General features: G+C 39.5%; 2 long non-coding RNA genes across 2 annotated transcripts; one reads left to right on the top strand and one right to left on the bottom strand.

Moving 5' to 3' along the window:
• Positions 1-8,625: 8,625 nt before the first annotated feature.
• Positions 8,626-69,781, bottom strand: LOC148057125 (uncharacterized). The gene is made up of 3 exons (XR_015702066.1): positions 69,507-69,781; positions 9,870-9,943; positions 8,626-9,033 (listed from the first exon to the last, which is right to left on the bottom strand). It is a non-coding gene; the product is annotated as an uncharacterized LOC148057125 (long non-coding RNA).
• Positions 69,782-110,500: 40,719 nt separating this feature from the next.
• LOC148057126 (uncharacterized) lies at positions 110,501-112,936 on the top strand. Its single transcript, XR_015702067.1, has 3 exons — positions 110,501-110,633; positions 112,522-112,651; positions 112,822-112,936. It is a non-coding gene; the product is annotated as an uncharacterized LOC148057126 (long non-coding RNA).
• Positions 112,937-144,179: the final 31,243 nt, after the last annotated feature.

A 144,179-nucleotide genomic window follows, 5' to 3' on the forward strand; every position in this document is an offset into this window, starting at 1 on the left:
GTACGTAAAATATCAGGTAGAACAGACAGAACAAACAGCATTCTCTGTCCTCTCAGAGTTTCTGTCAAGGCAAAAGAACTGTTGCAGGACAAGATTTTTTTCTTTGCAAGATTGTAAACTCACATGGATTGGGATTTGGTGTAAATTCAGGTTTTGGCTGTGATTTGGTTGAAAGTCCTGCTGGTTTTTGTGGTTGGGTTTCTTTTGTTGTTGTGTTGTTTTTTTTTTTTTTCTCCTCAAGGTAATTTCCAGATATAAAATAATCTGTTCACTTAACTGGTATTATTTTTTTAAAAATCATTGAAAGTATGACTCTTGGTTTCTAGGAAACAAAGACAAATTTTCAGTAGACACTGAGAAATCCTGAGTCTGCAGTTTGATCATGCATCCAGCCATGTGCTAATACATAAATGGCTTTTTACGGCGTATTTTTCCTATGACCTCAGTACAAATATTCTCTATCTGAAATTGACTACTGTTTTGGAAAAAGCAGATATCAGTGCAGACATCCAATCTAAGTTCTAGTTTAACCTCACAAGTTACCTTATAAATAAGTGACAACACGATATCCTGGGTGCTGCCTTCCAAAAGGTTTAATCCTTAGTCAGAATATTGAGATCTGCAAGAAGATCATTTCTTCTCCCTCCATTTCAAAGGATAACTCCATCAAATGAAAAGAAGAGCAGACAGGATTCCATTCTTCAGGGACAACTTAAAAAGTGGAGCATTGGACTCCTCTTTCAACGGACTGGTTTCATTACCTCTTCAGTCCACTGAAGTGCTCTTAAAAGGTGGTTTTCTGGAGGCAATGGGAAGTGAGTGGAGAAGGAGATTGGTAATAGGTCTGGCCCAAATGAATACAGCTCCTTTGTCCCAGGAACGGCCATCATCATCCATGTACGTTTTAATTCCTGGTCCTGGATCACTGTGACATTTTCTCCTGTACTTAAAACAACTATTTGCTGCTCCATCTCCCGGACAAAGGAGAAGCTTGGCACCTTAAAAAGAAACTAATGGAAACCAGTCTATCTAGAGAAAGGGCATCAGGAGTTGATTCCTTACTACATTTGAATTAGCTTGAGGTCGCTGCCTCTGCATGTGAATCACACACAGGAGCCGTATGCCCTGACACTTCAAGATCTATACAGTTCTAGGCTACTGTCTCCCTTGTTGCTTTAGAGCAAGGATAAGAGGAATTATTATCTTGCCAAGTGGGAGGTACAGACTGCAATTTAGCAGAGAGAACCAAAAGTAAAACATCAAGGAGAAATAAGGAGATTTCTGTCTTTCCATTAATCCCTAATCATTTTGCCACTTATCGGTTATTTAACCAATGAATTTATGTTCCAGGTTTAGCAGCTGCAGGAAGTAAGGGCTGGGAAGGAGAGTGTTTGAAAGTGGCATCTGTCTGTTAGCGGTAATTAAGCCGAAATATGCAAAGTTTGAGTCCTAACTGCTCCCGTTAAGCTGTTGATGAGCAGTAAAATCTCTGATTAAATTTTAAGCAGAGGGAAATGGGCCAGCCTCCTGATATGGGGAGGCTGATGGAGTGCAGTGTGGGCAATTACATGTGCTGCATGCCTGTGCTAGAAAGGAGACAACGCATCCAGGTACTGACTATCCGAGCCAGCATCAGCAGCTCACCACTGCTTCCCTGCAGAGGTGGGTCCTGGGCTCTGTTCTGTGCTGACTGCCAGCCCCCAAAACATCAGCCTTTTACAGCATGGTGAAGACATATGGGATGGAGTTGAATGACTTTTGCACAGCCTTATTTTTCCAATATACATACACACCACAGCCAGGGAGATTTTCTTTTTTACTTTTTCTTTCTTGTTGTCTCAAAGCATGCAGATTCTTTGGGCAAATCACAATGTGCTGGTGGACATTTCCCTATCTCAGAATGGTAATTGTGAGGGTTAATTAATGTTTTCATAGCACTCTGAAAGCTCTAAAACACTGTGTAAAGGCAGTGAATTGTTAGCCCAGTAAATATCAGTATTAATTATCATTATCTAACTTAGCCCTCCTCCTCCACCACTCCTGTCTGGCTCCTGTCCCTTCTTTCCTAACCATTTGGCAGGCCACCTCCTGTAATGAACCAGAGGCGTTGTTCCCTAACATGTGAAGTGTCATGGAGCTCTATGAGTAATGAATGAGCCCATTACAACTTTACAGTAGAGGAAACAGGTTAATCCTTTGTCAAATCAGTGCACGCAGTGTTCTCCTTCCTTGTTCCAGTTACTCAAGGGGTGACGGCAGTTTCTCATCCACAGCCTTTCAGGTAACCACTGATGCATATTTAGGGCAGAGATAGGTACAACACTGCACACAGGCCTTCAGATCCTGTCACATGGGAACAAAGCTGACAGAAGCTGACAGCAGTGACTAATGCTCTGAGCTAACTTTCTTTGAAACAATCCTTTAGGAAAAAAAAACAAAACAAACAACAAAAAAAAACCCCTGTGTCAAGTCCTGAATGATTCATTTAATTAAATATAAAACCCTCAAACATCCAAAACCTATTACTTTATGAGACAGTTCTCTGTAGTGAGACTGATGTATATTTCTACAATCTTTCATCTTGTGGATTCCCAGAGTTCATTATAGGATCTTGATATGAAGAGTAGCCACCTCAAAGGTGAGAAATGACAGCATTTTATTACAGCAGAGAGTACATAACTACATGTGTTGGATCTGGCTGAGATGGAGCTAATTTTCCCCATAGCAGCCCTCATGGTGCTGTGCTTTGTATTGTATGGTAGCTAGAAAGGTGCTGATAACACACTAGTGTTTTGGCTACTGCTGAGCAGTGCTCAAACAACATCAAGGCTGTCTCTCCAGTAGGCTGAGGGTGGGCAAGATCTTGGGAGGGGACATAGCTAAGACAGCTGACCCAAACTGACCACAGCAATATTCCATACCATATGGCATCCGCTCAGCAATAAAAGCTAAGAGAAAGGAGTAGAAAGTGGGAGGCATTCGTTATTTATGACGTTTGTCTTCTGGAGCAACCACTACACATACTGAAGCCCTGCTTCCCGGGAAGTAGCTGGACATTGCCTACTGATGGGAAGTAGAGAATAAATCTTTTGTTTTCCTTTTGCTTCCACACGCGGCCTTTGCTTTTGCTTTTATTAAACTGCCTTTATCTTGACCCACAAGGGCTTTTTTTCCATCTTATTTTCTCCCTCCCCATTCTGCTGAGGATGGGAGTGATAGAGTGGCTTGGTGGCACCTGGTATCCAGCCAAGGTCAACCCACCACACCATAGCAGGGGGTGGGAAACAGAGTTCTGTATTGAACAGACACTGCAAGGGGGAGATCTTTTCAAGAGAGCACTTGTAGAGGACATCAGAGCATTATCAGCTTTGTGTTTGTTAACAGAGGAGCCATAACTGATTAAGACCTTGGATTCCTTCTTCCAGCAGGCTTATATTATGGACTTTGAGACACTCTACTTATCAGATGAGAAAAGGAAAAAAAAAAATTAATGCTACCTTTGTAGTCCTCACTTCCAATGAGGGTAGAGGAAAAATGGACAGCTGTGCTTTGAGAGGGAGACAAGAATTGGCCTAGTTAGGAGATGGAGTTTCCCGCAGAAATCTCAACAACCAGGATTGGTTTGGATAATGTGCTACAGAGTTAGTGACCAGCTGGAGTAATTTCTAGATGGCCATTTTTAACAAGAGCCGTAGTCCAGGCAAGTGCAGGCTGTGCAACCTCCCCCAGCCCTAGGTCTACCAGTTCCACAACACAGAGTTTTCACAAAACTGAACAGACCCTCAACAGCTCATGTTAAATCAGTAGGATTTAGCCATCGTTGCATTGTAAAGGTTCCTCTGAGCATAAAAATGACCCTGCTTAAGTCCGTGCATTACTTCAAGTGGATGGATGGAATTGTGTTTTCTGAACTCCAGGGAGTTACGGGCTAAGGCTGTAGGCCTTATATAAGCTTTCTAGTTATATACCTGTGCACGAGGAACAGGTGCAGCAAAGAGACAATATTCCTATATGGGTGAGTATCAGTGGGGAGAAGACAAGTGCTTTATATAAAGACTGCTAAAAAGCAGGAACCCTACTAGGAGGAAGAAGCAGGTCAGTGCAAAGCTCCCTCCACTGAAACTTAATGACTGCGAAAGGAACAGAAAGCCTCTTTAGCAGACATATGTTGTTGCTATATCCATTCTTCTGGAATTGCTGTGGCTACCAAATCATCTAGGTTGTGCAGGTAGGATTTCACATGCTCAGCGCACAGTGGGTGGTTGTTATAATAAACATTAGCAGTGTTTGAGGACAGTAGAGAAGCATTCAGGCTTTGGGTTTGTTCTTATAAGCAGCTTTTATCTGGATGTTAATTAAAGACGCAGTAGAGCTCATTATCTTAATAATATGAAGGTAGGCTTAGCTAACTGTCACAGGCTTAGCCGTAGCTTAGTGTTTTGGTGGTCCAGCAAGATGTTATCCAAGAGGAATTCTTGGATGTTCTCTCTCAGTTTGTTAGGTGGACTATGTAGTAACACTAGCCTGAAGTGCATGGAATTTGTAGAATGGTCTCAGATGCAAAGGGTCCAGTCCTCTAAGCCAATGGTTACTCCCCATTCCTGGGGGAAGAGGAAGAGTGAGTCACATAGCATCCAAAGAGACCAGTTGCTGAAATCAATTATATCAGTTACGAATGTTTCTCTTCTGGGTTATGTCAGATTTGGAAGATGATTTCTGCCCTCTTGCTCAACTACATTTGGGCTCAAGAACTCACCAGCCTTTAAAACAGTAAACCCAAACAGTGGTGAAAGCTCTTCTTGCTGCCCTCCTTTTAGTTTGTCCTCATTTATTTCTCCTTTTTGCACTGGAGCACCCTTTGAAGCCTAGTTGCATATTAGCATCTTGCTCAGCTTCACAAACAACATGACAACAAGCCAAATGATCTGGCACTGATCTTTGCCACAAGTTGGTGCAAAGAACACACTACTATATGTTTGTAGCTATAACAGAATTAAAATGTACACAAAGTCCTGGAAAATGTGGAGTGAGACTCCTAATCAGATTTCTATCAGAATTCATTCTGAAGGATTTTATAGAAATTCTTTATTTCTCTTACATAGGAAAATACGGTGTTTTATAGCTCTCAATTCAGTTGGCTCTACCTTCAAATAGTGATTAAAATGAATTCTTGTGAGCTGGAAGTGAAATGCATTGTTCAGGCACAGACTTGAGTAAATGCTCTGCAGGACGTTGCTGAAGAACTTCTTTTCTAAATAAGATAAAATAGAGCAGGTTGATTTTGTATGGAACTATGCTGTCTGGAGTATTCTGCTTTCTTGGCTGTCAGGTGTATTCAGGGACTTAAGACTGACAAAACTGGGACACTGACTGAGGAATGATATTGTTTATTTTGCAAGTGGCTCTATTTTCATTTTCTTTTTGTATTATAAAGTCTACTTTCCTAGATAATCACAGATGTGCAGTGTGGTGCTGCAGGGTAGCATGAGGAAAACATCACCTGTTAGTTCTGTTAGACCAGACCTCAGATGCTTAGGAAGCAAGAAGGTAAAGCGAAAGAAGAAGAGGTCTCCTCAGCTTTGGGATTTGCTTTTTGACTCTCCTAGGCAAATACCTTTTAGTCCAACATAACCTAAATATACTGTGCGGTAAGGTATCATGTCTGTCTCATCTGTTTTCTAGTCCTTTTATTTAACATGAATCTTCAGGAGTACTGGTTTGATGAATAAGAAGGGTTGTTATCTGATGAGATACTTTGCATTTTGGCCATTGAGTTGATCTGTTGAGCAAGGTATCGCCATCTGAATTTCTGAGCCTTTTTGTTTGTGTACTAAAAAGCTTTGCAAAAGATCCTGGAGCTCTGAAGCTCTTGGAAACAGGAGATTTAAGAGAATACTAAAAAAAGAATAATGCATCTGGAACTATTCTCCGTGTTGTTACAAAGCAAAAATAAAATAAAAGCAAAACAGCAGGCTGAAAGCATGTGATCTGCTTTAACAAAAATGAAATATCGTTAAGAAAAGACGCAGCCAAAGAGTGGAAAGAAAGACAAATTTGACACACCCATTCTGAAACATGCATTCTGCTCCAAGATGCTATCCTGATCTGTTCTGGGCACCTTTTAACCTACTTGATCTCTGGATCAGAATGCACTTAATTTTATGGAAACAAATCTTGAAGTTGAGGCTGAAATACAAATAATTTAATTGTAAAGACAGAACAATGTGAGTCCTCATGATCAGCTACTACTGTAAATAATCAATACACAGTAAAATAACATATTTAAGAGAATCTGAAAATGTTTTAAGCTACTTTTTATAAATAAATAAGTGGCTGCCCCAGGCATCGTTGTTTAAAGGCCTGATGAATCTTTACGTTCTAGTCCCACATCTGACACTTATTTGATAGATTGCCTTGGAGAAGTCATGTCCACACATTATGTTTCATCCCCTTAATCTGTAAAATCAGTATGAAAATATTTACTCCCTAGGCTGTTGTGGAAATTAATTAACATTTCCATAGTTCTTTAAAGATGTAAAGTGCCAAGTAGTATTATGATTATGCTGCCTCTGTCTATGATTTTGTCAGATGTCACAAATAACGCGGGTCGGTAGTTGGATGCAGACTTCCAGTGAAATTCAAGGGGTTTGCATGGTATAGTTCTGCAGTATTAAATAATAATAATTTTCACTCCGAGTTAATAATAAAAAAGTCTTCAGCATTTGATATGAGGCATTATGCTGCCAGGTATGTCATTTTTCAATTTGAAAGCAAAATCAAGAAGAGCCCCTAATATTCTGTGGTTATTAAATACTAATGGAACTTTTCCCATAGATATACAGATGGTATTAATGGTGTTTTAAATAAGTTTCATGATGGGATGCTGTATTTGGTTTCCATTAATTCCTGCTTTTCACGGCAGAAGGAATTCTTCATTGGTTTTGCCATCATTCTTCTGTTTGCCACTTGACAACTTCAGCATTCTTCCTCAGAAGTGGCTGCATTTTGGTGAAAGGTGATGTCATTTTATCTCCTTGTTTCTCTCTCTCCCTGCCTTCTTAAATGGCTTTGATGCCCTTCGCAATGAAAGGCACTGTATCAGTGTAAGCCATTACTATAAATTACTCAAAGCTTTGATGAGGTGAGGTTTGAAACTGTTGGTTCTCTTTCTTCTCACACATTCCATAACATATGCACTAAGGAGCATTATTTTGCAAAATGGAATGCATTTGTTGAAAATGGGCTTAATTGAAAATGATCCAGTAAAAACATAATTTAGTGAGATAATGGCTGTGCTGCTTCTTATTCTTGTGAGTAGAGGAAGTTTTAAATTAATATCTGCTGAGTTATTTGAACCTGATGAAGTATCCAGGGAAATACTTTATTGACGTAGTTGCAGCTTACAAGTGTCTATCAGTTCTCCTTAGCCTTAAGGATAGTTTGCAGGTAACACATTTTCAGCCTCTTCCCCTCATCCAGAAGTCATGTGTAGAATTTCTTTTTCATGTCTGCCTGATTGTGGCTTCAGTTCACTGTGCCAGGTGTTTCAACTTGCTTGCGTGTGTTGGAGTTCAAGCCTCCAGGTTGGAGTTCAAGATTTGCTTCATCTCCAGCCTGCCAGCCCATCTGGCTTCCTCCAGGCTTGAGCTGACATGGAAGCCCTAGGGAATCTGATCTTGAGGCACAGCTCACATTGCTAAGACAGTGCAGCTATGCTATGAGAGGTTTACACACCTTTCCAACTGCAGAGCTTCTTTGCTCTTGAGAACTGGTTACCAAGAAGCACTATGTTGGCAAACCAAGATCCGTAGTTTGCTTTGATTTATTGATTAGCTAGATTTGCATGCTATCATTCCCTGTAGATAAGACAAAAGTTCATTCTCTCCCATCAATATGCCTGTCACTTTTGATAAAGTAGTGAATAGTGAAATTAAGAATAAATTAAGGGAAATCAAGTATCATTCAAAGGATAATTTCCATCAGTAGCGGTTTGGAGCTGTGGAATACTTTCCTTACAAAAACCAGACACCCAAAAAGATAGATTATTTAAAATTCACAATTGAACATAATACTGCTGACTATGCAATAGAAAATTATCCTACAGTACCAAGGGAATTAATTAGATACAGCTCCCATCCTGATATGACAATGTTTTGAACTCACTCTGCACTTGCTTTGCACAGATGTAACTGGGTACTCAGGTTACCAAACATCATAGAATAAATCCTGCCTTTGTCTATAAACAGGTAAAGACAAGTCAGCCAAGCCTAAAACCAGGCCTGAAATTCTGTACAGATCTACAGCTCCTGGGTCTACCTTGCATCTTTTGTTCTCAATTCCAGTGTATCATCTCTGTTTTCTAGCTAAATCCAGATGGTTCTAACAAAAAGCAGATATAAGTTATCATTGCCCTGATCCTGCCCTTAGTCCCAGCTCTGTGTTTCTGTCTCCAGACAAGCACTCTTACTCCATCGCTTGGGCCAGCCCAAGTTCTCAGCTCATATTGCAAAATGAGCCAATTTAGGGAACTAAACTGATGGAAAGTTACTCTTTTTTCTTTTTTTTTTTCTTTTTTTTTTTTTCTTTTTTCTTCCCTGTAAGGATAGTTTGGATAGTTTTCTGGCAGTTTCACTCCTTGAACAGGTTCATCATGGGGTCAAATGAGCATCACAGCTGGAACAAGGGAGGAGGAGGATATGATTAACCAGGGATTTCAACTTATCTCAATTTAAATTGTCATGGAATTAAAGCCCCTGGTAAAAGCCTTGATAGCTGGAGATTTCTTCTATGGTCAGTGAAAAGGGAAAAGTAGCCTAAATCACTTTATATATCACTCTATATAGGACTTGATTTTTCTTTACTGGTTGTAGAGAGATCTTGGAGATACAACCCTATTAACCTAGCCACTACAGTTGTGTTATGGACTAAGCCAAAGAAGTAAACTTGGGAATAATTTAGTTTTTCAGCCCAGCTTTTGTAAGTGCAGATGTTATGACATTTCCCAGTTTCTTCTTTTTCCCAGACCCAGTATTCCTGTAAGAGAAACATAACTGTGCTCAGGGATGCATGTAGCAGTATCTATGTTTCTTATAAACAAAAGTGCCCAATATTTCAATTTGAATTCCATTCTGACTACAATAGTATGATGACTAAATACATATATTATCATGCCTTTCTGTGTATAACCAAACATTAATATAAACTTACCTGCAATTCATTCATTGTACAGAGAAAAGGCCAACAAACTTACTCACTAATCTCAGATTGTCTTGGACATGAGTATGCCGTTATGTGGGGAAAAGTACCATTATGTAGTCCTTTATATTCAAAGACTTGTAGTGCTTTGCAAGGGAAAATTTAGCACAGTCACATATGGAGAAGCTGAGACGTTATAAGATTAAATGACTTGCCATTTGCCACTCTGTAACGTAGCATCAGAGACAAACATAATTCACGTACCCTTTTTCCACTCACTTTGGTTGCTGTCTTGCATGGGAGTCACTTTGCACTTATGATAGCACAGTATGTATTCAGCATACTGTCATGGATACTGTCATGGTACTGAAGCAATCTGTCCTGCCTGTGTGATCTGGCCAGGCTGCACCAGTCTAAAACCAACAGATTACCAGTGTTTTTTTTCTAGAAGTGCCAATGAGCTCCATACCCACTGGAGTTCTCTCTTAGGATTCTGTAGACAGCAGTAGGATTCACTGATGCAGTCGCAGGCAAATTTATGTTGCCTAAATGCACACAACATTTAAAGGCATAGATTTCAAACAATCAGGAAGACCAGTAGGTGTACTGTCTTACCCACATCCAGGGGGTCTAAACCCGAAACTTCAGCTGTGGCATGCCTGTACCTTCCTTACCCAATTCTCTCTCCTGCCCCTTCTGCTCTGTCAGTCTGATCTGTCGGGGAACCAGCAGAGATTCCTCCACCCTTCTGTAACACAGGCGCGGTGCATTATCAGATCTCAGATTCTTAGTGCCATGAAAAAAAGTAAACAGAGGTTAAAGAGCCCATTTTTCAAGGCTAGAGGACACCTGACCAGGCGATGTTTGAAGGGTTTCCTTATCTAGAACATTGCCTTCCTCTCCTGAAAGCATCCTTTCAACAATCAGTTTTGCTTTAGCCTCACGAGAAAGAAAGAAAGAAGGAAAACAGAGACATATACATAGTCTTCATATAAATTAGTAATGAATAGTCTTCATATAAATTAGTATGTCTAACACTTAATCAGAAACATGCTTTACAAATTGCCCTATATGCTTAATACCAGTTGTTGTTTTAATCAGAAATCTAAATTTATCCTGGTTTATTACATGATATTAGGGTAGCTTTTACACCAGAGATAGTATTAGCCTGTGACATTTTATATGAGTGCCATGGTGGTTTGTGCAAAACTAGCTCAAAGTGATAAAGCCTCCATATAAATCCATGTCTCTTAATTTTACTATCTCATCTAAATTGTGGTCTTACATACCACTTAGGGAAAAGCATCCTAATCATGGCATTTTATGCATTTTTTTCTCTTAGGAATTAATAGAACCATGTAGATTCTAATGCTCAAGTCAAAGACATCTGTGCTTTCTAATCCCCTAGAAATACATCACAGACTCACCCCAGGTCTAAGCACATCTCTCCCAGTGGTTATCATCACGTGGCCTCATATTACCAAGTCTTAATTATATTTGTAAAGTATTCTTCTACAGTTCGTTTATGTACACTACAGGTATCATCGTAAGTAACTGAAACTCTGAAATGAATAGAGACATTATATTCCGTTCACTTCATTTGCTTGCTTTCTTAGTAATGCATAGATGACAGCATTTCCTACTCATTCTCAGATTCATATCCCACAGTTTCTATTGTAATAGGAGAGGGGATGAAGTTATGGTATGACCGAATTGGTGCCTCATTGTCATATTCAAGAAAATGAATAGTAGTCTGTATAAACTGTAGTCTGATAAAGCTGAAGTGGATTCAGGATCTTTGTGCCGCGATGCTGGTGGGAGTTAGCCCTAAACAACACATAACTGAACTTGGCTTTTTGGGAGTGGAATCTGGAGTAGCCCTCAGGATGTCCTAAACTGGCACAGTCAAGCTGGTGGCCTGCAGGCCAAATCTCACCTCTGGCATACTGCATCCAGCCTCCTGCCTTTTCTTCAGAGGAAGAAGGGAAGAGCTGTATGTCTAAAAGATGAATATTGCCTCCTGTGGTAACCACCATTTCTGTGTCACTGTGAATTGAGAGGGAGCTTCCAATGTCAAGGTCCAGCCCCTGTGGCTGCCAGGCTTGGCGTGCCTTGTCAGTAGGTGATATTTTAGAGCTCAGCAGTAGTCCAATATCGGGAGAACATAAAGGCCGCATTTCCCTCCTTTCTCTGTCTGGCTTTAGCTGAGGAAGTGGGCACAGTCTTTAGCACTGGCACACAATTTCACAGCCCAATTACATGATGACTCAAGGGAATATGACTAGCGAGTGTGATGTTTGCTATTTGGCATATCTGTCAAAGTCCTATAGATATTTCCTGGCATTTGTCCAGTTGCCTCCTTAATGTCTTATGACATGTGTTCCCGAAGAGACTGGATTTTATGTTTACATCTCTCTGGCTAGAAAATGAGCACCAAAGTAGATATTCCAAACCTGAGTTTATTAAGCAGTGCAAGCCAAATACTTTAGAAATAATTTCATTTCCATGCCTTATTTTCTCTACAGTTTCTCTTTTATGACAAACAGTGCTTGCTTTAAACAGGTGCAGAACTGCCAAGGGACCAAGAGGGCTGCAGTCCCTCGTTAACACACCCAATGCATCAGACACTTTAGCTACATCTATGGTAGTAAATGTAATGTGTGCAGGAACGTTCCCAGATACCGATGCCAGCTGGCAAAGAATGTCTCATGCCTATGCTGGTTTATTCTGTTAGCTTCCGAAACAGGGTGCTGCATGCAAACTGCTTATTGAGAATAAGCAAAGCCCAGCAATAATTTGGGAAAGTGCTACTTGGCGTGGGCCAAATGCCAGATGCCATTCTAGCAATCGAGTTTCAGCGCCCTTGGAATTTACCAGGTATGTTGGGATTTATTAGTAGAGACAAAGTTTTCAGGGAAGAGCTTGCAACATTTCACAGCTCGTCATCTTCACCATCCCAACAGTGCTGCCTCGAGTTCTACCAGTAAAAGCTGATCTCAGTTAAAGGCCAGTGCTATGGCCATGTAAATCCATAGACCTGCATTGCATAAAGCACTTTGAATTTCTGTATTATCTCTCTTCTTCAGCATCTCCAAATAACATCAGTGTAGAAACAAGAAGTCTCTGCTTGTGGTTTGTCCTACATGACACGATGGATAAGTGTTCTTAGTGCGTGAGTGATAGAATTATCAGCATTGAGTTTGTTTGCCTTAACATACTCATAGTGACAGCCCTTTTCCATGACAAAAACTTACATTAAGCAAATATAGCTTGGTCATGAGAGTCAGTCTGGTTTGTGTATTTTGAACATACAAGTATGTAAAGAGCATGTGTTGCAAACATAAGAAGTAGTTGCTTTGGTGCAAATAAATGGATTCATTTCTCTTAAAGGGGCTTTTCAGTCTTCATTTTAAGTTAGCTCTGTGCGTAAGGAGTCCCTTTGAATGAATAGCTAGAGTCAGAAAATCAAAATGATGTATTATGGCTCATTAACAGGATGTTTTTGATTGCCTTTGCTGAGGATATTTTCTGAACAGGTGAGTTCTAGGCCCATGTATTCAGCAGACCTACCTGCTTTCTATTTTGATTCCGTCAGCATAGGTATGGTTTAAGAGGCCATTGTATAAAGCAAGATAATTAAAGCGGTTGCAGGGCATTTTAACCTAGAAACCATTTTATTATTCCTTCAAATACAGGAAGCAAACACTTCAATTAATATCATCTGATTTATCTCTTTCATGTTCCTGCCAAACTGCATTGAAACTCTTTTATCACTTCTGCACCCCAGATCCCAATGGGGGTCTAAGACCTGCAAATCTAAGGTCTTATTGCCTAACATAGGCTTTTGGGTCAGATTCATTTTAACATAAAAGCATTCTTCAGCAGTTTTAAGTGGCTAAAGCAAGGTACTGTCTGTCAAGCCAATCACATGCTGTTCCTGACCACTGCTAATTCACTGGGTAGCTGTGGATCTATCATACAGGGACTGATGAGCCCAAGGCCATAGACATAAGCAAAGTAGGCTGTGGGTGAAGGCAGCAGACCATTGAGAGCAGCACATAGTCACATTCGAGCCATTTACTTTGCAATGCCTTCTGCCAGCCCCAGAAAGGCAGATTGTTTCCTGATGCCAGGAGCGAAGGTAGTTAGAGGTAGTGATGCTGCACAGAGTACTCCTTCCCAGCAGCACCAGTAATTACTGTACTCCCTCGCTAGAGCCCATCCCTCCAGCATCTGTAAAAGCAACCCATTCACTACGGCTCTCAGGCCTAACTCTGCACAGCCCGCTGTCTCCCCTTCCCATGCCTGCAGCAGCCCAACTGATCACTGTTGAAGCAGCAAAAATAAATAATGGCATTATTAAGTAATGACAATGAAAGTAATGGCATTGCTGAGAAACTCTTCTCCCCTGCCAGCAGGCAGCAATACATGCATGCTCCTTGCCATGTAATGGAGAAGCAACCACTTGGTAGTTTCTTTTATATCCATTTCACTGTTTCAAACTGCCTTGTATTTGGGCGTTTACAAGACATATTCTTCATAAAACACTCAGGAAACACAGGGATTGCTACTTTTGTACATTATATATGATGAGTGCTGAGGCCAATTTTACTATTTGCACAGGGGAAACCACTGTGCTGTTCCACCTTGCTGTATTGAAGGTGGCTAGATGGAGCTACTGAGTCTCATTCTCAACATCTCAGTTTATTTCTCTCTTCTTGCATACTTCCTCCTGTGATTGCCAATTTGTTGCTGCCCTAATATGAAGAGAGTAAAAAAAAATTAACAGTGATGCTTCTCCAGAATGTTTAATTAATAACTGTGTTTGTACCAAAGAAAGTGCTGTGACAAAGAATACTACAGAGACACTGTAGCTTTTTATATCATATCACTTTGGGGGTAGTTTGGGCTGAGTTTGAGATCTGTGTCCTGAGCACTGAAATGGCTAAGTGACTAAAAAGATACAAGTCGGTTTCAGGTTCTTCAGACTGATTTCAGTCTGCAGTAATTATTAAGTATGCTTGCCAAAAACCTTGCTTTGCCCTCCAAACTCATGCATCCCATTATACCTGCAGCCAGTAACTTCTCTTTCTAAAGCTGGGAATGTAGGAATTGCCCCTGACAAATGGTGACAGATCATCCCCACGAGGCAATCAAGAGCTCCGATTGGTATCGGTCTTTCACAGCACTGTCACTGAAAGGCAAAAATTGTTCACAACTCCCAAGTCCTGTCTCAGCTCTCCTGGACAAAATTGCAGGATGAAGTATGGTTTTTTGCGTTCATGTGTTGTTTCAATTTACAAGAAAAGACCCTTTTCGCTGCTCTGGCCATTTCCACAGAAACTGAAAATGACACTGTATCAAGATAGATCTGTCAAGCAGAAAAAACACAGTGTAATACTAGACAGCGAGCACTACGTTTAATTACATAGACATATCATAATCTGAAGCAAAAATCGAAGCTGCCCAGTGAAAAAGACTAACTGCTTTGCTTACTAAAGGTTGAATAGTGTCCATAAGATGTTAAATAGGATCCTGATGGCTTTTCTGAAGTAGAAAATTGTCCGTAGAGAGCAGAATTATAACTACCAGGCTCATTGTACATCAAAATTTACCGACAATCTGGGGGCAATGACTTTTATTGAAGGCAGTGACTGGGATCTGTGGTGAAGTCGTGATGACTCAGGGGTTTTGTCAAATCCTGCCTGCTATCAGATTGGGGTATAAACAATCACCTTTTCTTTTGGTTAGTAAGAAAAATATTTCCAGTCAGTAAGTAGATGAGATTTTTGGAGGATGGATGATAAAGCATATGCAGAGCAGAAAGCTGTCAAGAAAATGGGAAGTTACTATCCAAGGAAGAGGTAGAAAATGAGAAGAAACTATTTTTAATACATATGAAACCAAGAGGCTTTTATATGCCTGAGTTATTATTGAAATCTGGCTGGATGTGATTACAGGGAGCTGTTGTTTCATGAATGATTTTTAATCATTTTGGCAGAGTCGGACAGGGTGTAAATTTGCAAGTCGATTTGTATGCAGATCACCCTGCTGCCTTGGTATTGATTTGCAAGATGCAGGATGAATGTTCCCTGCTTGTCGTGGTTTAACCCCAGCCAGCAACTAAGCACCACACAGCCACTCACTCATTTCCCCCCAACCGTGGGATGGGGGAGAGAATTAGAAGAGTAAAAGTGAAAAAACTCATGGGTTGAGATAAAGACAGTTTAATAGGTAAAGCAAAAGCTGTGCGAACAAGCAAAGCAAAACAAGGAATTCATTCACTGCTTCCCATCGGCAGGCAGGTGTTCAGCCATCCTCAGGAAAGCAGGGCTCCATCACGTGTAACGGTTACTTGGGAAGACAAATGCCATCACTCCGAACATCACCCCCTTCCTTCTTCTTCCCCCAGCTTATATACTGAGCATGACATCATATGGTATGGAACAGCCCTTTGGCCAGTCTGGGTCAGCCCCCCTGGCTATGCTCCCTCCCAGCTTCTTATGCACCTGGCAGAGCACAGGAAGCTGAAAAGTCCTTGGCTAGTGTAAACTCTGCTCAGCAAAAACCAAATCATCAGTGTGTTATCAACATTATTCTCATCCTAAATCCAAAACACAGCACTATACCAGCTACTAAGAAGAAAATTAACCCCGGCTGAAACCAGGACACTGCTTTATAAGGAAAGCATCTGAAAAAGAAAAAAAGATGCTCTGAGTCCCAGGAGGTTTTGTTAAACATTGCTGGATGGGAGTATCAGCATCCAGAGGAGACACTGGATGTCATTGCAGGAACTGGAAGAAACTGTATCCAGGACACTTCACCTTAAAAGCAGAAGTGCCGATATGTGGTATGATGGTTATGCACATACAGAGTAAGGGCACTAGACTAACCCATTTGTTTTTCACCTTTGAGGGCATTGGTTTGGCCCACAGTGCCTGTCACAGTGTAATGACCCAAACGAATCCTCTTTCTGAGATCTCTTTTAGCAACTTCATCTAGCACCTTCTCTTTTAAAACCTCAGCATGATCTCACACAAATGTAGCCTCTCAATGACTCAGAGTGAAAAGACAGAAGCAGAGTTTGCTGGCAAAAATGAAATGCAATGGCTGATCTCATGGACCCAACAATACCAGAGCAGTAGAACTTGGTAGTTCAGGGCAGGAATACAGCTCATGGGAGAAGTGTCAGGGAGATGGTGACTCTCCTGATGTCTCAACCAGATTTTAATAACCCTTTACTTTTGTAAACAGTATAATTGTCACAGGTGTTCTATAAGAAATGGGAACTAAAGAACTGTAGTTCTGATAAATTTACCATGCTCACATCCAGGTTCTGCTGTTTGACTCCCCATTTCCAGGGCTTCATAGTGTGCATGGCAGTGGGACCTTGGACCACTTTAAGAGCTCAGGTCTCCCCAGTGCTAACCCACCAAAGCAAATGGAGCTGTACAGGTGCAAACAAGTCAGTATCTGAACTACCTTTCTGCATAACCAATTTCCAGACGTATATCACTGAATTCAGAATATCTTGATCCCTAGTCCAAACCTAGACAGGTTAATCCTATCTGCAACTTTAATAAAATTATTAAAAATATAGAAATTGGGGATTTTGCCATCTGTGTAACCAGGCCAAAGACACAGTGAACATCAAAATAACACAAAGGACTAAAGTAAAATAATAGAAACAGCAAGTATACATTTCATGCAAAGTGTGCATTTCATGCATAAGATGCCAAACAAAACTGTAGTGGAGAGGCAAAGATTAAGAGAAAGTTCTGATGCAATGAGTTGTGCAAAGGAAGCCAATCCAGTGCTTCTAGTTATTTTTTGTCACAGCTCCAGTAAAAGAAATAAACTTAGTGAAAATTCAGACAGCACTTTTAAAAGAGGTAATAAGAATTTTGTTTTTACCCCAGAACACAAGGGGAAGTCACAGGCACTGAACATTATTCTAGTTGTGTAGTATTCAGAAAGAATCAGGTATTTAGACAAATAATAAAGTCATCATTTCTTACATTAGGTTAGATATGGTATTATGAGGAATACTAATGCTTTCACTACTGCATTACTGCAGATTACTGCAGATCCACTAAATTTAAGTTGCTGAGTTTAGAGCAGAGTGCAAGGATGGTGGTCTATACCCTCTCTGCCCTTTTGGAGCAGAATAAATCATAGTAGAGTTTGCAAGACAGCTACCAATAAACACTAGCTTGAACTGAGGAAGAAAATTAAGATAATGAGCACCTTTTTTAGCACCCTTATCACTGAATCATTTTATCCCTTGAGTTGATCTTTCATGCCAAAGTAAACTCTGATGAAGCTATGTCTACCAGTGTGTCCTATCAAATCCTTTTAAGGATATATTGTATGGACTTGCTAAAATCAAGGAGAGTTCCTTCCCCCTACTTTGTATTTGAGATCTGAGAGTGAGAGTGCACAATTATTTGCATGGTTGATGGACAGGATGATTACTTTTTCTCCTGATGCAGGTAGAACACGTCCTTTAGCATACCGCAGCCCAGTCCAGATTGCCTACTGATCTCTCGCAAAACACTGGGTTCTCAGGCTATCCATGCACAATTCAGATGCAAGACTAGAAGTATTACTGAACTGTTCTACCTTGCCAGCAGACATGGTATTCAAGCAGGTGGATAGTTGGTCTTTCTGAATATGGTAGTAACACAAAAAACAGGCTGTTCTCAGGTGGCAGGAAGGAGGAGTGCTGATTAGACATTTATCAGGATCCACAGGACAGTTATTAGATCCTTAGTGATCTATCAGATACACCTCATTATGGCAAGAATAATCTGCTGCTCTTTCCTGCACACTCAATTTTGGGTAGTTATTTTTTTAAGTTTATTGTTCAACTGGAATGAGACATTAGTTGTGCCTGTCCTCAGAAAATTGTCCTTTTAAAGGAGCCTGTTGACTCCACAATAATCTCTCGGAGGCCAAGCACTCACCTTCCATATATAATTTTCAGGATATTCAATGTCAATACAAATTGTTTGCAAGAAGCTGTGCCTGGCTGTAGAGATTTGTCTCAGTCGCTGAAGCTGATGCATTGATCTCCCATGTGATATGCAATGTAAAATGAAGCAATAATGCCATTTTAATGGTTTTTAAATCATTAAAAAAATGTGGTGGGGGTTTCTCCACTATCACTCTCCCAACAATTTGCAAAAGCTTTCTGTGTTTTCAGGGACCCTGAATATTTTTACTCTAATTTGTTCCTTAGCTGCAAATCTGCTTGGAGTATGTAACAAACATGAAGGTAAGAACTTTAGGGATGTTGATGGTACTCTAGAAATTATCCTCGACTTTCTTCATCCTCCCCTCAGAGATACGTTGTTTGACATGGATACAGGCTGCCATAGTTCAATATGACACCAAATCAACCCATGTAGCCTTCACAGTCACATTAACACTCTAATTCTCAACAGTGCTAACAAGTCACCTTTAGGTATGCAAATTAATTAAACTCTAAATTCCTCCCCCCCCCCCCATTTCCATGGGTAAAATTCACACAGTTATTTCAATAGATGTTATCCTTCAGATGACCCAAACCGTGGGTGTCAGTCAGTCTCATTCTCTGTGCAAATTGTATTAAGCCTAGTACAAAAGCTCAGATTTGATACAGGGACTGGCAGAAGAGGGGTATGGATTATAACAGCAATGAAAGCGAGGGAGAGAAAAACAGTAAAGAAGAAAGAAAAATTTCTCTAAGCAAGACCTTTTGAAGTTTGTTTTCAAACAATAAACATTATTAAAGAGGAGACAGAAAAATGTAGAATCTTGCTTAGTATACTGTGACTTTGCTTAATATACTGTGTTGCTTAATATACTGTGACTATATCCTGTATATGGTTAAGGGTCAAATCCTAGTATTCTTAGTCATGGTAAATAACGTTTCTCTTACAGGTGTGCTTTGGAAATCATGGCAAGTAAGGGTGGCCAGTCCTGGCCCATAATTGCCTGTAAGTGCTGTGAGTGCGTTAACGGGAAAGAATGTACAGTCTTGCAGTTCTATGGTTCTGTGCTCCCTTTCCCATGAAAGGTTGGACCAGATGATCTCTCAAGGTCCATTCCATCCTGGTTCTATGATTCTGCTCCTTTTTCCTTCATTCTGTTTTGCTGCAGAAGAAGTAGTTCTTGCACACAAGGTGTGAATCCATCATGCTTCAAAACAGTTTGTTTGAACGCATTAGGGATATTGTCATGAGTCTGCTGGAAATGGGAGAGATGCAGACAGTTTCTCATATACTGGGAGGGTCAGGAGCATTCATTCATCCATGCCCATCTCTCCCCCCAGCCTGCACATCTCAGGAGTGAGCACCATTGTTTAAACGCTAATGTTTTACATTCTCAGCATAGTTCTGCCGAGGCAGCCAATGGTAGGTAAATGTTTTTTAATGTTTTTAATTAATAAATGCTTTTAAACACACATGGAAGACCACTTGGGAGGAATATAAATCTTTCTCCCAAGCATTGTAAATTCACATGCATGTCAATATTTCTACTGAAGAAAATGGGAAGAATCTAACGTATACTGGAACTACTACAGGCTTACTCCGTTCTCGCAAATCACCCCTGGTCTCAGTCTGGGATAGTTCCGTGAATGGTTAGGTAGCTATTTGCCAGGTAGGTTACGTTAAAATCATTAAGCTAGGAGTAGATACGTACGTAAGTCAAACCTTGCCGTCATTCCTACTAGATGAAGAAATGGATCATGACTTTTTGGAAGGATAGAATGAGCATGGGTGATGACCAAATATGGACATTATCTTTCACAACTGTTAAATTATACTAGGGTTCATAGCTCATGGGTTAGACATCACTGTCTTCTAGATGACTATGGCCTGAGCAGTCTCATGTGGTTTGCACAGGTGTTGGCTTAATATCCCCAGACTCTAAATTTGTATGTGTGTTCACAGGCAATTATTTCTTTATATGCAAATTTGCCATAGCTCCTTCACTGAAATACTCACCTGCTATCAATTTTGAAGTCCTTAACTCTTCTACTGAGACTGCCAACAAGGCAGATGTGTGGAGTGGTTTTGTAATGTTGATGTTCACTGAGACCAGTTCATCAGTAGGACCTTGTAGCCAGCATAGGTCACCAAGCCACAGAAATCTGTGCGGTTTCACCGAAGATCTTCTATTAATAGAGAGTAGGTCTTTTCACCTCTCTTTGCACCTTAAGTTTTCCTCTATGTAAAATAAAGAGAGTTTTCTTTTTTTTTTTTCAGTTCTAAGCTCATTCACATTGGGAAAATGTTATTTTATTACTACATCTCTTTCCCTTTCACCTTTACTAACTTGTATCTCAAACCTCAGAAAAATAAGTCTGGCAACAAGACACAAAAATAAAATATCAAACAAGAACTTAGAGGAAAACATCCTCATGGACCACTTGAAAGAAACATTTGGTGAAAGCCATCTTATTGTGGCAATAATCATGTATTGATTTTCAGTGAAACAGGAAGAAAAGGAGTCAGGTGAGTCTATGAAAATAAAGCACACCCTGACCTAGTGGAAATACTTGCCCAGTTCCATTTTTCAGGATTCCTTGTTGTCTGTGCAATTGTTTGTATGGGCTTCATATGTAGTCCATCATTCATCCCAATAATTTTGTGCCGCTATGCATCTTTTCCTCCTTTTCACTCACCAGCACTCATCTTCTTTCCAAACAGAAGCAAATGATGTATTAAGACCTAGCAACAAATTGAACTTAATCATTTTAGCTGTGTCCTGTAAACCATGATCCAGCAAAATTAAGTCAGTCATTTTCAGATAGAAAATTATACCTCTGTGGAGTGATGCATCAGCAAAATCTTGGTCAATCAGCCTTGAAAACAGTTACCAAAGCAAAAGCTATTTTAATTGCAAAAAGATGAAGCGATTATTAATTTTATCTGTCCCTAATTTGTTTTAATGACTGCATCAAAGCCACATTAAAAGCTCAGACTTCAGACTATCATAACCACCCAATGCAGATAGAAGTTTGTGATAAATGTCATATGGGTGATTAAGTTTATGCATGAATAATTTGTTATGTCATCTGGGGGGAATGTGGCATTTTTTGGATGACATGTAAAATTAAGTTCTGGACATCTCACAGTTCTACTCACAAATAGTTAGATATGGTCTTTAGGCAAGCTTCTGACAGTTCCTTCCCTCATGGTTTCCTAAGACTTTTTGGCAATTTCAGCTGGGTGCAGAATTGTTCTGCAGATTTCAGCCATCACCTTCCATTACTGTGTGGTACTAAAAACTGAGCAGAAGGTCCTTTTGCAGACAAGCGGGTATTTTTTTCTGGGGCTTTTTTGTGGGTATTTGTATGTATGGTTTGTTTTTTATCTCAAATGTTCCAGCTTTAACTCTTCTGGCTAGAGAAGAATATTTTCTCATATCTGTTTTCCCAAGCGAGATCAGACATCAAATTTGTAAAGTGTTTAACTCTTATCTTTGTAAATGAAATGTAAATGTAAATGATATGTTTGTCTGAGGTTGAATGATTCTCAGACTCGTTTTGTCTTAATGACTGGTGATATTCTTTGTTTTACTTAATGAGCTATACTGGTGAGTTTCATTCAGTATGACTAAAGGTAGCTGAGTCATGTCCTCTGTGTGCATGTTCAGCAGACAGACATATAGATACACAGTAGCTGTTTGCGATTCCCCGACTTGTGCCACTGTGTTAAAATTCCTATTTAACGGAAAGAAAATGGATATCGACCTGTATTAGCTTGATTGCATGTCAGGTTCTGCACTCAGTTTGAATTATTAGGAAATAGCCATGGAAAATTGATTGTATTTTAAAGGTCCTGTGAAAAGTTTTACAGCTGCACATTAGGAAATGGTGTTAAGCAAATGAGAACTAATTGTTTTCAGCAGCATTAGTAATCGTCCATTCTGCCTTACATCTTCAAAGTGCATTAATTTTCTCTGAATAGGAACAATAAACAAAAGTTTCAAAGTGCTGTTAGCTGCTGTCTGGGATTCACAGCAAGACACAATACAGTATTTCCAGCACTCAGAGATTCATGTTGCTACACTGGAGATCTCAAGACCAAAGGCAGTGGAAGACGTGTATGACAAAACTAGTCATGAGTCAGACGCGAGCACATCCACCAACTTTGGTTTTTAATACTGAAAAAGTTGCAGTGGAAAGTCAATGTGGTAGTCTCCAGCTGTGAACTACAAAAGAGCAAAGCACCTCTGCCATCCTCCAGCACTGAGCCCTAAGTATCCTGGCAGAGCCAGGCAAATGCCGAGCCTTGCCACAGCTGCGGGTGCTGGAGGACCTGAAGGCTGCCGTGCACTGCCATAGTGCCAGAAGCACATTCTCCAGGCTGGTACCAGTGCATTGGGATAGCATTGGCACTCTCTCACTGAAGAAAAAAAACCCATCAGGCAGAGTACCATAGCGGCACCAAGAATGGGTATTTTTAATTTACCTGAGCCTGAAATGGGTGATCGATGAGCTTCCTGTCTACATTTTCCAGAGGCAGTCCTGTAATTCCATCAACTCTGTCCAGTTACAGTGACCAGTGTCAGGCATCGGGGTTGTGTACAAGTTGGCCTTTGATTAGGAAATCACCTGGCTTGGGTTTCACTGTTAACATCAGCGTTAACACTCATGTTCATATAAAGACTTGGCATCATTTCTAATGATCTATGTCCCAGAAACAAAATTTCTCAAACTGCTGTTAGCAGGTTAGCCCAGTGGTATTTTTGGTGTTATGGAAGCTCACTTCCACAACTGCCACTTTTCGGAGGGGATGTGAGCTCGTTACATGTGCAGCTCTGCACTGAGAGGGGTATGAAGAAGCATAATCTGTGTGAGTGAGCTGCCGACAACCTGCCAGTGTGGGCTAAAATACTTTCTGGAGCTGCTCCATGTATAGAAGAGATTTTGTGCTTTGCAGTGCCTCTGTGAGAATACCACACAGAGGCACATAGTGGAGGTGAAGATTACATTCATTTTAGTAGGACATTTAGACAGCAGAACTTTGAAATTTCTACAATGTTAAGAAGGAAAGCTACAGAACAGTAATCCAAAATAGGCATGTTTCCCCAGCCTTGTCATGGTTAATCTTTGACTCTACCAATGTATTTTCATCCTGCCGTTACACAAGGTTGGAGTTTCTTTTTTGTCCCACACAGGAATCTGTACTGAGACGTGTGCTGCTGAAAGTATTCCTAAATCATCTAATAAAGAAGGTAAATAGTGAGGAGACAAAGTCTGCAGACAATACAAAATTATTCAAGAGGAGACCAGACAATGAAGTTTTGTAGAAGGGTCTTGTGATACTAAGCAACTGGGTTATAAAACAGAAGATTAAATTAAATGTAAAAAAATGCAAAGTAATGCATAAGGGGAAACCGATGCACAACAGTCATCTCTAAATTACTATTTTTCTTAACACTTAAAAAAGAGACACTGGAGTTATTGTGGATATCAGCTGAAATGCCCAGCAACAGTTTTAAATAATGTTATGGAATAGAATTAAATATAAAAAAAATGAATAGAATATTATGACTTATATATTAAGAAAGCATACAGAGGAAAAATGAATATTGTTACACCATTGTGTAAATCCATTTGCACACACACCTTGAGTGCACTTTTGATCACCATATCTTGAATAGGCTGTAACACAGCTAAAACAGTACAGAGAAGGGCAAGGATACCTGAAGTTATTGAAAAGCTTGCATATATTTAATAATAGAACTCCTCAGCTTGGAGAACAGATGACACAGAAATGGCAAGATACAGAAGGAGAAATATTGTTCTGTAGTAGCTATACTCTTATATTCATTCTTCACCTCAACTTCCACTGTTGGCCATTGTCAGGGGCAGTATAGTGAGTTTAGTGAGCTTGGGAGACTTTTGCCCTGTCCTGCGCTTGAGTTCTTATGGTCTTTTATTATTTTACCCTTTTCCCTGTCTCAAGACTAATTAAAATTGGCTATAACAACTTAAAGCTCCTGGCAAACTGCGGCAGATTCTTGAGTATTCAGAGGCATCCAAATTCTGGATATTTCTGCAAATGCCGTCATCTTCCCCTCTGCCACATGTAACAAAAAAAAGTAACTCTTTCTTGGTTTTCGTTCTGATGTCTACATTGTCATTCATGCCAGGAGACAAAAACATGTCCGGTCAGCAAACTGCCCCTCAAACTACAGCCATATGTCATTCACCAAAAGCTTTCAGGAATATCTTCTATTCATTCGGAGGTATATATCAGAGGAATGCAAATTTCTTATCACTGTTTCCTTGCATTTGCCAAGAGGCAGCATGTCAAATAAATAATTTAGACTGGCTGAGGCACCACAGGAAAACAAAGCCATCACTCATCTCAGCTACATTATTGATCACCAATAACAAGATACTTGCTAAGACAAATGGTTCTGTTATTATACTAGTGAATTTTAGTCTACCCTGACTAAATAAATCGTATTGAACTGTTTGTTGTTTTAAGATGTCCAAACATTTCTGTAATAATTTTTGCCTTTCATTCTGTCCAGCCATCTATAGAATCTCTCTATATATCTGTTGTTTGTTTGTCTACAGTCTTTCTCTAAGTACAGCTATGTACTTGCTTATCTTAAAAAGTTGGGTAAGGAATTTCATGTCTCTATATGTACTTTTTATATCCACAAGATCATCTTCTTAGTTTGGATGGAGAGGAAAATGTGAACAAGGTGATTATATAAGTCAAGCATTCCATCAGCTCTCAATACAAATGTTTTTATGCTATCATTTTTATGTCAGGTTCTTGTATCTAGTGTTTTGATATTATTATTTTTACTTTACACGTGGCTTTTTCTCCATTATCAACATGTAATTATTATAACAGCAGTGCCCAGAGGTTCTTAGTAAACCTATTCCATAGAAGTGCTTCAGTATCTCAGAAATATCCTCCTTCCTCTCACTTTCCTTACAGTATCTGCTAACTCAGAATTTGACAGACTAATGCAGACTGCTGGGTGCTCCTCTGTCAGCCTCCTGGGTCATACTCTGGAAGAAGGTAAAGACTCCTCTCCACAGTGAATCTAACCAGTTCTAAATATACAGGGAGGAACACTTGATCCTGAGCCTCTGAAGTGTCAAATGCTGTTTGCAAGATGCTGTGCTGTCACAGCAATCAGAGACAAGTTCTCAGCACCTTGTGGATGTGTGGAAGAAAAATATGCAGCCAAAGCATGGACTGAGAATGGCTCGTGCAAATCATAAGCCCCTGAGCTTCCCACATGATTTTTTTCCAAGACTTTTATAAACTCTGGGGCTGATCTTCACCAGAATTTTTTATTTTATGTTAAATCTTGCCAGATAACTTGGAGTAACTAAGTATTTTAAAGGATTAATTTAGACATTCTCCAGACATTTCATCATAAAGGCATATGTGGGCTAATTTTAAATTATGGGCAGTAAGTTCCAAATATCACATTCCTAGGAGGAAAGTGATCTAAGAATGGAAGTGAATACAAGTGAAGTAAGAAAATATGCTGGGTGGAAGACAAGACCAACAAAAACATTTCTAGAATTACAGTTTGCAAAATGTGAAGGTGGTTGAAGCAATGCTGATTCTATAGCTGAAAGCATCATCTGTGACTTGCTGACTTTTATTGAACAGAAAACTGAAAACAAGACTTCCCTCACTGGTAGAAATACATGCCAGAGTCTTTGGAGATGTCATGAATGAGCGGTTAGGTCGCTTAAATAATCACCGCCAAAAATATTTGCAAATAGCGATTTTAATAGAAATTCATAAAAGGGTGATTTAACAAAGTTTGATGGCAAGGTTCACTCTATTACTTATTAAATGGATGGAATATATGGAGAGAGAGAGAGAGAGAGAGAGAGAGAGAAGGGAAGGTTGAGATAGAAGGAAATACAAGGCGGGAGATAAAGGAGGCCCTCCCGTTGAGTCACAAGGTTCAGAATGGACCCCCTTGCTTTCTAAGCTCCTTCTCAGCAAGGAGCCTAGGTGCAGCTGGATCCAATCCTAGTCTCAGACTTGGTCAACAGTTTATGGCTAAGGATTATATGTATTTAGCAGCAACTTAAGATTTGTTCACAGTAAGGAGAGAATCACAAGAATTTAGCAGCAACTAATCATTGGTTACTCTAGCATCTACAAAATTATTAACTAAAGTCTACTACAATATTTGAATCGATTCTCACACACACACACAATCACACAATAGGCCTAATAAAGGTACCTCTTAAAATCCCTCATGAATTTAGTATGCACAGATAAAGGTACCCATCAAAGATTCCCCTTGATTTCAGTGAAATACTCACTTCAAATGATTGTCTCAGCAGGCGAAGATTGCACCTCAAGGAGTGAAGAGCACTGGAGATCAGCCCAGGTCCTGTTGCCAGGCCTCCGTATGCAAACTTAAGAGTTCGCAACTCTGAGAGGCGTCTCACTCAGAGGGAGATACTGGCACAGCCCACTGCAGTCCAGGAGAGCTCAAAGGGTCTCCTGTGGTACCACTGTTTATAGGGTTGTGAGATGATTGACTTTAAGCATCAGTAAATTTCTGTTCTGGCCTCAGCTCCAGTTGGTAATTGCTGAGTTTTCATTAACCTCAGGAAGGCAGGTACAATCCTCCCATACTGATTCGCCCGAGTTACAATCCACAATGATACGTTCCCAAGCTGTCAAGGGGTGACTGATTATGCCAGGTGAGATCAAGGCATTCTTGTTCCCCAGCTCAGCCATGCAAGAGTGCCTGGTATGACCAAGGGGCACCTAATCGCCAGACTCATTGCTCAAAGTCCTTTGAGTCCCTGTGATCATAAGGTGGTCCAGAGGAGGGGGGGAGGGGGGATGCACCACCACAGGAGACTTACAGAAGTGTAGAGAGATACTGAAGGCAAGCAAAAAAACCCTTAGCATTATTCGGGGTCTTGAAAGCTGCAATCACCTCAGGGACATGCTGTTGTGCACCTCACTGGTGGGAAATAGTAGTCACAAATAGTACAGGTGTCACAAGAATCCACACTGTGATCAAATGAGATTGCCATCTTGGATGGCTATATATAAATGGCAAAACTAGAAGCACTAGGTCCAAAATCCCAAGCAGTGAAGAGCTGAAGTGGATCATAGTCTGTAACAACTGAGAACACCAAGCCCCAGGACATGGCAGAACCACAATTAAGGGTCTTACAACCATCTGACACCATAACACTTACTGTTTTGGGGGACACTTATGAGGCATATCTGAGCCTAATTATATATTGTATTTTAGAAGGTTTAACTATATGCCTGACATTCCATGTCACATGTTTTTGTTAGTTTTGGCTGAAGAAGGAAGATGGAGAGGTCTACACCTAAAGGTTCTTGCAGGAGCCAGTTACCATATCATTTAAGAGCTGGCCTTAGAGATGCTAATCAGTCACAATTTGGGCTCTTGATAAAGCAGTTGACTGTTCAAAACACCAATTTCCAGGAAGGGAAGCTTATGTTAGGATCTTTTTTTCATTAAATCCCCTATGCAGCAAAACTTATATACATGCTGATCTGAATTGGGAGAAAATGCCATAATCAAGAGTGTTTTGCCCTCTCAACTGATTATACAAATATCAGCCTGGATTCTTACTATTGAGAGTCACGTAGCTGTCAATCATGGTGGCTCTGTGGAGCTACAGAGATGTAGAAACGGCTGAAAACTTATTTGTTCGGAACTCAGGAGATGAGTCTCTGAAACTAGAAATACAAAGCAAATAGTAATACAGAGCACATTTTAGATCTTGAAACACTTCAGAAAGGTGATGAATGCTATTGTGATGTTAAAAACAGGTGTCTGTAAATTTTAACAGAATTTTGAGTTTTCTTAGGACTCCAAATGCTCTTTTACATATCAAAATGAAGGAGCACAGTTATAGCTGATATCTGATTTTTAATTTGTTCAAAATGGATTATACACTCTTATCTTGTAGATGACCCAGCTTGAGCAGTTTCTTCTTCTTTCTCCTCATTAGAAATCCCTATGGAAAGCAGTGAGATTGCTACAGACAAAAGAAAACCCTTGCCTGAAAATCTCTCCAGGGTTCCTTTCAAGACCTAACATTCTTCCATCTAAAACATCCTCAGTGGCTTTTTAGCACTCTTGACATCAGTGACTAAATTCCCATTGATTTAAGTGAACCTAGTGCTGGTGATTAATATTACTGAAAGATGTGCCCTGTATCTAGAACAAGGGTTCTTTTTCCTGCTATTATTGCTTGTTAACATTCACTTTCAAATAATTTAAAGGAAAAAATCCCTTTTAATGAAACTGAAAACAAACACAGAACTAAAAAAAGCAATTATATGTTTTCTGATTAAACAGCTATGCTCAAATGTGACTAACATAAGGAGTTACCAACTCCCATATAGGAGTCTCAAATATGGGTTTATTATCGTACTTGACACTAATATGGGTTTATTATCGTACAAATGACACTAAAAGACAAATAGATTGGAGACCTGACTGACATCCATCAGGCAGCTCTTTGAAGAGAGCTTGGACTTTCTGATTTTCATATCATGTGTATTTGCTATCCTGTGCAAAAAAAACAGTCCTAGTTGTTATTCCTAGAACTAAGCAAGCTAATATATCGTTACACTTGTCTGAAGTTTCCTATTCTTTGTCTTGGCCAAGCCCTTACATTCATCCACCCCTCTTTTCAGGATTTGAGAAAACATACTTGTCATATTTTCTTCTGTGTTTCTTCATCTCCGTACATCTCTACACTTCCACGACAAGAATTCAAAGAGTCAAATTATCTTGACAGTTTCAAGCAACTATTTTGACCCACCTTGATGAAGTAGGTAAAAAACAGTGACTAGGTAAATAGTATGATCAGTAACTACCTCAGGCAAAGAAGTAACACACTATGCTAACTGTTCTAATAAGAGTTCAAATGACTAGACATGTAAATGCAAGCTGCAAATCCACAGATTACCCCCTCTACTTCTTCAAAGAAGCATACACTTTTGTCTTAGCCAAAAAAATAATGCAGTCCTCCCTCCCTTTGGACAGATAAGTTTTCTATGCCATATAGCCTTATGATTTCCTAGGCTGACTAACACCCAATCTGCAAAGCATGGACATTGAAGATATTCTAGTGGCTGCATTTCACAACTGGGGGGGCTTGCTGAGAACCTGCTGTCAAATCATCAGCCCAAGTGATACTGCCCACTAGCTGGGTTCCACCTTCTTCCAGAAGCAGACAAACTGCTTCAGTACTATATGCAAACAGGCTTTGAATTTCTTTTAGAACTTTTGAGATACAGAAATGTGCTGGGTTTGGCTTGGGTAGACTTAATATTCTTCATCGTAGCTAGTATGGGCCTATGTTTTGGATTTGTGCTGAAAACAGTGTTAATAATACAGGGATGTTTTCGTTATTGCTGTGCAGTGCTTACACAGAGTCAAGGCCTTTTCTGCTTCTCACACCACCCCACCAGCGAGTAGGCTGGGTGTGCACAAGAAGCTGGCAGGGAACACAGCTGGGACAGCTGACCCCAGCTGACCAAAGGGATATCCCATACCATGTGATGTCATGCTCAGTATATAAAGCTGGGAAGAAGAAGGGAGTTTGGAGTGATGGCGTTTGTCTTCCCAAGTAACCGTTACGCATGATGGAGCCCTGCTTTCCTGGAGATGGCTGCGCACCTGCCTGCCGATGGGAAGTAGTGAATGAATTCCTTGTTTTGCTTTGTTTGTGTGTGCAGCTTTTGCTTTACCTATTAAACTGTCTTTATCTCAACCCACAAGTTTTCTCACTTTTACTCTTCTGATTCTCTCCCCATCCCACCGGGAGGGAGTGAGCAAGCAGCTGTGTGGTGCTTAATTGCCAGCTGGGGTTAGACCACAACAAGAAAGGTGACTAACATTTGAAATTGTATTAATATAGGTTACCTAATGTACAGATGATAGACAATGCACAAATGTAACCTAAACATTGATTCAGGAAAGTGACCTATGTTGTCCTTTGATAGATAAACCTCCAGGGATGAAGGGGCACTCTTTTCAAATTGTATTAGCATAAACAGAAATACTACTTTATGTTTCTCAGCATCCTAGAGCAGAGCCGTGTTCTGCTTCTAGCATTGCTCTCCTAAATGACATGAAAATTATCAAAAGGAGTGGATTATGTCTACAAAAATCAATCATAAGAATGCCTATAGAGTCACATTCATCCCCATTTCCTTATTTATATTTGCTAGCACCTTTCAAAAACTGATGGACAAATTGGCTTAGCAATCACTGTCCCTGCTTGTTGTGTCTTGACGGAGGCTGACAGTTGAAATGATTTAGCTTTTGTTACAGAATAAAGACATTCCCTTTTTTCCTTTTCCTTCCAGGGGATAATAGACCTTGTCATAAGCTATTACATCTTCTGATTAAAAAAAAAAAAATCACTCCCCCTCTCCTTTCTCCTTTGGCACAAACACAAACTAATATTTACAGGTCATAGATATCTTGGAGGGTTTTTGTTCTAGGTCTCACAATCTCATACAGACAATAATTAAGCTCTCTGATGTAAATTTAGCACCCAGGAAAAGAAAGCATGATGTTGTCAGGTGGGATTTTTTTCAGAGACCAAACTTGTCTGGTTTTGCTGTGGTTGCACTGCTTTCTCCCTGTTTATCCCCAGAAAGGCAGGTAAGATAGGTTGGTCATGGGTAATTTTTTTATTATTATTTATTTATCACTTCAGGAAATTTGTCTCTAGACAAGTCAGATTGAGGGCTTCTTCCTTGTTTCATGTGCACCTTTTCTACTTTCTGAGTCAGCCACCAATCAACACTACCATGTACTTTTAACTTTTATTTTTGGAATTGAAATCCCCCCTGAATGAAAAGGGAGATCAGATATTTTCTAAGGATCAGAAACGGTAAACAATTTTCTCGTCATTTAGCCCATTACCTTCCCTGTACTCTGATACTGCAATGTGTAAAATTATTCTCATGGGAGAATTTGGTTTGGCTTCTTATGCTGCAGTTCAGGGAATTGCAAGGTCCTGTGCTGAAGGGGCTTCAGGAACTCATGGACAAAGTGTTGCTACAGCTACTGCAGGATATCTAAGAACTGGATGCATCCTATTTGTTTTTAACCATACCTCCTTAAATCCTCTGTCCAATACACTCATTTATCCTGCTTGTTCGGTATATTTTGTAAGTTTCTCATGTCTTTATTACTACATGAAGGCAATTACCATACTGGGATCCTGATCTGTACAATATCTAGCATGTTCTTTATATACTATTATTAACAGTATTTTAATACAATCAATAGAGAATAGTATTCTTAACATTGTATTCTCCCCTCCTGGTCTTATTAAATGGTATGAAGATTCCAGCTTCAAATTACAAATTTATCCTGTGAAGGGAAAGGAGTTATAATAATACAATAAAAGAAAGTTAACTCCTGAATTAATTTTAAAAATTACAATAAAACCTCGGTGTTGAAAAGGAAAAGCTGATCTGTATATATGCACTATGACTTGTTCATAAATTCTGAGATCATAGGTTACCTGAACCATACCTGTACAGTACTCAGCTAAGGTTGCAGAAATTGTGTTACATAGTCTCAGAAAGACAATTAAGCATTATTTGGAACTGGCTGAAACAGTTGTGATGGTACATTAGTAATTACGTACATTCTGGTAGTGGAGTAAGTAGAGACAAAGTTGAGTTGTTCAGTTTTACATTACACGTAGTCTGGTGTTGAGGTGTGGTATCCCATCACTAAGTGGCCTTTGCCACAGGTGTGCAACAGAACATTAGCTCACTTTAATGACCCTCATCTAATAATCTCATGTGTCTACTTGTAACTTCAGTAAGAGAAAATAAAAAATCCACATAGGAATGATCTAATGTTCTCATCTCTCATTGCAATCTTGTGATCATTTTAAGAACAGACTAGCGTCTTGCTTTTGGACCCTTGTTGGAGTCTTTGACATGAAAATTTTTAATACAGAATTTTAGTGAAAGACAGGTACTTTCTGTCTTCCCAGGGCACAGCCACTGTTCTTTGACAAATCTACTGATAGTCAAAACCTAGCCTTTTATATATGCATCTGTTTTCATCACAGGTGATATAATAAGAGTATACACAAGCATCAAATTAATATATACCATTGACAATAGTGCTCAGAACTCTTCTTTCTACCTGGTAATAAATGGCCATGGAAAGAAAGTGGTACATGACTGGCATTTTTCTCTCCTCTGTATTGCTCTGCTTGTGAGAACTAAAATAAAAAGTAACTCACTGTTACAGCTTACAGTGTGCCAACAGTTTTGAAGATTTTTCCAAATCTTCATATTCCTCAATAAAGTCCCTGAAAGGGCTATTCCTATGGCCAAGAGCATAGGCTGTTTTTCAGTTTGTCTCATGTATACTTGATCAAGATGAAGCAAGCATTTGGCAAAACTGCCAGTTGGGAGAATTAGATACAGCTATGTTGTCAAATAATATGGTACAATATGAGTGGATATTGAAACAGTTGCTGCTGAAGACCTGGAATCCACACTATTCACTTATCGGTGGTTCCATTTCAGACAAGCTCTATCTAGTCTTGTCTGATAGCATGAGTACCCATTAGTAGCTGGAGCACAGTAGGTACTCTTCTAGAGCACATCGTCTGGTTTACCTCAGTCTGAAAGGAAGCCATTTAATGAGCTCTAAGATATAAATAAAAATGCAGTAAGTGGAGACACCCAGGAGATCTACATCAAAGCCTTATCCTGACCAGAACCAAAGAAATAGCTTTGACACACCACTGGTTCTTCAATTAACACTATCACAGTTTGTGCTTTTAACAATGATATTAATTTCCTAAGAACAATTAAAATTATGTCCTTTTAATAGCATGGCAACTGCTTAACTCTAAATGTTCTCCCCCTTCTTGGCTTCTGGAAAAATTGCATTCTGGATAAGTAGCAATCTCTTCCAAGTAAGTGGGCTTATTGGAAATTCACATTGTTGTCAGTTCTCATAAAGTTAGCACAGGTAGGCCAAAGCAGTCTTAGAAGACTTGTCCATTCAGTAAGCAGTGCCATTCCTTCAGATTTAATGCAGAACAGATGTTCCTTCCAAGGGAAACTATTCAAATGTGACAGAAAGCAAATGGCTGGAAGCCATAAGTGGAATCTTATAGTATTTCACCCAAGACTATTTTTCATTTTTCCTTGAATGGCTGACCAATTGTAGACAGTCTATTAAAGTTAGCTTCATAATAAAGATGAGCATTTGGTGAAGAATATGGACAGCTACCTCAAAGCGTGATTTCTGTATTTGTGTTTTGAGGGTTTGTCTCAATATGCACCAGAGTTGACGCCAGCTCTTTTGCAGATGTTTATACAATCCCAGGTCTTGTTCACACACACAAAACTGCTGATATAAGTGAAGTAGTGCTTAACATTTGGTTTTCTTTGCTGAAGTCGTATCAGCTAAAGCCCATTATCAAAATTTTTGTGACCTTCAAGTTTTTAATAAAGCAGGTGAGTTTTCCTCGTTTTCTAGAGGAAATAGAAGTAACTGAGAAGAGAATATGCACTGCATCCTAACAGCACTGATACGTAGAAAGATTAAATGAAAAGAAAATGTAAACCTTGACTCTACCAAATACTAGGTTTTCAATGTCTCTCAAGACAAGAAGTTAAAGTCTTGCTTTGCCAGGGTAAACAGCTGTGCACTTGCCACAGGGGGACTGTACTACCTAGGATTTTCCCCGGTAATGCAGAATGGCATGGTACTATGTGATCTGTAACTAAAAATTCAGGTGCAAAACTGCTTTGCTGCTACACTAGTTCCTGTTGAAGTGATACCCTGTGATGTACCCATAGTTCTACAGTTCCAAATATTTTCAAGATATCATTTTGTAGTTGCAATTTTCTTCAATGATGGACACTTTGGGAAATCTGATTGAGATAACAGAAACATTTCTGTTTTGTCTTCACTTTGGACTGTCATTTCCATTTCTCCTCTTTGATTCCTTGAGGTGATTCTTGCTCAAGAACTTTTGAAAACTGAATTGTCTGTGCTTATTTTTGAGAGCATACGCATATGCTTTGTGCTTGTTTTACTTTGACCTACACACAAAAATTAGATCACAAATGATCCCTGGCGTTCTAAATGAATTACTTATTGATCTATGAGTTGTTGTATATGATTTCAGCCAATCCAACAAGCTTCAGAATAAGAAGAATAATAATAAATTGGTGTCAGTGGTGTATAAATTCAGAAAGATGAGTTAAAGGGATCATAATGATAATGGCTAAAACAGGAATTTAATTTATTTAAAGTCTAAGATGCCACCACAAGTTGACGATGAAGGATGAAATTGCCTTGTTAAAGGAAGAGAGAAAAGATGCAGAATGCATCATATTGCGCTCTTTTAAGTGGAGTAGGAAGACAATTCCATGCAAAACCATGATGCTCAATAAATTACTAGCAGTAAAATTGTCAGAATATTCTTGATTTCAGTTGCAGAGCATAGGCTTTAACCCTGTTGGGGTTTTGCAGGTGAACAGGTATATTAGCTTGTTGGTGTCTGTCTCTCTTGCTTGTCATTGCAGCTTTAGATCTTTTTAGTGGAATTCCTGAATTAAAAAAGCAACACATGGATAAGCTAGGTATTTTCAGAGTTACTTTTTAGGCAGAAAATCTGAGTCCAAAATAAAGTCTTTTACTTATGGTTGCAGCAAGTCAGCAGTCAGCCTTGGAGCTAGATGATCAGCTCTATCCAGAAACAGATGAAATGGATGTGTAAGCTAGAAATGGGATTTATGGGACAGATCCTCAGCTGCAGTCAGTGGAGTTGTCACAATTCATACAGGCTGAAAAGTTCTTTAATTTCTGATTCTGCCACTAAACATTGACTCATAAATAATGAACATTCTCATGACACTAAGTCAAGTTTTAATAGAAGTTTTAATGAAAAAAGCTGCCAGGAGTATAAGGTTTTGATTGGGCTGAAGAACATAAATAAGTCCTATACATAGAGATAAACAATGAAAGCGATAGTAGGTTTGTCTGCACACTTTCCCCAGTGGGAGAAACATTGTGCCTGAAAAACAAAGAGAAGAGACAAAAGCAAGTACTCTTGCAAAGATATTTGCATATTGTTATTAAACAGCCAACCTTTACATAATGAAGGGCATATTTACAGTGCTGCTCAAATTGATTGTCCTACGGCTGTTTTATGATATTAAAATATTTATAAATAGGCTTTAATTCAGCTCCACCTCTGTCAGAAAACTCAATGGAAATCCTAATTACCATTTCTCTGTGCAGATGAAAGGCAATCATACGTATGTATTGACATTCAGCTAACACTGTTCCCTAAAAGGTCCAATTGTTTAGCATGACTGCCAAATCATTAAATAAGGGCATAGACTGGTTTTATAAATAATGCTGACTGTATTCAGAGTGTTATAGGACACATTTGAGTTGTACTATCTAGGTAAATGAAATTGCCTATACCCTCTCTAGCACTGCCAGGCTTGAGATCAAATGGAATGATAGAAATTAATTTTTAGGCCTGTCATCCAGGGTATCTTTCACAAGCCTCAGTTTCAGTAAATATAAATATATTCATAATTTAAACACAGTATTCCCTGATGCTATTGATTAAGCTGCATGGTCTTGAAACATGATTCAGGCTCAGGTCTTTCTTTTTAATTCATTGAAGCGTTCTCTGCACTTACCTTAGAAAATGAATAATCATAGCTTGAGACTGATAGGCAATGGGACACACTGACAGATTTAATTTCCTCATGTGCCCAACCTTTTGTCTCTGCTGGGCGTGTTTAATTTTGCCATGTTTGCTGTCAAAGAACCTTTTCACGTTTGCTACTGGGCCTGCATTTTATGGGAAGAGAAAAAGGAAAAGGCACAGTGGAGAATTATCATAAACTAGCTTTTGGGATCCACGGAGCCAGAGAAGAAAAAGAAATGCTGCTATCCCTTGTGTTCTTATAATCAGTGCATTGCCTCAGGCCAATAATCTCTTGGGTACTTGGGACTTCCCCAAAATTCACTTGCTAAACTTCTCACAAAACAAATACGATATAAGCTGTTACTAGCTCTTGAGGTGATCTGTACAACAATGCTTTTCTTTGGTTTATTGTGCTCTTTAAGCAGACTGATTTAATTCAAAGAGATTGAAACTACAGGATTTTGATCACTATTCAAATCAGTGAGCAGAAAATTTGTTTAAACTTTTAAACTTCTGTTATTATTGGTGCATTCCAGCTGATTTTCTAAAGGAAGAACATTTCTTGTATATGGCATTTGGTTTTACTGACTCAGGAGGACATGCTAAATGTACAGGCATTGATGCAAATCATATAGAAAGCTTAATCTATAGCCATTCAATTCCTTAATTATCACATGTTTAATTTGTTAGAAAATGATTAATTCTACATTTTTATTTATTACGTAATGATTACCTTACCATTTATACCAAGCTGCATTTGAAAGGAAATTTAAATGCCATCAAAATCATGTTTTTATTTTTCATTTTGTTCTAAATCTAAGTGAAGTTGCTTTAGACCTGACTTTATGCAAGTCTTTCTAAACCATCAAGAAAGGTCTCTAAGTAGAGGAAGAAAACAGCATCTATTATTAATGAATTGAAGAGATGATTGTTTTTAATCACCAGATCCTTTATCATTCTAAAACTAGTTGATCTTCTCCTTTTTATGCCCAGACTTTATTCATGGGCTGGAAGAGGAAAAATAATTTTTACCTTTTTATCAAGTCTTTCCAAATTTCTTCCCTTAAATGGCATCAGTAATTGAAATAAACTTTTTGAATAATGACTTCTTTTCTGTACCACAGGAAAAGCCTACAGCCATTTTGACTGAGTTAGCAAGTCAATAAAGTGGATTTTTGGAATTTGACAATTTATTTCTACCAGCTTAGTGGTTTCATATGCATTAACACTATGATAGCAAACATACTACATTTTGTATTAGTATGTAATAGGCATGCTTTTAGTACAGCAATAAATAAAAAGTCTTTATATAAGTTTTCATAACTTCATGATTAAATAGAAATTATTTTGATATATTTTTTAGATCTCAGAGTTTTTTAATAATTACCTTTTATTCGGTCTGTCTTGAAGTGCTACTTTTTTTTTTGGCAGTAAAATCCACAGAGCTCTGGGAATAATTCATACAAAGAATGACACAGGTTTGATGTCACAGAGCCATTTATCGGGTTTAATAGAGACAAAAATCTCCTTTACTTTCCTTGTAAAGACAATACAAACATAGGAGAGCAAATATTTCTTCTTTCATGTTTCTCCCGTTCTCACATATCATCAGTCAGTAACATACGAGATGGAAGTAAGCATACATGGGATTTGGAATCTAGCCTGGCTATGAAGATTTGACAGAAAAAATATTCTGCCTCCTGAAGTGAGCCAATTTGTTCTGACCTCCTTGACAGAGAGCAGATTTGGTACCCCACAATCTCACTTTGAGTGTTACCTTCCAACCATACCCACCCATAAGTTTACACTGCCATCAATTTTGAAATATGGTGCTGTGAGAACAATTTACAGTATTTGACAGGGTGCCACAAGCCATCTTAGCCTCTTTTTAAATTTGCAATTCAGAGGAAACAAGTTCTTACCACTGTTACCAAGCTGTAAAAGCCTTGCTTTTGAATGACAAAAGCATGTCACAACAGTGCATGAGCACTGTGGAAATATTCTGCAAACCCTTGCACTTCAGAAAAGAACTGGGGGGTCTCCGAGCTGAGAGGGCAGCCTGTGACCCGGACAGCATCTGAGGGCAGTTCAGAGAAGGGCCTGAAAATTCAGAGGATTAGAGATTCTTTGGAGCTTCGGAGTCTGGGTTAAAACACTTTTCTTTTTGCTAAGCGTTTTTTCTCTTTTCAAGAGTGTTAGCCTTTCAAAGGCATAAGGAAGAAGATTAAAATTTGCTAAGCAAGAAATTCTTTTAACATTTTCAGGGGGGAGAGTTATTTACTGATCCAAACTACTTTGAACTCTGAAAAGATAAGCTTGAAATCTTGGTGAAATGGCTCATGCCTGCAGTAATTGGGTGTTTCTTCTTGACTGGAACCCAGAGTTACAGAGCTACCTTGAAAACAAGCAGTATAGGAAAGAAAGTTCGCACACATATTTCACAATATAAAGATAAGATTTGTGCCAAGGACAGGACAAGGGCTCAGGCGGAACCTTTGCTTTTCAAGGGATAGGAGAGTGTTGGCATAACAATGCAGCAGTAATGAAAAAAATCTCAGTGACAGCAGTCTGTGGCACATGGAAGGAGAAACTAAGGAATCCAGAAAAAAGGGAAAGTGTTTGTCTAAACGGAGCAGAACCACAACATAAAACAAATGTAATCGCACTTTAAAGTTATATCCCAACTTCTATGTCAGATCATAGTTGAAGGGAACAGAAGGTAGCTTTGCTTGGTACACACCAAACTGAATAACTATGAAAATCTGAGCATTTTTTTCTAGTTCCTCCACTGATTGAGTCTGAGATGCTGGACAAATTATTTATTTAAGTACAGACTGTTGATAGAAAGGGGCAATAGTATTGTACTTAGCTGCTACAGTGGACTTTCCTGAGGAACTCACAGCTTATAAAGCACTTTAAGATGGCACTCAGTTGAAAAATGTTTTAGAAAGAAAAGGGTGTAAAATACATAAGACTTCAGTGTGTTTGTCCTAGATTTTCAGTAATTAAAATTGGCAGTATATTTACTATATAAGCATTGATAAAACTGCTCCAGCATATAATTAAAAAGAAAGGAGAAGCAACTTTGCCTGACAAATGCCTTAATAAGTCATGATTTCATTCCACACTGTGTCTGCTTTGTAATGCCTGTCGTTACAATGTAAGTAACTAATTGGTATCTGAGCAGAGACGTCTCTATTGGCACATTAGACATCTAGAAGAAAATATCTTATTTGCAAACAACAATAAAAATACCAATGGAAAGACTTGCTTTTAATACCATACTGAACGCAGCCTGAACAAATGAAGAGTCTTGATGTGATTTAGTATAATGCCAACAGTGAACACAACTGTAAATTATTTTTGCAACCTGCTCTCAGAGTCCCAAATTGGCTTTTTACTGTCTGCATTCCTAATGATGGTTGATACATCCCAGGGAAAAGAAAAAACTGATCCCTTTTATCTTTATTTAGTTACTAGGCTGGGTTCTTTTATATATTCAAGAGCAACGAGAGCAAAAAAAATATTCTGCTTTTGCAATGTAATAATGTAAATACATTCTAAGAAATGTAGAAATCACTGTTCATGAGTAGAAAGCTTTTATAGTGGTAATTTAACCTGGCTGTTATTTATACTATAAAGCTATCCCTATGTCTGAAGCTGTGTTTACTAGAAAGATGAGACAAGTTTTCTTGCCATTTTAGCTGGCTTTGAGGGAAGCAAACTGACAGTCACAAACTATGCTGTGCACAGAACAGAAATGGTAAAGTTTTTAGAATACCTGTGAATTTGTAATGTTTAGGGTATTTCTTTCCATTTGTAAACTTAGGAGTCTGAAGAAATAAATAGTATCATTCAAATGAAGACTAGAACAACCATAGTCTGTGTCGATTTGCTGACCTAAAAATTTGTTCATTTACATAATGATCAGCTCTGCAATATGCTGTGCCAGTTGTACCTTGTAGATATATATCATAGTGTCCTAGATGTCTGGGGTGGGAGGAATGTGATGAACACCTAAATTTTGCACAGCATAATATACAGGTTTCTAGAATTTGGAATGGAATTTAATAGTAACAGCTGTGAGGCTTATATACTATCAACAATTATTTTTTTTTTAATTAATCACAACTACTTAAAGGCTCATTTTCAGCTGGCTAAGAGACTTTTTGTGATGGAAGGTGCATCTGACTGCAGACAAAAGCACTTTTATGAAGTGCCTGCATGAAGTTAGGTAGCATTCTGGAGACAAACACGCACTAAATATACTGGTTTGCCCATATAATACAACACAATCCTGAGCTAAGATACTAGCTCTCAAGTACTATTGGTGTATCAGCACAGTACTACACCGAAGCTAATTAGCCTTTCTTCTTAGTTTGTGTAACTAGTGTGATTCCAGTGCTGAAACAACACAGGCATACTGCTGTTCAGGGCTGTCTCTAACATGTTTGGATGATGACATGATGCCTGATGTTGACTTGCCTTCACTACAGGTGAATGTCCCTGGAGATGTGGATGAGATGTGGATTGCCCTGCACACTTACTTCCCCTTGTAGGCAAGTCCTAAATATATAGCATTGTATAGCTTCCTCTGCATATAGCTTCATCAGTCTGACTGAGATTTGCTTTGAAATGAGTTCTTGCTGGCAAGGGCTAACTTCTGGACATGGAAAAGCATAGCTGTAAAACCAATAGGACCCAATCCCAAATGATGCTTTTGTGTCATGATTCAGTAGTAATACAGACATGACTATTCACATTAGGAATAACTTCCAGGTTTTACACAGCAGAAGCCTATCAGGTCAGCCCTGCAGCTGTATGTTAGAACCTTTGGGTGAAGCAGAACCAGTTATAGGTTGCCCTCAGGCTGTGCAATGCTGTGGCACGAGAGTTGCAATACTGAATAACTATCATCTTCAGAGAACTTCTGCGAGGACCATGTGAGGAACCACATCAGTGATCCTAAGCAAAATTTTCCTTGGCTAGGAATCAGAGCCCTTAGTTATAAGCCTTTCCACATTTACTTAAGGTAAAGTTCAACCCCATACTAGAGAGAACAGTATATAACAGTGAACTACCCTAGGGCAGAAGTGGATTGAAACAGTGCCGAGATTTGAGCTAGAAATAGACCTTCAGATTCTATTAGACCTTTTCTTCTTCTCTGCCAAAACAAGGTCATTCTCGTTCATACATTTTCCAGTGCCTACTCCTAAAATTTCTTAAGTAATGGGGCTTTTCACCAGAAAGAAACTTTTCTTTTAACAGATATGCTTATAGGCTGTGGCCCTCTTACATCTCATTGTTATTCTGACAATGTTCAGTATGTCTGCTAAAGGGATGTCACTCTCCTTTGTGATTTCAGAGGTATTTTACCATTCACTGATGCCCTTGACAATAAAATTCCTCCCCTTAGAAGCTGTGAGTGCAGCAGCAGTTTAGTATAAAGGAATGCAAGTATAGTACATATTACATATCTCCTGAAAATGACATTAAAAAAAAAAAAAACATCGTTTGCAAAGTCTAACACTCCTAAGTTAGGAAATGACAGAATTAAGGTTTCCAGTGCAATCTTTATTCAGATTCTCTCGCATATGCCTTTATGATAGTCTTTAATTACAAGATCAGATGTTTCCCATAGGTCCCCTGCCTCATTTAATGCACTGATTGGATAGTACTTACTGAATGGTAGCTATTCAATAGTGCTTTTCATCTTCACCATTTATTGCACAGTCTCCCATGCTTTATTTACTATATGCCATCCAATACCTTCACTGAATATAGAATTAAAGGCCAATCTACTGTATTCATAATGCTGTGTCTTAGTTCTTATCAAATACGTTAATATTTATATCAATCAGCTGTGTGAAGAGAGTTGTATTACTGGTCCATTTTGCACATGGGAAGCAAAGGCACAGGTGTGCTCTTCTGAATTAGCCTTGGGTGTCCAATCCAATAAACAAAGTGGTATTCCAGAGTATTTAATGTTTGATACCAATTTATCTGCCACTGACACCTGTTATATTTGCTAGTAATCCACACTTCAGCAAATCAGTCACCAACTATTAAATTAGGCACCCTTAAAATGGGAAAGCATCTGGAAGAGAGTGTAACGTACTTTAAGGAATAAAGGATCCAGCCCACCTGTTAATCAAGTCTCCTTCCCTGTTGGAGGTAATGATCACAATCAGACAGTCAGACAGTCCATGTGGATAAATTATGCCAAGAGCAGGGAAAGAAGCTCTTGCAAGAGGGAGGAAGGGAAGAGAGAGAGGGTAGGAACTCTGTACTAAGATTTTCCAGCCTATATTGGGACAAAAAGGAGTGTTATAATAGGGATTCAAAGAATCAGTAAAGTCCTTTTAAAAGTATATAAAATTCTTTTTGTGTAGCGTGCATACGATGAGAAAAATCAGAATATTTTTCTTGTATTAAGAGATGAGGATTTTGTATCAGTATTATGTGAAACTGCAAACATATGTGCATGAAGAACTATTGATTTTATTTTAAAGTAGTCTGGCAAAATAACATACTAGTAGCTTCTAAGAGGGAGGGGAAGAAGAGGAGCTAAAAAAGCCAAGACCTTGGGAAAAAAAATCAGAGTGATAATTGTGATAGTGAATTAAGGATTATTTTTTAAACATCATTGAAATGTGTAATTGAAGAGAGAGTGGAAAATGTCCTTTCAATCACAGTTTAAAGCTGCAGCTTGTCTGAGTTAATTCCTGACTAGTCTGGCTATCTGCATATCTTTCCTTTTGGGACCTGAAATGTGCAGTGAATGGTGTGACCTCAGAGGCTATTTATAATTATTGGCTAATCTTAATAGCAGGTTCAAAGCATAACAGGGGATTCAGCACCACAAAGGGGTCTATTTATTTATCTCTCTTGTGATGTACCACCCAACGTTTAGTGATTAAAAAACAAAATCTTACTTCCTAGCAATCTTTGCTTCTTTCTGCGTGTGTTCTTGGTACTACTCTAAAATTCTCGTGCTCAATTTTTCATTCGTCAAGGCTCCATTTCTTTGGCTACATGCCAGGTTATAGGTCTGAGTGAGATCAAAGTAAAACTTCAAAGCAGCCAACACCTGAATTTTTTTCAAGTATTGGTAAATGAGACCGTATGACTGTGCAGCCTGTTTGCCACAGGTCTAACTGGATTTTTAATTCTCTGTGATCATACAGAAATCAGTGTGATAGCACTCCAAATGTGACAGTGCACTACTATAGGCATCTTGTATCCTTTTCATTCATACATATATTATACTTGAGTTATTGGTCTCAAAAGCCAGAAACAAAATTAAAACAAAATAAAAATTAAAACAAAATTAAAACATTTGCGCTATTTTTGTATATGGGATGCTGTGAAAGATGAGGGCCAGCAAATTTTAACTCTCTGCTTGTAAACAGTTCAGTTTAACACTGAGAGTCCATCGCCCCTGGTGGACATGTTCCCTTAAATACACTGCATGTTTTTCTCTAAAATGCTGGTGACACCTACAGAGACCAACACACAACTTGCTCCGGAATCAGCTCCTGAAGTAGGGTGCCAAAGTGAATGTGATCTGCTTCGGCACTAGCGTAGGAATTGCTGCTTTCTGTATTCTTGGACAACATTTAGCCTCTTTGCCAAAATTTGGCTGAGCTATGAACCATGGTGCCCACTGTCAAGGGTACTGGCTAGCAGTAGAGAGATGTTAACTGAAAGGTGTAACTGAATTATAGATACTAATCTTAGGTTCTTTTATTCTCCCACAGCAGAGAACGAGTCATTTGTGTGAACTTCAGCAGGCATACAAGCCTTAAGAACCCAACAGAGCCATATTTTCACATCATGCTTCACATCTCAAAAATTAATCTAGAAGTAAAGCTTCTCTTCTTCTTCCAACTTAAGGGAATGTTGCCACCTTTCAGGGACAGCAAAAAGGCAGCATTTTCTACAGTTTTTAAAGATATAAGGCTTAGTTTCACTTTATTTCTGAGAAAGTTCCCATTTTTGCATTGCTGATATACTTCTAAATTGCTTCCACATGCTCGACAAGTTTCCTAAATCTGCTGCTTCTTTTAGACTACTATCGAGTGTATCTACTTTTAGCTGGTTTTAGTCTCAGTGACTGCACTGGTAAAAACTGGAGTAAAAAAAGTTGGTTACAGATAAAAGGAAATGCAAAGGACAAGACAAAAGGGAGTACACTCAAAGTGCCATCTAGTAGTTAGTTACAATATGTACTTGATGCTTATGCTTCCACACAGTTTTACCAGGACTTTTATTGCCAAGTCACTTCTGGATAAATTACAAAAGTTGTGTCTTGCATTTACATGAATAAAATGGTAGTATTCAGTATGAAAGTTCACACATGCCTAATGATTTGGTGTTCTTTAGATTTCAAAATTGCGTGTTTTCATAGAGATACTTTCAAAAAAACTTTATTTTGCAGGAGAGAATACCAAATACTTTCTAAAAATCAAGCCCCTTGAAAGAATTTCAGATGCACCCCAAAGCTTGAAACAGTGCTAGTACCTACCTACTTTGTAAATGCAGGACAAACTATGTATCTTTCTGATGTGGCATGAAGCAATTAATGTTTGTTAAATGCTCAGAGAGCATATTTTCCCATCCTCTTATCTACAAAGCTGTTTTGTTCCCAAGACTGAATAAAGTACATCATTGTACTTCAGTGTACATGAAGTGCACTCCCAAGGCACAAGTACATCATTTCAGCAGCATTCCATTTTCATTCAAAAATTGGAATGAGATTGAATTATGCAGTCAGATCCCAGAGTCCTTGGTAACTTTTCTCTTAGAAATGCTTTCTCTTATTCAAAGTCTTGTCTTTTCATGATTAAATAATACACTCATTTGTAGCCATAGGATGCCTGTCTCCAGCAACACTGCAGAATAGCTATAGTAGTTTCACCAGCTAGCAAACCTAAATACATCTGTGCCAGGGAAAATATACTGCACACTTGAGCTGTGACAGACAGAACAAATGTTCCCTAATTTTCTGTTGGAGGATTTGCAGTTTTCCACTTCAGTTGATGATGCTGAAATGAGGATTTTCACTTTTTGAATATGACATAATTTATGAGGAAGACATGCAGTAAATATTTCAGCTGGAGTAGGTTTAAAATTAGCCCAAGCTCAAAAGGTTTAAAAAGTAACTTCTGTCTTTCCGGGAATTAATTAAGCTGTGTGTGCTTGGATGGGTCAATGATGAATGAAAGACCACCTTGGGAACAGGCTTTGCTTGGGAAGAGTATGCTATTTCCCCTCATCAGGAAGATGCTCCTTTCCTTTCCTTTCCTTTCCTTTCCTTTCCTTTCCTTTCCTTTCCTTTCCTTTCCTTTCCTTTCCTTTCCTTTCCTTTCCTTTCCTTTCCTTTCCTTTCCTTTCCTTTCCTTTCCTTTCCTTTCCTTTCCTTTCCTTTCCTTTCCTTTCCTTTCCTTTCCTTTCCTTTCCTTTCCTTTCCTTTCCTTTCCTTTCCTTTCCTTTCCTTTCCTTTCCTTTCCTTTCCTTTCCTTCCCTTCCCTTCCCTTCCCTTCCCTTCCCTTCCCTTCCCTTTCCTTCCCTTCCCTTCCCTTCCCTTCCCTTCCTTCCCTTCCCTTCCCTTCCCTTCCCTTCCCTTCCCTTCCTTCCCTTCCCTTCCCTTCCCTTCCCTTCCCTTCCCTTCCCTTCCCTTCCCTTCCCTTCCCTTCCCTTCCTTCCCTTCCCTTCCCTTCCCTTCCCTTCCCTTCCCTTCCCTTCCCTTCCCTTCCCTTCCCTTCCCTTCCCTTCCCTTCCCTTCCCTTCCCTTCCCTTCCCTTCCCTTCCCTTCCCTTCCCTTCCCTTCCCTTCCCTTCCCTTCCCTTCCCTTCCCTTCCCTTCCCTTCCCTTCCCTTCCCTTCCCTTCCCTCTCTCCATGTGTTTTCTTTCTCCCCCTCTCTTATTTTTGCTGTTTTACCTGACATTGTACCTCCAGCCTCCTATATCTTTTCCAAGCACCCCTCCCTGAGACACTGGGTCTGAAACACAATGGAAGATTTCATGGCACCAGCAGGACTCTGCATGTAAGTGTTCCCTTATGACACAATTGTGCTTTTTTTTTTTTCTTAGACAGTGGGAGAAAGACCAGCAGGAGACACTGTTAGTAGGATATGGGGCTTTCAGTCTGCAACTTCCATTTCAAATCCGACCAATGTTGGTTATAATATGGCCACCAAAGGGCAAATTTGTCAGGAACATGCAGGCTTAACTATCTAGGATCAGTTCTTAGCAACCAAATGTGTACACCCCCTGCAGTGTCATTACAGGGTTTTTTTTTCATAGCAGAACTCTATACCAGAAAGACCAATGACAAGGAGTTCAATCTCACTCACAATCCTTGTACCTGTTTATCTAAATTCAGCCTAATAACCACCAGGATTGTACCTGTTGTACCAAGGATATGGCTAAAATTACCTCAGTTTCCAGGGAAAAAATCATACTTTTTGTGGACAACAGATGAAAAGATGAGCTGTTACAGGTTTTTGTGTTTTCTGTTTAGAGATACCCACTGACATTGCGTTATCTCCAGCAGATGATCTCCAGCAGCACAGCAGGGGTGACTTTAGCAAAGGAGTAGGCAACATATCAGAAGTGACTCATTGATTTTATGAAGCATTTTCCTTCACAGCCATGACCCATCTGCATAGGAGCTTTAAAAAAAAAATATTATAATTAAATTTTCAAGACAGAGTGAAATGTTCAGAAAACTCCCTACCTCTTGTTAAAATGTGATGTATTCTACAACCCATTTAGAATATCACACAACATTCAGGATGTGGTTAGTGATTTTTTCTTTTATATTAACCAAAAAGAGTTATAACCTATGTTAAGTGAAATGCAGAGTGGTCAGATACCATGACAATTACTGTGTAAAACAGAGAAAGGGAGTATAAAGCTTACCAGATTAGGTAGAGCATTCTCTAAGGAAAATGTTTCATAAAACTACTGTATTGCCTTCCTTCAGTGTACAGGGGCACTGAAGAGCCTCTCAGTAGTTATGGCTTTCATAAGAGATACTACATCTAGTAACCAACATGTTTCGCCATATAGCCTAATCTTTCATAATAACCTTTCTGGACCTTTAAGCACTCCAGATGAGTCACAAACTATGCCTTTTTTTTTTTCTGAACTATTTTAAATATTGAAAGACTAAAAGTCTGAAAAATATGAGCTATCTTCATTAATGCTAGGGAAGGAGATCTTACTTTGATCTTTCTTACCCAACTAGTATATTGTTAGCATATATACTGGAGTAAACGGGATATTACTATGTCCCTAAACATATAAGCTGTTAGCTAGCAGCAAATATTTTTATGGAGGCCTGTAACTTAACAGGTATTGTGGCAAAGACTGTAAGCATAGACTGCAAGTATATTCTGTGTGTGAATGTATACTCTCCATCTCAGAACAAAGGACTATCCCAAACAGGACAGAAACCAGAACTGAGAGGATATAGTGTATCCTCAGTGACTGTAATGTCTGTGAAAGATGCTCTTTGAGCATTTTCCCCTTTAGTGATTGTCCCACTCCTGCAGAAGGCCCTACCCACAGTTTCCTGTATGTCAAGTATTTCAACACTTCTCACTTAAGTTTGGAGAATGCTATTCTCCTTTCAGCTAGCACAGTGACGGTAGGGAGCAGACAACCCACTGAAAGCTAGGTATTACTTACTTCTGAGACTTCTGTGAAAACTTGCATTTAAAATGCTAAACCAACCTGAAGGTTTGCATATCTGCCCTAAAATTTATCATCTCCTAGATCTGAGAAGAGTCTCTCTGTGGGTCAGTCCCATTTGTCCCTGACAGCAGGTGCCAAATAACTCTTCTGATTCTTCCAATAAAGACTTTTAATTCCTTGCAAGTTGCTTGTGACTTAATATAAGACTGTTGAAGCTCTCAGCTTGTCCATTTTTTGTGTACGTTTTTGTACCAGTTTTGTACGTATTCTTGTGTCAACTACATTGACTTCCTGTTTTGTTTTTTCATAAACCTCCTCTAGACTAAACCAATGCATTCCTACAGAACAACTTCATAAGCAAAGGTACAGTAACTTCTCCATACTGACTGCATCTTTGCTAGCATTCAGAATATCATTATATCCTGGTGTTCTTAAATGAAGAGTTCATATCTGTCACTGTCTGTTCTTGTGCTGTCATAGACAAGTCAGGCAGTGGCTTTAGAAAGCCGTGACAGATTTGAAAATACTGGTGGGATTTTGCTATAACACCGTTTCTGCAAGGGCTCTGTTCCAAGTCAGGGCTTTCATCCTCCAGTGTTGCCTAGCATCAGTGCAGGAATCCTTCTGCCTGCCTGCAAGGTAGCAGGCAGATTTTTATAATTCTCTTTATCATTCTATTGCATTTGAAACAAATAATAGATGTGCTCTTTCCATTCCAGGAATCAGAGCACAGTTAACTGTCGTTTATAAGCTTCCAGCATATGATGTTTAAAAGCCATTTGGATACATTATTCATCTTTGAAGGCAGTGGGCCAGCCCTCTAAACTTCACTAGTGGTTGTGTGTGTTTTGGGGGAGGGGAGTCCGTCCTTTTTTTCCTACGCTAAAGTTACTGTACAGTTAAATCCTCATTATATATGGTATTAATAAATGTGCCACTAGGATAGTCTGTTTTGTTAAGTAACTTCACTAATCTGAGCACATTATGCTGGATTTATACTGTAGAGGAAAATCGCTGGGGAAAGCAATGAAACAACCTAATGCAGAGCATCCAGATTTATTGTTGTCTCTGCCTTTGTGGCACAGAGAGAGGGAGAAGAAAATGTAAAGAAAGAGAATTTGCATCAGAATGACTGCAGTGTGTTCTGTCATTGGTAATGCAGATGATACTTTCTAGATTCTTCCAGTATCCCCATATTTCTAAACCATCCTTATTTCATCATAGTTTCAAAATGATCCGCCCATGATAAAAAGGCTCATTTTTAAATGTCAGTAAATATGCATTGACATTCCAGGGGTATAAGGAGCACTTTGGTGCTGCAGATCACGCACTTCCCCTATCAATCATCCCTTAAAGATCCCTGGAATACCCCTGAATTCCTCCAGGTGTCTCTCAGGAAACAGAGAAAGGACTGGTGAAAGGTCTTTGCAGGAAGGTCCTACAAAATGCAAGGCGGTTCTCACAAGAGGACAGGTGATGTACACATTGAAACTCCTGGATATACTGGGATTTGAATTAAGGAACTTGGCATTAAAAAGTGCATTTCTATCACTTGGAATGGTTAGAAAATATATTGTTGAAGTATGTCTTTCCCAGGCATTCATGTACAACACAGAGACAAATTTCTTACTGTGCTTTTACTGTATATGCAGCCCCAGTACACTCAGACAGTATCAGCTCTGTACATTCATGTACTCCCAGATCAGGTCTGTTCAGATTACATTACAGCTGAATCATTCAGTAGGCACCTGTCCAAAACATTATTAGTTGGCCGCTTAAGTATACTATCTATCACCAGATCACAAAGCAGGGCTCTACCATTTTAGCCAAGGAAAAATTTCTTTTACAGTTGTTGCTTCCTGTAGTTAAATCTTCTTCAGAGATTTCCAGATATCAGCGAGTTCAGCTAATGCCAGGGCCTGTCAGGCAGCTTAGATGCAGCAAAGAACTCATGGCTTCAAATTGTTCAAATTGTTATATTTCAGTAACCATTAGAACCCAACAGCAAATATTCATACACTGAACTAAGAGAATAAAGCAGTTTTTGTCTTGTCACTGCCTCTTCTCTGTCCCTTTTCTGCTTTATCCCTCCATTTCATATTTCTAGTTTTGCATCAAACACTGAAACCTGTCATTCCAAAGATTAAGATGTCGGCATGATGCATAACTCACACTTCTGTAACAAAGTAGTTTTTTCTCTGCAAGCAGCATGACAGTGCTGGAGTTCCCTGTAAACATCCATGTGCACACACACACCTAGGTACTTCAAGACTGAGCACATCATCCATAAAACTTGGAGCACTCAACAAATGAATTCAAGTGAAAAGCAAGGGAAAAAGAAAAAAAAAAAAAAAGAAAAAGAATATTTAAATACATTAGAAGCTCAAGAGGTATAGATTTGACAGGATGATCCAATTTCATGCTACATTAGTATAAATAGGTCTAATTTGACATACATTTGTATTAGAATGATCTTTTATTTTTCAGAATCAAATTTCAGTATCACAAGGATATTTAACAAAATATCCTTGCTTTGACTTTGACCAAAATCCCTTTGGGGCAACAGGAGAGAACCTTTCAAGCAAGGCTTTTGGTCCTACTTTCATGTAACAGGGAAATACCAGTATATTTGTGTCTCTGCTGCCTCCTTCAGCACACAGATAATGCTATTTAAAGATCTGTATCTGTCATCCTCCATTGACTGAAGAACCTCCGAAGTGTTTAGTTCTCTCAATAGGAAAAAAAAAAGTGGAGATTTCCTGTTAGCTTTGACCTCTAGAAACTAGTGTTTAGTCAAAAACCTTACTGTGTCTTCCCTTGTTAAAACCTAACCTAGTGTTGCACACAGGAAGTAGCTAACAGTGCACAGTGGTAAACTTTGTTGATCCCTTTCTTGAGTCTCTTCTTTTGACATTACCTGTTTAGTGATGTATAGGCTGAGAGCACTTTGAAATGTCCCATGGATACAGATTGTGTAGAAGATGATCAGGTTAAGGGTGTACAGCCATGGAGATTGCGTTGATGTGCTTTAACCCCAGTTGGCAACTAAGCACCACACAGCCGCTCACTGACCCTTCCCTCCGCCCCAGTGGGATGGGGGAGAGAATTGGAAAAAAAAAGTAAAACTCGTGGGTTGAGATAAAGACAGTTTAATAGGACAGCAGAGGAAGAGAAAAATAGTAATAATAATAATAATAATAATAATAATAATAATAATAATAATAATAATAATAAAAGAATATACAAAATGAGATGCACAATGCAATTGCTCACCACACGCTGACTGATGCCCAGCCCATCCCCAGGCAGCGATTGCTGCCCGCCGGCCAACTCCCCCTAGTTTATATATTGAGCATGACGTTATATGTTATGGAATAGCCCTTTGGCCAGTCTGCGTCAGCTGTCCTGGCTGTGCTCCCTCCCAGCTTCTGGTGCAACTGGCAGAGCACGGGAAGCTGAAAAGTCCTTGGCTAGTATAAACACTACTTAGCAACAACTAAAACATCAGTGTGTTATCAACATTATTCTCTTACTAAATCCAAAACACAGCGCTATACTAGCTACTAGGAAGAAGATTAATTCTATCCCAGCCGAAACCAGGACAGCCACAAAATTAGAGTTGCGTATGAATGGCATCATCTGTTTTATTAAAACTGATTTTCTCATTGAGGCTTTAATGTATTTCATACTTTTCAGAAGAAAATGACAGTATGTGAACTGAATTTTTCAATTAATCAGAAACAAAGTGCCATAGTCTTAGCCATTTACTGCTCTGGGTCTCGGCAACTTCCAGGTGTACATGAACTATCCTAGAGTGACATGTTAGGAAAAAAGGAGGATCAAGCAGCCCAAACTTTAATCTGTTGAGATTTTCCTTCTCATACTTCTCTATTGAATGGATAAGTTCTCTGGGATACCAGCTCTGTCTTTCTATTCATAAACACATCTAGGATCATGTAGGTCCCAGTTTGCTACATCCAGTAAGTGCTATTATTATACAAACAGTCATAAGAAGAAAAGAAATGAATGGTAAGAAGAAATGTGGAAACATGGTGTACTTGAACTTGAAAAGGGCTCTCCTTGTCAATCTTATGGAATGGTCATATAGTTTTAATTTGATATCAACTCTGCTCCTGTTTCTAGTCTTCTCATTTATGATTACCAGTCAAAAGGGGATTCAGCACTTTCAGACACTATGAGGAAGGTCAGTAATGAGCTTAATGATTTTAACAAGAAGAGATGTTAGGAGACATATTTAATCTGGTTTAATAGAAACTGATATTTTGTTTTGGTTTGGTTTTTCATTTAAAATTTTATCAAAGTGAGCAAGATTTCATCAGTGATGTCGGCCAATCTCATAGCTTCTTTATTAGACATACAGATCCCTAAAAGCCGATCATTTTTCCCATCTCCAGATTTTTCAGGCACAAAGTAAATCCAGATGCTATTCCTAAAAAAAACCTCATTCTTTGCTCTTCCCATTCCTCACCTGTGCTGCAACTGTTTCTACTTTTCTAGCTTCTCATACTTTTCAATTTCCCAGGCGTTCTTCAGATAACTTCACAATCACTCCTTCCATTCCATCGGTCCTAGACATTTTAGAAATTTAGAAATCCATCTTTTCCATCTGTAAGGCTTTAGCAAGTTTTGTCCTTGTTTCAGCTGGGATAGAGTTGATTTTTTCTTCCTAGTAGCTGGTATAGTGCTGTGTTTTGGATTTAGTAAGAGAATAATGTTGATAACACACTGATGTTTTAGTTGTTGCTAAGTAGTGCTTACACCAGTCAAGGACTTCTCAGCTTCCCATGCTCTGCCCGGTGCACCAGAAGCTGGGAAGGGGCACAGCCAGGACAGCTGACCCAGACTGGCCAAAGGGCTATGCCATACCATATGATGTCATGCTCAGTATATAAAATGGGGCGAGCTGGCCGGGGGGGAAGCGATCGCTGCTCAGGAACGGGCTGGGCATCGTTGGTGGGTGGTGAGCAATTGTGTCGTGTATCACTTGCTTTGTATATTATTATTGTAATTTATTATTATTATTATTATTACTACTACTACTATTACTCTATTTCATTTTACTTCAATTATAAAACTGTTCTTATCTTAATCCACGAGTTTTCTGACTTTCACCCTTCCAATTCTCTCCCCCATCCCACTGGGGTGAGGGGAGTGAGCGAGCGGTTGTGTGGTGCTTAGTTGCCAGCTGGGGTTAAACCACAACAGTTGTCTATGACCACAACTCAAGAAATTTCTTTTGACTGAGCAATAAAAACATGCTTTCCTGAACCAAGCCACTGGGCCCTTTATAGATTATAATTTTATTAAGAACCTGATCCTGATATCCTCTTTCTTATAGCAACAGAAATCTTAAGTACTTAGACTAGCAATAACTGTTCCTTGGGGAAAGCACTGTAGGCTTTGAGAAAGAATAGAAGTAGATACTCTAACTTAACACCAACATCTCTCCTTACAATTTTTGAATAGTTCTCCCTTTTTTGTTTCCATGCATGCTTAGCCATCTCAGTGACCACATATTGCTGAAAATCTGTGGCATGAAAAAGCATTGAAAATAGCCTTTTGTGTACTCCTTGCTTTCATCTATTTGCTACTAGTTTCTTAGACTCTGAAGTAAACTCTTGAGAAAGAACGAAGTGTCCTCTCCTTTCTTCATACCTGTTTAGGTCATGCAGAATCTTGGCTTTGCCCTTTTAAACTGTTTTCTATCAATCAGACGTATGTTCTTTGTAAAAGTGAGTTTAATACCAGCTTGAGTGGTAGACTGACAGCCCTGGAGACTGATGTCCCTTGTTTATGCTCAGAAAAGGCTGAGCACCTGCACTACTGCAAACATTTCTCCCTATAGCCCTTCATCACCTCTGATGTGGAGAGACCACCTCCAGGCAGAAAGAACTCTGGTCTCTATGGCCATTCACTGGCTGGCATTGAAGGCACATTTGGCAGGATTGTGTGAACGAAGCTTTTTTGCAAAGGAATTTAATATTCACGGCTGCCAGGCTGGTTCCTTTTGGCTCCTGATAAATACACTTCTGAATTCAAAAGCAAAAAAGAATGATAATGTGTCTTTATTGTGTAGCATGAACAGCAATGTATTCAATAGCAACTTCTTCAGCCTTGTACACTACACCAAACCTATATTCTGCTGGTTTATTGTTGAGTTACTAGTGTTGCAAACACATCCAGATCTTATAGAATAAGCACCTTTTTCACTTTTTGGAAGCTATGTATTTCCTGCATCTCAGAAGATCTTACCATAGACCTCAAATACCTGTTTGGCTTGACTTGGCTAAGTTACAGAGAAGGATAAAATACACCAGTGTTTGTTACTCACTTCAGACATCAGTTACTACTCAAAGAGCCTGTGTCATGGGTCAGACAATGAAAACCCTCTTTTTAATGAGTTAGGCAATTCCTAGTATAAACTATAGCTTTGTAAATTAATATCGGAACTGCAGTGGATGAAAAGGTGCCCTGTTAGCTGGCATCTTGATTAGCAGAGAGCAACCCATTACTCATCATTCATCCTACTAGAGTATTTCCAACACTGTCTTCTGTGATACTAAAAGAACACAACCTAGCATGTCTCCACTCACTCTGCATAAATACCAAACCTTACAGCCCATGTAAAGAAATACAGAGTGACAGCAAATGAGTGGATAAATCATAGGACTGGAATTCTGAAGATCTCATTTTTAGCCTGGCTCTTCTCAAGATTTCCTGTGTCATATTGGATACATCATTTTTAGTTCTGTACATCTCATTGCTACAGCCAAGTTAAATTTGTCAAGTACCTTAAGGTATGTAGGCTAAATCCAAGAGTGCCTATAATTCTTACATGGAAGGTTCTTTGCATTTAGAAAGTATTGATTTTCCTTTATCCATTTATGTTGTGGGAACATTATACATATATATCTTTTTTAATATATCATGAAATAAAAGCTTTCTGTTTTTTGGTGATGGACTACTAAAAATTATACGTATTATGTTTCTTTGTTGTTAGTTATCTAATTTATGAGATTGGCAGAGATGGAAAATTCCATTTCACAGATAATGCTTTGAAATATGATTTTGGGTTTATTCAAGACAAAACTCCAAGTTGTTTAAATTCTCTGGGAAAGGGGCTAGAGCTCTGGCCCTCATGGTCTTCATGGCACAGATTTCCTGGGATGTGCGTCCTGTGGAAGTGCTCTGAGGGTTCAGCTATCCCAGAAGCTGGAAGCCCTGGGATCTTAGGCTGATAAGCAGCTAAGGCTGCTTGGATGCCAGGCTGCTTATGCTCTCAACTCCGATCAGCCCACCGGATGGGATGCTGAGGAGCCAGGTGTTCAGGTCCCAGGGCACCAGACTGGAGATCTGACAGCATCATGGTCACATCACAACTCTGTCGAAATCAAATCACCTCTCTTGAATGTTTCCATTTCAGAAAACTGGCAGATTCTGCCAAATTTATGTTTTATTGAAAACTTCACAGCTACCTCTAGTTTCTGTAAGTATTATACATATCAGTCATGTCCTTGCTTGTTCTCTCGTGCGTAGATACATAGAAGTTACAGTGATAAATAAGAGGGAATTGAAAGAAGGATGCTGTGGAAAGGCACTTTACAAATCCTAATTTATATGTTAAAGCAACTTCCTTTTAGTCATGAGGCATTACTCAGCAGGAACATAGAAGTGGACAGAAGATGGCTGTGATGGTGGTTGATTTAGTAAAAAAAGTCATTTTTCTCTACTTAAGCTGGCTAAGGCATTAGAAAGACATCTGACAATTCTGGTCCATCATCATTTGTGGACAGTTTTTGTCTGGAAACTTTTTTCTCTTGCTGGGGAGGCTTTTACTCACCATGGCTGCCTGGCAGCCCAACTGTGGGGCTACGGGCACCCAGCTCATCTGCTGCAGGACTTGCGGGACAGCTAGAAACAGCACCTCACCAGTCTAACAAACTAGCAGAAGCACTGGAGAATGGAAGTGATGTGAGTGTAGAAAACACGGGGACTGAACTTCCTGTGAATGAACTTTATACTTGATGTGCATAAAAAAGCGTGTGGTTTTTTTTTTTTTAAAGCATAATCAGGCCTTACCAAAAGGAGAAGATTTGTATATTAGTCCCAAATTTATGAGTGCTGGTTTTCTCCTGGGCTGTTGGGGCTGTTGAAATATCTCGTAACAGACTGAATATATTCATCTTGAAAAAATAATTTTAATTTTTAAATATTGGTGACATACATTAGATTTCACAGAAATATACTTGTTAATTCAATGTGCAATGATCAGTCCTCAGCTGGTAATACTCAGGGTGACCTTATGGGAGGCTGCATGAAAGTCTGGCTTTCAAATCTGGAGCTTCCAAGCCACAACAATCTGTTAGAGCATACAGATATCTCTCTATAGAAATTCAGAAAATCTGATTTAGATAGAGGTAGAGGGACATTCCAGAAATTATTTGTATTTGCAATGTTTTTGTTGATGTGTTTTGCCAGATCAGAGGCTGAAGTAACTCAATAAGAAGTCAGGGCTCCTGGCCTCTAACCTTGGTTTACTCATAGTGTGATTTCTTATATTGAAGAGCTAGTTTAAAATATTTGTACCATGTTTCTCTCTGTGAAAAGAAATTATAAAAATAGTCACCAAACTGGAATGTTTGTTATGTGACTGTCTGAAGTCAGGACATCTAAAACTGAAATTTCTAGAAACAGGAACTGCCATTGAAAAGCAAAATATTTTCAGGGGAAAATTAAAATATACTGATTCTGTTAGCTGTTGAAAAAAAAGTCCGGATACAGTAGAAAAGCAGGTAGTAGGAATATGAGCATAAAAAAACATTGGAAGAAGCATATTTTGTTCTTGCAAGGTGTCCCCTTTGTTTTATATTATCACAACAAGGTCATGATATGACAAATGTTGCTGCTTCTAAGCTCGATAGCATGTGCAGGACTATTCAGGCCAGTGGGTGAGCTGGCACAGGAGTAGCTGAGAGACAGGGCTGGACCAACAATCACCTGCTCTGCAGATTGCTCACAGGGGAAACAAGCTGCTGAGGGTTTGGGGTTTGTTTTAGATACGTACACTCTAAGCCACATTAAATCTCCACGCACATTACTCAGCGAATTGCTTCTTGTTATTTTATTATATTAAGCAGCAGACGAGCTCATGCTTAAATTAGGAGATGAATTCCCCTACAATCTTTTTCAAGGTTTATGGATTTGTCATCAAGACTTCATGGCTGCTGTGATGAATTGCCATTAAGAAATAATCCTCAAAAGAACAAAGAAGGGCTTTCATACCTGAGCAATTTTGAAAATAAAAGGAGAATTTAACTAAAGTGAAATGACTGCTAGAAGAATATTTCTTACTATGGCCAGAGATACATTTTTTTGTTAAACATTTTAAAGCTTGACTTCCCCTTTGACACAGAAATGAAGATATTACTCTGCATGTAATGCACATGACATCGCAGCCTTCAGTCACAGAGATCAGCATATTCCTATACATGTCCCAGGCCTGAGGCAACATTATCTTTAAAATTAAGCATAGGTCTGTAAGATTGGATCTCTTGCAATCTAGCCCCAGCTTGAACATTTATTCCTTTTTGTGGTTTTGATCTACTCACCACCATTTGTTATGGTGCACTTTCCTCAGCTATAAACAGGATTATATGAGTGATGGATATCTAGACCAGCATTAGTTAATGTCTGAAAAGACAATATGTTGTTCGGATCAGCATTACATGTTGTTGTTCATACCAGCATTACAGCTTCACTGTAGAAGAAAGCAGCTAGATCATAAAGCGGCAGCTTTTTAATAGCTATGGAAATGAGCAAATATGGTGTGAAACATTGGGTTAGTCCTGTGAAGGATGAATGAGTCAGTGTTTAACAGTCAGGACTGTCCAGTACTAATCCAAACAAAAAAGTAAAGCTAGCATCCTGTGGGAGATCAGTTGGCTTTATAGCTTCCCAATTGTTGCTTTCAGACTTATTTTCAGCCATTTTTTTTTCCCTTTCTCACTTTCTTGTTTTATACCTTTCATTGGAGGAGACAAAAAATAATTCTGAGACATATTACAGAACAGGGAAGAACAGGATTATACTGGCATGGAAATACTGACTATTTCAGCTGCAGGAATTTTCTGTATTTAATGGATCACCTGGTACTAGTTAGCAGTAAATGGACAGCATTCCCACTCTAGCTCCATAGACAAAGCTATGTAGCAATTCTAGCTGAGCCACACTGAGACAGTCTTTTGTTTTCTAAAAATAATCAGTTTGTTAAACTGAATCATCTGTGTGATTGCCACAAAATCTCATGTGGAAAAACTTCTTGTATTCACAAAAATTTGGGAAGTGGTTGTTCTTTATAATATCTATATTCACATCGAACATCAGTAATCACTGGCCATTGTTTTTTCTCTGATATATGTTATTCTTGCAGTGATGTGCCACAGGCAAGAAAAAAAGAAACAAGTTTAGGTGACAATCATATGCCTTCATTACTTATTAGAAGACAATGAAGTTCATGAGCAGCTCCTAAGATCAAAACAATTTGTTCCCGCTGTCATTTGCGAATAGTAGACATCATATATAGATAAAATCACAGTAGATGTAGTCAGGAATGCTTTGGAACATACAATAGTTTGTTATTGTGATGCTGCTTTTAGGCATTTGCATGCAAGTGTGTATCCGGGATACTCAGAACTGCTGAGAAACAGAGTGCATTGATAATATTATTATTACCGTATCATTCTTGCTGTAATAATAAGAGGTATAAGTCTGGGTCAGGTTCCACTGTGTTTTTTGTTATTCATACTCAGTCAGGCTTACAGTCCAGTAAGAGGTATATTTACTTGTTAGATACAGAATTATCCAGTGATTTAATGTTTTCCTATTGCTTATTAATTCAGAGCTTCACACTAATTATTTGCTAGTTGAAGAGCATGCTGTTGGTGGCTTGAATGTGGTCACTGGCTTTTTTGTTTAGAAGGATGGTAAGTAAAGCTTTAAAAAAAGAACACAAAGAATGAAACTAGTTTTACAGTTTTCCAGGGATCCAAACTGAAAAATAACTAGAAAAATGCTAGTCAAACAAGAAGACAAAACCAATTGTGTTTACAATATTTTATTACAAAGTCCTACAGCTTGACACATTTAATTTAATATTCTTTAACTAGGGAGAAGGAAAGATGTGCATGACAATATTATGCATGGAAAGTGGATTTGCATTACTTTCAAATAATTACTACTGAGACGAGAAGGGAGAAGGAGAGAAGACAGTCCAAGGTTTTTACATTTTTTGTTTTGTTAAAGTAGTGTTTCTAAACTAGAAAGAGAAAAGAAGAGAAAGAAAACAGACAATTTCTTTGGCTTTCAAGGGAAATATTCAGTAAGAAAAGCCTGAGACTCTGTGTACTGTGTCACTATAGCTATTATAGAGATAGGCTTACCAAATCAAACTCTATGTCAAGGTGGAGAGATTACCTTGACTACTGATGTAGGGAGATAACCATCACCAGTGTGACAGAAGCAAAGAGAGAAAGAGAGCAACTGCAAGGATAATAAGCTATGTGCACGTAGAGGAATTTCATCTTTCTATGTATAGGAAATGGGTTTGCACTTTCTCTCCCAGAACATTTCTCTCTCTTGTCCAGAGGAGCAATCCTTGATTCCCTAGGTGTCTCTGCAGTATGTCTTACAGAAAGCGTTATGATAACACAGTATGGGAAGCAGCCCAATGTGTGGAAAGAGTCTCAGAGTCACACGCACATCAGGCCACACTGAATGGGGGAACTGCTCCCTAGTACAGTGGATCTCCCCAGCTTCTCGCCATTATCTTTGGAAACAGTACAGCTGCAAAGATCACTATCATTATCTGTTCTGTTACAGGAGACTGATAGTTCTCATCTTCCACTTGGTCTCTAGTGCATTTTTGTCATGGAAATTTAACAGCAATTACAGAATTTTCAAATTCATTTGTGTGGTAGATGATTGGAGAATGAGACAGAAGGGGAAGGCAACAAGGAAAGCAGGTCGTGGCAGTGACATATTGTCTGGATATCAGTAGAGCCAGGAGCACTGCTCTTTCTTTACCCAGCTTTCCCCTATAAGATTTCTCACCACTGGTAGTCACTGGCAACTACTGATGGAAAGCTAGGATAGACAAAGCATTGCCTCCCAGTGTTTTCTCGGTCTGAAAACTAGGTCTTCAGAACAACACCACCTAGCCTATGCTAGCAGGACTCTCTTGCCACCTGAAGCAGGACTCTTTTGCCACCTGGCAGTACAGCAGAGAGAGTACTGTTAGGAATTTTAAACTAAAAATTAAAAAAAGTGAAATAGGACATCCAAGAGGAACAGGTCAAATCTTGTCTGCTTTCCAGTAGCAAAATTCCCATTGAAAACTGATAATTTCACCTCAGTAAAGGTCATATAGCTCAGGGCAGAGAATAATAAAGATGCAGAGTCACACAGACACAGATGTATAGGTGGAAAGCTAGTATGCACATCTACTTTTCCAAGAAGAATGACAGGTTGTACAGGAGGAAAAAAACATTTCTGTGATGTAGATTTACATTTCTGTCCTGCTAATAAATGGGCCAATGAAACGGCTGACTGCTTCCCTGTTGCAGATGTGGGAGCTATTTACTTTCTAATCCTTTGCCTTTTAGCCCTGGCTGGACAAGAATGAAAATCCCTGGCATTAGGTATTAGAAGAGATGGAGAAAGCACAGAAACCAATTTACAGGGTTTCACTTGACTAGTTTTCTTCATTTGATTCCTATTAGCTCTGATAATGTATCCTTACCATTAATCAGCTAGGAAGAGAAGAGACGATGCCTGGTTTTTCACGTGCATAGGAGGATGTATGTACACCACAGCAATCTCATTGGAAAAAGAAGGTCAGTACCTTGAAGTGTCTCCTTCAGGACTTACAAGGCACAAAGGCACTGACCCTGAGCACTGAGACAGCTGTCAGCAGGCACAGAAGGTTTTGAAGAAGTGTCTGAAATAAATATTTGAGTTAGTGATACGTTCAGCATAAACTCTATGGAACAAATCTATCCCTGCTGTAATCCCATTAGAAGCAATGGCACCAAAGGGACTGTGGAGGCAGATGGTATTGTTAGATGTGAAGTTCTTCCAAGTAGTGAGATTCCCAGCACAAAACCACAGTCGCAGCAATCTAATAGCTGCTGTGGTCATATCAGCAGCTACTTCTGGAGAACTCATGTTCTGCCTGTTCCTAGCTGCTCCTGAGAAGAAGAAACAGGCTCTGGGCTGAACAGCCCCTGAGCGTTCATCTCTTGTGTCTTGCACTATAAAAAACAAATTGTTTCTTCCGATGGCCCTATGCAGATATCAGAGCTTCATCAGTATGGAGCTCATATAAAGTTTCTGCATGTTTTGCCAGTCACTAGTAAAGCTTGACAGCTCCTCATTGCTGGATCATTCCACAGAAGTGTAAAAAAAATACAAAAGGTGTTGGTTGATTTCCATGAGATTTGATGCAAATGCATCATCACTAATGTATTTTAAAAGTGTAGTCAGTAAATTGCAGTAGAGTTGGTTTCCATAGCAATGATGTCGACAGCAATATCATTGAAATTTGAGATTTTGTCACACAAAAATAATGATGTCCATAATGAGTCAGAACAAAAGTCCAGCCAGCCCAGTACCTTATCTGCAACAGTGGCCTAGATACATGCCTAGAGCAGAATATAACAGCAGGGCAATTGCAATGTAACATATACCAGAGATATGGTAGCAGTATTGAGGGGTTTGCAGCTCAGAAACTTTCTGAGTTAGGGATGCCATCTTTGTTTTCAATGGTCCTTGATGGATTTTTCTTCCATGAGGTTATTCCATTGCTTTCTAATCCTATTTAATTTTCTGCACCGGATGTTTCTCTGTCTGCCACTTCATAGAATCATAGAATCATAGAATCACTGAGGTTGTAAAAGACCTTCAAGATCATCAAGTCCAACCGTTAACCTAGCAATGCCAAGTCCACCACTAAACCATGTCCCTAAGCACCACATCTACCCATCTTTTAAATACCTTCAGGGATGGGGACTCAACCACTTCCCTGGGCAGCCTGTTCCAGTGCCTGACTACCCTTTCAGTGAAGAAATTTTTCCTAATATCCAATCTAAACCTCCCCTGGCTCAACTTGAGGCTGCTTCCTCTGGTCCCACTGCTTGTTACTTGGGAGAAGAGACTGACCCCCACCTCACTACTAATCCTTTCACCATGATATCCCCTGCTTGGCAGAGGACTCGAGGGACAGGGGAATAGGCCTTCGCCTCCCGCCCACCTACCTGCACCTTCAAAAATCTTTACCAATATATATATATCAGGAAAGAGATAGGTAAGCCAAAATTCAAGGTGAGGTCTGTTCCAAGACTCCTAAGAGCAACTTTAAGCTTTTTCTTTTGCTAGTGGTTAAGAGCTGGTATAATGGACTTGCCAGAAATTCCTCTCTCTGATTACTAATTGAACTATGAGCAATCAGGCCTGAGCTAGAGCAGCCCAAAGACTCCCTAAAAGCTAAGCTAACTCATGGGGATACTCTGCATTTGGATTATTCCCAGCAGCTCTAAGCCCCTTGAGGAGAAACAAACAAGGCTTCACGTTGAACCGGACCCTGGCAATGCACAAATCTTCTCCCTTAGGCTGATATCTATCTGATCCAAATAGGGGCCTGCAAAAGATTTACGCCTTCTCTGCTTCATTCCTGCTAGTCCTTACACCTGAACCAAGTTGAAATGAGGTTATAGCACAGAATCTGGGCCCTGTGTCTAATTCAGTGTTTGCTTTCCATCACTCACTAGTCCTGTTTCATTAAGACCCCACATTTGTTCCTGCCTATTTAGAGAAAGAATTTCTTTTTTCAACAGCTGTATTTTAACCAGGGGAAGTCCTGAAGAACCATATGGAGCCTATGGCCATATATAAGCTGGGACAAAATATGACAGAAAGGTCCTAAATCTAAATAATTTGTAATGTGGTAACAGAAAAAAAGAGAACAGAAAAAAAAAACAACACACAAACAAAAAAACCCAACCTAATTTACTCTTCTGCCCAGTGCAGAAATATTTCTCTTTAAGGGAAAGTGTCCCAGCAGCTTATGAGTCTGGCCCTCACTCTGCTGGAGTGTGCAGCTGAACCTGTGTAGGGTGATGTTGCTTCACTAGATTCTCACTAAAAAGCATACTCTAAAACTGCAGCACGTTTCCCCAGCAAAGCTGATTTGGGAATGTGTTCATAGTGAATAATTCAATGTGTTCTTCCTGTGCTTTGTTCATGCCTGTTTCAAAGCAAGCACATAACATCTGTGAATGTCTCTACTAATAGTGACTATTCAGCAAAGGGTCCATAAAACAAGCTACAGCCCAAGAGCTATGCCTGCAAGAATTCACTGCCCAGTGTTTGCAGTGGATTTTACCACCTAAATTACCTGGAATGTTACCTGTTTCTGAGTGAGTGGCTGCAACTTTTTTAATGAGTAAATGAATAATAAATAACAAATATCAGGTAATGAAAACAAATTTCGGGTATTCTATTCACCTACACTCATCCTCTCTCATCTACCAGTTTGGTCTGCTTACAAGGAACCATTTCCTAAAATACTCTTGTGAACAGTCCTGGGCTGATGCATATACATGAAGAATTTCAGCCTCGGAGGAGAATATTTCAGTAAAATATTTGTGTGACTGCAGTATGTTAAAACAGAAGCTATTTTACTACTCCAGTATTATGTTTTGAGCGGGGATCATAGGAATAGATGGCTGGATAGAATTTTAATTTCAGAGCATCTGGATAGCTAATGTTAGGAAGCCAAGCTCATATAGGTTTGCTCCATTGTTATCCTTTGTTACAGTTAACTCTTGAGATGCGAGTGTCAGAATTCTGCTGGTGACAAATAAATCATCCTTACCAGGCCTCAGCATCCAGGCTATCTGCCTTCCCTGGCTATTGGAAGGTTACTGAGAAATTGGGGCAGACTCTGTAAGATTAGCCATAGTACCACTGCTTTAATGTGGTCCTCTCCCTCATGAGAGAGAAAATGGCATGATCAGAGGTAATTGTGATTATTCATGAGAAAGAAAGAATTATTCAAAAGTTACTGCACTAGCCTAGGTCTTCAACTATCTGCATTTTCACTGTGACTAGCTGCAATTCACAGAGCTTCCTGATAGATCAAGCTTCTATTTTCACTAGCACTGGGTGAATAAATATATTTCAACTGTTGTGTGGTCAGGAGATGTAGTAATAAGGCTAGATAAATGCCCACTACAAAGAGAGGCAAAGCCTTCTTCCTTTTTGCCTCACCACAATCATTCCTTCCATGTTACTGCAAAGACTGCTATAATGATTTAGGCTGCATTGCCGATAAGAGATAACGTTTGGGGGGCTCTTTTTTTATTTATAACCCTGATTTTTATAACTCTGTCCTTTCAAAGATTCTCAGATTTACTTCAGGTTTTGGAGAGCTTGACTTGCAGCTACAGTCTTATGGGACAAAGGCCATCAGATGATTAATTTCTCCTGGCAATGTCTGTAGACATCTCAAAAATGCAAAGCATTCTGCAAGCAAATCAGCTGTTGTTTTTGTTACATTCAAAGACAAAAGACTGAATCAGATTTAAAAAAAACCAACAAAACACAGAAACATATATGCCACAATGTGAAGTTCAAGGGTGGAAGTCCTGTGATTAGGAGAAGTAGAAACTCTTCAGTGCTTTGGTCTCAGTCTCCTTGTGATTAATCAGTAATAAAATAATTCTGCTTTTATGATGCACAGAAGGACACATTAAGGTCTAGTGCAAAAGGCTTTGAATTTTTTATTCTTTTTTTTTCTGTTGGATATGAAATTACCACTTAGAGTAATTTAGCCAATTGGAAATGGTGTATGGCTTTAAATATTTATTTCCTGTTATGTCTTTTTCAGTCCTCAAATTCCTGTAAATTCCTGTAAAAGTTTTACAATTCCTGTAAAACTGTTTAGTGCAGGGAGCTGCTAAAACTGAGCTGTGCAAGTACAGAATGTCTTACCTTTGGACAGCTGTGCATAAAACCTGAGCTGTGCATAAGTACTGAATGTCTTGCCTTTGGATAGCTGGTTTTGCCTTGATACTGATCACTGAAATTAAGGGTTAGGTGTACATCTACATTATTCATTCATGCTGAAAATTAGTTGCACTATCCTAATATCATCTTTAGATCCTTTGGAGCCCTAGAAGATAAGAAACTGAGGATTTTTAGTTGAGGTTAATAGTACTTTGGAAGGTTAAAGTATATGGGGAGTATTAGGATAGCAGTGAAAGTTATAGGTCTGGGGTGAGGTTTAGTATCAAAGTGAATACAACAGGAGTATCTGTGAGTCCTGAGAGTGGGACAGAGCCAGTTCTGAAACACAAGAGAAATAATGGCAGCAAATTAGAACTTAGTTTTGTCAGTAGAAAACTGCAAATAATTCTTCACACTGCAGCTATTGCAAGAGACGTTTTTTCTTTTAAAGAGTTGCCAGGAACTCCGGAAAAGTATTTTCAATCCCCACTTCCATTTGGGCAAGCCACTTACAGTCTGGTATTCAAGATCTGGTGTTTGGATGCCTGCAGATGCAAATAGGTTTCCCATTGTACATCCTGTCTGTTTGAATTGTAAACTTCTCAGGGTTGGAATTATGCCTTGTCATATGTTTTTATACTACCTGGCAAAAGCTTTCTAATTTTGATTGAAATCTCCAGGCATTATTGCAATGAAAATAACTGTAATTATCTCCAATGGGACAAAATCCAAGTGTCGAATTGAAATGCTAAAATGGACGTAGTGCCAGACAGGTACGTACAGTGCAGTAGAAGCCCCTTGTATCACAGACACTGTTAAAACATTAAACTTTCGATCAGCATTTTTCTGAGTTACCCAAAAAAATATTTCTACTACTAAGAGTTAATACATCCTTGCATCAGGTTTTATGTAATTTCTAAATTGAACTAGCTATAATCCATGTACATCCAGAAGTACTTTCTTCTGGCAGGTTTCTATAACCCTACTTTACAAACACCCATCCACCCCTCACAAAAGCTAGTTCTCTAAAGGCAGAGATCAGGAGCAGAAGAGATCAGTGAAAGGTGTAGAGTTGTGAGGTGGAATAAAAAACAAGGCAGTAAACGCCTGGAACCAAAAATTCTGCCTTCAGTTTAGTCTCTTTTTACCACCTAGGCCTCAGAGCTACTAATGACAATCCTGTCCATTGCTAAAATGTTACTCAAAATGTTTAAAAGTTTAAGTTTCCATAGTTAGTCAAAGTTGTGCTGGAAGCTAACACAATGAACTACAAGACAATGCAGCTGTGCATTGATTCCATATCAGTGTGATCCTCAGTGCCTTCTGGAAGTAACAGAATACTAGGAATAAAGTAGAGAGGGTCAAGGGGAATGGGAGTCTGTATCTTTGGGTGGATATGTGAGAGAAAATTCACTTTCAGGAACAGGAAGAACAAATAAAAATAAAATTTAGATGATCAGTCAAAATAAATTAAGAGAACAGTTTTGGCAGATCCGCCCTTCTGTACAAGGGTTAGTTCTGCTTCTAGAAGAAATGGTGCCAAACAGGTCACCAGGACTAATCTGATGCTCACAGAAAGTTTCTGAGCCATACCAAGAAATTTTCCAGGAATTTTTCTCGCTTATATTTACACTACCTGTTTGTGTCACATCTCTTTACTCTGTCTCCACCATCTTTGCTCACATTTGTAGATTCCTGTCCTCATCTGCCCATCCTTTCTCCTGATCTTTTGAGGAGAAGTAAAGCTTATTAAAGGTGATCTTTCAATAAGGCACACTGAATATTTGCTCAGTTAGACACAACCTGTTACCAAAATCACACTCGTTTCTTTTCACAGTTTTTTCGTTTCTATTCCCATTCTTCCTCAAGGTTCTGGTTTTGTGTTGTAAAAACCAGTGACACTACCAAAATTTTTAACATGCAGTGCTTTCTCAAGAAGCATAAGTTACATATTCCAGTCAATATATCCAGTCAATAACACCCAGTTTCTGTTATCAGGCATTAGAAATCACTTAAATGGTTGTAATTATAAAATAGAAATATTTTTTTAACCAGAGTATATAGCAGTTTTCACTGGGTTACCTCTGGAGCTTTGGAGGATTGTTGGAGCACTTTAAAAGATATTTAAGTATTAATATCCCTAGCTAAATAGCATGAGAGATGGTAAAAACTTAGGAGAAATGCTTTGGTATGGGAGCTTTGAAAAGCTTGCTGATTTGAGTCCACTAATAACTGGGATAAAAGCACTAAATTTACTTTGCGCAAGTCTGTGACTAGCTGGTAACAACAGGGGTTCACTAGAAAGAGGACAAACAAGACATGCTAGCCTGGAGACCTGTAAGATTGTAATGTTCAGAATGAGGATGTAATAAGGCACGTGTATTTTCTGAGTGACTTAGATATAAGACCTTAACTGTATTGTAGTTCTGCCTGAGTAATGTAGACAATAGACTGCATTATTACTTTTAATAGAGACTGTGTTTAATTGTATTAAGCACAACTATATTGTAGTTCTACCTGCGCAATCCAGACAATGGAAGTCATTATTACATTTAACAGAAAATGTATTTAATTTTCCAGTAAGTAATCTCATTGAAATTGAAATGGTCTGCTAAAATATTTTCCAAAAACAAATTACCTTTGGCTGTAATATTTTTGCAAAATAGAGCTGTCTATATTCAATTAAGTTAATTTCCTTTTAAGCCAAACAGCAGGAAAAAAGTGATTTGCTTTTAATTTTATGTGGAATTGTTTCACATTTGATCTAAACTTTACCCGTGTTATGAGATTTCTGTATAATAAAAAACCCAGAAGCATCCATGTACATATGTATATATATTTACACGAAGGCTTTGTCATCCAGTTCAGTGAGTGGGACAAAGAGACCTGTACAACTGGGTTTCCTGCTGAGGGTAAGAAGGCAACAGAAAAGAACAAAGTGCACCTCAGGTGTCATATGGAGTCTGAACATGGCCAGAAATCTTCCTAGATCCAGAAATCTGGAGGGTCCAGAAACCCTATAGATTAGACAGTAGCTGCTGAGAGCCACATGTATTTATGGAGAGGCCATTTACAAGCAACAGCTGTTCATGTGCACACAGGGAACTATGCTCACTGTCGTCTAGGTCTGGTCACAATGTCCACATGAATTAAGATGCTAATTTGTGACTAGAACAGAGCACATCTCAAGCTGTGTTCTTGCAGCTGCTGCTGGGCTACAGAGTTGCCCCACCTGTGTAAGTTGGACAGTCCAGTATTAAAGTAACTCGGGCAAAGAATAGCTTGAAGGTAACATGACCATGACTGGTTTTCCACTTCTGATCTCAGCAGAAGCTCTGCTGAGTCCTTTCTTTTTTTTTTTTCACTTTCTTTCTACTCAACCTACTTCTCCCACTGCTTCATATTCTTCTTAGAAAGAGAAAGAAAAGGTAGAGGGAATGCATTTTCATTAAAAAGTAACAACAAAAGCTGAAATCCAAAAACATAAATTCCAATAAAAATTTCAGTAAAAACCAATGCATTTTCTTTCAGTAGCTCTCACAGGGGCACTTTGAGAATGAATTCAGAACAGCATGTTCATTATGCTTCGATCAAAGAAACTGGAAAAGGAAAAGCAATGGTTTATAATTATTTTATTTATAGTTTGGTAGGATCAAGGACTTTCTGATGTGGATCAGGACCTCATTGTGCTGGATATTGTAAGCACAGAACAAAAAGATGATCTGTGCCTCGTGGAATTATTACCACTGTCAAATTTTGGCAATAGCAAAATGAATCTATCTTGGAAAAGCAGCTTTTGCTAACTTACATACTACATCCTTATTTTCTTAGGAGCTAATGATAACTATCCATTGTGAATCATTACAGCTATTTTTCTTTTTTCCTATTGTCAAAGTAAGCCTCTTGAGTTGGCAGGTTTTTTATGGGCAGCAAAGGTTAGTAGTGAGATTTGTTGGGGGGCAGAAAACTGGGGCATTGCTACTTATAATTCACATCTTGCTTCTTCCTGCATTGCAGTTCTCAGGACTTCATGTTCTGTCAGATTATTGTTGGGAAACTGATTCAAACTTGATCTCAATAAAAATCTATTCTAATTATATACAAAAAAATAAATCCTAAAAAGCTCAGCTTGCTTCTTCCTGCCAGGCAAATTCCAACAAACAACCCATGAAGCAGAAAATAACTTTGGATGGCATTGCATGTACATAACCTAGCTTTTACATCTGTCTTAAACCTTTGAAAAAAATGGTCATGTGTAGCCATCCTTGACTTCAAGACCTAAGGAAATTTCTTTATGTCATGAGATAAAATCAGGCTGAGATTTTTGGCTTCTCTGAAATCAGAAGAAATTTTGCAAGTGACTCTGGAAAGAATGGGGGAAGAGAGCACGGTCAGCAGCATTTCTCCTCCACTGGTCAGCTATGTAAATCCAGTGTCAATGGGAGAGAAAGAATTTTTCCAGTAGGTAGGAAATGACACAGATAAGAAAACTGGCACGTGAAATTTAAGTAGCCACTGCAGTCTTAGTAACAGGGCCATCAAAGAACATAGTACAGTTAGTAACACTGGCACACTTAGAAAGTCCTAAGTTTCTCACTTAGAAAGTGAGACAACATTTGTCTCACTTCATGGTAAATGACTGCCATCTACGCAACAGCAGCAGGGAAGCAAAGTCTGAGGCAAGAACTCAAATTCTGAAACAGCGTTCAGTCCCACTCTTCTGACATACACCCACCACCACCATGGTGGCACTTTGCAATGGAGAACCATGGATGTACAATTCAGCAATTACCTTTCATGATGAACAGGCTCTTGGGGTTCCATTCTCCATGTAACCCTGGAGCCTGGGCTGCGACAGTGAAGACTCCGTTAGTGTGAGCTTGAGGACCTGGATCTTCTCTGCTTGCCCAGGAGGGTTTGAAATGGTGAGTTTCTCTCTGTTGCTAATCTCTGATCTCAAGAGAGATGAGATGCTTAGCAGAGACAAGATGCATATCCAGTATACCCTTCCCCAGTCCTCACTCCCCACTGCACACACTCCACCTCTTTCATTCCTTCCAGTTGCCTGACTACGAATGCCTCAAAAAGGAGATAAACGCTGCAGTTTGGTCCAAGACCCGTTGAGGGGAAGGTGCAGAGCAGAAGACAGATGCTGGCAGTCCCAGGTTATGGGAGATAGAAAACCAAATATCAGAGACTTGCCTACAGTACCTGAACAGGTTACAGCAGCACGGAAAGAGTCCTGAAGTCAGTGGTATGTTGGAGAAATCCTGGATCTCACTGTCACACACTTGCACTTGTTGTGCGGCACTGAACCTGATCACAAGAGCAGTATGCCTCCCAGCACCACAGCCTCCTACTTGGCAGAAGAACCAGCCCTTTTTTAAATGAAAGCTAAACCATTCCCCAAAGCTTTGCAGCAAGGCAGAGATTCTGAAGCAAATCTAACCTCCACAAAGCTGAGAAACACTTTTGGGGATGATGTGGCTACAGGATAGTTTCAGAGCTACATTAGCCTCATCACATCCAAAAGTAAAGAGAAGAGAATAGAAGAACATGATACCACAGGAGTAAAAAGGAGTCCAGGAGAGGCATGTGATTCCTGAGTGCCCCATGATATTTCAGTTTCCCTCTTGCTTTGGCAGCACTGTTATCAGTAACAGACTATTCTAGGATTTCTCTCTACAAACTGCAGTCAGTGTGCAGTAAGGTTTTGAAACAGTTTCTTGTAACAGAAATAGTTTGCCCTGTTGTCCTTGGCTGTAATTTTCCTCTCTCTATACGCTTTCTGCTAGTGCAGTGTTTTAGTGCCGCAGTTGTATTAACATAGTTTGCGAAGCACTTCAGGACCATTCAGCTTGAGAAGAGCTATATTAATGTAAAATATTCTTCAATGAGTAAGTTAAACAGTAAACACGATATTGATTCAATACCTCACAAGGTCTTACAAGAATTAATTCAGATAGGCTTGGATGTAAGCCTTTGTTGCATGAACTGAAAACTGGCTGAAGGCTTGTAAACAAATTGCAAAGGTTAATGGCACTGCAACTTGCTAGGAGCCTTCTCAAACACATTTTCTGGGTGCTTTGAAACATCAAGTGCTTATGCTTACAACACTCTGGAAGTCAGGAGTTACTGTGGGAGGTCACCCAGTTTTGCAGATGGGAAACAGAGAAGCCTGGAGAATCTTTGCAATGCATCAGCCAGGATTTTGGTAAGAATTCAAATCCAATCTAATACGCTAGTTGCAAGGCCATCCTTTCAGACAAATCTTCCCCACATATCTTTGGAGATAATGATACTAAATCTGCTTATATCAGTTCTATATCTGGTTTGAATTAACATATTTTTCAAGCTTTAATAAAAGTTAAACCAAAAATTAGTAGCAGCTTTTCTCCATAGCATATCTGTCACTTTCTCTACTCTTTTTAGTCATACAATATTTAATATTATGACATAAAGTGCACCTTATAAAGCTTGTTTTCCATATTGACATTTTAAAATATTTAGAGGAACATCAGAATAGCTGCAGCTGACAGTATCCTGTCTCTGACACTGACCAGAAGAAGATGCTTATGGAAAGAATATGAAAAGGAGGCAAGTGTATACCTTCCTAGGCCATGGTATATAGACCAAAGATTAACTCAGTGATTAAATCCACATTTTAGATTAATAGCTCATGGTGTGCCTACCCTCTATCATTTTTTCCTGCCACTTTTTAAACCCTGTAATGATTTTGGTCTCTTCATTCTCTGACAGTGAATTCAACAACTGAATTACACATTGAGTAAACAATTGCTTTCTTTTATTTCAAGCTTGTTAGGCTATTTCACTTAATAATCTCCATTCCTTGTGTTATAAAAATCAATGCATAATCATGCCCTATTCACCATCTTCAATTCATTTGTGATCTTATGTTTTTCACATACTCTTCCAGTCTCTCTTTTTATGAGACTATGTTCTTTTAAGACCAACAGACTTTTGGGCAAGAGCATCATCAAAAGCTTTTTGGAAATCAAAATGCACTATATCAAGAGGATGACACATGCCCAAAGATTTCAGCTTAATTTGCACAGCATAGATTACTGTTTTTTTAAAGAAAAACTTTACTGACTCTTCCTGAGAATATCACATTTATCCATGTTTATTATTTTTATTCTTTATCACAGCTTCAGTCAATTTGGTTGATAAGAAAATCAGACTTATTTGTTTGTAGATTTCACAGGCTGCTTATTCCCCAACCGCACGCAGCCCACAGGGTCCTTTTAAAAATGGGCGTTAGGCTTGCCACCTGCTCTTTCTCTGGTATAAAGTCTAATTTATTCAATAGTTCACCCAAAGCAGTTAGTAGTTCAGCAGCAACTTTGAGAATTCTTGGGTTAATACCATCTGTTTCTTACAGTGTTTGTTATTATACATTGTCGTGGTTTAACCCCAGCCAGCAACTAAGCACCACACAGCCGCTCACTCACTCCCCCCCGGTGGGATGGGGAGAGAATCAGAAGAGTAAAAGTGAGAAAACTCATGGGCTGAGATAAAGACAGTTTAATGGGTAAAGCAAAAGCCGCGCGCACAAGCAAAGCAAAGCAAGGAATTCATTCACTACTTCCCATCGGCAGGCAGATGTTCAGCCATCCTCAGGAAAGCAGGGCTCCATCACGTGTAACGGTTACTTGGGAAGACAAATGCCATCACACCCAATGTCCCCCCCTTCCTTCTTCTTCCCCCAGTTTATATACTGAGCATGACATCATATGGTATGGAATAGCCCTTTGGCCAGTCTGGGTCAGCTGTCCTAGCTATGCTCCCTCCCAGGTTCCTATGCACCTGGCAGAGCACAGGAAGCTGGAAAGTCCTTGACTAGTGTAAACTCTGCTCAGCAAAAACCAAATCATCAGTGCGTTATCAACATTATTCTCATCCTAAATCCAAAACACAGCGCTCTACCAGCTACTAAGAAGAAAACTAACTCTATCCCAGCTGAAACCAGGACAGTATCCACCCCTTATTCCATACCATTTACTTCATGCTCAGGTCCCACCTTATCCAATACATCCTCATTAACCACCACCCCACTTATTTTATGGACCACCCCTGTAAAATGTCTGTAAAATGTCCATAAACATCCACAAATGTCCACATAATGTCCATTGAGTTCATTTAGTCCGAGACTTTGGGCTCCATCTGTGATGGTGGTCACTCAGGACAGGAGAGGTGGTGTGTTGCGTGGAGTTATTGGGCACCAAAGCCAGCTCAGGTTGGGTCACTGCAGCACTTGCACTGCTTTTTGTAAGGCTGCTTCTCCATTGGTTCAGGTGGTTCCTGGTATGGTAATTCCCATAACATGCAACTCAGATCATGGGTTACAACAATTTAAAGGTATTTCCATTACAATCTCCACCCCTGGCCCCTTTGGGTCAGGATTAACATTGCAAGGAACTCCTCCCCTTGCTCCTAGCCTGGCTAGCAATAAGGGGTTCCTGCTACAGTAGTTCCCATAACATGCAACTCAAATCCTGGGTTACAGCAATTTAAAGGTATTTCCATTACAATCTCCACCCCTGGCCCCTTTGGACCAGACCATTGGGCTTAACACTGCAATGGACTCCTCCCCTTGCCCCTGCTCCGGCTTGGACTTATCCACAGACTGCAGTCCCTTAGGGGTTTACCTGCTCCAAGTGGAGCCTTGTCTATGAGCCACAGTCTCTCCAGGGGTATACCTGCTGCGGCATGGATTTATCCACAGCCACAGTCACTTAGAGGTGCACCTGTTCCTGCATGGCCTTCTCCATGGGCCACAATGCTCTCAGAGATATACCTGCTCCAGCGTGGCCTTGCCCACAGCCACAGTCTCTTCAGAAGTAAACTTGCTCCACCATGGCCTTACCCATGGCCACACGCTTTGAGGTGCTCCGGCATGACCTCATGCACAGCCACTGATGCCTCAAGGTGTACCTGCTGCAGCATGGACTTATCCACAGCCACAGATGCTTCGAGGTGTACCTTCTCCAGCGTGGACTTATCCTTGGGCCACAATCCCTTCAAGAGGTATGTCTGCTGCGGCACAGACATAACCATGGCCACAGATGCTTCGAGACATACCTGCTCTGGCATGGGCTTATCCATGTCCACAGACGCTTCAGGGTGTCCTGCTCCCGCATGGACTCATCCACAGGTCACAGTCCCTTCGACTCGAGTTCACACTGGAGTTCCAGCCTGTCCAGTACAGCAGCACAGAAACAGCAGCGATGCCCTGGCCATCTGCCAGCCCAGGCGCATGGCCATTGCTGTTATCAAAATGTTCCCAGGCACAGCAGAGTAAGATGATAAGCAGTTCAGCAAGCAGCAAAAGCAAAAAGCAGCCACTAACGAGCACTAGACTCTAACATACAGTAAGGCAAGCAAGCCCCATGGCAAGTACAGAAGCCTGCCGATTAATACCTAAACAGCAATACCTGCTATAACTTCGATCTAGCACATTCCAATTAAATCTGCCGTTATCTCGAACCCTTCGAGCCCCACGTTGGGCGTCAAAAAGGACTGTCGTGGTTTAACCCCAGCCAGCAACTAAGCACCACACAGCCGCTCACTCACTCCCCCCCGGTGGGATGGGGAGAGAATCAGAAGAGTAAAAGTGAGAAAACTCATGGGCTGAGATAAAGACAGTTTAATGGGTAAAGCAAAAGCCGCGCGCACAAGCAAAGCAAAGCAAGGAATTCATTCACTACTTCCCATCGGCAGGCAGGTGTTCAGCCATCCTCAGGAAAGCAGGGCTCCATCACGCGTAACGGTTACTTGGGAAGACAAACGCCATCACACCCAATGTCCCCCCCTTCCTTCTTCTTCCCCCAGTTTATATACTGAGCATGACGTCGTATGGTATGGAATAGCCTTTTGGCCAGTCTGGGTCAGCTGCCCTAGCTATGCTCCCTCCCAGCTTCCTATCCACCTGGCAGAGCACAGGAAGCTGGAAAGTCCTTGACTAGTGTAAATTCTACTCAGCAAGAATCAGAACATCAGTGTGTTATCAACATTATTCTCATCCTAAATCCAAAACACAGCGCTCTACCAGCTACTAAGAAGAAAACTAACTCTATCCCAGCTGAAACCAGGACATACAGTTTATTGATCTGTTCTAAAACCTCTTCTGCTGACACTTCACTTTGAGAGAGTTCTTCAGACTCGTCACCTATAAGTAAAGGCTTCAGTGCAGCACCCTCTCTAAGCTCCCATGTGGTTAACACTATTGTAAGTAGTTCTTTCAGCCTTTCTGCTATGGCCACAGCATCCTCCAGTGCTTCTTCCATAGCTTAGCCCTACAGACCTGGGGAGGATGCTTGGTTTTCATGTGTTTTACAAAGACTGTATTAACAATTTCCATGCCTTTAGCAGCTTGCTTCTCAGAATAGTTTTGACATAGCTTATTATGTTTTTACATTTCACATATCAGATTTTTTGTGCATTTTCTGTTTTGCACCTTTGGATACAATTTTTGGTTTTTACCAGTTTTGTCTGTCATTTTACTTACAATTGCCTGTTTCCCTCTGTTGTTTAACCACACTGCTTCTTTTTGGTCATTTAAACTATTTTTTGATAGGGATAAACATTTACTTTGAGGCTGCAATATGGTGTCTTTAAATACTCTTGAAGGCCTTTTACCCTTTTGATTACTCCCCTTCACCCTTTAAAATAGTTTCCTGGTTACCACATAGTTCCCATTTTGAAGTTAAATTTTACTGTAGTGATTTTTTTTCACTTCTATAAGGTTGCTGAATTTGAATATCTGTGGTTACTGTTCTTCCTTTTGAAGATAGTTGCTTCAAGGGACACTCATCAGTGATTTCTAAGAATGTAATTTCTGCATAGTGCCTTACCTTGACAGTTAGCTAACATTCATGGGGAAAGTGGAGGTCTCATTACAGCTGCGTTTTCAGCCCTTGCAGGCTCTCTTATCACTCACAGTATTGTGCAGTCATCATTCCCCTCCTGATCATGTAGTCAAGACATCACATAATATTCTCCCCATTTAAACATGAAATTTTAATATGAAGAATTTCTGTGATGCCAATTTAGATATTTTATTTTTTAAAGTAAATTTATATTAACCGTGTACACCAATCATACAGACTTTTTGTCCCTATGCTTTCCTCAGCATAAAGCACCAGGCTCTAATTTGCTCCTTGATTTTGTAGTGTGCCCCTGATTATTACCCTTCCACCAAGTACCTGAAATGAATGTTATGCCAACTGTCTCATTCATAGCTGCGGTTTTTCCACATAACGCCAGTTATTTCTCCCAGTGCTGCTGTTGCTTACATGAACATTCACCAGCAGCTCCACAACAGTATTCTCTAAGAAACTGTCCAGATGGCTCATGAAATTTGCCACTTCTGCACCTGGCAGAGAAGTCATCATGCATAATGTACTTATGTGTTTTTTTTTTTTAAAGCATGTAGTTTTAAAAATAAATAAATTAGAAAATAAAGCCCTTTTTTTTTTGCTAGATCCTCTTGTTAGAGAGTGTTTATATATTGTTTCCTAAGAGATATGGAACAGAGAGAGTACAGACTCAAGAACCCTTGCATGAACATTTGCAAAGCTACTTAATTATCATCATACAAATATTTCTTCAAAGCTATTCTTTGCCAATATGTTTATAACTGTTGATAATCATTAGGCCGTTAATGTGTGATCACTTTATACCAAGCTAGTGTGCCAGTGGTTTCTTTGCATTTGACCCCATTTATGTGTGTCTAGTCTCTTGCCTTTGACCTGGTAGTCACATTGCAGGTCTTTGGGACAGAGTAGGAAGGCTTTCTTTTTATTCTATATTTCCCGAGTTGCTATTGAAGTACAGTAATAGTCCACAGTTACCAATTCTACATAGGCTACACATTCATCCTGCCTGTGCCAGATGGACAGCCCATCTTTATAACACAATCAGTGCATATCTGGTCAGATAATTGAGTAAGCATGGAGTTCCTATCACATGATTTTACAGACACACACACACACAGACTCCCCTTGTAAGAATGAACTTAGTGTGTGACAAATGCACGTAACATCATCCATACACAGAAGTACTGAACTTGCATGATGCAATGCCAAGTCTCCCATAGGGATAGCTTTAAAAGTTTAGTTAGTGCAGTACAGTCAGAGAGACTGCAATCAATAAAAAAATTACATTTTCATCTGGTATGCAGCCTTAGTATAATAAATTCAAACACCTTCCAAATCTAAGATAGGACATTTACATAGAACTTTATATACAGTCAATGTTCTGAATATTGTTATGGGGTTTAGTGTTTTTATGTACAGTATCTGGGTCTTTTTTATGTAGCTGAATGAATAATTTAACAAGTGACTTAGAACTGACCCCAGGAAGAATCTCAGTTGTTGCATTGGCATTGACAGGTCTTTTGAGTGGGATGATCACAGCCAGAAGCAAATGCTGTCATAAACAGTGATTTTAGAGAGCTTATAGAAGTACACAAACCATTCGGTCAGGCCTGTAGCATTAGTCAAACCTCTTTCACCAGCAGGAACAAATACACCTACCCTCATGCATTTGAAGACTGTGACAGGGAGTTCCAGTCTAAGAACCTTTGAACTTTTCTTTCTTCTGATTTCTTGCATTTAGTTCTATGCAGCTTTGGCTTGTGTATTCCTTACTTCTCATTCTCTGTTCCTGCAGTCCTTGCATGCAGATAGCATCTGAGCAACCCCCTTGCTTCCCTTGTGCTACTTTTTCTTTCACGGAAGATATGAATTCCCTTTTTCTTTGAGTTACTTGCTATGAGAAGGAGGAATTCCCAGAGCAGACTACAGCCTTGGTCCATCCGATGGCATACAGCCCACACAGAGGATTAAGGAGGGTGACTAATGTCTGGATATATTTATTGCTTTAGAGAAACCTATTAATTCTATTGAAAAGGTATTGGAAAAGTGGTTGGAAACTCAGTTTGAGAGAAAGATGGCTCATACCATGCCCGTAAGAAAATGACTCCATGGTGACCCAGTATGGTCTGGAAATCATTTCTTATAAGATGTCAGAAGAGACTGCACATTCAAGATATGTGAAAGTCCTTCTCCATTTTTGTTAGTTTATCTTTAGGAGTACATGCATTAAGTATGTAAGTACATGCAGATGAAGGCATTAAAGGTGCGTCTGGATCTTTGTTGTACAATTTAAAGGTACAACTAACTGTAGAATTTACAAACAAAAACAGGCCAGGGAACAATAATGGAGAGAATAATATTGCAAACATATAGAGTCTGGGTCATTCCCTCATTCATCTTCAGCTTGATGGAAGAAGGTCTGCGGTAAAGTGAAGGATGGGTCTGCTGTAATGAAGCTGTCGGCAGTAACGAAAGTCATTTGTGCATGGCCTACCACACTAAATTACTACTGACTGCCTAAGACGGAGCTCTCATCAATCCAAACACACCTGCAGGGCAGGGCGATGTGGACCATGGGGTAAGATATCATTATTCTCTCAGGGACGCCTCTGCTCGTTCTTCATCATCTCGCATCCCTCCTCTACATGAGTTATCATTGATCAAGTCCTGTTATTTCTTCAGGTACAGAACCATGGTACATACAGTAACACCATTACTCTTCCTTGCAATTCACATCCACCTCTGAATTATTTCTTGCGCTTCCAAATGAATTATTGTCCAACATCGAAGCATCTAAGCTCTTCTTTTTTTCCACTTGTGCCCTGAATATCAATGCTGGAAAATAAAAAGGAATACTCCACTTATATCTGTGCTTCCTAGACTTAAGCCATTCACTATATCTTCTCTAAAAGAGGTGACTGGACCACTTCTAATTAGCTTTGCTTAGTTGAGGTTCATGTCCAAATTTTTTGTAGAGCGAGCCCTGAACAAGAAACAATCTGAACGTTACCTGTCTGAATGCAAGGGCAATTCTCCATGTCAAAAAGTAAGGTTGGTCATGTGTGTATCAGAAAATTAAATTTCAGCAACATATCAATGGCTATAAATGTCAGGAAAAATCAGTAACAGAGAGAAGCATTTGTTCAAAATTAATTCTCTGGAATCAATTTTTCTGTACAGGAGAGAAGAATGGTATGTTGTTTACATAATCAGCACTCTTTAATTATATTCTTTCTGATGAACTCGTCACACCTTGACATTCATTTTACATCACTTTCACTGTATCAGTCTCAAAATTAAACCAACACTGAAATGTTTACCCCTGAATCTGTCTCTTCTGGATTTGCCTAGTCCCAGGGACTGTTTCATTTGTAAATTGGCCGCACAGATTGTGAAAGGATTCACATTTCTAGTGAAATGAGCTGTTTGCTGAGTAAACTTATGTTCAGTGTTGTGGGAACATCAGCTATCATTTTAGCTCTGTATATAAAGATGGGCCACTTAGTATCACCTTCAAACTATCTATCCTGCAACTTGTGCTCCCATCCTCAGGCTCTGTACAGGTCCTACATCCTGTCTATGAGCCATATGAGGTTCTGCGTTAAAACAATAGCAAATGGATGCTATGTCTGTGTAATCCCTGTTTATTACTTACATATATTTTCCACAGCTTTCTATGCATTTGTTCAGAGCTGCATTCAATGAATAACCCCCATTTGTCAACACTTAGGCACTTCAGTCTAAGTTTTGTAGCAAAGTTGCACTTTCTGGCATTGGACCAGGCTGCCCAGGGAAGTGGTTGAGTCTCCATCCCTGGAGGTATTTAAAAGAAGGGTAGACGTGGTGCTCGAGGACATGGTTTAGTGGTGGACTTGGTAGTGATAGGTTAACAGTTGGACTCGATGATCTTAAGGGTCTTTTCCAACCTTAATGATTCTATGATTCTGCGACGAAGACCTGAAGTGAACATGCCAAAAGACATCCTGAAAAGCTGCCCTTTAACAGGTATCAGAGCTGATCAGAACAGCAGTGAAGTAATTTTGGTTACTCATCTTAAAACTGGTCATAAGTTACTGGCTTTCTTAAGATACTGGGCAGAGCATGGAGTATGCAGATCTACTCTAAAGAAAAATCACATCTTATTTCTGTATCTGTCATATATGCAAAATAAGCATTGTCTTCATATATAAATGTGATTCATTCTCAACATTCCATTTTGTGTCATGGCAACACAGTTATGCAATACCCATCACCTCTAACTTGCAGCATTGTTAGCTCTGTATTTTTAAAATGACTTTATTACCTACATCAAATGTGCTTTGAGAGTCCAGCAATAAAAATTATTAGCATCCTAAAAAAACTAATCCTTTTCATTTGCAAATGTAAACCTGGCTCTGTCATAAAAACCAATGAATGGAATACATCAGGGAGAAATATGGGAAACTGCCAGGTTAATATTTCGGAATATTGGGATGAAAATGTGTCTGGAAAAATGCATTTGTTTACTTAGAAGAATAAGCCAGTCTTTTGTCTATTAATATTCTTAACTATTTAGCCTTCCAGATTTATACTCAGGTAGTAAGTCATTAGACGTAACTTGCACATTTACAGTTATGAACTAGGTTGGACACAGAAAAGGGGTAAGAAGAAAGTGGAAAAACAACAGAAAGAGGCAGAAATGCCTAAAAGAAAGACCTTGAGTTCTGCTTTAGTTATGCTTATTTAGTGGATAGGATGTGCTCTGTGATTGTGTGTGTCTATGAAAGAATGTGTATATATATATTAATATGTGTTCATTAAAATGAAATTATTGTGTGCACAATTTGAAGAATTTTATCAAAGTTTCAAGAGCAAGCATTAGCAATTAGGAAATAACAGAATTAAGGGAGTGCCTGCAAATTTAGTATGCGTTATGATACAGCTCTTTACCCCATGATCACATGCTTTTATTTACAGAGAACTGTTGTCTCATTCAGTGTTCAGAATTGACAGGGTGTACTTAATGAACAAGTCTTTAATATTTGATTTTCTTCTTATTGTTCAGTATGTGCTCTTAGTCCTTATTTACTGCATTACATTCAAACCCTGCTCTGAACATGCAACTATTCATTTCCTCTTGGACTTTTCTGTGGTGTTCATGACTAATATCTAAATTCTTCACAAACATTAATGAATTTATCTTCTCAAAATCCAGGTGAGGTGAAGGCTGTCATTATCCTCTTTTTTGTAGACTGAAAACTGAGTCACAGAGGAGTTAAAAGTCAAACATAGCCACTAACATCAAGCATGCTGTCTGAGACATGTATCACCTAAGTTTTCAGAGTGTTTAGCAGTAGATCTCATTTTGTATGCTGAGAGCCCATCTCTGATTGACTGCAGCTGTAGTTGTGAGCATTTTACACTCCTGCCAATCAGGAAAGAGAGTCTCATGCTGGGCACCCTGGGAACAAGAAAGAAACTGTTAATGACCCCATCTGAAAACTCCACTTGGGTTTGAAGTCACTTGCTAAGCAACACATCAGGATTCAACAAAGATGAGGATAAAACCTAATTCCTGAGTTCAGCATATGACTTTTTAACTGTGAGACTTTACTTTCTCTTCTTAATATTCCTGTCTCAGAAACCAAGCAACTTCTAAATATGCACAACAAATGAAGGAACAATCCTATGCAAGTTTCCTACACTACACCACATGCATTTCTCATTCCTTATTCTTCAAAAAAGCAGATGTGTTTTATCTCAAATCATAGTTTAAATTAAAGACATCTGGAAGTCAATTTAAAACAAGCCCAGAATATTTTGTCCTGATGTAGTCTAGTTAGGACGTTAGTGCTGTGGAAGGAAAGATAGGTATCATCATGGACAATAAAAGCTGACTGGAGTCACTTATTTCATGAGCAGTTAAAGATACATTTAGTCTTCTGTTCTTTCTGCACCTGTGACCTCAGAAACACGTCCTTGTCTCGTGTAACAGATGGAAATGAGCAAAGAGTCTTTGCCTTGTAATATCGCCACTTTTATCATAGAATCAAAGAATAATTTAGGTTGGAAGGGTCTTGATACTGTAGTCATCAACCTTTGCCATTTCAAGAATGTCCCTAACTAATAGCAATTTAGAACCTTACTACTAATAATTTCTGGTTCCATTCAGGACATATTCTCTGGTCTGCTCATTACTGAATGAATGAGCAATATTATCAGCCCATTAGCTCTCTAAAGATTCTAAATATCTAAATTACCTATGTAAAGACAGTCCCAGATAAAGAACCTGCACCTACAGCCGTATTGCTTAACACAGAGGACTGGTAAACCTCCAGTGTCAGTCTGAATTAGCAGTAAATAATGTGGACATCTTTTCTAAGGCTCATGGTGATGTTAAGTATGGTTAAATATAAAATAGGACATAAAACTAGAACAAGACTTAGTGCAGATAACATGACAAAGGGGGTTTTCAGTGCTATTTATACAAGTCTAATCAAGAACAGTCACCTGAACAAAGCAGCCTCATAGGACATTTGCCAAATGACCATTTTAATGTCATTTAGTAGATTAAAACCAAAGAGGAGCATGCTTAGTTTTGGAAGGAAGAATACAAGCAATTTCTAACACTACATTGATTGCAATTCTTTAATCTAGTGCAATGAGTAGTCAGAGTCAGCATCTGAATTATTATAAACAATATACAACATAAATTGATAGATTTCTTTATTTATCTTGATCATAATAATACTGTTCGGTAATCGTTGCTGAAAGTGGAACAAGGTGAACATTGTGAACACACCCTGGAAAAGCTAAGAGGTGGGGCATGCTAATGGAATACAGCAGAGACTGAATGATCCTGCCAATAAAATTACCCAAGATGTCACCAGCAGTTTTAAACCTGGGTTTTCTTTTAGTTTCTTTCTCTTGCTCTTTCTTCTCCAGTTTTGCAATACTCCATTTACTATTCCTTCCTTTTAATGCTAAAATATTCTATTCATTTAGAAAACATGATTGCAGAAGCCACTGTCTAAGGCAATACTTCAGCGAAAACTTTTGTTCTTTCAGTGACAAGATAAGATAATTTCTAGCCTGAAATAGTCACACAAATGAGTATATAGGTATTTAATGATCATCCTACAGATTCAAAGAGTTCATTATAGATCACAATGGCTTTCTGTACCTCCTATGTCCATTGGATGCATGTGCCCTGGCAACAAAGGTATTGCAGTGCTATGAGTTTATTTGGTTTATCCCCCATGCTTTTTTTTACCCCTTTCGTCCTCTCCCTTTCACTGTACTGTTTTTGTTTTCCCCAAATATTTTGTCCTAAATCATATTGCTTTCCTAGTCTTCCCATTTATTCTTCCTTCTTTTCCCGTTCCTTTCTCACCTACATATTTCTCTTTGCTTTCTTCCTGTCCTGTCTCTTCTTTTACACCTTTTTTTCACTCTGTACTCAGTTCTGCCCTCCTGCAACCTCAGTGTTTCAAGTCCACATCCATGTCTCTTTTTCAATGTAAACTTATTTGTAGACTTATATTCCATTCTTTCTCTTGTAGTTTTCCTCATCTTTCTTCCCTGTGACCCTACTGACCAGTGGCCAGAGAAACAGGTAAATACCCAGAGCATTCACTATACCTTCCTTTCCCAAGTAATCCAGATTCTCTTTATGAGTATTATTTGTATTTCAAAAGAAATAAGACACCCTAAGTGATCCCAAAGGCCTTGAGGGCTAGAAATAGTACATGTAGCACAGTACATATAGGAACAGTACATTAAGAAACAGTGCTCATGCAAAACAACTTTCAACCAAGTAAACAAGACCTACAAAAAGGAGAGGGAAGGGAATATTATCACTATTTTAGAGAGATCAAATTTAAGTGATTTGAAAATTATTTCTGGAAGCCTAGGGAAAAACCCCATCAGATCTTGACTGAACTCGGATGCCCTACCTCTTGATCCCAGTACCTCAAGTATAAGGCCATATCTGTCTGCCTACTACCATTTGTTCTGTCAACTTCTCCTTCAGTCTGGATGATTGCCTTGGACTGTTACAAGGAAGAACAGGATCTGTCTGTCTGTTTTTGCATGTAGCTCTCACTTTAAAGAATCGAGGCTCAAGAAGTTCTCATGAAGAAATCTGCATATAGCCCAAAAAAATAATTTGTTTTCCTGTGTTCGCATTTTAATTGAAACCTAAAAGCAATGAGAATAAAAGAAGCAGCATGTGTAGTTTGTGATTAAGAATTCGCAGCTAACCAATATAACACCAGCAAAGCTCAGAGAGGGAGTTCTCTCTGTGGGAATGCCTGACCTTTCAGGTCACACCTTTTCTTCTAGTCCTTCCTTTCATGGCAGATGAATACGAACTTCAGTGCAGAGACACAAGTAACTGCTGACTATAGAGAATGGCAATTTGTGATGAGGAATGAAAGACACTTGTACTGTGCTCACATAGACACAGTCAGTATATTTTTCTTCTCTCTCTCATCAAATGGCAACAAAGCTGCTAACCACCAATTATTCAACACAACTTCACTGGTACAAAGATAAAATGAATCAAATATACATACCTCCATCTCTAAGACCTAATAATTAATCACCTCTAACCCACTTAACAGCCCACCCCTAGTCAGCTTGTAATGGTCATTATTTAACAATACAATTGCAACATCAATACAAACTGAACTTTCTATTGCTGCTCAAGTACGTCTTAAATAATGGGGTAGAGTTAATCATTTAAAAAATAAAAAGGAAGCAAAATTCTTTTTAACATAGTTTTGTATTAACAGAAAAAGAACAAGCTAAACCACAGACTATAAACCTCCCTTCTTAAGCAGCTATACCCGCTCAAACAAAATGTCCACACCTTCGCTTTGGGTGCAAATTGCCAGAACTTTCCTTATTTGATGTAATTTTCCCTTGCAGTATTCTAATGCTGTCTGTATGGTAGCTTTACATTTTCACAAGTGATCCTAGCTGCAGGAGCAGCTGCTGTTCTGTGAGACCCTCAGTATAACAATTTAGCCTGTGTTCAGATATTCCCTTCAGTTTCAGCTGCAGAGGTATAAGGTGCTACTAATCTCAGCTAGTTTGGTGCCACATATCTGCTGGGGGTTGCCCACCCCACAGCAGGGCCAGAAGAAGGGAAGGAGCCTGTTCTGTGAGTGATCCTCATCTACTGCAGTGCAAGAAAAACATTTTAGCTGAAAACACCAGTGAAGCCTGTCTAAGCTGAGCCAGCTGGCTTTGCCCTGGAACAGAAGAATAACAATAAGTAGCTGGAGCCTGTAACAGCTCACGTTATGCGCTGATCTATGGGGAAGAGATGTACGCTGACTTCTTGTTTTCTCTTTCGGGTTTCATTGTCCCCAAGACCAAAATGAGAGCTTGTTCAGAGTGAGAGTACCCACGTGCTTTCCATGCATGAAAAATATAACGCATACATGACCTTGAATTTGTGACTGCAGTTTGTACTTTATAAATCACTTTGTAAAGTTTGTTGAAAGCGTTGCGATCTTGGATAAAATGTCAATTAGTCTTCTATACTTTTGAAATCCTTTTGTTAGCACTTTGCTCCATCCCCAGGTAATAGAGCTGCTTCTAAAAGACAGTAGCAACCCTGACAGCTTTACGAGATGTCAGCCTGCTCTGTATGAGAAGGCAAACTAACATGCAGCATGCATTAAACTGGCCAGCGCCACCTGCAGTCAGTCCCGAGACAATGGTTAACAATTAGAAAACACATAAGCTGAGTTAACACATGTATCTTGTTTTCTCTTATCCCCTTGCCTACCCTACCTTAACACAATTTAGTCTGCAAAAATTATTCGCTGAAATCACATAGTCATAGGTTTTGATAAGCTATCACTGTGTTAGACATCTCTCCAAGGAGAATCTGAGCAAAATGTACAGACACAAGGCCTTGCATTCATGCATATGAATTTGGTAACGTATCAAGTTGCCTTTCTCCTAGGCTGTGAAAATTCAAACAACGCAGACATGGCTGATGTGACTGGAGCTCAGAAATCGTAGCTGTGCTCCCAAAGCCTTGGCAGCCTTCCTTTTCTAATTGGCTTATGTGATTACTTCTGGGGCAGAGCAGGGGTTTTTTCCCCTCTCAGTTTTCTTCATCAGCTTGAAGTACTGACTGCTGGAGACTGCTGTTGAAAGGTGTAACTACTGTGATAAAGTATTCCTGTTATTAATTTCACCGTTAACAAATTATGTTTGTACATTGAAAGATACATAATTCACAGAAAGATGCATTTTTGTCTATCAGTAGTAAAGGGCTGTAAGTAGACGGAATTATTTAATAAGATTTTTCACTCTCTACTGTGCTCAGCTGAAGGGACTACATATGACTGAGAAGTCCGTTGTCCAGCCCCTTCTCAAGGCAATCCAACCAAATCACCTAGTTCCATATTTTTCAAGTGCACTGTCTGCACGGTAAGATTTGGCACCTGATTTTCCTAAGCAGCTGCACATTTGCAACTGCCCATGAAATCAGTGTCTGTAGTGTCTTGAAAAAGGTGCCCAAGATTAGAGAATTTTTTGAAAAGCCAGAAAATTAATTCATTTCCTTGTGGGATGGGAAAGGAAAGTGAGCATAATGATACAAATACCTCTCAGTTTATTCTGACAAATTAAACAAACTGTTTATATCTTAATCAAAGCGCCATAAGCATTTCAGATGAAGTGTAATACAGAAATTAATAACAGCTGCTGTTCAGGGCCCAGTTTCCTACATTGCCATTGCATTAGCAAATTCACTTCACCTAGAAAGGACCTTTGTTTTTTCTCCTGATATTTTCATAGTGGCACTACTTTGTCACTGGATAATTCTCAAATGATAAGACGGATAACTAGACACAGATGACACAGTCCAGTCTGTTAAGTCTGGTTATTTCCTGTATCTAACATAAATCATTCGATTTGGCATTTACCACACATTCTGGATCCAAAGCCTCCTGAGATGCAGGCTCATAGTGCAGATGTTATTTTTTGTAGCTTGAGAATCTTGTTCAGAAGGCTTCCTCAATGAAAGTAGAGATATTTAGGGGTAATGCTATCTAAAATGTTAAGTAAACAGTTTATTCTTCCAATCTGCATGCAGAAAAAAATATGGGTTTATGATTTATGTCTGAGTTATGTCTATCCTAGAAATTAGCACTGAGGAAGACCCACAAAAATAACAGCATAGGATAAGGTTTTATCTGGCATCTGGCCTTACCTCACCGTTGTCATGGTTTATGAAGCCGTGAATGAACCTCAGTAGATCATTTCCCAGGCAGAAAACTTACCTCAGGAGGACCAGGGCTTAAGCTGCCTCCTTTGTAATTTTGCAGGAGAATCAGGATCAAAGGTCGGAGCAGTTGGCTTTGCATGCAGAAGTGCAGTAAAGATTGTAGCTGTATTACAGCACATCAGTACCCTTCCCTACAGGTTACACCTTCTGATGTCAAGTCCATTCTTAACTGAATGGGGCCTTTAACAAATTCATGTCACTCCTCGCAAGAATAGAGATGCAAACCAATCTGGTCAAACTCCAACATACACAATAACTTTTTATTGAGTAAACTGCCCTGGACTTTCAGCATTTTTCATCATTACTTTTCTTAAAGGCTGTGTATCTTTGAATGAAGTTGATGCCACATTCAGCACTAGAAGTGGCATCTTAGTTGTTTAAAAAAGCAATTTCACTGAGCTAAGTAATAAAGTGCGAAAACCACCCAAGGGCTTCAATGGAATCAGCATAAAACCTGTGTGAAACCGAAAAGCAGAGGGTAGTTTATGAAGGCAGAGCAATAATCAGACGTAGGATTCTGTCAAAGGCATAGGAGCAAAACAACTTGACTCGTATGGGAAATTGCAAGACTACCTTTAATGACCACAAAAGGTCAGGACCTTTGTTCTATATTTCTGGAAATATGGGAACTCTGGCAGAGCAGCAGCTGTTTGGTGCCACATCACCTGGTTAAGATAAAGAATCAGAGTGATTTCTTTGATAAAAAGACATTGGAAAGATGGAGAGAAACCATGGACACAAAATAGCCTATGTAAATTGCCTCTGGTGATACTTCAAAATGCAGCCTGGGTGGATTAATCAGTGCTAAAAGAAATAGCCAACAAAATAAAAATTGCTGTGATGTGTCTAGACTTCTCTTCAGGGAAGGCATATTTTGGTCCTGGGCCATGTCTCTTGATTTGTCTATGGAGTTACAGAATCAGCTATCATTAAGCACTGTTAAAAGATGAAAAGCTCAGTTTGGAAGCTCGGAGCTTGGATCTGGCAGGAGGAGGAATGCCAGGTTGCTGGATTTCTGGAGCCAGTTTTCAAAAGCATCTGGAGTAGGTCATTAAATTTATCGCATGTGGACAGCTGTTTGCATCAACCTAATAGTGATGACTATATCCCTGTGGTTTTGTACACCTGATTGAAATATGTTTCCAGTAAGTATTATCTGATAGCAATGAGGACTTAATATTCATGCGATAAGACTACTGGAAGATGATTTCCTTTATCCTACTCCTGTTGGAGCCATATGTTTTATGTATCATTTTGATTAATCAATATGTACGAAACAGCAGCTCTGACATGACTCTAATTAAAACAGTAATATGAGCCAGATTCTCATTTGGCATAAGTGGGTGCAGCTCTGTTGACTTCAGAAAAGTCACCCCTTATTCTTAGCAAAGCAGCATCCAATCTCACAGTGAGACTGCTGTACAAAGCCAGAGCAGGCTGAATCAGCCCTAGTATGTCTCAATCAAGAGCTCACCTATGAAATAGTAACAAAACCCTGAGGGCACATATGTATGGCATCCCTGGAAAGTGTTATATGCTCAGCCAGGTGGCATTAAAGATGATCTGCCATCAGCTAAGAAAAGCATATTTTTTACACAGTTGATACTGCTTTCCTTGTCACTTGTATTTTTTTCTGTCCTATTTTTTCAATAATGAAATATGATGGAAACAAATACCTCCAAATTAAAGTCATACTGTATTATAACTGTGTTACCACTGTAGGTAATAACTGCAGTGCATAAACAATGATTTTTTGAGCTTGAAGAAAAGGTAGCTCAGACCATGGGGAAAATACTGTAGAGCCTTTGATCTCATGCTTAGGTTACTAGACCAGCACTAAGGTATGTCAGTTCTTGCCATCTGATAAATGATTTATAGTCTGCAGAAAATCAGCTGGTGATCTCATTGCATTTCTACAAATCTAGAGATTGCATCAGAAAAAATGGTATTGTATAGGTCTCTAACAGGTAGCCTTGCAAGGAATGAGAGTTAATGCAAAGATTAAACTCACGTCACCTTGAGGTCATGATGGGGTAAACTGGTCATGGCCTGATTTGGAGCAAGTCTGCAGTGTTGTATGTATTTATGCTCCACAAGGAAACCAGCTTGAGACAAGCCAGATGACAATGACTAAAGCAGTTTGTAAGGATGTTAATTTATTGTTCAAATCTCTTATGAAAGTGGAAAGAGTTGTTATAAAGTTCCAACTATTCCAGATACAGATAAAATCTTTAAGTTGTTAAGCTTAATCAAAACTCAAAAGTTTGGGAATCCTGAATTAAGATTGCAAGCTAAAATATAGTCTCTCTGTGTATCATGACATATATATATAGGATAAACTGAACTGGGATATCTTGTTCAATTTGCGTTGTCAGACACATCCACATCTGCATCCTGACTTAACATCAGCAAAGTAATTCCAGCCAAATCTGCCAAATCTTAGTTTGTTGTCCTTTGACTTGGCTTTGCTGTAGACTGCTTTGCATTCTATGGAACAAGCTACATTTGCAGAAAATCAGTTCAATTCCTCTTCAAGTCTTTGCTCATTTGTTTTTATTACACAACTTCTAGCTTTGTCCATTTTTTATGATTTAGTGATGCATCAAGGTTGTAACAGTAAATTTATGCCATGGTAAGCTTAATTTCATGCTTCCAGGTTGTCAAGTAAAAAGAAGGTCATCACAGAAGGAATGGAAAAGTGGGTGAAGGCAGAATTTCTTTCTTCATAACAGTGTTACAAAGATGTTATTTTTCATTATTATTTTCTCTATGCAAAACTTAATGCAAGCAGTTCTGCTTGATAACAGTACTGTGAAGAGATTCAAGATGGCAGGTGGAAAAAAAAATCCCTATGTCACGCACCCTCATAACAAATTTGTGTTCGCTTTTGATCTTTCACTGGTTATCTTTGATGTAAAGTGAAATTGTTTAGACTCAAAGTATCAGTTGCTTTTTGCATGGAAAACGGACTGAGGAAATGCAGAGTAGGTCTTGCCAAGAAAGTTCAATTTTTAAAAATTATTCCAGACAAGTTTGAAGAGGTATAAAAGTCTCTCTTCTGTAAAATTGTTAGACTATGTGTCATATTGTGACTGCAAAATGTTGAAGCTGTTCATATGTTGCCCACTGCCTATATCTAGGGACATTTAGAAGGGCATTTCACAGTTTTTCTGGATTCATTGTTTATCCTTGAATGGATTTGATTTGGGGAAATTGGCTGAGTGTAAAATCTAGCCATCCCTGACCTTCCATGGAAGCGTGTCTTATCTTCCAAAATAAAATCCTAATTAAACAAGAGCTGTTACAGAATCACAGTTCATAGAATCTACAAGTGGGGAGCAAAAAAAAGGAATAAGAAATCCTGCCAAGTGGTCTGTGAGGAGGCTCATTCAAAACAAATTATAAAAAGAGTGATAGGGTCTCATTCTCTTATCTACTTATACAAGTTTTGCATTGTTGTTGTTGCACCTTAGTAACACTAGACTAAAACTGGTGTAAATAATTAAGAATCAAGTTTGCATCACTTCAGGATGCCCTGGCAAAGTGATGTAAGATGAAGAGGGGAGAAGAAAGGCATGGAGGAGTGTTAATTAACTTTAATGGTTTTGCTGGGAGAGGATATTAGTACCTAGATCTCTGTATGTATGCACCCACAAACATATGCTTGCACACTTTAAATTGCAAACAGAAAAAAAAAAAACAAAAAAACAGCTTCAGAAGAGAGTACCTGGGGTCTTGTGGAGGTTGCTTAGGGGAGGATCTCTCCTCTAACTAGCTGCGATTCTGCCGTGTTACAGGTTTGCTCTGCAGGCGTCGGGTCAGCCCAGGCTGCAGCAAAGGGAAGATTACTTATCGCCAGCAGGGTAAGGAGGGAGTCTGCCTTTTGCTCCTGTCTTGAGTAAGGACTGAGTGTGTGCTGGCAGCAGGGAGGACAGAGACACCCCGTGGGCTGTGCTCTCAGTGCGGGAGGAAGCAGAAGGGAGACACAGCTGTATCCAGATTTCTTTAAAAATAGTTGCGGATAAATGTGACTAGGGAGAGAAAGATTAAGTCAGCAGGCTCATTTGCAGTATTTATTAAGTCCTCATGAGGGCATCAGAGAGTGAGGGCAGCTGCACATTCTTTGTCCTCAGCCAGTTAGTGACAAAGTTACTCCTCTGAGTGCCATTTTCCATGGATTATTACAGTAGGCTAGAAATGTCAAGAAGCCATGGCTGAGACCAGAATCCAGTTATGATGAAAAAGAAAAGTAAACCAAGACTTTGGTCCAAGGGAAAGAAAGACATTACTGAAGAAACAGTTCTGGGAAAAGACAGAAATCTTCAAACAGCTCTTGAACATTATATTAACTCAAGAGAAGAAACAAAGACATCAATTCTTGTGAAAGGAGACAGCAGCAGGCCTTTAGGAATGTTAGTCTAAGTTTGCGTAGCTTCTACCTTTTGTTTGCAGGTGAATGTCAACCAATGCAAAGAGCTGAAAAATCAAGTATTACTGATGAAGGAGTGATTAAACTTCACAACTGAGATCACTGAAGTCAACAAAAAAAAAAAATCTGTTCTACAGATATGTTGCTAATTTTTTTCCTGAGAACCCAGAGGTCATTCTTTCTGTCTCTACTGTGTTCTGAATGGTGGGGTGCTTACAAGAGGGGCTGAACAACTAGAGAGTCTTTTCATGTCCCTCTTTCCATTTTAATATTTCTCATTTTCCAGCAGGGAAGCAAATGTGCTGTGCAGGCAAACTGAAAATGAGCATGTGCAAACGTGTTTGTATTTGATTCTTGAAGAAAATCCTTTCAAATATGGAAACACGTGTACCATGAGGCTGGGAAGAAGGAAGAAGGCAGAGTGAGGAAGTGGAGAAACACCTTATATTGGGACCTTTTATTAAGAAAGGTGTAAAAACACTTTCTCCATAGACAAGTTGGTTAAACCACTGGACTCGCCAAACTCTTTTTGAGCACTGTGTTTTATCAGCTTTGGAAATAATGCTTCAGCAATATCAAACACAGGTGATATTATCAGAACTAGATAAACCCTCCCAAACACCTCTCGCATTAATAACAGAATTGCAACAGATGTATAGTAAGAATAGGGCTACGGCAAGGATTTAGGCAGCAGGGGTTGCCTACTCCTTCCCCAACCTCTACTCATCCACTCCTGCAGCCTGAGCAGAGGCAGTGGCTGCAGCAGCCAGTGCAACTCAGGCTTATTAACCTTCAGCTGGTGTCCTACTCCAAGGACTGGAAGGACAGGCAGTCTTTTGTCCTGCCTTTGTTAAAGCTACTGCCAAAAAGCTGCTCCTGCACCTCTCAGTTTCTACCTGCTGTCATAGAAAAATGTCATATAAAAGAAACAGCTGCTTTCTTACCTTCTGCCTCATACTTGGGGGGAGGGGATGATATTCACTGTGCTGTTCTACCTTAAAAAAAAAGTTTCCCCTGTCTCTCCACATGTCAAAATTGGACTTTTTAGCCACTACCGTACATAGAAATGTAATATTTCTGTTTGCAATTCCAATTTCACAGTTGAGCAGGATCTGCAGAGACAGAGAATTCTAATAAAATTGCAGAAACATTTAATGCAATGACTGGCAGATGAGGAAAGGGTTTGTGGCAGCTCCATTTTTCTGATTATGTTAACAAAACATGGCATGTGCTTTTCTAATCCATAGACAACGGTTTCATTTACAATTTAAATCTGATGACTGAAATGCTTATTAGATGACTTTTTTGGAGAATGTGTTTACCACCTGAATGATCTAATAATACATAAATAGTTATTTTTCTTCCCTTGAATTAATGTTCCAGACTTGAAGTTTAATGAAGTTACATGGGGTAATTTCAAAAATTGTCTAAAAGTGCAACAATGCAATTTTGGTAAATTATTTATGCATACTTGATTCAGCAATTAGAAGACAGTAGCCCATTTTGATCCACACTAGGAAGTCCTTTAAATACAGATAGGTATTTCAGAGCATTAATGGTGTAGGGGCACAGTACTAATAGAAAAAATGAAGAATCTCTGCAAAGTCAACTATACAGGCTAAAGTATAAACTTTTCAAAATTTGTTCCAAACAGTTTATTTATATGAAATTAGTTTGGAAGTCTGGACATTTGAATAAAATCTGCCTGTCTAGCTAATGCCTCTTATCAACCTAATGTCACAGGTCCTGGATCAAAAATTCCAAGTTTTCCCAATGCTTGAACTTAGTTGTCTCAAATCTGATCTGTCTGATGTGTCATTGCTCATTTACACGTGTTGTCTGGTTTGCTGGAATCAGAAGTTGGCATGTATATCCTCTACAGTTCTGTTACCCAAAACAAATTCCTTCTTTTAAGACAGGGTTCTGATTATTAAGTGGACAAAAGTATCAAATGTCAGTGAGAGGAGAATTGGAGGAAGCACTGAAAGTCAGGCTGCACTGTCTGGGTCAGGCAATCGCGGACCTTGGAGAAAACATATGCGTGTTGGTTTTTTTTCTTCGGTTTCTCCAGCTGAATCAAAGCTCATTTTTAATGCAAGTTTAGAAACCAAGTGAAAATAACTTCAGCTGATTTTAGTTGACCCCTGGTGAGACTCAATCATTTAAGGATACAGGGGAGTTATCATGTGATTTGCCATGTGATTTATTCTTATAAATTATCATCAGGTCTCCAGATGACTGAAAATGTGAAGATAGTCCTGAAGGCACAGTTTAATTGGTGGTGCTGAAAGTCTGTGTTATGATCCCTCTCATTTATAATCTCATCCTTTCTCCTTTTCATTCCCAAATAACACCACTGCTGCTGTGGTGAGGCTAGCTAAAGTCTAGGAGCATTATCGTATATCTCTAATTAGTGGCCTTTTAATAATGGCACAGAGGAGGTAAGGGAAATTTGCCTTACTTTTATTCAATCTGGCCTTATCCTAGGCTTACACATCAGACTTCAGTTTCTAGTGCTGCCAAGTCTTACATGAAAAGCATTTGAAACTATATGGATTGCAGTTACCAAGGAAATGTCTTACTGAAAATAGGTCCTGAAACACCACAGACCGCTAACACCATCAAAATAAAAGCAGGACTCATCAGCAGTGATTCACGGGGCCTCATCATCGCACTCCAAGCCAGGACTGTTTCACCGCACACCTGCTCCCTTGGTTTGTCAGCAGGGCCATGCTGGAGTCACAGAGCAGCAGGCATATCTACTGATCCCATCCTTAATCCTCCCCGCCTTTTTCTTTCCTGGTGTGACACAGTCAGGCAACTCTTCGTTTCTCTTCTGTAATCACAGTTCTGTTCACTTTCCATGCCTGTCTCCCCTCATTACAGAGCAGTCCTCCTGCTGTCCTCCCAGCCACCAAAGTGCAGCAGACAGGGCTGGCTCCTGTGACACTTTGGTCCCTCACTGAGCACAGATCAAGTTGATGCACTCTCTGTCTTCCCTGGCCTCTGCATGTTATCCAGAAAAGTGCCTATCTAAAGATTGCACCTTCTAATTCAACAAATCTGCTCCCTGTGGAGGAAATTTAGGGGTGTGTTGCAGCAATTTATGCCAGCAATTGAGGAGGTCAGCTAGCAGAGCTGGCATAAACTGGCAGCAAAATAGGCTTGAATGCTCTGAGGCAAAAAGCCAACCCTGACTAATGTGGAATCCGTATAACCAGTTTTATGCCCATACCACCCCTCCCTAGGAGTCCTTTGTACGGTGTGAAAATGAGGAAATAGCATGGTTTGGGTGGTCATACATGCCAACCATGCTTAAATGCCAGAAGCTGCACACCCATGCTGCCTAGAGTCAAAAGAGCATGGTGTCCCCTTCTTCAAGATCTGTGCTGAGCACAAGCACAAGGCGAATTGCCTGTTGGGCTGTGAAGTCCTGTCACTGCACTGATTTGAGTACATTTTTCCTCTCCCATTAATCACATGAAGACATGGGAGGAAAGTCAGCTGTGATCTAAGTGGCATCATGCATCCACAGAAAAAAGCAGCAGAGAAATCTAGGCTCTTAGATTACTTGTACTGATTTCAGAGAGATTTATGCCAGTGGATTTTCTGTGAATGGGGGGAACATATGCCTACCAGCAGCCAGAAGAAAGCCAGGAAATCTTCTGGCTTGAGAACTGAGCAATTCTGAGAGAAAGCACTGATGAAGGAGGGATGTGGTACCAGGGATGCTATTTCTAGAGTCACTTTCCAGAGTAGGAAAAAGCTGACATTTAAAACTGACAAGACTTTAAACTGACATCCAAAGCTTGTGGCTCTGAAGAGTTCTTTTAAATGGTGTTTCAGAGAAGATAGTGAGCCGATATTGCACATTTCCACTGTGCGCTGTAAAACAATGAGCTAAATACCAGCAGCACAGCAAGGCAGTGGGTAAATGTTGCAGCTCACACATAGCATAGGATATCTGATCCTGTTTTTTCTGAAAGAGGCAAGTTTTACAGTATCCTTCAGTAAAAAAAGAAGTAGGATGCACCTATGCTAAACATAAAGAGCTTTTTTATTGAGGATAAGTTTGTTACTTTCTTTATCTTTCAAATTGATGAAAACAGGTTGCAGTGTGTGATATAAAATTATATAGGGTTACCACGTGTGAGAGAAATTACATAATACATTACATAATCTGAAAAAATATTACAATCTGATTTTCTAGAACTTCCAGACAGAAAAAGCCCCAGACGAATAAAAAAAAAGACTGAAATACTTTCTGCCACAAACTTTTATTTTCACCTTTTTTGTGTGCTGTTTTTCTTTATGTTTGGGCTTTTGGGGTTGTTTTTTGGTTGGTTGAGTGGGGTTTTCTTTCACTTTCATAGCATTAACAGGACTAGAAATATCACTGGACCTTGTTTTTATGAAATTCTCAATGTTGTCAGGCTGACAGTTTAGATATCTCTGAGCTCTTCTTAAATTGAACTGAGCTAGACCTTTTGACCTCACCTTATCATTGTGTATGAAGTGGTATAACCACCTCCTGGTTCCAAAGACAGTCATATTTTAAGCCATAGACTGCCCTGTTAGTCTTTTTCCCACTCTTTCCAAGGTAAGGCTGAAGTGAGAATACTCTGTCTTGATTTTCATTCTTCTTAGGAGTTTACCTTCTTCCTAGACAATTTGTGCTTATCCGCCGTGCCTGTAGGATGTGATTAGCAAGGCTTCTGACCATACCTATCTAGATGTAGCACTTCTGTAGCATTTACCCTGAGGCAGTGTCTAAAGATGAGTTTTCTCCATCTCCGAAATATTTTATGGGTTTTCTTAAGGGAAGGGGAACATGATTTTGAAATGTATTGTTTTCATCTTATGCAAAGTTCACCCTGACAGTCGGCTGGTAAGGATCAAAGCTTCATATGGCACGTTGAAAGGTCAAAGCATGTATTAAATTGTGCACTGAAAAATCAAAGCTTTGTAATTTAGAGGCAATATCTCAGAAATTCATACTTGAGGAGCAGGGTCAAAAGAAAGCTCTTATCCCTCTTAATTCAGTTGGCAGCCCAGTTCCCTTCTGTGTAATAGCAGTGCCTCCTGCTGCTGCTGCCATGCAGGTCTGTTGATGTTTCTCCTAAAAATTTCAGGGCATGTAAGGCTCCATGCTCTGAGTCTGCCTCCTGCTATGGCACATCTGTTTCAGGGCTTAAGAAAAATGTACTTTTGCAAATGTTTGACAGCAGTTTTTCTGTATTTCAATATCCTCTTTGTAACATGGATGAAATACTGTCCTTTACCTGAAGTTTGTGAGGATTGTGTTTGCAAATAAGCTGTTGCATTTTTTGAGATCTCTTTGTGAAAGATCCCATGGATTTACTTTATCCATGTATACAATAAATAGATTATAAACAATAGCAATTCTAAATTAAAAAACTCATTTCTAAGTAATACTGATTTGCTTCAAAAATCGGCCGCCAATAGTTTTACCTCACTTGATTGTAAAATTTTGAGAGGATAATGGCTTATTGCAGCCTTGCTGACACAGAAGAGTTACATTCTTTTGGTTACAACCTGGGCATGGGTATGGATGTAGTTAAATTACTCCACATCCCATGTGAATAGGTTTGGTTTATAACTGATTTACATGGATTTATCTCAGGTCAGTTATTGAATTAACTGGATCTGTAAAGGATTTGTATTACTTTTAACTACCTCAATTTAAAAAATAATCTGAATTAAACTGGTGCAACATCCTTATGTAGGCAAGGCCTAGGAAGAGGAAAATGAACTTTTCTTTTACCCTTCTTGGAGCTTTGGTCTTGCTCACTTTCACATTCCCTCCTGTCCATGAAGGATGATTTCAAAATATTTATGGAGCCATAGGGTAAAAGAGATCCGAATTAGTCTCTTTTCTAGATGATCTCGCTCTTACTATTGTTTTTAGTGCTAAATGTAGTGCTTATTAATGCAAAGGTTTAGTGATGGCCTTGTTAGGGACACACCGGGGAAGTGGACGTGTGTTGTTTTCCTTAGTCACGCTCAGCAATGCCGAGGCACTTCAGCACGTGTCCGTTCCCTTGCACCCCTGCTCACTAGCCCTGTCCCTGGTTACTTGGTGCATACTTTTGTGTCATTGCAGTTCTGTTTCTGTCCTGCCATAACATGGGGATATCTGTAAGGTCTTGATACTCCTGGCAGAGTGTAGACTATTGGAGACAAACCAGAGGAGAGCAGTAAAAACAGACGACTGGAAAAAATTATCTATGAGCAAAGATTGAATGAGGTGGCATTATTTAGCCTGAGGAGGAGAAGACTCAGCAAGACCTGCTAATAGTCTTCAGAGACAGAAATGTCTGTTCTCTAAAGGAAAGGAAGAGCCCATTCCCTTTTTTTCCTGATGGAAGGGGTGATGTCCCAGGTCTAAACTGCAGCAAGAAAGATTCTGGTTAGATGATCAGAAAAAACTAATCCTAAGAAAAGGGAAGTACTGGAATAGATAGCTCAGGGACACTGCAGCTTCTCCTTCGTTAGAAGTCTAAGAACATTGTCCCATGTCAGGAGCAGAGAAAATGATACAACAGGGTACTTTCTAAACCAATTTTTCTGTAATTGCTGTATGCTCAAGGCATTGTTCCTCCCCTATTTATACTTCCAATACACTGGGAAAATGGTTTTCTTCATTCCAAAATGACAACCACAACTCAGCTCCTGCAGCATTAAGCAGAAGCAAAATTTATTCAAACTTGACTGGGAAAAGAAGAAATAAAAAAAAAAGACAGACAACCCCCTTCTTGTCTAGACAAATAGTCATTATTTGACAGGCATGGTGCTTGGGTTTGAAATGCACAGCAGTAGCATCTAAAACCGAAGTGCCTTTAGCTAGGAGGAAAGGTTGCAGAGTGCCTTCTGACTTCATAAATCCGGTTCTTCTCCTCCTGTCTCTTGAAAGTGTTCTTATCACACCTCAGTTCAGTGAGTCAAAGCTCTTCTGACCTTCCCTGTTTTGTCCCACTCCAGTGTGATGCTGAACTCAAGCACAAGTCCAAAACACTTTTGTAATCATGAAAGAATCACTAATCCTCAAAGTCCCATCCAGTACAGAGTACTGTTGCCTGTTGCCAGTGTGGGGGACAGTCTGCCACCACCTTCCTGCAGTGGGACAAAACCACCCACATCCCATGCCTGCCAGCCTGGGTCGGGGCTGTGCTCAGCTCTGCCTCAGTTACATTGGAGCGACTGTGGATTTCATAATAATGGAAATAAACAGGAGGAAGTAGTCTTTCCTTCAAGGGGTTTTAAGTAGTCTTGGGCCTTTAATCCAGGTCTGGCATGTTACTTGTAAGAAATGTGCATTGCATCCTTCCTGGGAGACATCTGGTATTAACCTGCTAGCTGACTTTATCTGCAGCATCATTCCTCCGGAAGCAGAAGACTGGGTGCCAGTCTCTCTAGAGGCCTGCCTGCTTTACTGAAATGTTTCTTTCCCTCTGAAGCACTGTGGAGAAGTGATGGGGAAGAATCCATATGCCTACAGCTGTGCTTTGTTGCGTCCAGTGCAGGATTTGTATAGCCCATCTCATCAACAATAATTACCTGCTGATGAAGTGCAGGGATCCTTGTACTACTGTAAGGTTGCTCTAAAGCTTATGTATATATACTGCAAGGTTTTATTGTGTCATCCAGGCCTGAAGAATAAGATCACTCTTCTTATCTTTTCAAAATTTCCATGACGTCTCAGGAGGAAAATGCTATGCCACCATGCCACCACACAGAGATATCCTGTGTTTGCAGGCTAGTTGTCATATAGAGTTCCATATAGAACAAAATATTGATTTTCTTTAGATTTACTGTAGCAGTCATACTAAGTAGGAAGATACTAACTGGCACAACAAAACACAGAGAAGTTTCATGGATAACTAATGTGCACTGTCATGTATTACCCCTTTTGCAAAAGGTATGGGGGGGTGACGGGGGTTGGGAGGGGGATAGGCAGGAAGGAATTCCAGCTAGAGAGTGAACAAAACATGAAACAACAGCCCTCTAATTTCTGTAATATAAATTCCCCTACTGAAATATCTCAACTACTCAGGGGAATAAACACAGAAAACAAAACTCTCTGAATAATTTAAATATCTGTAAGTCTAGAGTATAAAGGACCTATCAAGGCGAGCTACTTGGAGGCTGTCAGGTCTAAGAGTAATTCCTACACATCTTCACAGCAGCCTCCTAATCTCCATAAGTTGTTTGTGGGAGCTGTGCAGAGGCAGCCTGTCATCGCAGCCAACTCTTACCCCACTTCTGAAGTGAGGAGCTATTAATGCTCATACAGAAAGCTGAAACCAGCATGATATCTCGGGCTTAGGCTGCTCTGTCAGAAAGCAGAAATACCCCCACAAATCTTTTCTTTTGCCAGCACTGTGTTCCACAGGGTGTAATGAATTATTAGCAGGCAGTTTGATCTATATAGTCCAACAGCAGAGTATCTGATGATTCATCTGTTCAGGCAGGCAGTGCTCAGTCACTGCTCAAAGTGGGTGCAGGGCAGGGCAGCAGTTAGATCAGGAATCAGGGTCTTCTCCTCATGTGGTTGCTGAACCACCATGTGGCCTTGAGCTTTGCTTTGTGAGCTTTGCCCTAGGTTCTTTCTTCAAGCCCCCTGCAAATAAAGACAAAGAGGTATTTGTGATCAGACAGTACTGATGGCTTGACATGCTTTCAGGGAAGTTGAGAATGAGCAAAGGACTGCAAAGCCACCAACCTGCATCTCACTTGAAGTTTGTTGCACAGTTGCAGCCAGCTTCATGGAAGACACAGAAGCCTGCAGCTATGCACGACAGTATATTTCCAGCACGTTTACGATCTCTGCATGTGCAAACTGTGTGATGAGTGTAGTATGGTTAGGGAGTGTGGGTTAGAAAGAAATGGCATGCTCACTTAGAAGGGTAATGGTAAATAGCTTTTATTCATTTATTCTTTCTGACATGGAGAACCTAATCTGCAAGCTAACCTTGACAAACTCTTGATCCCACCGTCAGTTGCTAGTAGCTGAGGAGACCCTTTTTCTCCCCTTTGTTCCTCTTCTCCAGATACGAGAGAGCAGGAAGAGGCAGAGGAAATGATTATGCCTTGCTGGTGTCCATACTGTCTCACTCTCAGTGAGACCTGCAGCGCTCAGCACACCTAAACCAGAACACATGCGTGAATCCTCCTGATCTGTGCTCATACGTTGTAACTAAACCATACTACTTTTTCCCTTTTAAGAAATAAACCACTGTTCTTTTGCATTGTTGGGAATAGTGGCATTTTCCTTTGCATTTTGTGGAGCAAGAGAAAGCTTTCAGAGTTTAATGGGAGAGCATCCAATTACCAATGTTGAGGTGTGCACTTACTATTCAAGTTCTTGTATATTCATGCAATAAAATTTCAAAGTACTTCACTGGATGTAATAGGAAAAACTATTAGTGGTTTTAGGCACAACAGTATCATTTTAAATTTAATGTCCTGCATGCTCATCCTCACACTGCTCATTGAGGTTAATATACCTTTTATTGAGTATTAATTAAATTCTGAAACAAATTATTATCTACCAAGGATTTCAGAGTGGTCACTAACCAACTTAACCACATTGATGAACAGAAAGGCAGTAAGAGAGCCCAATCAGGAAAATCACCTCTGTGAGCTATAGAGGGCCCATGGGACAAACAGATGGATAATTGTGACTGAATTAGGCAGAAGGGAGCAGTGAATGCAAAGACTAATCAATTTATTATAATAGAGACTAGTAGTCACCTGTGCTATTTTGGTGTCACAGCAGAGAAGCCAAGTACAGCATGGATGCTCAGGTTTGAATCCCCCCTCATCCCTCCTCAGCTAGATTTGAAACTTACTGAAGCGGAAGAAAAGCCTGCATGCTGCTACCTGTACCTTGCCCACCTATAGTTAAACAAAGCTTTATACCACTGAGGTTGTCCAGACACTAAATCATTTCCAGATAAAGCTCATTTGCAAATACATTGCAAATTTTTTGCAGAACAAATAGAAGGAGGTGTGGCTCCAAAAACTGTGTAGTAATACTAAGAATGTTTTCCATTAACAGATAGAAATAATGGAGCAGAGGATGGAAGGGATTTGTGTATGTAGTAGTCATTTAGAAAATAATTTCAGGGTGCATTCTCCTTGGTGATCTCAGCTTAAATAAGCTCAGGAGCCAAAGGATTTAGCTCAGAGGTGCGGTTAACAAGCATTCCTCAAGATATTGCGCCAGACTGCAGTACCTGCCAATTAACTATTACAAACTGAGAAAAGGAAATAAGGTTGTATATTGTCTAGTGAATGAAATGAGAGGCTGAAGGAATGATTTTTATTGCTGTAGTTACATGAATGATATCAACATAAGCCAGTCAAAATGAAGAAAGTTATCTCTCCATTTTCAATCACCAACTGTACAATGTCCCTGGGTTTTAACATCCAACTCAATCCTGTTTCACTATTGCAAACAGAAACTAGATACCAATTGATTTTAAAAATGAATGTGCTACGATTCAACAATAGCTGCAGGGCAGTGAATCAAAACTACTCACATGCCTGTGACTTTCTGTCTCTGTAGTGGCTGAATCCCTACAAAGAGGGTATCAGCTCTAATAATGCACAGCTGATCCAGTTTTTGTGTAATCTCTGTCTGTGCATCCCAAACTTATCCTCATCATATCTGAATTCACATGGTGGACAAAGACTGCAGTTTAGCAGCATGATAGTTTGCCTGTTTTGATGAACAGATCTGTGAGATCTGTGCATGTAGCCAGAGAGTATTAAAGCTGCAGATAAGGGTAGGAAGATCATCATGTCTCCATAAAGGACACCAACATCTTTTGGGACAGAAAAAAACCTCCAAACGTACGTTTTCCACTAATAAGGCAGAAAACTTTGTGTTCCTCATGCCAGAAAAGGCTTTCAGAACAATAAGAGTGGCCCTTAAATTATAGGCTTTTTCCTGCTTCTCAGCACAGCATGTCCATGTGCAATTTCTCCTCAGCAGCCCTGTTTCACTTCCTTTAAAATAACAGTCTGGAGCTGTTCTGTGAAATTGTTCAGCCTTTCAGAAACGTGAAGGTACAGACTGCTGCTTCTCCCCTCTCTGGTGTGAACCTGCCCCACTCTGCCTCTCCCCATCTCAACAAGCACTGTAGGACCAAGGCTCCAGCAATTTCACTGGGAACTGGCCTTAAGTCATTTGCATGCAGCATGAAATAAATTGGATGGGGACGACTTCATAGCTGCATTTTCTTTTTCTTTTCCAAAGAAACTGGAAAGAATAGCTACTGTGTTTCTTTCAGTGGACAAAATTCAGTTCTGAATCCACCAGTTACTCCCCTTGTGACAGGACTGAATTTAGCTCAAAACATACTTGCTTCTTACTTTGGATTCAATCAGATGTATTATGACTTAACACTTGCATATAAAAATGAATTATACCTGTTTGACTTTTTGTTAATTCACATACTCCACACAAATATAAAGAAAAGAAACCTTACATCCATTTCTGTGCTTTCTGTGTGTGGTTCTTTAGCTCCACTGTCTGGTAGTGACTTAAAATTTTATAAAGAAATGTAAAATCATTTATTTTCTGATCTAAGTAAGATGTCACTGTTATGCTCCGCAAGACAGGGGGTATTTAAGGCTCCTGAATGGTATAGCTGGCTGTCAGATATAATAGATGAAAAAGGCATATTGATGTTAAATGCTTGCTTGCTCTTGAATTAAGCATGTTTTGTATTTTACTTGTTACATTAATTAGAAATTATCTCAATTTATAGAACTCAGATCTATTACTTCCAGGGTTCTTGTGTATTATGAATCAAAATCTTGGATTGCTCCATTTAAGGACAGGAACATTCTGAAATTTAAGAATAGACTCCCTTTAAGTATTTCCTTGGCCTGCCTTTCCTTCTCTGTTCTTCAGAAAATTATCATGAGCCCCTAAATAAACAGTTTGCAAGAAATAATTGCGTCCATTCTGTTCCCTTTTCAATCGTCCTGTTGTTAAACTCCTTTTGATGAGGCTGTGATATTTTTGGAGTGCTTGCCCTAAGCAAGTGCCAATCTGTATGCTGGGAGGGGGAAGGGGGGGTAGGCAGCAGAAGAAAGAAAGGTTTTAACTTTCTTCTATAGAGACAGTACTCAAGCTATCATGGTAAGGACCCTGGTACACACGATTAGTCAGGCAGGCAGACAGAAATTGACTGAGTAAGCACACAGACAGGTGTCCTGAGAAACACATTTTCTTTCAAACCAGCACTGCTGACTTTGAAAGAAGTACTAGGCAGCTACACAGTCTTTACTGTAGAAAAGACTAAGTACATTCAAAGCCAAAGCCTGCCCTGTTGACTTTCTTCTATCAGAGGACCTTATGAAAAGGCATAGCCTGAGCTTGATTCACATGCACTCAGTATAACAGCTTCAATCCAGACATTACAAAAACATCATCTGCCTTCTCACAGCACTTGCCAGTGTTGTCTTCAGGATCTGCAGAGGGGACCTGGGCTTCTCAAACCGAGCCCTGAGTTCATGTGAAATCTGGGGAATGTAGAGTAACATTTTTTAAATGTTTTCTAAAAAGAAAATAAAAGGCAAATATACAATAGAGCATGTGATTTAACCCCTTGTATCTTTGTCAACCCCCTACTCCCATACCACTCTTCCCATCTCCTTGGTTCATGATCTTTTGTTGCACAAAGTCTAAATACACTGGAAGGCTTCAGTTGGATGACACAAGCATGTCTTCCTATATTTGTTTACCATTTTTGCTATAGTTCAATAAAAAGAGAAGTGTCATACTTTGAGGAAACTAGAGGAACTAAATTCAATGTGACAGAAAGGCCATCTATGAATTAAAATAATTGGAAGTAATGCCTCTTGTATTTTCATAGGCAGTCTTCCTGGACTTTTAGGTGTAGTAAGGTAAATACAAGGATTTCTTTTTTTAATTGTGGGCCTAAAGATTCAACAAGAGCAGTTTTCAAAACCAGTCTTCTCTAATAGGAGAAATTACATGGAGATAATAGTTCTTTTATTTCTTGACAGAATAGTCTATTCTCAGATAAGCAGCCATATATTTATAAATAAGCATTTCAGTCTGGCACATGGTACCTATAGGGCTGATTGTTCACACATCATTTCATTATATTTTCATAAAATGATTCCATTGTTCAGTGAATAACTGCAGGTTTGCTCTAATCTGTAAAATAGCTCCTTCCCCTTCACATTTGACAATTAGTTTAAGTAGGGGCTTTGGTATGCAGTGCAGGATCCTCTGTGCAATGTCTCACCTGTCATTAGTGCATTTCACAAATGTCCCAGTCTCCATTTCTCAGATCCTTTTACCACCAATGACCTTTCTCTCTTTTGAAGGCCCAGCTGCCTACTGATAAGAAACAGGTTTGATTTTTCAGGTAGTGACATGGGACGCAGCCCACAGGTTCTGCTCCTCCATGCTGCTGCCCTCCTGTGCTTCTCCCCAGACCTGGGTCAGCCACGGCTCCTCCGGCTGTTTGGGCTTTCCCTGTGTGCCCATGTCCCGTGCTCGCCTGGAAGGCACTGCCATGCCCCCAGCGTAGGGCTGCATTTTCATCCACCACCTTGCATATCCTGACCCAGGCAGGGTATCCACAAAGTGCCTGTTGCTCCTGTCTCTCCTGCTTCTCTTCCAGACTTTCCTCCTTCTCTTTCAACTCTAAAGCCCAAAGAGAAGGGCTATGCGAACACCATGCCAAATGTTCATGAATATATTCCTGTGATAGCTCAGGAGATAGTTGCCTTACCCATACATTATTTCCAAACAAAAGCACAAACAAGCCAGGGAACCTGAAGAGGCTTATCTATGCCCTTAAAAATAACCCAGTTGAGCACAGTGTTTACAGGTCATTTTTCTGGGCTATCTTCTTCGCTCTGCCTGAAGTCAGGACTTCAGGGGTTAAGCTGGGTATGCGTTTCAACCTTGTAGCTCTGTTCTGTTCATAGGTCATTTTAAAATTTCTGCACTGAGATACCACTAACTTACTACAACTGATCTTAAACAGTTTTAAAACGAGCCTTTCAGTTCACCTACAAAATATGTATTTTCTCCTGACAGAGGGATAATAAGCACATGGGAAAAACAGCTTTTATAACTGACTGGTTGGACTTGAAAGTGGATGTTTTGTATGCATAAAAATGTATACAGGCCAGCAATGTCAAAGGCTTAAAAGGAAAGATCATTATAGCTTCTGCTAAATGCAGCTATGCTGCTAAATTGTCTGTGATCCTAGAGAGCAAAATATTGCAAGAATAATCTATGGTTTTCCAGTCAGTTGTAAAAGTCAGGTTCCTTTGAACACAGTCTTCCTTCAATATAGCACTCCCATCTCTATTACTTGACATGCAGTTTTTCAAATATTAAAGCACTCTTTCAAACACCTTTGTTGCCACACAAAGGACAACTCTGGAATCTGTGTAAAATATTTACAAGGAAAGTAAAAGACAAACTAAAAGGAAATGTAAACCAGAAAATATTCTAGTTATACAGGCCATGTCAAGCAGTACCGGACTCCCAGAAATTAAGATTATTATATAAGCAAGTCTTGAGACATTCCAGCTATGCTGTATGGGGAGCTGTTAGGCTGAACTACTGTGTGGAAGATATGGTCTGTTACCTGAGTACAGTCTAAGCTTTCCTTTCACACCCTTATAAGGCAACTTCATTTGAAATAAGATAGGGAGCCTTCCACCCCTCTGTGATCAAATCATATCTATGGAGGATCATAGATACCAAATCATATCAAATGGAGGATTTTACTATCTGATGGTTGCCTGATGGCTGCCTAATTGTTGCTTTGCAGCAGGAACTGGTGGGGTTTGGCCCATTATATAAGGAGGCATATGTCCACCACTCCAAAGCTACTTTGCCAGTCTGTCACTCTTAGGAAAGACACTGAAATTGTTATGAGGACAGAAATTAATTCCTTTTTCATCCTGTAGGTTATCAAGGTTAATGTTAAGCCAATACCATGTAACAGCAAGTCTAACTTTTGTTGTCAGACTGACTCCCTCAGTTCTGTGGCACCCAGCCATAATTTTTATCCTGACATTTAATAACCAGTTTATGCCTTCTTCTAAGCATGAAGGCAGCCTTTGCTCAGATGTCACCAACCTCAGCACAACTGCCAGTTACCAGCTAAGTGCAGGCTTTACCTGTTGTGAGCTCCTGGAATCCCCCACTTTCCAAGCTAGCAGATGTCTCCTAAACTTTTATCCGTTTCTCCTACCCTCAAATGAGACTTGAGGTACATTCACTTAGCACCAACCATGATTATCTCATCCTGAAAACTGGTTTTCTCCTGACAACCTAATTAGTGTCATCAAGTTGCTGTTTATTAAATAGAGTTGTTTTAGAACATTGGTGTCCATTGAAAACAGACATTAAAAAATGAAGAGTCTATGCGTATCTATCCATCTTCCATTTGGGTGTCATGTCTAACCACTGTACAGGCAAAGTCAGTGTCTCAGGTCACTGGTGACATAATCTGTTCCCCTAATTTACAAATCAGGATATTAAGAATATAACTCCATGATATGCTAGCATTGGTGGCAAAATGATTCAGGTGTTTAAAACAATCTTTTGCTGGCAAATTTTTTTTTTTAACTCGGAACATTTTAGTGATCAGGTTTATGGAGTATCCCAAAATAACAGTTTTACCATTATAATGAGGGGAGAAAAAGCAACACATTGCTGCCACAGGGAAAGAATGGCCAGGTAAGGGCAGAAAAGACTGAAACCAGCTTTGTCATGGTAGGAAACACCTGTTTTAAACCAGATTTACAAATCAGGGTTACCGACTTTCCATCTTGTTCTGAGAGTTGTTATTCAAAGCCAGTCAAAACCAAATGCTATTACAAGTTTATTTGATGGACTGGAAAGTAGATGGATGCCACTGACAGAAGCATGATGGATGAACTTGGGAAAAGAAAATGAAAATAACAACATCCAATATATTGTTTGCTTCTTAGAAGATAGATGCTTGCAGTTGTTTATATTCTACAAGATTTACAGGCAGCAAATATCCTTAACTATTTACATGAATTTTTGTCTATTTTAAGCTTGCAGGCAAGTTGTGTATTAAAAAGTGACCTAAATATTAGATTCAGATAAGAATTTTTACAATACCCAAGGACTGACCTGCATAGGAAAGAATCTTACTTAGCTAAACAAGAGACAGCTTCAGTTTTTTTAATCTGTACTTTTTTTTAGACTTAACTTGTAACTTAGATTTTCTAAGTTACAAAGTTTTAAACAAAGCTAGAATCCATTATTTCAAAATTCTAGCATATCATATAAATGTAAATTACATCGCAATCAGAGGAATGAATTCATCATAAACAGTGTCTTTATGGAAAATGTTGAGGAGGAACACTGAAGATAAAGGAAGAAAATCTCGTTATGCCATTGTGAAAGTGTGTGATTGTAATAGTTCTTGACATCAGCCGGCTATATATTGTATGGAAAAACACAGGGGGAGTAAACGCAGAATGTCTCATCAGAAACAAATTGATACTTAAAACTCTTGCAAGAAGGACTCTGAACATGTCTCCTGAAGATGCTGTTTGAGAAGCTGTGGAAAGGCGCCTGCAATGTTCTAGAGGCGGGAACCGGACAGGGGACATGTTTGCGTGTCATCACCTGTCTTCCGCTGTTGGTACCAGAGCCACATGAGGTAGACCTTCAGCCTCCTGCCTCCATCACAGTTGTGCTGCCAAGCATTTTCCTCTTTTACTCTCTTCCTTGCACAGAGAGGAAGAGTCAAAATGATACATGAGAGATTATACCATCCCAAAACAATGGGAGAGGTTTTTTGCCCTGACTTTCATATAGTGTCCATGGGATGGTCAGGGACAATGCTGTGCCCTGAGAGGCCAGAATAGACTTCCTCTATCTCAGGCATGTTACAGGTGAGCCCACCCTGCCTCAAGGGATCACTTCACGGGGACAGCAGGTGACCTGAGCAGAAGGTGCACGAGCTGTGCCTGAGTTTTCTCTCAGACCAAACCTTTCGTTCAAGAGGAGAGAACATGTCAGGCACAAATCTTGGTGAGGTAAAAGAGCAAATCATGAAGAGACCAGCAACCCTCCCAGTTTAACAGGAAAATGCAAGATGGTGGAAATTCCAGTTTTGAAGTATTGTCTCAGAACAACAATGGTTAGTGTCGCTGGAGAAGCCCAGATTGATGTTTCGTTTAATGTCAGAATCACTTTGAGTTTTGTTTTATTTTCAATTTTATTCTTTACAGATTTGTTGAGTTGCTAGCACTTCTAGGAAAACAAATTGAGTGCTGGAAAGAATTGTATTCAATGAAACATGCTCGGAGATAAAACTCAAGACTACAGAAAGATCTGTGCTCCTAGCTGGGTTATTCATAACACCTTCAGCTCTTAAAAAAGACAAGATCTTGCACATCTAACATTTTCCTCAACATGTCTGTTTGTATCCCAAAACCAAGAAGATAAGACCCTGTTCTATTCTTCCTGTTTTCTCCTCACCTTGTAGCAATCCACCCATAAATACTTTGAGTGGTTCAGGCTGTCTGTATGTTAAAGAGTATGCTTAGGAGATATGTCACTGTCCATGGCATTTCCTTCAGTATCTCGAGATTTCCAGACCACAATAATATTCATCAACCTAGCAACTGTTGTGGAATATGTAATAGTTATTATATGAGGTACTTGGTCTGGTGTGACCCTTCCAGGCACCTTGTTCATCCAGTCAGGTGAACAGAAGCAAAAGTATTTGACAGCTAGTCAGGTTCAAAATTGAAAACTCATTGGAAACCCAGCTTATGTCATTATGCTCCTTTAAACTATATTCGCTTGTAATATTAGCTGGATATTTTCAGGCACAAATATATTCCAGGTCAAGGACACTGCTGAGAGAACCTAGGATTTGGCAAATTCTGTTTGACCAACACTGCAAATTGGAACAAATCAAAGTCTGTTCATGAATAATCTGTAAATACAGAAGGAGGCTAAATTTGTCAAATAAATTCTTAACTCTACTGTGTCTGCCTGAAGCTAGTCCCTGCTCCAAATGCCCTTTGGTCTCAGCTCGTGTTCTTTATATACTCAGTATAGGAAAAAATCCATTCCGGGAATAACTGAGGTGCTATGAATTTCAGAGAAAAGAAGTTTACTCCAAGTTTCTGTGCATGTATACATGGATTTGACTCTGGTAAAATGCTGGTGCTTCTGCAGCCTATATCAACTTTATTTATACAACAGGAACAGTTTAACTTGAAGAAAGGAAAGTGTCTCTGAAACAAAAAGAGGAGCTCAACCCCTGTGACTTAGCAAGCCTAGGACTGTTTCATTATGTCTGACCCTCAGACCCAAAGGGTCAGTCGCCAATCCAAGCAGTCCCTCTCCATATTCTGATATGTGCTGATATGTCCCACATGCATGTAAGTGTGCAATGAAAGTCACCCATGTTTCAAACTGGCTTCTGTGATGGAAAGCAAGTATCCATCAGCTTATTCCCACCTGTCAGTTGAGGCACAGACCATCCTCTAAGTTCATCCCCAAAGTGAGTGAAACAAAATATACCAGACTCAAAATTATTGTTTCTCTTTTTTTATTTTATGTATGCTTGGCAGGGAGTAGGAAAACTAATATTTTTATTATTTACAGCTATGGAGCTCTCCAATACAATAGAATTTCCAATTTTAAGCTGGAAATGTATTGCTCCAACTTTAGCAATGAAAATAGAATCCACCTCTTCTTTCTCTTACTTTGTTTCTGTGAATTTAGGTAGGATGTGACTCTCACTTTGGGGTAGTATCCTTGCCTTTTGTGATCCCTGGTTAATGTCTTTAATTTGGGTATTAGACTGATCTAGTTAATTAATCATAACATACTCTCAAGGTCTCACTAAACCTATCATGGACTTCTCGTATGGTACTTAGCATAGCTGTTCAACTGGCAGAAAAATGTCTTATCTTCTCTCCCCAGAGGTGGATAATCTAGCCTCTAAATGTAGCAAAACTTGCAGCAACTATTGAAAAACTACATAGGATGTCATAAGATCCACAAGCAAACTTTTCCCTGCTAGTTTGCAGTTACTGACTGAGCCTTGTTTTCTATTTCTTTTTCTTTTTCAGTAACAAATGGTGACTGATGAAAGCTTTTCACTGCAAATCAAAGGCATTCATCCTGTTTTCTGTAAAACTGGGGTAGTGACAAATCCACAAATGCTTTGCCTGAATCTGTTCTTTGGAAGAACTCTGGCTTGGCCCAAGGTATGTGTTTGATTACTGTAATATCTTTTACCCAGCACATGAAACTAAAAGCAATTACTGGAAGAAGTTTACCCAGTGGTTAAGCAGAAGATTAGACCCCTGCTTTCTCTGGTTTGGCTCTGCCACTGAGGTTTACATTTTCAAAGATAGTTTACCATTTTGGAGGGTTCACTGTCTAAAACATCAAGGGTCCTTGTGTTTGTTTGGCAAGCAGAAAATAAAATGCACATGCAAATAAAGAGCAAATTTTAAGGCTGCTCTAAAGCTCCTTCAAAGCATTGCCACTGATTTCAGTAATCTTTGGGTCAATTGCTCAGGCCTTTGCTTCTGTGCCTATCAGTTGGTAGCAGGAAACAGATGAAATGAATGCTCTGGACAGGCAGCACAGTTAAGTGGTCAGAAAATTTATGTTCTCACCCTGCATCTGCCACTGATGCAAGCCTCGACAAATCATTACATCCCACTCCATCTCAATGGTAAAATGGGATGATACATGCCCACCTTTTAAGGCATTGCACTTCGTGCTCCACCAGCAGTAATCATTCTATGACTAGGAGGCTTAATTATTTGAAACACTTTGAGATGTAAGATGGTCTGAAAGTATGAAGTGTTATCATTAATAAAAATAATGAAAATGCAAAAAAGAATAATTTCCAGTAAATTAACATAGAACCACAGATCAGTTTCAATCTTGTGGGTTCTAAGCATAGCATTTCTTCCCGAGGGCTACAGTAGGATCTTTCCCCCTTCATTCATTTCAGCCAACAGTTAGGTTCAGATTGCCTTTTAAATATTTAATAACTGCTTGGGACATTTTGTTTTATGGTAATTCCACATCATGCATCCCTGGGCTTCTAAATTCAGCACCAGGTTTTAGAACAAAGCCAGTTAATTCCTCTGTGTGTAGATCACATGACCCTCCCTTAGAGTTTCCTGAAGGTCAAGTGAAACATCCAAAGGAGTTTTTTTCATTTTTCACACCCTCCTTTCCACCCACCATCAAATCAAGCAAAGCTTCTCTTAATCATTATCAGGGAGACAAAAAGTTATAGTGCGGAGCAATGGACCAGAATTTCACACTCCATTTGCACAATAACTCTGAGGGCTGCTAATGTCCTGTTTGCTTTTTAGCAGGCATCTCTGCAGCCATCACTGAAATGCATTTTGGCGCTGCTCCCAGGGCAACTTAACTATTTATGACAGCTTGTCTTGAAGTGCCTACATGAACATTAGGATGTCCACAGCAATCTGCAGATTGACCCATCCACATGGCATTTGAGATCAGATGGAAAGAGCTTTAATAATGTAATGAAGGTTAGGGTAGATGTCATTTTTAATTTATCTTTTTTACTCATGCTCCAGCAACAGCTCCGATTTTCCATCCCATCTTCTGGCCAGGATATGTCAAATTGTGAAATCCTCCCATATTAACAGATGCTAATGACCCGACTCTGACTTGGACTGTCTTTTATTACACATTCAGTCAGACAATAAATGAGAAATATAAACTCCCGCCCCGCATAAACCATTTTCCTCCAGAGAGTGAGCCTGCTACACCAGACCCAGCTGTTTGCTTATTGTCCAGATGGGTGATGGATGAGTAATTTAAAAGACAGACATTCTTCATGACAGCTTTCATTTCCATGGTGCTCCAAGGTTCAGAGGTGGATTTTATTCTTCGACCTTTATTTCAACTTTTTATTCTCTCTTAGAAGCAAAGCTGCCTAATAAAATGACGTTTTCAGACACACATAATAACAGGGAAGAAGAAAACAAACTTCAGCTGAGATCCAACTTCAGTCCCCAGCAAGAGTGTGAGTTATGTCAGGGAGGTGCGCTAGGGCGAGAGAGGTCACAGGTCCTAACTCTGTCACTGATTTATTCACAGGGCAGCTGGAGTTGAACTACCTCACCTCATTAGGCCACACTTTCTCTGCTAAAGAATTGATGTGCATCAGGAGCTGTGAGAGAGGCAATTTGTTACAGAAAGTTATAGCAGATGAAGACACAGAAAAACAGTAAGTTACTTCCTGTCTTTGCACCTTTGTTTCCTTTCACCTGGTTTGACTATAAATATTTTGTGTAGATATTGGTTTTAAATATATGGCTGTATAGTACACATTGCAATTTTCCCTATAACCCATCTCCTTAGGTGATAATTATCTTTATCTCTCTTTCTCCCCCACAGGGCTAACAACATTCTCACCTCTCTCTTTGCTAACATCTTCCCTTCCATGGATACCAGTCACCTTTTCGCTCCAACTGTCAAACTGATTAGCATAATTAAATTACGTTAGAGTCGCTGATCCCAGCTTGCACTCAGTTTGAAGTTTGTTTCTTCTGTTCTAACTAGCAGAGGGTTTTGAGTAAACCACAAACCTACAGATATAGGTCTGTATATATATATATATTTTTTTTTTTTTTTTAAAGGGTCTGTATAATACCCAGCAAAATGCGACCTCAGCTTCAGTAAGACCTCCAGGTCCAACAGTGATGCAAAAATGTTCATAACCTGAGAAGTACAGAGGCCTTCAGGAATAAATGGGATTTTATTAGGTCCCTTTGAAAAAATCAGCTCTCTATATAGCAAGGTGTAACCGGTTTCAGAGTTAGGATGTAGGTCTCTTAAAGGGGAGCAGAACAGCAGTGTACTCTGAAAAGGTGTCTGTCTAGATAAGTTGCCTTAACCTGTTACACCATTACTGTCATTGATACTACTCTACCATGGCTAACATCACATGAAACATGAATAGGTTTCATGTAAGTGAGATATATCTGGTTTTAGAAGTGCTATGATTAAAATGCTGGCAATAGGTCTGCACTAGTTTTTTTCTTGTGACAAGAAGGCTTGCAACAGTAATCACAGGATCTGGGAAAATTTAAGGAAAGGGGATACAGTGTGGTCAAGGGCAAGCACTACTGCAGATCAGTTAAAAGAAATTAAAAGAAAATTAAAATTTTCACAATTAAAAGAAAACAGTCAGAAAGCAGACTCCATGGTAAGAAAAATGATTACTCAAAGAAATGCATTGGTTTTGCTCTTCAGAGAGAAACAATTTAATTTTATTTGCTGTGGAAAGTTTAATTTACTCCTGATTGTAAATGCACCACAAAAGGCAAAGCAACCAACAGCCCTTCATGCCTGAAGAAAGATGGCAGGAATTCTTGGGGAAACCCTCAACTTAAGTAGGCTGAGGCACCAAGAGCAAGGACAGGGTGGGACCCTTGCTGCCACCCTCTGCAGGGTAGAATCAGCTCTGGTCAGCCCTCTGCTGCTTTGTGCAACTAAAGATGTTTGTACACAACTGCTAAAAAGAGAGTTCCTGTTTTTTGAACAGTAAAATTTCGGTCTCTTCAGCCTTGCCTTAGAATGGGCTAATAGCAACAACCATTACATCTTAATTTGACACAGATTTCTTGCATAAAGTTTCTCTGTGTAAAGTTTCACTGCACTCAATATCCTAGAAAAAGGCATTTGTGAATTACAGTATTGGTCTGGAGAAGACCGTCCTGGAAAGGTGTTTTATTTTGCTTCATTTTTATTTGGTTTTGCTTGCTTGTTTGTTTAAAGACAGATGAACAAAGAAGAAGAAACAGGGTTAAGAAAGGGAAATTGTCATTGTCTTAATCTCAGACTTTCGACAAGAGCTAACGTTTCCTGTGATTTAGTGTGGTGGATGGAATTGTATCTTCTGAGAGCAACTATAGATTACAGAACATTCCTTCCTTGTGGCTGCAGACATTAGTCAGCTCCAGCTTACTCAAGACAGCAGCAGGGATTCATCCCACAACTGTAATCATTCACGAAATAAAATGTTTGCTGTTTTTTTTCCCCAAGGACCTGATCTAGTGTCAGTAGTCTCAGCAGTAAAACTCTAATTGCCTAAGGAGTGGTGTCTGAAGCAATGACTATGAAGAATTGGTCCCATTCCTTTTCTTCCTTGACCGACAAATGTGAGGTCAATTGTGTCTGAGCAGCATTCTTGAACTTAGCATTGTGAGTCGCATTGGTTAGTCAATTTGTTTTGATTACATTCAGTCCATTTTAAAGGGAATTGTTGCCTGACAGACTTTGGAGTTTTTATGTTGGTTTTTATTACTGAGTCCTTGCTGCTCCAAAGGAATCACTCCAGCAAGCTAACTGGGAGCTATCAGCTCACTGCCCAGTCTTTTATATAATGCCCAAAGTCACAGAGGGGATAAAGGTAGAAGTAACAAGGAAGATTGTTTCTCACACCTGTGTAAAGTTTTAGTATCTGCAGCACCCTAGGGAAGGAGTCCCAGAGTTTACATCTACATCACATGAAGAATCACTTCCATTGGAGAGTTTGGAGCCTGCCAGCTGGTAGGTCCTTTAAACAGCCCTTAGATGATCTCTTGGAAGACATAGCGAACAACTGGTCTGCATTTACCATCTCTGTGACACTCATGGTTTTATAGACCTCTGCCACATTCTGTCTCAAGTCATACCTTTTCCAGGCTCGAAGAGCCCTGGGACTCACAGTCACTCTTCATGTGAAAATAATTCCGGACTTTTTTCTGAATCTTTTCCAAGTCTATTATATCCTTTTCGAGATGAGGGGAATAGGGCTGCACACCAGGCAACTGCAGCATGAATTTCTATAGTGGCATAATGACGCTCTGTATTTCGTTCTCTGTATCTCTGTTAATTGGCCCTAACAAGTAGATTGCTATTTAGACTGTTACTCAGCACTGAGCTAAAATTTTCCTGAAGCTTTTTATTATGACTGAAACATCTTACTCTTGTGTGGTCACAATAAGCTCAAAGCCCATCATTTTGTATAAATCAATATCAATCATATAAATAATACATCATTTTATGTGATGAAAGAAGCTATATAAATGAGAAACTTTGTCTTCTCTCCAAAGTGTACTCACAACTTCAGCTCCAATGTGTTCCAACATGCTCCAACATGCTCTCATGTTTTGATCTGGTATTTGAAGGTCATTCTCATGGGATGGAAAATATACAAGTGTGCAAATAAATAATAAATAAATACTTTAAAAATTCTTTTTTAAGTTCATATAACATTCATGGAGAATAAGGGCTGACAGTCCTGGATGAAGATAAAGACTACTACTTGCAGAATGGAAGCAGAGCAAACCTTGCTTACACAGCCTGCCTCAACCAGAGCTGGGTGAATATTTCAAAAGAAGTATTTTAGGTTCCAGTCATACCTTCTCATCTATGGAAAAAGGACCTGATACCTGTAAAGAATCTTCATGACATCTCTGGAACACCAAGCTAACTCTAAGGTTTGCTGGTTTCTTTTTCTGCTGGCAAACATTCAACAAGCTCAAAAGAATATTGTCTCTTTTTTTCATTTCTAAATGCAGATTTTCATTGGGAAGCTATGGTTATCAGCAAGTTTAAGTTCCTGTTATTGTCAGTGTGAAATTAGAAATTAGCCAACTCCATTCCATCTGCACGTCATCAAAGTTGGGAGTAGCCAGCTGTAACGCTGATTTTCCACCTCGCAACTTTTGCGAGTCCCCCTGTAAACATCCACAGTGTTTTTCCTGTCTTTCCTCCATCCCTCTGTGCATTTCCCATAACATATATTATGCATCAGGCTTCCCTCACAGTTAATTTGGAAGAAAAACACACTATTTGCCTGAGAACAATTCCTGCACCCAGCTGAGTGGCAGTCTCCATCCACAGCTCCTGAGCGCCCAAGGGAAGCCGAGAGGTGTCCCAGCATTGACTCTCTGCAGCCTTTGCCCAGCACTGCCTCACTTGGAGATCAGTGATTTTTGAGAAGATAGGGCTGCTTGCTTCTACATATTGTTTTTAAGTTCCTTGCAAACCTGAAGGCAGCACTGAAGTTCATAAAATTCTCTCTGAGGTTTTTTTCAAGTCCCCATGAAAAAAATTTCTTCATTGTGTGGGTGTGCACTTACTGGCATCTGCAGAATTTCACAATTTAAATATTTTATAAAAGATAGATATATTTTTTGGTTTTTGAAATTGACAATGTCACAATTTTCATGATGACAAGCATGAAGACTTTATATATATATATATATATATATCTGGAACCGAATATACAAACAGCCATGAAAAATATGTGAGTATAAATGTTAAATAAACTCTTACAATCCCCAATTTCACAGTACAGCTTTGTCAACAAACATTTCATCCTTCTTCAATTCATGCAAGAGCCCCCTTGCATTTTATAATCTAAAATCCAAGAGATGATGACATCTCACTAAAAAAGGACACCCCCCCCAAAAAACACAGAAAAAAAAAACAAAATCCAAAACCAACAAAATGTAAATGCTCTACCTAATTTAAACTATTAGAAACCGTATTCTTTCAGCTGCTGACAAGCCTCTGCAAACAAACAGTGGGGGAGGTGAGGAGGGATTAAGCACTGAAAGAAACTGAGATGCCAAAAGAAATGTACAGCTTGTGTGGGGATCAGGGACTCTTTTCTCAGCAATGTGTTCATAAATTTTATCCTGAGTGTATATCGTGAGCAGAAAGTCAAGGATTTAATATTGCTGGCAGTAAGCCAGCAGCACATTGGGAAGGTTTTATATTAACTCCTCACACATCACTCTGCTGATGCACCTCAAATTGATCTGCAGAGCCCCTTGCTACATCCATTCCGGCTCCCCCATGCACAGACCTATTGGCACGTCTCAGAGGAGGCTTATACAACACCTTGCTGCTCCAGCCCGAAAGGTCACCAGTGATTCTGCCGTATGCACCATAATTCTGAGTTTCCTCTGAAACTCCCTGCAGCCTCTTTTGCTAAAGCACAGCTCCTTCGTGCCAACTCCCAGTAACTTTTTGACTTTTCATCCCTGTCGCTTTCACAGCAGCTAATCCTGTTCCTTGCTTGTCAAAGGAAGAACTTTGGAAACCACTCACCCAGGCTGAATTTGAATCAGCAGCCAGCTCTATATCTTGTTTAGAGTCACTTGAGTCATTCAGCCTGTAAGAACTATTAATCTCACTCTATCTGGAATTTCCATGAATTCTCTAGCCAAGAAGTTAGTCATTAAAATTATGCATATTACATCTTATAGTACTGAAATGCTAAAGTGATGAAGGCCATATAAGCAATTTGCAGATCTAAAGGGAATGTTAGCTAATATGAGTATGAAAGCTGAATAGTATGATATATTTTGTCAAAGCTGAGCTTGGAAGTTGCCTTATTACTTTAGGGATGCATTCTGAATGTTTCCTTAGCTACAGGAATATCATTTACATCAAAGTGCCAGATTCAGACACTCAAAGACTGAAAAATATCTTACCTTGCAGTTAGTTCCAATGATTTCAAGAATGGCATAGATCATGTTTTGGGTTTCTGAACTATGGTGAATTCTACTGTCTGCTCAGTGAAACAGAAGATACTGCCTAAAAAGGACAGGAATTTCCAGTGCAAATAATTTGCAGCCAGTGACATGATTTTCCCTGTACTGAGGACTAACTTTATTTTGTTGGAACTCCAGTAGACATCACCCGTTTAGGCACGGAGAGATGGGAGTAGTTGTGCTTCCATCAGTCCTGATTTCTAGGTCACCCAGGTTAAGGTGCAGCCTAATTAGACAGGGGATTGTCTGCCCTGACAGGGGATTGTCTGCCCTGACAATGACTGGGCCAGAGCAGCTTGGAGGCATCAAAGCCAGCTCCCTGCCTTAGGACATGATTTCCAGCCACAGGGTCACCATGGTGGTGATGTTTTGCAAAGCTCAACAAAATGAGTCTCAGCAGAAATTACAGTATCTGAAGTGAAAGTCCTACTGAGCGATGATGTTTTGTTATAAGGAATGCTCAAACTTTTTATTTGGGAAGTGACAAAAGCACCGTCTGAGTTTGAGAATAACAATATAAGGAAATAGAAAAGGAAAAAAACACTTGCCATGAGAATGTAAAGATTTTCAAAAAGAAAAGACATTAGTATTTTTTTCCCAGTCCACATCCAAGTGAAGGTTTGTTTCAATATTTTAGCTTGGAAATAAGCATATAAATAAATTATAAAACTATACACCTTCTTTATAATGCTTTCATATGAAGTTTTAATAACAAGCCCATTCTTTCTTTGCCAGTAAAGCCTGTCTTTGGCCAATGCATGTTTTATTATTCTGAAAAAAGCAATTAGCTGATTAGATGGGAGTGCTGATTTCAAGTGTCAGAGAGAAATGGGAAACAAACTTCCTTCTTATGAGCAAGCAATCTAGTTTTCACAAAGGCTGAACACCAAAACTTTAGCCGGAGGTAGCAGAATCTAGCATCCACACACTAGTAGTTTTTGCCACCTGGATTTCCATTTTCCAGTCATCTACTCTTCATTCAGCCTCCTTCAAAATCATTTCTTAGTTCCATGGAGCACTGGTCCCCGAAACATAAATTTCGTTATTCATCCTCAGGAGACAGCTCAGCTAATTCTTTATGAATCAAACAGTGGAAACAGATTTTACATGAATCAAACAGGTTCCCAAAGCTTCTTACATGTTAAACATCTGGTGTTCGTATTTGTGTATGCATATATATACCAGTATATATAATGCGTGTGTACCTGTAACCACAGGAGAGCAATGCCCTTTAATGTACAATATCAGAACAATGCAAGACTTTCGTCTTCCTTATTAGTTGGAGGTTCTCCTTTAACTCACTGTTTAAATTGAATCCGTTCTTTCAAAGCTAGGTTCACACTGCCAGTGCCTACACAGTGCCTAGGTTGTGTTCACAAACTTAATAAAATATATAATGATGCGCAAGCTTAAGATTATTTTTTTTACCACAGCAAAGCCACTACTGGAGGATGCCCTTAGAAACACAAAGGAAAGCTGGAAAGCCTTCTAGAAGAGGAAGCAAAGAAGAACACTGAAAGCACCAAAGAAAGCTGAATAGACTCAACTGAATTATTTGAAGTGAAATTTTTGCATGGTACAAGTAGCCCCCCCACAAATCGAGTACCGTATCTGTAATCAGCACGCTTGTAGACATTGTTGAAGTACAACATCTTTTCTACCACACAGCTGTGTCAGAAGGAAAATGCCACCTACAGATTTCTAACATCCATTCAGCCGTAAATGTTCTTTCTGGGTCTCCTCAGTCAAATACTGACTGCCTGAACTTGGTTATCTTACAAGATCTGATGAACGTATGCTGCAAGACAGTACTACTTAAGAAAAAATGTTCTTGATACTGTTACAAATGCTTCCAAGGTTGTGAGTTTTCCCAAAAGAGAAACTGTCTTTACAGTAACTATTGTGAAAAAATCCTGACACATGTTAAGGTTTTTATATTGTATCTTATTCCACAGTATCATTCAATCTTTTTAAAATTCCCCACGTGCCTGCTTGCAATCTACTTTGCAGCCAGCTCTGTGAAAGCACTGTCGCTTCCTCTTCTGCCTTTCTCCTTAAGGCTGCTAGTAACCCCTACTATGGAGGTATGTGAAAATTAACATATGTATACATCTTTCCGTGATATGATTGTCAGCAGGCACTACCTTAATATACAAGATTTCTCATTTATGTAGAGCAAACACAGTGAGATCAAAGATCCGTGCTCATTTCTCCTCACACATCATGCTAATTCAATCAGCTCTCTTTTGTTAACTAACTGTTATTCCAGAAGAAAGAGCAATACTGAATTTGATAAAGTGGTGTGGTATATGTGAAGTGTAGGCTGGGAACAAACATTTTGTAAACTCCGTCCTAAGACTTGCAGAGTGCTGTGCCATACCACCCAAAAAAGCAGCACCAATGAATCATACCAGTTCAGAAGGATCCTTACAAAATGATGTAATTCTTTACCCCGGTGACATTATAGATTACCTTCAAGAAGACACTTAGCAGGATAAATTACTTGTTTTTATCTGCAAACCAGACTTCTCACATTCTTGGGTCCCAAATAAATACTCTTAGATTTGTTGCTTATTTCAAGATCAATATACATAGCCTCATAATAGCAGAAAATTAGTTCATCAATAGGAATTGACCAGTGCATAATCCCAAAATTGTAGTTATACAGATTAAAAGCAGCAATTTGTGTGCATGTGCATGGGTATGTGAGTGGGTGGGTAGGTGTGTATTGGTTTAAGAAAACTCCCTCCCTGTTGTGCCTAATCATGAAATTCAAAATTTTCCATTCCAGTGCAGATCAAATCTAAGATTACTAAATCTGGTAGAACGGAGGAAATCAAAGTCTGAGATGACACAGCCAGAGGCTTTGAAACTACATCTTATTTTCTGGATCTCTACTGCACTGAAAAATCAAACATATGACAATGGAATTTTCTTGGGACCTTTTTCTATTCTTTTAATGTCTGGGTTCCAAAAATACTCCCTTGGAAAGGATCATCCCTTTGCACAGAGTGTATGCATTGCTATGTGGAGTAGAGGGAGAGGAAAAGGAAAGAAGGAGAGAACGAGTATGAAGAAGAGGAACTCAGTTTCCCAGAGAAGACTGTAAATATTACCTGTGAACCCCTCTATGCACCACTGGCTTGGATAATTACTTATTTCCAGTGTGACTGCTTTAGAGCTTTACATGAATATGGCATGTGAATGAGAGACAGAGAGAGGAGCTGTCCCTAGAAAAGAACATTATGCAGGCTTTTCCTTTTCATGAGCAATTCATTATATACATCTTTCAATTAGCTATCAACGTTAAATTTTTGTATCCTGTTTTAAACAGAATGAACAATCCTTCTAACTCTATGTGAAAAACTAGAATCCCCTTATTAAATGCAGGATAATCTGAACATCTGTAAAAATTGTGGATGATTACCATATCTTCCATAAACCATAAAACAACCAGAAAAATAATTATTCAACTTAGTGGCTCAAGAACCATGAAAAGCAAGATTTAGATCTGAGTTCTTATTTGTAGTTTGTCTCAGTAATTTTATTCACTTAAGCCTATCACAACGGGTCAAGAAACCTTCTGGAAGCAAGGGTTTGCAAAATGTCTGGGACTTGTTCCTTCTGCTTGGACACTCTGCACTGGAGGCCCAGGAACAAATGCAGAGTTTGACCAGGAAAAAGGAAGCAGGAAAATTTTCAGAAGATTTTCAACATTCATAATATATCAGGATGGAGTCCTCGATGAGATTGAGTTGTAAATGAAAGTTCAAGACAGTTTAACTTAGAGCATTAGCAAGCTGAAAAAGAAAGTTCAGGGTGATGCAGGAATTCATAGGAGTCTCGTTTCAAAGGTTCAAGCCAGGCATCTTATTATGGCCAAATCAATGTATTTCCAGATGAGATCTCTGAAGTAAAATATTCAAAGCACCTAAGGACTTTCTGAAAAATGTACCATTTGTGACCTCAATTTCCAGTTCTTTTTAAATACAGGACTATAATCTGGGAAATGCTTACATTCAGGAGCAAAATTAATTATCTGCCGTTTTCTACCCTATTATTTACTACTATGTACATGAAATGCACTGGAAACTTTTTTTCAGCAAAAAAGAGTTTCACTAAATAAAGCCCCACACAGAGGTCATCCTCCAACATGGAAACCATTTCAGTGCCAGCTTTGCAAAACCCAGAAGTTTGTAATGTTTTCATTCTGACCAGTGGATAGAGACTCAAAAGAATTTGTTTCTCTGAAGTTGTTCCATTGTGCTTTATATAATTTAATGCCCACCGGCAACGATACAGCTGCTCAAATGGCTCACATCTGAGGTGAATGTCCTAACCACCCATGCCATACCCTTGACTCAGTGTCTAGTCAAATCTTTTCTAGAGTGTGGAATGCCTCCAAAAGAAGGAAGTTTTTTTTACCTCATTTGAGGACACTTACCTAAGAGATTATATTCCGCTGTTCCCTCACTCTGCGTTGATCGAATTGGATCAACAAGCACATGAATTGGTTTTCTTTTCTCACTTCTGCTGGCCTGCCTTTTTTTTTCCCTGGTTCAGCAAGAAAACCAAGAAGTCAATTATTTGCACAGCCCCATGTGAAGTTTTTCGCACCAGGAATAGTGCTTCCATTTCACTATCTTACTTGTCCTCACAGTTCTTCCTTTTGGGAACCAAATTATGGCCTCATAAACCTGTAGGATGCTACTGAAATAGCTTAAATACAGTAACTATTAAAACAAGTTGGAGCACTAATTGAATTGCCTCTTCTAAGGGATTTTTCCATTCAGAAAGGTAAAAGGCACAGTCTCCTTGTAACTGTGTCTGCCAATGTATACACAATGTGCTTTTAACCAAATTCAGTAGTCCCTCTTTCTGCCTACATAATTGTTCGTCTTGTAATTCATGTTTATGGGCATGTGTAAAAGGTTTTTGTGAAGTACTGAACAGTATCAGTATCCATAGATCTCACTCTTCAAAACTAGGAGTGAATAGCAGGTCTTTATTTACCAAATATTATTCAACCTACTACAATGGGCAGCCACCAGCTGGAGCAACTCCTGTGAGACCAGACATTGTCACTCCAGCTCTTCCTGGAGCTAGTTCACATGAGCCCTCAGTGACAACAGGACCAATTGATTTGTGAGGGCACCTGAGGGGTCCAGCCTTGATCACCTGCTCCCAGATTGCCACTTTCCCTGGGCCTGCATCACAGTGCTCTCAGCCCAACGCTACGCAGTGCCCACCAGCCTGAATCAATTCGTGGCTTCTCTGGGTGGTTCTGAGTACCTCTGACTGCTCTCCACTGCTTTTGAGACCCCCTCTCTGCAGGAGCAGAAGCACATGGAGGACCCTACAAGTCATTAATCCTTGCCATTTAGGGGTAAAGGAGATGGATTGACAGGGGTATGTTTTGTCCTTTCTGCATATGTTAATCAAGCTCTGAGCAAGTACTGAGAGTAACTGCATTAAACCACTGAGAACCAGAAAATACTGAACAATAATGAATTCCTAAAAATAACATTTCTTTTTGCATTGAGGAAAGAGACCTGCAAAAAGGCAAAAACTGAAGCTAACCTGCAGAATCCTGCAGTCTCCCCAAAAGCTAACTAAAATGCAGATTTCTGAAAAACAGGAAGGGAAAAGTTAAATGTTCATAGAATCATAGAATCATTAAGGTTGGAAAAGATCCTTAAGACCATCAGGTTCAACTGTTAATCTAGCACTGCCAAGTCCACCACTAAACCATGTCCTCAAGCACCACGTCTACCCATCCCTTAAATACCTCCAGGGATGGACACTCAACCACTGCCCTGGGCAGCCTGTTCCAATGCCTGACTACCCTTTCAGTGAAGAAGTTTTTCCTAATATCCAACCTAAACTTCCCCTGGCACATCTTGAGGCCTTTTCCTCTCATCCTATCCCTTGTTACTAGGGAGAAGAGACCGACCCCCACCTTGCTACAACCTCCTTTCAGCTAGTTGTCCCTCAGCCTCCTCTTCTCCAGGCTAAACAACCCCAGCTCCCTCAGCCTCTCCTCATAAGACTTGTGCTCTAGACCCTTCACCAACTTCGTTGCCCTTCTTTGGACACACTCCAGCACCTCGATGTCCTTCTTGTAGTGAGGGGCCCAAAACTGAACACAGCACTCAAGGTGCAGCCTCACCAGTGCCAAGTACAGGGGCACTATCACCTCCCTGGTCCTGCTGGCCACACTATTCCTGATACAAGCCAGGATGCCATTGGCCCTCTTGGCCACCTGAGCACATTGCTGGCTCATGTTCAGGCGGCTGTCAGCCAACACCCCCAGGTCCTTTTCTGCCAGGCAGCTCTCCAGCCACTCCTCCCCAAAGCTGTAGCATTGCATGGGGTTGTTGTGACCCAAGTGCAGGACCTGGCACTTGAATCTCATACAGTTGGTCTCAGCCCAACAATCCAGCCTGTCCATTTTTTGTTATCTTTAACTGCAGTGGCCAGTTTAAGTTCTAGCTGGGCCTTCGCCTTTCTAATCTTCTCCCTGCATAACCTTACAACATCCTTGTAGTCCTCCTGAGTTGCCTGCCCCTTCTTCCAAAGGCGGTAAGCTCTCCTTTTTTTCCTGAGTTCCAACCAAAGCTCTCTGTTCAGCCAGGCCGGTCTTCTCCCCCAACTGGTCGTCTTATGGCACATGGGGATGGCCTGCTCCTGCGCCTTTGAGATTTCTTCCTTGAATAACATCCAGCCTTCCTGGACTCCTTTGCCCTTCAGGACTGCCTCCCAAGGGACTCTGTTAACCAGACTCCTGAACAGGCCAAAGTCTGCCCTTCCAAAGTTCACGGTAGCGGTCTTGCTGACCCCCTTCCTTACTTCTCCAAGAATCGAAAACTCAATCATTTCATGGTCACTGTGCCCAAGACAGCCTCTGACCACCACATCACCACCAGACCCTCTCTGTTCGTAAACAGCAGGTCCAGTGGGGCATCTCCCCTGGTTGGCTCGCTTACCAGATGCATCAGGAAGTTATCTCCCACACACTCCAGGAACCTCCAAGACTGCTTTCTCTCTGCTGTGTTGTTTTTCCAGCAGATATTTGGTAAGTTGAAGTCTCCCACAAGAGCAAGGGCTAGGGATTGAGACTTCAGCCAACTGCTTGTAGAATACTTCGTCTGTTTCCTCATCCTGGTTGGGTGGTCTATAACAGACTCCCACCAGGATATCTGCCTTATTAGCCTTCCCCCTGATCTTTACCCGTAAGCACTCAACATTATCATTACTGTCGTTGAGCTCTAGACAATCAAAACATTCTCTAATGTACAAGGCTACCCCACCAGCTCTCCTTCCTTGCCTATCCCTTCTAAAGAGCTCGTAGCCATCCATTGCATCACTCCAGTTGTGTGAGTCATCCCACCATGTTTCCGTGATGGCGACCACATCATAGTTTTCCTGCCACGCAATGGCTTCCAGCCCCTCCTGTTTGTTGCCCATGCTGTGTGCATTGGTGTAAATGCACTTCAGTTGGGCTATTGATCTCTTCTCCAACACAGGCATGGCACCCCCAGGCTCATCCCTAGCAAGCCTGGTTTTATCCCCTTCCCCCTTCAAATCTAGTTTAAAGCTCTCTCAATGAGGCCTGCTAACTCCTGAGCCAGAATCCTTTTCCCCCTTTGTAACAGGTGAACCCCATCTGTCTCCAGGAGGCCTGGTGCCATGTAAACTGCCCCATGATTAAAAAACCCCAAATTCCACCACTGGCACCAGCCTCTGAGCCACGTGTTAATGAGATGGGTCTTCCTGTTCCATTCCATATTCCTTCTGGCTACTGAAGGGATGGAGGAAAACACTACCTGCACTCCTGATCCTTCAAGTAATCGCTCCAATTCTCTAAAATCCCTTTTGATCATCTTTGTACCTCTATCAGCTACCTCATCGCTGCCAACCTATGACCCTGGCTCATACCACCTTGACTCAACCTTCTTCTTCCCATTCAGCAATTCATGCATACTGTGCAGGTTTTCACTCTGGCCTTGAACTTACTGAATAGCAATCAGATGATTGCCACTAGCCCTACACTCAAAACCAGAAAAGAAATTACACCTGTCAAATGCTACAGCCCTTTCAACTCTTTTTTACAACCTTTCACGTATGTGTGTATGATGCCAGCTAACATGACTGTCTCTCTTGCTCATCATTAAAAGCCAGGGTAGCTGCTGACAGTCCTTGCAGCAAGGAGATCTCTATGTCCCAGTATTGATATAGAACTGAAATCAAAGTACATGCATTTTTTTTTCCTTTGATCATAGAAATGGCTATCAGCAGAAGCTCATGCTCCCTCCTAGTAGAGGTCCAGAATTCCCCATAATAAAGCACAGCCTGTCCAGGAGGCTCCAGCTGTTCACTGTGGCAAGGAGTATGTCTATACCTGGTACAATGAACAGAGATCATTCCTGTTGGCCATTACTGCCTGCTCCGAGGAAGCAAGTTAAAGCTGCCTGGATATATACATATAGCTGTATTTCTGACATTCAATGGATTGAGAGAAAATGGTTAACTCTTTGTTTCCCAGTTTTCAGAAGTGTTACCAAATTCAGTATCCGGAATGGTCTCAGGATGCCATTGGGTCACCTTAGCACTGTGTAAACAGTTTTGTCACGGACACCCTCAGCAAGAGAACTCTCCTGCTGCTTACTTGCCTCACAATTGCTAGAAAAAGGAATCCCTTTTCCCTCTGCATGTCTCAGGTACAGATGCAGCCAAGTGGCTGTGACCACAACTCACTATATGGGGTTGTTTACCACATCAGCAGGTGCTAATATGCAGATGGGAATTAAAGCCCTCATAACCTTGCTACTCATTCCCCATTAATCTGTGCCAGTGTTTGTGCTCACGTCTTCATTATTAGAGGTGATTATGCAACTTTTTAAAGGCTTATCTAGAAAGCCTGACTAAACCAAATGCATGTTCTGCAGATATTGACTTCAATTTATAGCAGAATTCTCTTCATTCTTGCTCAAAACCACTTAAATTGTGCATATCATGAGCCTCTAACTGTCTGATCATATTACTGCTGCCTGTTTTGTCCTTCACTCTTCTACCATTTGTTATTTATTCATTGCATCTTGCCAGATGCTAACAGGCAAACTTTTCAGAACAAAGATTGTGTCTTCTTGAGTGCCTCTATGTAGCCTACTGCAATCAGAGCCTTCAGGTACTGCTGCAGCGTGGCCAGTAATCCAGAGTGTTTTCAGTAAGCGAGATCAGACATCTGGCATTCCTGGCTCCTGGCTGTGCACCCTGGGGAGTGCAGCATGCAGGTGTCCAGTTCAGTTTTGGGTTCAGTTGCAACTGAAGTGTTTTTGGCCCACACCCAGAATGGTTCAAAGCTTAATTCCATAACTATAAAACGGTCAAGAAGTGCTCACAAGAAAATAATATTTTAAAAAGGAAAAGCTCATGGGACAAATTTGTATCAGGCAAGTCTCTGGTAAGGGATGCCTGTCTTTAGTCACACTGCTATTCTGAACCAATAATCAGAGATGTTTGATTTTCTTGGGTCCTGTGTGGGTTCAGCAAAGACTTCAGGCTAACAGTTCAAGCTCAAGTTCAGTTTCAGAAAAAATAACAGTATCAACCATCTCAATCTTGGATTCAATGTGACTGCTTTCGGTGCTCTGTCTACTGCCCTACAGAGTCACCAAACCTCTTTTGGAGAATACAGAAGAGTAGAACAAATGTAAGAGAAAGATTTTTGTGTAAAACTCTTTCTATTTCACAAAGCTTTGTTTTGGTTTGGTTTTAGTGTCAAAAGCAGATGCATGTAGATATGGCAATGACTATTCTGACCAGTTGACTCATGCAATCTGCCTCTGTCACTGCATGCACTTACAACTCCACACCATGGAAGTCGCCTCTTTCCCTTAGGGAACTGGGAACACACATTGTTTAGAAAGCAATAGAAGTGCACTGAAGCATAACAAACAAAATCTCATTAGCCACATTTGTCTTCAGGACAGCTCCCGATAGTAGGAGGAGGTTTCACACAATATCAGCCTTCTTAATCTGGGTATTGGAGCAAAATCAGCAGGACCATCTCTCCCCTAAGCAAATTCAGATGTCTTAGACAAAACAATTTCTTGTACATGTCCCCCTCTATCCCTGCCTGGCACCCCTACCCTGCAGACAAGGACAGAATTAATTTTCCATTCTCCATTCACAGCAAATAAAGAATACAATGTTCGCTCTGCATCATTTTCATCTTTCATCTTAATTATCACTGTGAAGACTACAGAAATCATTATCTTTATGGTGATGAACGTCCAATTAGCATTTCCCATATAAATTTCAGATCATGAAGGAGGCTGTAATGGATAATGCAAATTCCTAATGGTCTTTTTTTTTCATAGCTGAAAAATTGAGGTGCTTAACAAAATGAAATTTAATCTAAGCCAGTTTGAAACAAGTCAAGAACTTTAATTACTTGACAGGGAGAGGGGAAAGAAGAGGCTGAAACTAAATCTTAAAAATGGGCATATTTTAAAAGACCTTGCTTTTCCAGCCCATTGCTCAAGCTTTCTCCTTCAGATAGCTAAACACTTGTCTGGTTTGCTCAATAAGTTTTAAACTATTGTGAAAGCTGGTAGCAGCAATTTCTTTCATTAGTTATACTATTTAGTAAATCGAAAAATTATTCCAAGTAAACATTCAGTTGTCTCTAATATAGCATTTTAATTGATTCCCACAGTACTTACATGTAGAGTGAAATTGCCAATAATTACATCATTGCCATTGCAAGGCAGTAAGGGACACAACACATCCCTGGTGCTGGTCGAGGTGCGGAGGTGTGTGTAGAGATGTGCCAGCTGGACTCATTCCCCCCGGATGGTTTTGGTTTGGAGGAAAATTAATTCAGCTGGCAATTTCAGAAGCATCTCAAGTATTATTTGGACATAGGAGCTGCATTTACAAACGAGTCAGGGTTCCATGGTTTGTCATCTCTGATTATAAATGGAAACTCTTTCCCTGAGCCAGGATAAAACCAGACTTTCACCCATGTCCTTGTGTCTAAGCCTGCAGATAATTGTAGTAACACAAAGCAAAACTATACCTGGTCCAAAAATGAAGTAGGGACCAGCTGCCTAGTCCCTTTTGCCTTTTTCTCCCCTCTTTCCCTTTTTTTTCCAGAAAAATTGCATCCCTTCTTCTAGCCCATGTGACCTGCAAGTAGGTCTTCACACTTTCCAGGAGGCTTACCCTATGGCATGAGTGGACACACACACACACATACATGCTCTCTCTCCCCACCTTCCTCTTTGCCCTCCACTTTCCCATCCTTCACAAATAGGTTCCCAGGTATGTTTTTCAGGTTCAATACCTTGTTTGTGACATATGCAAGTAGATGTGCTGCATTGGGTCTGTGAATTGCAGTGAAAGAATTTGGCAGCCTTGGGATGGTCTCCTTCAGAAAATGCCACCATGTCAGTGGGGAGCCAGGGCAAAATGTGCCCCTAGGAAGTAATGCCTTACAGTATAAACTTTCCATTTTCTAGCAAAATATTCTGTTAATTACCAAGCAAATCATTTCTCTAGGAAGGTATTCTCTCCTGAGAAGCAGCTGTGTGGTTATATGTAATGTGACTTTCTTCAGCCTCTTCAACCTTTAATCTACTCAGGACATGAAACAGACCTCTACCTTTGACACTGCATTCATGGACATGAAGCAATTGCAGAAATTTTTGCTTGGCTTTGATACTGGTACAGGCTGGTTGTCCCAAATCTTCTTGTTGCCTGCAACAATTTTTCCTGTAGGTTTATAATTTATAATTCTTTTTAGGCCTTCTAAGGTCCATTAAGTGAAAGATTCTAAGTGACATTTGAGTGTTGTTTTGTTACTGTATACAGTATGATATAGATCTAAGTTTAATTTTAGCATATGTGGTAGATGCATGACATTGAATTACAAGAACCTAATAAGCCCTGGCTATTGTAACTTCAGATTGTGTGTTTATTATTCATATAAATGTCTAATCCATTTGTGAATCCTCCTTTAAGCTTCATCTCAATCATGTGTAATGGTACCAACAATTATTATTCATCTTAAAAAGCATTTCTTCCCATCTATTTGCATAATAATTTTCACTAGTTTCCATTTGTTTTTCTTCATGAGGAAAAGGCAGGGAGGACTATCTGACTGACTATTATCTGCTTTCATTATTTTATATGGTTCTTTTCCTTTTCTTTTCTGTAAGTGTTGAATAGGCCCCATGTCTCCTTAGTGAGGAGATTTTTGTGTTTCTAATATTTTTTATACCCTTTTCCCCACCCTTTGTATATGCATTTGGATGTTGAGATGTAGAGTCCATCTTTTAGGTGATTATGAATTACCTCACTCTAGGGTCATGTCTCCACTACACCATAATAACACAGCACAACTGCATCTTTCCTTCAGCTTATGTATTCCTCACAGGAAGGAGATCTGTGTTTTGGATGCACAATAACAGGTCTACAAAAGCCTGAACTGAACTTAGGCCAGAATTATACATATGATATACTTAACTGAGGTCTACAGAAACTAATTGACTGATTCCACATCTTTACAAATTAGCCATAGGGAATGCAAGTAAAAATAGTGGAGTTCTGTATATCATTTTTATTTCTTTTTAGACTGCTTTCTAAGGACACTGTGCAACTTTGCTCTACACTTTTTTGCCCACTATTCTATTTCAACAAAGTTACAGAGAAGCAGCATTATCAAAGATTTAGATTTTGCTAAGTTTCATGAAAATAATTAGTGAGGTAGCTTAAAGAAATCCTATTAGTGCTATTTGAGAAGGGAAGACTGTAGTCCTCACTGAACACCAGGGAATTCGTATAGGAAAGATGTTATAAATGCCTTAAACACAGGGAAAGAACCACACAGTAGAAAAACCTTGGCTGAGTAGTGAATTCCCTGGTTTCCACTTAAGGGCTCATTCCAGTTGAAACTTTGTTCACATTTTTCACATTTCACATTTTTTCACGTTCATTACATTGTCACTTCACTCCATGCCTATACAGATTCTCCAGTGTTAAATATAGGTTATAATCTTACTTTGTCTTTAGTCACTGAAATAAATTAGTTTTCTGAATAAGGCCTCTATCTCTATGGTAAGGTTTTATTAACATAGACCAGAACAACATGCATAGATGGGTATAACAGAAAGGACATGTTTGAGAGCTATGAACAAGAAAGAATATGTAACATCAATTTAGGATCTGCTTATCAAATAATGAAGCAAGAGGGCTTTATAGCTCTATAATTCTAAATGATGCTCTCTTAAAAGCCCATCAGAATATATGAGAGGTGGGGACAGTTTTACTGCCCTAACAGATAAATAACCATACAGTCCAAGTTCCTGACGGAAAGTGCGGAAGCAAATTGATGGATGGGCATCTGCAGCACAGTAGCTGATTTTTCAAGCTAAACTCATTAAGAAATCTTAATAGTGATTGGCAAGTTCCTTCAAACAGAAAGGCAAATAGGTGAACAGGAGTCTGCTTAAGAAGCTGTCATGTCATTGATTAGGAGTGAAAGCCACGTCTAATGTATTTTCTAGTAAATGTGCTTGTTGAGTAAACAAATTTAGCTCTTTCACACAGCAAAAATAAATGTGCTCCAATGAAGCCCGGTGTTACCTGGAACATACCACAGTCTCAGCCTAAGCAGCCCTGGGCACCACCTGTGTGTGAGACAGTTCTGAAGTGCCGTGAGTCTACAAAAAAAAAAATAAATAAAAAAAAATTATGGACTGTGCCACCTAATGCTTAGAGCTGAGAGAAAGAGCTAAGAATCCTTGGGTTTGTTTACATCTCTGTCCCCACTCTCTGTGCTTGACATTTTGCTGTTCAAGCTTGTCCCACTGTGAAAAACAGCCTTACTGATAAAGACATGAGTGTATTTTGATGGGAAGTCACAAGATTTAACCAGTCAGAGCCTGTTTCTATGCAACTGAAGCTAGTGGAAATTTATTATTGACTTTCATGGATGTAGGAACAGAACATTAAGGATTTTAAAGTCCTTTCATCCAAAATACATAAGTATACATAAGTATAAAGCAGACCACAGTGAAAGCACCATACTCAGCATTCAGATGCTTGAAGAAATCTTTTCAATGGCCTTATAAGCCATTTGTTCTCATAAGCCATATTTTAATCATGGAAAATTGTTGGCCTACTGACAAATATTTTGCTGCTTTTTTCCCATCAGAATAATATTCTTAAAAATAACAAAATGTCTTTTTCTCAGTAACACTTTGCACCTTCCCTAGGCAACTCTGTGCCATTCACACATTCATATTTGCATAAGAGGCAAAGAAAATTTTAGATTGGAGACAGCAAAGACAGTGTAAACCTGGAAAACTAATGACAGGGAAAATGTAAGAAGTCTAATTCTTAACAACTGTGGGACAATTTTGAAATAAGATGCCTCTGAAGAAATTATCTTCCTAATCGCATCAGCTAGTAGTTGACTCATGTGCTGGAGTGTAAGGATTGTAGATAGCTTTTAATTTTTTTATTCAGCTGAATGTACCTGTGGATGTTCTCATTATCCATATTTTAATTTTGGTAAATTGTTGGCCCACTGACAAACATTTTGCTGCTTTATTCCCATCAGAATAATAAGAGTCCAATAACTTAGATTTATTTAACAGTTTTCTCTCTCATGGAATGCCAATAGAATTTACACATTTTGGAAACTATGTATTTATAGGAATGCAACATAGTGACTGTTTAACAACACTTAGCAATAACCTATAACAGAAAATTGTGTCTACTGTGTTCAGTGTAGGAGGGCATGCACATTAGCAGATGGTAATTAGATCATCTTCCAGTAATTCGATAATTAAGATACAGTGTTTGATGAAAGGGACTTACTTACACTACAGTTTGGACAAAGAATTTCTGTCCTGTGAAAAGCACCATGAGCTCTTTAATGAATGCAAGCAGTCTGGTCTTTCATTTTATATTTCATCTGAAAGCTCATACCTCACACAGACCCCGCAGTCTTCACTTCCCCACATAAATCACACATTTCTGAGGCACAGGATCAGCCCAGTTTTCTGAAATTCTTGCCGGATGTCATTTTACTGTGTCGCTGAAGAACATAAACAATCTGTTGTAAGCCAGGCAAACTTTTTTTTTCTTTCTGTCTAGAAAAAATCATGTATTGCAGAAATATCCCTGTTTCACAAAATTATATCAATGAAAACCTATTCCATTTAACGTGAAAAAAAATTTTAATTTGCTAAAGCAGCTTCTAATAATGCTATCTATAAAAAAAAATCTGTTGCCTGTAACTTAGCCATCATGAGGCAGAATATTTATCTTTCTATGAAATCCCATTTTCTAAACCTGCAATTTTACTACAAGAAATATCAGACAAATTTTCAGGCATAAAATCTAAGTAAACCATTTTGTGCATGTCAGCCTAAATCCGAATATTATATCCTCATGTTCATGTTGTTTAAAAAAGGATGGTTTGGAAGGATTCTATTTGAACAGTCCAGAGCTAGAAATATGTGTGATCACATTTCAGGAAATGTAAGAATATTTTGAGTAGAGTTCTCTAGTTCTCCCTAGTAAAGTAGAACAGGATGCTGAAGAATTGATATCATTTCAGTCATGTGAGAGAAATGGAAAGGTACAGTGGCTTTCTAAATCTTAGTTGCAGCTCAAGTTAACCATTCATTAATAACTGTAATTTGTTCTCATAATAACTCAATGCCCAGTTGCTACAGATTATGTGGCAGCCTCAGTGTTATATTCCCCTCTGAAACAGGAAGCTTGAAATTTCATACAATAGTAAATAGATTGTATTTCCTATCACAGCCATTGAAATCAGTCAAGTCAAGTGGCTAGAACCTGATATTTCAATATTAAGCGAACACTAATAAGACTACAGACAAGTCATCAACATGATTAACAGGCTGACAGCCTTTATTTCAGAATGAAATATCATGCTGGCAACACTCACAGCCAGTGATCCATTGCTTCTTGCTTTGGATTGGCAGCTTTGGCAGCTCTTTCAGTGAATTCAGGAGTGAGTTTGATCCTTTGCCCGTTAGACCTGTCTTAACCCATATGAAAAACTTCCAATAACAGAGCTCAGCATCACTGGTAAGCTGGTAAATGTTAAGTGCTTGGTGGATTATGTTTGTTTTTAGACTTGTCCAGAGCTGTAAAATCACTTCCTAGAAAAAATTATAATTACAATAATAATTACAACAACAATAATAATATCTACCTTTATATAGATTTAATCTGTAGAAATCAGGATACTTTAAAACAAAAAAAAATAGTTTGATAGCTGTTATTTTGTGTTTTGTAATAACCATCCAATGCACCTGCTGAGACAGACTTTTTTCTTAAAGGCAACAAAACTGAATTCAAGATGCAAATATTTATTCCATAGATAATATAGATAAATAATACCGCTGCTGTGGTATAGTGAGGGATCAGAAAATATGAAACATGGGAAACTTAAAACCCAGTCAACCAAGCAGAATTTTCACTCATAATATGATTGTTAAGTGAGGCTGGTTAAGCATCACCTAGTTTTATTCTTTTTTTTTATATTTGGTCTGTTGCTCATTGATTTTTTGCTGAAGAGAAGAACCAGCAGTGTGAATTCACAGCAAGAAAGAATGGGTTTGTGGTTTTGCCAAATCCAGGAATTTCAAGATAGCTCACAAGGAAGTTTAATTTCACTACAAGGTCAAAGTAGTAAAAATTCTGGAAGACAAATTGCTCATCTTCTTACACCTTACAACTCTAACTGTGGGAAAACTCTTATTTTGGTGGTCTACATCAGCTATGTTTCCAGGCTTTCAAATCTCTTCAAAAAGCACAAAAGTGACATTGAATTTCCTCTAGACCTTAGAAGTATATACAAATTGAATCTTCTTCTTCTCTTTCTTCTGTCTTTTTTTCCTGTCTTCACTGACCACCATGTAAAATACTCAATTCAACCGTAATCCTAATCAACAAACAAATAATAAATTTTTAGATATCTATGTTCCTCACAAAGCTCTGACTGTAAATGGAAACTGGAATTTCTGCCCTAGCAAACCTTATGTTACCACTGGGTAAATAGTTCTCACATGCTTTAAAATCTGGTATAGGTCATAAAGGCTTGGCCGTTCACATTAATATGAGCACTTCCCAAGGATTCTAAGAAAACCTTGAAAACATGCCATCCTGGATGGTATCCAGAAGTGTATAACTTTTGCAGAAAATTTATTGCAACCTGTAAAGAAAAACTTGCACTGCATATGATTAGCACAGAGTTCTCAAAATTGTTTTTCTTAGGTGAGCAATGAGAAAGACAGGTTTCTCTTTGTCTCATTATTGTCAGCTTCAGTGCTGGTAAATCACAGAGCTTCAGTGTGTTATTGCCATGGAAACCTACAACTAATACTGTACAACTTATCTTTCTTAACATATTACACTGTTTGCAATGTCCTTGTTCAGTTCAGGAAGTTTAAGAAAAGTGATAAGAGAAATATCTCCAGGTCAGTCCCAATATGAAATCACTTTCAGACCCACTTTTTAAGTGGGGTAGATTCTGATTTTCTGGACACCCACCCAAAATGCAGTTTTTGTTTCTGATCCATATCCACCACTAAAGCTTTAATTTAACCCTGACATTTTATCTGCACATCTTTCAGGATGCTTCAAGAGGGGAATAAGTTATTGCATGTGGATTCTGTATAATTTGTTATCATTTGCTACATCCAAATATATTCCTGTCTTATTTGTCATCACCTTTAGTTACTGTCCACAGCCATAATGTTTTGCAGTCCTAGAGGGATCAGCTGGAATATAAATGTGGTGCTGCTATACCCTCATTTCTGTTAGATAACATGCACATGGTTGTACTATACCAATAAGCAACCTGTTGTGTCCACAAATTTACCATGCTTCAGTCTGCTAAAATTTTATTGGGCACAGTATGGAAACTCAGTTAATACTGGGAGTTATGTTGCCTAATGTCACCCAAGTTGCATCCAATCATTGTCTCTTAATACCTTTTGTTCAGTCCCAGGCTAACTTAAGAGAGTGGGGCCAGCGTCCTTCCCCTTGCAACAGACCTTTGGTAGGAAGGCAGGGATCTGCTGGAGAGTCTCAGCATGGAGGCCACTGGCATGGTGACAGTTGTAACCCTTTCACGTTTTCCCACAACAGCTCTGTTGCTGTGATGGAAACTAATGAATATTGAAATTTGGCTGTTCGGTGGATTTTGGTTCATAGCAGCCCCATTCAAATTACTCCTCTTTATGTCTTTAATTGGTTTTTATGTTGGGGGTTTTTTTATTAATTTTTTCTAGGCTCTGGGTACGTGATCTCACAAAGAGAAAATGCCATATGCTAAGAAAAAGCACCTTAGGCAGCATCTGCCCTTCACTTCATAACTATAGAATACAGTGGAATAACATACTAAAGAAGACCCCAAAACCCAAACACAACCCTCCCCCAACTTTACTCTCCTTCAGAGCTTGACTGACTAGATCACTTTAATACAATTTTATTCATAAATCCGTGCAGGTCATTAACTTCCAGCTATCACAGGAAGAGTAATTGCAATACTGCCGTCACCCCAGCCTGATGGGATGGTAAGCAGAGTATCTTTCACCACAGAGCTTTCAACCAAATATCCAAAATGGATTAATTTCTTCCTGTCTTATACACAGAAGTTTCTGCATACTGGAAAAAAAAAAAAAAAAAGGTAAAATGCAAGGAATGAGCAGCACTTCAGCCTCCTTAGAGTATACCATGAATTTCACCTCAGAGAATATCACTGTACTGTCATCATAGAATCCTAGAATCATTTAGGTTAGAAAAGACCCTTAAGATCATCATATAACACATATTGCAGAAAATTACACTGTGAACAATTAGCAGAATTTTTAATTGGTTGAAACTACATTTTTCTTATCATTGGAACACAGTGTTTGGGGTGGGTGGTTAGAGAAAGTAACAATAACTTTTTTAGACACACTAAAAAAATTATGTGATACTGATTAAGCCCAGCTGAAGACTTGGTTCCCTGGCATGTGCAGTGCTTCAAGGGAACAAGACCATTGTTTAAATATACTGTAGCTTATATGTTGGTCATATATATAAGGTCTCAGCTACCTGCAACATGGAGAATTTGTCTTTTATATTGATATAAAGCTCTCCCTGATTGTTCCCCTACCAGGCTGTTATTGGTTCAGCTTTATGCTACTCATTCTTTACCAGGAGCTTATTGATTTCAGCAGCAGCTGAAAGTGCAAGGCTCTTCTCTGGCCCTTTGATTGAAAGCTGATGCCTGTTAATAAAACCCCATAGAAAATGAAAAGGCACTCCAATGTGTAAAATCTGTGCATTTATTCTGAGTTTCTTGATACTTTAGGTAGATTTCTGTGTCTATTTAGAGCTCTAAAATGTCACCAAGTAATTACTTTCTTATGGTAATTGATTGATGCATGTCATAAAATGTGCAATACAGCCATTAGCAATTTTGGTCCTGAGATTCTTCCCAACAGGGTTGGAAAACACAGAATGAAACCTGCCCTGTTGGCCCTATCATCTTTCTGAACCCTCAAGTATTGAGAAGTTACTTAGGCATCTCTAAAAGCTTAAGCATTATTTATTTCCAACATAAAATAGCATGACTGTAGGAACTGACTTTCTGGTGAATCCTTGTCTCATGATTTAAGATACAGCTCTGTGTCTTTTTTATGTGATTTATATTTGTGTACACAATTTATATAAAAATGCATACATGTTAAATACAACCATGCACCTTCACAGAGGTGTGGTACAAACGTCAACAAAAGTGGGATTGTTTACTCTTGATGATTCTAAAAATGAACAGAAAATTTCACCCACACCCATCAGTTTTTAGTACTTCCTAATTCTGATTGGCAGGAAAGATTGCAAAATCTAGTGTTACATGTGCAGGGCTACCAAAGATAAAGCATCAGATAGATAGGCAAATAAACCCCAAAATTCAGACAGCTGCCATCGCAGTTGCTACTACAATCATCCAAACAGATGTGACAGGTCCATCTGTGACAGGCTGGTGTTGGCCTGTCTTCAGACATTGGCTCTCCACTTTTGCACTTGGGCCAGCCTGTCCCACCTGCATCCTTCACGTCAGAACCCTTCTCACCGTCTTCTAACTGGTGGAAGAGGAAGGAGACAGCAGAAGGAGTGTGAGGTAGAAGTGGCTCAGAGGAGCTTCAGGCCAGACTTAAATGCCCAGGAGAGGTACCTGTAAGTGTTCAGGCCAAAAGGCTATATGCCAAAGTAACATAGACTCTAATTTCCCAATGTGATAGCTTTGGCTGCAATTTCACTTCTAAGAACTGCTGTTCATTCTCCTCCTTACCCTGAGATCCCATTGGGCCACTCAGTTACCCTGACACACCTGCTGCGGTGCCGGCACTATAAACCAGGTCAGTAAAACTCACCTGTAAAATAATCCTCTGGGACAGCATCATAACGCTCCTTATGATTGAGCTCCTGGAAGGCTCCTAAAAGCCTGCGTGTAGTGATTCCAGCCAAGGCACCTCTTTTCAGGGCCCTGTACCTGGAAGGTAGGATCAGGAAGAACTAATCAAGCAGCAAGAGCTCCTTCTAAGATTTCGAAGCAAGGTTAGAGAGGGTAATTTAGCTGTGAAATTGGTCCAGGAAAATAGTCCCTTTGTTGCCCTCACCTTGGGTTTCTGTACAGAATAAACTTAGCGCAATTGAAAGGACATTTTTGGAGCAACACTGGGCCTCAGAATGGGGATTTTTTTACAATTTTTCGAATTATATTCAAGCTAAATATTCAAATTGTCTCTTTTTTTATCATCTCATAATAAAAAAGCAATCCTACATAAACAGTTTGAACAGTTATGACATAGGAACAACAGCTGATGTGTTATGCTCATGCCACATAATGTACATGCCCATACACACAAGTTTGAAACTTATACAACTCCTCAATACTACTTTTCTTTCTTACCTCTGCAGCCTTCTTTTTTATTTTTAAGGTAACATTCGTCTTTTTACCAATTTTCCCAGCTTAAGCTTTTCTGATGACGTAAAATGTAGTTAATAAAGTGATAGTGAGAAGCTATTGAGTAGTCTGCCCAAGGCATTTAGCAATAATTTGCTTGTTCTGTAACCTAATAACCATTTTAGCTTCAGGGTACAATAAAACAGAAGTGCTAATTCAGTAGTGTTAAAGGAAGACTAATTATACTGAGGACACATCCTCTTCTGAGCTTAGTCACTTGCGACCTATTGTGAAACTACCAGAGAAGAGCCAGGCACTCTCCTGTGCTGAATTATTCATGGGCTTATCTGCTTCAAGGGGCTGATAGAAGCATTGTTCATACAGTTTTACTCAGCAGACTCTGGTTGCACTCTTCTTGGCACAATTTAAGAAGAAGTATTCAAGTCATGAACATTCAGATAGGGAAACACAGATTTATGTTCTATGTCATATTCATCCTATTTTCAAACAAGTCAGAACATTTCCCTATAAATGAGACAGAATGTGTGAGAAAACAATGAGGGAAAGTCTCATGAGCAAGTGTGTCCATGGGTTATGATCATGGGCTGCGCTAAGATGAAACAACCTGTTCAGCTACAAGGGGAGCCCAAAAACTCACCTAACTCCATCACCTACAGGTGTGTAACAGTCCCTTTATTTCATGAACCCTTTACTGTCATCATTACAGGAATCCAAGGAATGTACAAACCAAACAAATATCTTCTGAAATTGCATTTCTGTATTAAAAAAGCCAAAACATACATTACCAACATTCAGGTAGAAGGCCTCTAAGTTGTGTCAGCAGCAAAACAGGATTCCTTCACATATCACCACCTCCAGTGCACAGCGGGTCTTACTTGAGACACAAAAAGGAAATTCAGTCTCTGTGTACATTCAGTTGTTGACTCAAAAGCTGAACCTGGTAAGTAAGGTACCGTTTTGCTTCATTTTAAGAGGTGTGAGTGCCCATAAAAATAATTTCAGATGGTACCAAACAGCCATAATACAATAACACACTTAATTACAGTTAGCCTTGGATGAAGCTAAAACAGCAATAATGAGGAGGAACGTTCTGTTGTACTGCACTGTGGTTAAGCAACACAGACCCATTTATGCAACTTTATTCCCTGTAAAAATTGAAACATAAGAAAGAAAGAAATCTTTATTCCCCTATATATCATAAATCACTGTGCAGGGCTTTCTGCTTTGGACCAACTGGTATTTAAGGCCTTGACCATGCAGAGGGATTTAAAACTAGTGAGTTTGAACAGGGTGAAAAATACTGGGCATATGCAGATTTTGCATTCTAAACCTGTTAATTCATTGCATACAAGAAATTTATTGGTGCTGCTTTCTCAGCCATCACACACTTTAGTTCGATCAATTCTTACCACAGACAACCTGAAATGAGAGCCAGGCAGGAGGAATGGTCTGTTCCTCCCAAACCTCACATGCTGTTACAATGAAGGAGCCATATTTTTAACACATGCACAATTCTTTTTAAAAATATGCCATCTCAGGCCAAGGGAGTAAAGCTACAGAGTCAGTCTGAAGAGAGATCCAGACTGAATAGAAAACCAGCAAACTTCACTCTACTAGAATTGTCTTCTAACTCAGATAAACTGAATTTTCCTCGTGGAATTGGAAATGTGGAGGCAGAGGAGGAGGACTCTGATACTCTCCTATAATCACCTAGCGCCAGTGGCTTCATATGCCTGTACATATGGATACAACATTTATAGCACAGTACTAGATTTGGCAATGCATTGTCTGGATTGGGTTTATATGTTCTAAAATATCCCTCATCTTTAAAAACAAGCTAAATTCTTTAGCAGTTGTAACTATATAAATGCAACTGTCTGAGTGTCACCCCATGTTCCAAATATAAGCATTTGTATGCATTAAGAGTTCAGAAAAAAACTCAAAAACCAAGGGATTTCTACTAAGTGTTGATGTGACCAAATATGCACCCATCCACCCAGTCACTACATGCCAGTTTTACGTATCTCTCTGACAGAGCTGACCTGCACTTCACTGTGAAAGCATTAAAACTCTCATTGATTTGTTTGTTTAGTTTTGAATTTGTCCTATTAACAGATTCTCTGTCAGCCTCATAATGGAACAAGGCACTCACTAAGAAAACCAGTGGAGAGTTTTTCTAAGAATTTGTCAGGGCAATGGGAAGAGTGGTATTGCATTAAAGAGCTGCTTTCAAATGGTGAGCAAGGACAGCAGGTGCTTCCTTATGCACATAACTCTTGTGAACAAAGGCAATGGTATTTTACCAGGAGATCAATAAAGGAGCTGCAGCATAGAATAAAGCAGGTGATGGAGACCTCATTGTTCATCTGGTTTTGTCCACCTTGATTGACAAAATGCCATCTCCATTCTGAGACATTCATGTCAGGGTATCAAACCAGTGTTTCTGAGACATTCATGTCAGGGTATCAAACCAGTGTTATGTCTTTGTATCCTGATGCCACACTATTAGAGATAAACACATCATAAATGTGATTACTATTGTATTGCATCACATACTGCACAGTGAGACTTACAAAGCTGAGGCTCTGCCATTACCACAGAGGTGGGGCTAGGGAAAGATGAGGGTCAGAATAGAAACCCAGAGATGCATTGTTCATAGCTCAGTGAGTGAATAAATATCCCCTTCCTGTGAAGCATCCAGTGTTGGATTTTTCCAGGCAAAAATATCCTCTTATACCTGAGAGGACAGACTATTCAGAGGTTACTGTTCCATCTGTAAGCAGCAGTACAGCAGATGTCCACATGTTGCATGATGCTGTCTCAGCTCTGTAGTCCCCTACTTAAATCAGAGCTGTGTGTGTTAGGAAGAATATATGACGGACAGAAGCCTGAATAGATAAGATAAAGTCTGTCCTAGTTCAACCTCTTTTAGTGCAGAATCTCTTGAAAAACTAGTTAGCACCAATATTTGCCCTTATTATGAAAATCCTAATGAAGATTCTTCAGGAAAATATGTATATACAAGGATAATATTAAAGCTTCAAATCAATCACTCTTGTGTGTGGGAAAAGACCCATGAGATCTACCTTGCAATCCAAAGGATTCTGTGATTAGAAATCTTCTGTAGTCTTATTTGATCTGTATATGAATTTGCATCCCTTTCATCTTTTCCCCTAGACGAGTGCTCTGCAGCTGGAAGCTTATCTATCCATCTGTTTCAGTAAACACACAATTAACTTTATGGCCAGAAAGTGCCAGGTACTGCACATTTAGTGCAAAGGTAATGAAAGGCACACTAATGCTTCCACTGTCCACACTGGATATTTACCACTGTCAAAATTCATCTGTCTTTTGTCATGTTGTCTCCCATATACTCACAATTGTGATGTTCCTACTTCCAGCACTGAACCTATCTTTAGCTATTATGGGTACATCCAGCATGGTATTGGTACCTTGGCTGACTCTTCATGTTGCTGTGTTGTAGCACTCTATAGTAGGCCACTTCTGAGTATTTGGGCAAATAGTCTGTCACGTCCCTGGATTCCAGCTGTTTCTGCCACTGCTCTTCTCCATTGTATCTTCATCCTAATGGTTGCACTGGCATTTTAGAAAAGGTTGCTGTAAGGTCTCTGTGTCCAGACAAAGGATCTTGTTGGAGTACACTAAAGAGCCTTCCCAGCCTTTGTGTGTGAGTTTCCCTGCAAGGAAACAAGGGCCCATGGTGAGCTGGAGTGCACCCATGTCCCATCCTGGCAGGTAGGTAGGCTATAATTGCAGTGCACACTAGGGACTAGATCAGGCCCGTGCTGTAGAGAGCATCATAGTGTAGGTAACACCTTCCTGTACCATCAAAGCTCGTATTCAACTCCCTGCACGCCTCAGAGGTAGCTCAGTCTCTCCTGGTACATGTACCTCCTGTGGGCCCCTTACAAAGCATCTCTCCATGACTTTTCTGTCCCTTTTATGTCACAGTCCTCTCACCACATGTTCAGTCCTGCAAATGCACACCTAAGTGAGCTGTGAGGACATGTGAGTTGCTCTGGTCATGTTTTCAGCTTCACTTCTGTGAAGATTTGAACAGCTGAATTTTGTTTGCTTTGTTAGGAGCTTATATTTTTCCAAATATAGAAAATTTTTCATAAATGAAAATTTGTGAAAGGCTGCAGATGTGTAAAAATGTATTGTTCTGGATAACTCAAAGAAAATAGAAACCATATCAAATAACTCAGCTGACCAGTCAGGCAATAGAAATTGTGAGCTCTCTGTAGTCATTAGTCTAAGGAATGCTTGATATGAACAACCTAAACAGCTCACCATCTGAATTATGTCCATTAAGGCAACTCCTCCTCAAAAAGAACAGCTGAAAAAAACCAAAAGCCAATCAGTGAAGAAAAAACATCTGGCTATCTGCAATAAAAAAAAGAAAAAGATGAAGAAAGAACAAAACTAGCATCTCACTTCTCCACTTCCTTCCTAGGCAGGCTGATCTTCCCTGACTTTCACATTCTGCCAGTCAAAGCCTGTTCAAAACATAGCTAATGGTCTTCATTCCTGGAGCCTTGACTTGCTGATCTGGGCTGCAGCTAAGCAGAAAGCATTAATACAATGCATGCAAATATACAAGCATTATTATTATTATTACTATTATTATCATTATTATTATTGTTATCATCATTATCATTATTATCATTATTAGCAGCAATATCATTGTTATTAAACAAACTGCTATTTATTTCTGTCACCATAGCTTTTAGGAGCTGCAGCCATGGGTTAGGACTACACTGTACTAGCTTTATCCAGTCAAGCAAAGTCCATAGTGATAATCTCCTTAGTTTATGGCCCTGTTTACACCTGTGCCCAGCTCTGCAGGAGTGGGATGTCAGTGGATGTCTGCCTTCCACACTTGGTTCCCTTGAGAAACAATAATTTTGTATTTGACCTGAAAGTCAAGGGGACTCTAAATATTGGTGAATGGATCTGGAATGATTTTCACATGAAAATCTCGCTGTAAATCCTTCACAGTGATGAACAGATCAATATTTTAAAATGTCCGTGCTAACAGCAACCCTTAATAAATTACAAAATGGCTGAACTACCCAGAGCTGCTACTGCCAACCTGCACACTAGTAGCAGAAAGTGTTTTATTGCCAGATAAATGCTTATGTGGTTGTATTTAT

This window comes from Nipponia nippon, unplaced genomic scaffold (assembly GCF_047370975.1).
Source record: "Nipponia nippon isolate SJK-2023a ecotype South Korea unplaced genomic scaffold, ASM4737097v1 scaffold_10, whole genome shotgun sequence".
In the NCBI taxonomy this organism is placed as follows: domain Eukaryota; kingdom Metazoa; phylum Chordata; class Aves; order Pelecaniformes; family Threskiornithidae; genus Nipponia; species Nipponia nippon.